The 123,646-nt window shown below is 43.4% G+C and overlaps 1 protein-coding gene across 2 annotated transcripts; it reads right to left on the bottom strand.

The window, feature by feature from the left end:
* Positions 1–65,330: 65,330 nt before the first annotated feature.
* On the bottom strand, positions 65,331–123,266 carry PRKCI (protein kinase C iota). Of its 2 annotated transcripts, XM_074298176.1 has the most exons (18): positions 122,599–123,266; positions 109,239–109,360; positions 93,671–93,760; positions 91,320–91,370; positions 87,979–88,064; positions 85,679–85,819; positions 83,867–83,921; positions 81,897–81,955; positions 79,967–80,143; positions 79,462–79,559; positions 78,197–78,283; positions 75,598–75,733; positions 73,588–73,675; positions 72,636–72,761; positions 71,109–71,188; positions 69,800–69,889; positions 68,628–68,743; positions 65,331–67,902 (listed from the first exon to the last, which is right to left on the bottom strand). In XM_074298176.1, the coding sequence occupies exons 1-18, from the start codon at positions 123,249–123,251 to the stop codon at positions 67,815–67,817; spliced, it is 2,343 nt and encodes a 780-aa protein (XP_074154277.1). In that variant the 5' UTR covers positions 123,252–123,266; the 3' UTR covers positions 65,331–67,814. The 2 variants fall into 2 exon arrangements, with proteins under 2 accessions (XP_074154277.1, XP_074154278.1); XM_074298177.1 differs by lacking the exons at positions 93,671–93,760; positions 109,239–109,360; positions 122,599–123,266 and adding an exon at positions 91,913–92,237.
* Between the last annotated feature and the right edge of the window lie 380 nt (positions 123,267–123,646).

Here is a 123,646-nt window from a genome sequence, read left to right as displayed (position 1 = left end):
TCATAAAGGAGGCATCAGTTGGGGGATGGCTGAATAAGTTATGGTATATGACTGTTATGGAATATTATTGTTTTATAAGAAATGTTCAGCAGGATAATTTCAGAGAGTCCTGGAGAGACTTACATGAACTTATGCTAAGTGAAATGAGCAGAACTAGGAGATCATTATACATGGCAACAAGAAGATTGTACAATGATCAATTCTGATGGACACAGCTCTCTTTAATAATAAGATGATTCAGGCCAGTTCCGATGATCTTGTGATGATGAGAGCCATCTACACCCAGAGAGAGGACTGTGGGAACTGAGTGTGGATCACAACATAGTGTTTTCACTCTTGTTTCTTGTTGTTTCCTTAAATTTTTCTTCTGTATTTTTTTCCTTTTTGATCTGCTTTTTCTGGTGCAGCATGATAATTGTGGAAATATGTATAGAAGAATAGTGCATGTTTAACATATATTGGATTATTTGCCATCAAGGGGAAGATATGGGGGGGAAGGGAGAGAAAAAATTTAGAATACAAGATTTTGTAAGAGTGAATGTTGAAAATTTTCCAAGTATGTATCTTGAAAATAAAAAGCTTTTGTAATATTTAGGCTAGCTTTCTGGAGGTCCTCCAGAAGGGCCTTGTTGGTCTCAGCAGGATAGACACCACAAGAATGGACAAGAATAGAGTCCAAAGCCTTTATTGTCTCCTTCACGGTCTGTGTCTGTCATGGTCTGACCCAGTTTCCTCCAGCAGTCTGACAGTCTGCCAGTCTCAATCAGTCTCAGTCTCAGTATGACTTTGTCCCCAGTTTAAATATCCCATTATAATTACATCATTACAGTATATTGAGTATAAGCCAATTTAGAGTGATTACATCATTATATCAAACTAAAGTGATTATGTCATTATATCATACTAGAGAACCATTAATTCCACTGATTTAGCACCTTGTTTCAAATATACTTCTTCAGAGTTCCAGCCCTCTACAAGCTTTAATTTTTAAAAGTAATCAATAAAAAATAAGAATCCAACATGACTGAACAGCAGCAATGACAATAGTACTGGTGCTATGTGGAAACTAGGTTTCATATGAGCCTATCTTCCCCAGAAACCAACATTGAATAGGAGAGATAATGCCCAGGTGATGCTGATAGAATATGTTTGTGTTTTTATTCTTGCTATATCTTCAAAGTAAATGTTTTTAAAAGCTAATTGGTATTAAATGGATCAGTGGGATGAAGGCTCCAACTAATAGCACCTAAAAGGAAACACAATCTGTGAAGGCTCAAGGCAATGGCATTGGAAAAGAAACCAGAACATACTCACTACAAATGCAAAATGCTTTGCAAACCTTAAAGCCTAAATATATGTTATTGCTGTGCCATTACAATATCCACTTTCCTTCTTCTACAAATTTGTTGTCCTATTCTCTCCTTTTCTACCAGAATTTAATTAATATAAAGAATGCCCAGTGAGAAAAGTGCAAATTGTAGTTTTAAAGAGATATCTATCATAAAAAAGGGAAATGGACCCACATGTGCAAAATTGTTTGTAGCAGCCCTTTTTGTATTGGCAAGGAACTGGAAACTCAGTGGATGCTTATCAGTTGGGAAATGGCTGAGTAAGTTATGGGATATGAATGTTATGGAATATTATCGTTCTGTTAAGAAGTGACCAGCAGGATGATTTCATGACTTGCATGAACTGATGCTGTGAAGTGAGTAGAACCAAGACAACACTGTATACAGCAACAACAAAATTATGCAATGATCAACTCTGATGGACGTGGTGATTCAATGAGATGATTCAGGCCAGCTTCAATAGATGGAGAGAGCCATCTGTAAACAGAAAGCGACTATGAGGACTGAATGTAGATTACAACATAGTATTTTCATCTTTCTTTGTGTTTTAAGCTTGCTTTTTTCCCCTCATTTTTTTATTTGATTTTTCTTGTTCAACATGATAAATGTAGAAATATATATAGAAAAATCGCACATGTTCAACATATATTGGATTACATTCTGAGTAGAGGAGAGGGAGGATGGAAGGGAGGGAGAAAATTTTGGAATACAAGGTTTTGTAAGGGTAAATGTTTAAAACTATCTTTGCCTATATTTTGAAAATAAAAACTATTTTTTCAATAAAACAAAATAAAATAAAAATAAAGAGATGCCTAAGATTAAACTTAAGTGATTTGTCCAGAGTCATGCAGCCAGTATGTCAGAATCACAACTTGAACTCACATTCTTCTGATTGTAAGTTAGCAATGGTTTAGTAATAAAGAACCAGCCAACCCCTGCTTTCCCCAAAATCCTAGCCAGCTTTCAAGGTCTGGTTCAAATGTCACCCTCTTCATGAAATCCTCTGTGTCTTCCTTTCTTGAGCTGAATGCTATGTCTCCATTGCTTATATCCTTCCCTCTTTCCAATGCTCTAAGAGAGCAAATCTCTCTCAGAGAGTTTTTGGAGGGTATGACATTCAACCTTTTTATCAATTGATAAAAGCATAAATAAAATATTTCCACATGAATATAACTATCTGGAGATATGCAAATATTTTGGATCAAGGAATCAAGATCCAAAAAGTAGAGTTAATTGAATCAAAGGAGTATGAGTCTTTAAGTTAAGAGAGATCTGGCTTGAATCCCAGCTTTCATAATGACTAGCTACATGATTCTGACTCTTTCCCTGCTTCACGTAAAACTAGAACCAAAGTGGGACCACTGATTATCAAATGCCTTTTAAAACAAAATAAAAATTTGGGACACAGGGACACCTGAAACACAATGATTGACACAATGGAAATAAAAGTAGTGCTAAAAGGAAGGCATTCAGGTCTGTACCATGGTTAGGCCACTTGGTCACTTTGACCACGAAGTCAAGTGAACCACCAAGCCAACTAAATCCTAATGACTATACCATTTTATGAAAAAAAAAATGTACCCAATATGCAAAGTGGCAAGAGGATTAAGATATTGTTCTTACTACCCCTATAATGTTCTAGAAAATGGAAGAGAAATGAAATTTTACTGAGTCAGGATGACATTTACTTTATCAGGTGCATTTACTCTAAGGAATTTGGTTTTGATTTAAAAACATCAACAAAAGTTTTTTTTTTTGTTTGTTTGTTTTTTTATGTCTTCACTTGACATTCATTCAAACTATATCTATTCTCAAAGCCAAACTTGTAGGAAAATTTCTCTATTCCCATCACCTCTGCTTTTTCACTAATCAACTCTTTGTCTTCTGGCTTTCCTTATTCTCCCTCTAGCGCTATTTCAATTTCTTCTGTAATATAGATATGCCAGAATGCTGTAATAAAAAAGAGGTCATAAACCAACTTGCGGATAAATGAGCTTTATGTATTATTATTAGAATTATAGGAAAACGCAAAGAAAGCCAAGCTCACTGGAGACATTTAACTTGTAGATTCACTTTCACTTTTCCAAGGAGCCTCTAAGATTTTATTAAAAGATTTGTCCAAGGCCAGATCTTTACTAAGTATCAGAGATGGGACTTTAACCTCTGTCTTGCTAATTTTTGCTACTACTACTATTACCTGGCTCTCAGCAATACATGCGCTAAACTTTTCTTCACCATTCCTCACTTTATTTAATAAACAGCTTCAGGAAGCAGGATCGGTTTTATGACAGGAGTTCCATCTTCCCTATAAATCATTTAAGGGATTGCCCTTACAAAACCAGACTTGCTCTTGCTTTCCACTGCAGGTTTCTTCTCTTTGAATAACTAATTTCTATTTTACAAAATAAAAAGAAAGAAGTTATCATTTTAAGTTTTTGTCTGGTGTGTATATCTTTCTATGTGTATATCTATGTGTGTGAGAGAGATGGCCCAGGGTTCCCAAAGCCTTTGGGTTCATATGGATCAGGTCCAATCCTGGGCACTGACTAAAAGGGTCATTTTCCTGCTTTGGCTCATTATGACCCCATGTGGAGCTCTTTCCACAAAAATCTCCAAAGAAGCTTAACCTATATCCAAATCTACCCAAATGTGGGTGAAAAAAGTTCCTGACTCCAATACAAGTGCTCAAACTGACGATAAAGAAGTCACAAAATACCAAAAGTGCTCAGACTCAGAAGACCCATACAATACTCATTTGCCATAAGTTCCTTCCTGGAGCAGCCCCTCCCCACACTGTCTGAATCCCTCACTGTACTTAGAGGGAGGGAGGATATACAGCACAGTACATGACAAAGGTCCGGGTGCTCTGCTTCCCCAATCCAAGTCCTTTCCAGACTCAGAGACAATGTGAATGATTTTCTTCTTTCTTCAGAAGCACAAGGTGCAGAAGATTTCTCTCTTTCTCTCTCTCTGTCTGTCTGTCTCTATCTCTCTCTGTGTGTCTCTCACTTTCTTTTAAAAGTTGGACAAGGGGCAACTTGTAAGATAATGCTATCATCTCCACCACTCCTGTCAACCAGTCATTTTGGGAGCAGCCCCAGGCTCTGATAGCTAATCAGGTCCCCAGGACCAATTGTTTCTTAACAAGGTGCTTAAGACACATGTCCACATGTCCATCCTCTATAGAGGGAGAGATATGTTCAAACTGATGAGAGAGGAGGGAAGAGGGAAATCCACCGGTCAACTTCTTCCCTTACATGTTTTCAATTTCATTGAAATTGAAGTGTTCCTTAGTCCCTCAGTTCCAAGAATTTTCAGGAACTATGTCCCTGTCCAGCTTTTCCCTTCCCTGTAACTTTCAACCTTGCTCCTTTTCCCCTTTTGTTCACTGCTCTCTTTAACCCTTTCTTCACTCTACAATTCCTTTTTTGACTTTTTTTTTTTGTTTGTTTGTTTTTTTGTTTTTTTTTTTCTTTTTCCTTCATGTACATTGCATTTCTGACCAGCCTTGCCTGCAATGTGTTTGCTCTCCTTGGCAAGATAACACTTTTTCTTAGTAGCAATTTCTTCAGACGTGGCTGCCAAGTGAATTAACTTCAAGTCAAGTCAGCAAACATTTATTAAGAACCTAATACTATGAGTTAGGCACTATGCCAAGCTTTGGGCACATAAAGAACGGCAAATAAGGTCCCTATTCTCACGGAGCTCACAGGAGAGGGAGGGGAACTATAGGGAGACAATACCAGGTTTTGACTTTCATTTTTAATGCCCCAAATGGGACAACAGGAATGTTTCACAGTCAAATAGTACTTTATGGTTTCCAAAGCACTTTCTGAATCTCACACTTATAACATGCATTTATATAACAGCTTAAGAATCTATATATAGTGCTTGGACTACCTGTCATCTAGGGAAGGGGGTGGGGGGAAGGAGGGGAAAAGTTGGAAAAGAAGTTTTTGCAAGGGTCATTGTTGAAAAATAACTCATGCATATGTTTTGTAAATAAAAAGCTATAATAAAAATAAAAATTTTTTAAAAAGATTTTATATGGAGGTTACGTCCTTTGAATCTTACAACAACCTTGAAAGGTAGGTACTAGAGGTATTATCCTTTTTTTTTTAATAGATGAGAAAATTTAGGCTAAGTTTGGGGTGAGTTTGGAACTCAAATGTTCCTCACTCTAAATCCTCTACATCAGGCTACCCCTCACATTACCAAGATTTGCATACTAAGGAAACAATGAACCAGTTCTCTCTGCCTGCTATCTCCAGGGATGACAGATATGATTGTGACGATGGAAAGTTAGTTTTAATCTCAATCTCTATGAAATGGAAAGTGAAAGAGGGAGGGAGGAAGGCAGGCAAGATGAGAGAGACAAGAGGTGGTGGGGAAGATTTAAAAAAAAAAAAAAAAGGGAGAAAGGTCAAGTTAGAGAACCAGCTTTACTGAGAATATTTCTGTTCACCTTCCAACCAGACCTAAAGTTAAAGTCTCCCCCAGGCTGGGGCTCTGCCCTCCATTCTATTGTGTGTTCTTAGAACATTCTCTTCAGAGAACAGCCAGATTTTGTTTTTGAATTAGTCTATTTCCTTTTCTTTGAGTGTGGATTCTTCCTTTTCCTTCTTCTTGTTTTTGGGTTTTTTTAAACATTGTGATCACCATTCCCTTCCTCTGCCCCTTTCCCCATATCCCTCCCTCCTCCCCTGAAATAGTCAGGAGGTTTCCTAAGAAAATTGGCTTGTTTTCTGCAGTCCACATACTTTCCTGTACAATGTCCCTATCAGGCACAAGATCTGGCCCTGTGATACCACCAGACTGTGAGCTGTCCAGCCTAAAGTCTACAGGGATATTGCCTTACTCACACTTTGTACTTTGCACTGGCAGAATTGGCCATTTTAACCAAACAACCCAGAGGGCTTTGCAGACAGTCTATCGGCCAGCAAGCAGGATCAATGTATCCCTAGCAGGGACAAGCCTTCTCCTAGTTTGCTAAAATCAAAAATTGAGGCCAAGAAAGTTCAGGTAATTCCTGCCAAACAACAATGGTGTCAGTGGTAGAACTGGAATTAGAAGCAAATGAACCTGACCTCAGTGTCAAGAGAGATTGTGTTTCAGAGTCCCTTTAGCAAACCAAAAAGTATTGAATGTGAGGTTCTCTGAGACCTCGTCTCAAATAAAGAAAGTGATCCAGTTATGGAAGACATAGCATTCTGTCATAGACATAAAAGAAATCACGTCTGATTTTTCTGGTGCAGCATGAAGTATATATGGAAGAATTCCAGATTTTTATCATCTATCGAATCAGTTGCTATCTAGGGGGGCAGGTAAGAGGAAGAGAGGGAAAAATTAGAATGCAAAGTTTTTTTAAGGGTGAATGTTGAAAATTATCCATGTATATATTTTGAAAATAAAAAGCTTTAATTAAAAAAAAAAAGAAAGAAATCACATTTTCTACTAACATCTTACTCCATTAGCTCACTGTAGTGGGAAATGACCCTATGCTCCTGAAGGCCCAGACAAACAATATACAATTCCAAAGGACAGGTCTGGGTGAATTAAGAAAGTTTTATGTAGAGAAAGAGAACCAGAAATTAATGGTTTCTTGCTGCAATCTTCAAAATCTAGTCAAAATGTTGAGATGAAGTTTATCTTAACTCCAAGACAACAGTGGAAAATATACAATTTGCTTATCACTTAAAGACTGCACCCATAGATTTCAAAACTTGAGTCTAAGAGTTACTAGAGTTTCTGGCAGGGTGAGACACAGAGTTGCTTGGTGCAAATGAAAATCAGGGTACATACAGCTAACAAAATATTGGAAAAAATCTCTGTTACCTCGTCCTCCTCATTACCTGACAATGAGTATGATCCAAGCCATCCATCTAGGTGTCAATTCTTTCTAAATATGTTTCTAGGCCCCCTCAAACTCCAAGAAACAACTTTCCTATTGGGGCACCTATATGAAACCTGAATTGATGTGTACTTTCTTTTATAAATAAGTAATATATTAAGCCCTCGTTAACCTTCAGGCTGTAGCAGGTTCATTTGAGTGGGAGCCAAGAGAAAACTGAAACTTCTTGTCTTCAGGAAAACAAAAAGGGTTTTATCCATTAATGGCACAGAACCTATCTATCATCCATTTAGGTTTCTTTCCAAACCATGGCACTCATCAGCTAATTGGAGTAAATAGTTCATTAACACATTTCTTTGATTGGCAGTCCAGGGAAATAGGGACTATCAGTGAAGTCAGTGTCTGGAGTTTTAGAAGACAAAATTTTTAAATCTAAAACAATTGGTCTCTATGAGAAATGAGTGTGTCTTTGTTACCCAAAGCAGAAGGCTTAAATTTCTCATAAAATTTCTTTACATAGGCAGGGTAGTCTTAACAGAAACCACCTGGGATCATTAAAGACTCATATAAATGTGAACAATCCTGAAATTACTACTCTGGAATTCTTTCCGACATTTTGTTGAATTCAGCTTGTCAAATAAAGCTTTATATAATATTCTTTTTATGCTGCCTAGTCACTCTCTGGGAAAAGTTTGTACCAGATGTTCTGTATATTTTTATTAATTTTAAAACAGATAAAATAAATATTCCATTACATTGTTTTCAGGAAAGAAAGTGAAGAATTATTGGGGGGGAGGAGGGAGAAGGAAATAGTTATGTGTAGAACAGGAAAGAATTGGCCAAACAGCTCAATCCTGGGAGTAGCACGAGGGAATGTGTCTGCTTGGGAAACCAGCTTTGTCTGCCAGTGACTAAAAGCCACCTTCCCTCTTAATAAGAATATAGCATTGTACACCATGATAGGGAGGGGACCCATGATTTCCCTGATTCTTATTTCACTGGTAAAAGGAACTTCCAGGTGGCAAGACTCCCTCTACTTACTCCAGTCTGTTTTTTCTTTGAAATTTGTAACCTTAGCACCAGCCCTGAATTCAGGAGGACCTGAGTTCAAATGTGATCTCAGACACTTAACACTTCCCAGCTGTGTGACCCAGGGCAAGTCACTTAACCCCAGCCTCAGGAAAAAAAAGAAATTTGTAACCTTAGGGTTGCTTAGAGCAGGGCTTCTTAAACTTTTTCTACTTAAAACCCCTTTTCATCAGAGAAATTTTTACATGACCCTGAGTATATAGGTATATAAACATGATATACAAATCAAGTATTTATTGACAAGAAGTTGTAATTTTGCAAAAAAAAAAAAAAAAAACACATTTATTTATGAGAACCCATATAGGGTTGTGACCCACACAGTTTGAGAAACTGGGGTAGAGCAGTGAGAGGCTGTGTGATTAAGTACTCCATAGTAAACTATTCTTTCAAATGACCACTTTAGGATCCTACAAACCATATAGCTCATATTATGAGGACTAAAAATATATTTATTTTGTAGTCTTAATTTTTCTTGATGGCTTTTCTTTTTATTTTATTTTTACATCACCTCCACTTCTGTATATATGTTTTCCTTCTTTTATGCCTCGAAAGCTATCTCTAATTTAAAAAAAAAACAAGACAAAAAGCAATCTAGTGAAACTAAGACGTCAACCAAAGCAGACCTAACATGCAATTCTTGTCTACAAGATGAAAAGGAGGTGCGTTGATTATCCATTTGTGTAAAGGGCTAGAACTGAGCAGATGCACTTAACGTAAGGTAACCTAGCACTTAAGGCTAATTATCAATTGGACAATTCTCTATTAACATGCTTAGAGGATGACCCTCACCAACTATTCTGTGCTGGCTTGATCTGTGGGTGTGGACAAAGAAGGGGAAGAGAGATCAGAGGGTGGAGTAGGACAAGCAGTATCATTCTTTGGTGGTGGAGAGAGAGGAAGGAGGTGTGGAGATTCCTATATCTAATCCCCTGACAGAGACCCCAAAAAACCAAGAATAAAGACTTTTGCTTATCCTGACTCCAGCTGATTCTAAGATATCCAGGATATTAACACAACACAAATGGACTTGAAATAATAATTTAGTATCCAATGCTCTACAGTGATGTATAGTGATTTACTTCCCCACTGTGATTTACCAACTAGCATTTATTAAACAATTACTATATCTGAGTCTGGGTAGCTACGTGTTATAGTGGATAGAATGCCAGACTTGGAGTCAGAAAGATCTGAGTTCAAATCCAGCTTCAGATACTTACTAATTGTGGGATTCTGGGCAAGTCACTTCACTCTCTTTGCCTTAGTTTCCTCATGTGTAAAATAAGCTGGAGAAGGAAATGACAAAAAGCTCCTGTGTTCTTGTCAAGAAAACCCCAAATGGAGTCAGGAAGAGTTAGATATGACTGAAAATGACTGAACAAACACACACAAGTCATTGTATTAGGTCTTGGAGATAGGCTGTGATAACAAAACAAAAAAACACTCCCAGTCCTCAAGGGCAGGGATAGGACAATACGACATAATCTGAGAAAAAAGGAGAAAGAACCATAACGTTTGTCCTCTAAGAAATAACATGGCATATAAACGTATACATAAATATATATTTGTTGCCTTCTTTGGGGAAGTGGGGAGAGGAGTGAGAGAGGAAAAAAGAATAAAATTAAAAGTATACAGCAAAGAACAAAAGAAAATCTGCAAAGAAGTAAAGATGGATGGCTCTGAACAGTACATGTAATATTTCTTGTATAAACTTTCTTGAAATGGAAATTTATTGTTTCTTATTTTGAATCCTCTCGTGTTCTGCTGTACACATGAAAATTTTAATTCCTTTTTCTATTTTTTTTAAATTTGGTGCCCATTTTTAAATAATTTTTTTTTAAAAAATGGGGAAAAAAATGACATGATCTGAGAGTCTTGAAAGAAGCTAGTAATTCTGTAAAATAGAAGTGAGTAGGGACTTTTTTTACAAGTATGCAGAAAATCTTGTGAATAGGCACCAAGGTGAGAGAGTTTGGAGCAAGTAGACCTGCTTCTCTAGCATATGGATTTTCTTGTCTTTAGCCACAAGGAAAGGACCCCATCTCTGCTCGATCTAGCATGGTTTCAAGGAATACCTATTTTTAGAATTTCCAAACCAACAGGAAATGAAGTTAGTCCCCCTTCCTTCTTATTGGTCACCTCAAGAAAAATAGGATTATAGATTTAGACCTATAAGGGATCGTGGAGGTCTTCAAGTTCAAGCTCCTCATTTTACAAATGAGGAAACTGAGACTTAGAAAAGTTAAGTCTTTCTCTGCTATTTGCTAGGGTCACTTAGCCAAGCAAGTTTTTAACTTGATTCAGTACCTACCTTTCCCAGAGTAGGAAAGATTAGTCCCCTCCCCTTTCTGATTATTTAAACTCCATCCCTTCTTGAAAGGAGAGACTCAAAATTCCCTTTTCCCTTAAATCCAAGGGAACTACACAGATCCAAAATGATCTCTCCTTTTATGAATTCCTATGCTATATAGAGGGCTTATTATATTGTATATGTATTATTTTCATGGCTATATGCTTTCTTTACCCAATTAAATTATAATCTCCTAGAAGGCAAAGATCAACAGGGAAGTTAAGTTTCAGAAGTTGGGAAGCAAGTAAGTCTGAAAGGCCTGGATTCAAATTCTACCTCAGACACTTATTGTGTGAGTCACTTAACCTCTGTTTATCTCAGTTTCCTCCTCTGTAAAGTGAGGATAATAATAACACCTGCCTTCCAGGGTTGTTGTGAGGAATACATGAGATAGCATTTGTAAAGTGATTAGTACAGTGTCTGGCACAAAGTAAGTGCTATGTAGCTATTAGCAAAAAAGAATCTCAAAGACCATTGAGTCCAGACCCCTAATTTTATATCTGAGGACCACGTATTTGCCGAAAATTACACAGGACGTAAGGATGAGAATCAGCATTTGAATCTGGGCCCTGAGTCCAGAGATAAAGCTCGTTCCATTCTACCATCCTGTTTATGCTTCTATCATTAGCCTATGGTGCTGGTTAATCCATCCTGGAATATTCTCTCTCTTCCTCTCTGCCTGCTGGCTTCCTTGGCTTCCCTTCAGTCCTAGCTAAGATTCTACGTATCAAAATAAAGAAATAGATGAAATGAAATTCTACTTATCACAAGAACTCTTTCTGGGCCCTCTTAATTCTAGGGACTTCCTTCCATTGGCTAGTTCCAGTTTATCCAGTATGTAACTTATTTGAACAGAATTGCTTGCATGATGTCTCCCTCATTATTAAGTTCTTTGAAGACAGGAAGGAATTGCCTTGTGGTTTTTGTTGTATCCTCAGCACTTGGTCCAGTACCTGGCATATAGTAGGTACTTAATAAATGTCCACAGACTGCATATAATAGATGTTCCATAAGTAATCCCAAAGATCCTGAAATTTGCCTTTATTTTAAAAATGGCACCAAAAATATAATTAAAGGAGCAGAAATTAGAAACTAGAAATTCTGTTTTTAGACATTTCTTCTGCTGTAGAAATTTTAGAGATATTGCCGTTTTTTTCTAATTGACTGTCTCAGAGATATTTTTATATTAACTTTTAGAAGGGAAGCAGCAGAATACAGTGAGGAAAATACCAGATTTGGATTTAGAGAGCTTGATTCTGAATTCTTGTTCTTTTATCTCCAGGATTTTGGACAAGACATTTCCCCTATAGAAGAGAAAGTTGAAATATTTCACTTCTAAACCTATAATTTATTTAGAGTGTCACATAGAGATGCACAATTGGGAATTGAAGAACTAAATTCATGCCTTAGATACTTACTAGTTCCTGAAGGACAGAACTGGATTTTCCAGTTGGAAAAGTTATAAAGTCATCCTGCACCTCAATTTTTCTTTCTATAAATGAAGGGAGTTGTACTCTTAGGCCTCTTCCAGCTGGGAAGCTGGATCCCAAGATCCTCTAAAGCTATGACTCTAATGTCTGAGAAGAAAAGGGAGATTGGGCTTCCCCATCCCCCAGTACTCGTCACTCTTTCCCAAGGCCAAGGGCAATTTCCGAGACTGGCAGGTAGAACGATGACATTCCATTTCTGAAACCCCACCCACTGCCATCTTGCCGACTGCGTACAGGATGCCCTTTGGAGCCAATTGAGGTGGCCACAGGCCAGTCTGGAGCAGGGCACTTCCGAAACCCCACCCTGGAATGTACTTCCTGTGCTGATTGATACTCAGAGGGACAGACTCTTATCACTGAATCCACATGGTTATCTGCTGAGAAGAAATACTGGGGGATGGGGGAAGGCGTGGTCCCCCTCAGAGGATAATGGATCCCAAAAAGACTCCCAAAAGAGTTGGCTAGAACTTTACACCCCACCTGATCCATCACTCTCATTTTCCAGACAAGAAAGCTTGAGACTCAGAGAGATTACATGATTTGTATAAGGTCAAGCAAGGTCATGGTAGAAAGGGGCTAGAACTAGAATCTTCTGATCCTCTCTCTTCTTGCTTTGCTACCTGGATCCACATAATCATTTCAAGGCTACAAAAACTGACCAGGCATCAGATTGGATTGAATAAAGCAGGACATCCCAGGAGCCTCCTGAAAAGATCCCATACTCTGCCTTAGTTACCACCATTCAGGGTAGCCAGAAGTTATCCAGGGTATAACTTCTGTGCTCTGAGGCTCCCACTTAGCAGTTTGCTTGATTCTCTGGTCAGCCAGCCTAAGAGTATCCCAAGGACCACAAATAAACCAAACCGTTGTCCCCAGCAACAAGAAGTCATTCCTTCTATTGTGGGCGTTGGGAGTCTGAAGGTGAAAGATGGATGAGCGATCCGGGTCTTCCAGTGTTTTAGGATTGGGGGACCTCTGCCTGAAACCTGGTTCTGATTTCTTAGCTTATTATGAAAGTGAAGTTTTTAATCTCGATCTAAGACAGGATTAAACTAACCTCAAATGCAAAGCAAGGCATTTTGTTTAGACACATAACATTCCATGATGCTGCCATAATCCCAACTTCAACAAAGCATCTAGGAAGCCATCTACAATCTCAGAAGTCAAAGAGAGTTTTCAGCCTGGATAAGCTGGTGCTGCTCCCTTCCCCCACTCCCAAAAGTATAAAAAGGGCAGGTTCCCCACCCCAGGTCACCAAGCAAATGCTTGGCTGCCCTTTGGAGTCATCCAACCATGCACTGTCAAATCTCTCAGCACATTGTTTTCAGTGACCACAATTCCTTTATGTGAATTCGATTAGAGCAGCTTAATTAAACACCAAATTGATTTTCTACTCTCTAGGGTCATTCTAGCACAAATAGACCCTTGAAGCTTCTTTATTGGGTTGGGAGAGTATTTCCTTCATATAGGGGTCTATCCAAAACTTAATCACAATCCCCTTGGGATACCTTTGACCTGAATCTTTGTGGCAATTATAAGCCAGAGACAGAAAAATGTTTGTACCAAAGGAGACATGTATCATCAGATGCATTGGATGCATTGGATGTTCTGCCCTAAGTCTCTCCCCACTTCATTCCATCCTCCACTCCAACTGACAAAGTGATTTTTCTAATGTGAGGATATGACAATACTACTGACTCTCCTAAATAAACCCCAAGGCTCTCTATTATCAAATATAAAATCCTATATTTGGCTTTTAAAACCCATCGTAACTTGACCCCTTCATACTTTTCTAGTCTTTTTAAAATCTTAATTCACTTCCACGTATCCTACTATCCAGTAACTGATTGTTCCTAATACTTCACATCCCATCTTTTCAACTTTATAATATATAATAGTATATTATATTATAATATAGATTTATATGTAATATATAATATTATAATAATGACAATCCCCCATGTCTGGAAAGTTCTCCCTCTTCCTCTCACTTCTGCTCTTTCCTGGGCTCAGTGTAGACCCAACTCAAATCTCAACGAATGCTAGAAACCTTTTTCAGCCACCAGCCTAGCCCTTTCTCAATCACACCCCCCCCCCCTCACCAAAGATCTCAAAGATCACCTCCCATTTACTTGGTAGACACAGTGAATCTGCATATTTATTTACATGATGTGTCTCCTCATTACAACATAAGTTCCTTGGGGACACAAACTGTGTTTTTCTTTGTACACTTAGCATAGTGTTTTGCATATAATAAATACCTGTATCCTCACTCAATTTTAGTAATCCACAGGGATGATCATCCTTGAGAACTGGCTAACTCCCCTCTCCATGGCTTTGCACTGGACAGGCTGCATTGCCTAGAACACAATCCCTTCTCGCCTCTACCTCCTATAACCCTTTGCTTCCTTCCAGCCTTAGTTCAAGTACCACCTTTTACATGAAATCTATCCCTATCTCCTTCCCAGCTACCCTATCTCCTCTTCAGCTAACAGTTTTCTTCCCCCCCAAAAAAAAATTCCCTTGGATTATTGACTATATATGTGTGTGTGTGTGTATACTTATTTACTATTATTATTATTATGCACTTATTTACATATGTACATGTTATTTGCCAAGTAGAATGCCAGCTCCTCAAGGCATTGTTCTATCCTGACCTTTGTGTGCCCCACACCTAGGACAGTTCTTGGCACAGACCAAGCACTTCCTAATTGCTTGTGCTTTATCAATTGATCCATAACTATTCTAGGATCTCAAATTCTGGAGTTCCTCTTTCTGATCTTTTCCTCTTCATTGCTATTCTTGGACTCCCTATGAACTCCTGTCCCACTCTCGATATTCTATCAATCGCCCTCAAGCTTGGCTTTCCCTCAATCCTTGTAACAATTACTTTAGATGTTCCTGTAGCTTCAATGAAAGGAATACTGGGCCTGGAATCAGGAAGAATTAAATTCAAAGCTGTAATTTACCGTTTATCAACTGTGTGACCCTAGATAAGTCACTCAACTTTTTCAAACTTAAATGGGTATACTAGCATCTACCTCATAGAGTTGTTATAAGGATCAAATGAGTTAGCACAGTGCCCAGCACATGGTAGTCTCTAATAAATGCTTGTTCCTTCCTCTCCTCCCTCAGTCTCTTTTCTACAAATAATCTTATGCTTCTGAGCCTTCCTGGAAAAATTCTCAGGATGGATGGATAAATGGATAAAAAAAATTAAGTATTTACTGAGTGCCAAACATAGTGCTAAATGATGAGCGTACAAATGCAATAGCAAAGAGAGTTTCTACCCTCAAGCTTATATTCTAATGGGAGATAATGCACATAGGAGAATGGCAAGGCAATTGAAAGTGAAAGACAAGTTCAGAGTGGAGAATGAGATGAAGAATGGTAACTGGGGTTTTCTTAAAATAGTGGCCTGAGAGGGGCAGTGACCAATTAGGACATCAGGATCTAGGAGTGAGGTGTAGTTTCTTTGGGGCAACAAATTCAGGTTATCTAGGCACAGCTGGGCCCTCATTGCTGCAAGAAAATTGTCATTTGTTTCTTCTCTTTTGGAGACTGGAAGGGCCATTTCGAGAATGGGCCCTAACAGGAGGCAGTCAGGGTTAAGTGATTTGCTTAGGGTCACACAGCTTAGGGTCTGAAGTTGGATTTTAATTCAGTCTACACCTTCTTGCTACTCCAACTGTCATTATTTTCTGATCGGCTAATAGAGAACTGTACTTTGAGGAAGTAGTTATTCAGCTGTTTTTCCCTTCCCCAAGCTTCCTTTCCCTTCCTAACTCCTTGTTTTCTCAGCAAAAGATCTCACCTCCTTATTTATTGAGAAAAATCAAAGATACGCACTGGTGCTCCCTAATCTACCCTACTCCATATCTCATATATTCATATATCTATACTCTCCTCCTTTCCTCCAACCTCTGAGAAAGAGCAGGTTTTCCTTGATTCTTCAACCTCTCACTTGTATCTTTGAGATTAGTCCTTCTCAATTGTTCTAGGATCCATTCCCTATGATTATTCCCTCCCTCTCATTCATCTTTAGTCTCTCCTTTTCTTTTTGCTGCCTATAAACATGCCTGAATCTCCCTTTAAAAAAAAAGCCCTTATCCTGAGTCTTCCATGCCCTCAAGTTGTCATCCTAGATTGTTTCTGCCTTTCACCATTAAAACTTCTAAAATTGCCTCTTCTCCTTGTCCCCACTTCCTGAAACCCCACTTTTTCTCAGACCTTTTCCATAGGCTCTACTGAAATCACTGACTCCACAATTACCTTTTTTGTCCCCTGAGGCAATTGGGGTCAAGTGACTTGCCCAGGGTCACACAGCTAGGGAGAGTTAAGTGTCTGAGACCAAATTCCAACTCAGGTCCTCCTGACTTCAGGGCTGGTGCTTTAGCCACTGCACCAACTAGTTGCTGCTACTTCCTTTCCTAAGGTCTCATCCATCTTGAGTTCTCTGAATTATCTCCTGCCTTAAAACCTGAGGGTCTCTCAAGGACAAATGCTGCAGGCTTTCTTCTCTGAGATCTCCCACATTGATTCAACCTTATTGATTCAACCACCACAATTTCTCTCCCACATCCTTCTGCCATCTTTACTCCCATTACCTTAGCCCCATTCATATTCTCATTATCTCTATCTAGCCTGGGCTATTATAATAACTTCCTAATTGTTCTCTAATTTCTAATCTCTCCCAACCTCAGGACATCACACAAATGCAGTTGCCAAAAATAACCTCCTCAAGTGGCACACTGCTCAAAAACTTTCAATGGCTTCCTCTTGCCTTTGCCCTTCCCAGTCTGGCTCCAAACTACCTGTAGAGGTTTGTCTCCATTCATCCTTCTAACTCTGACCCCCTACACAATGCCCTCTACGTGTTAGCCTTTTAGACTTTTCACTGTTCCTACCCTCATGCTTTTGTACAAGCCATCTCCCATTCCCTTATTTCCTCTTCTCAGAATTCTTACCTTTCTTCAAAGCTCTGCCCTGCAATCCAATTCACTTGCAAATCAAAATATTAGTTTCCTGATGTCATTGGTTCTCTTCAAGAATGAAGAGCAATGGGACAGTTAGATGGCTCAATGGATAGAGCACCAGCACTGAAATTAGGAAGACCTGAGTTCAAATTTGGTTTCAGGTACTTAATAATTCCTAGCTGTGTGACCCTGGGCAAATCACTTAATCCCAATTGACAAACACACACACACACACACACACACACACACACACACACACGAATGAAGGGCAAATAATAAGGGAATAATAGTAGTTGCACCACTGGGGACCCAACTGCCCAGTTCCAATTAGGCAATGCTACTTCTTCCTTCTTTCCTCCCCCATCAACTTCACAATCTGGGATGGAGGGAAGAGGAGTGGGAGGGGCAATGATACCACCAGCACCTCCCCCCCAGCAATCACCCACTCCTATGACTAGATTGCAAAAGGCTCTACTTTTTTTTAAATAACTTTTTATTGACAGTACATATGCTTGGGTAATTTTTTGCAACATTATCCCTTGCACTCACTTCTGTTCCAACTTTTCCCTTCCCTCCCTCCACCCCCTCCTCTAGATGGCAGGCAGTCTTATACATGTTAAATATGTTATGGTATATCCTAGATACAATATATGTGTGCAGAACCATACAGTTCTTTTGTTGCACAGGAAGAATTGGATTCAGAAGGCAAAAATAACCTGGGAAGAAAGACAAAAATGCAAACAGGTTACACTTATTTCCCAGTGTTCCTTCTCTGGGTGTAGCTGATTCTGTCCATCATTGATCAATTAGAACTGAATTAGATCTTCTTTTTGTCCAAGATTTCCACTTCCATCAGAATCCATCCTCATACAGTGTTGTTGTTGAAGTGTATAGTGATCTTCTGGTTCTGCTCATTTCACTCAGCATCAGTTGATGTAAGTCTCTCCAAGCCTCTCTGTATTCCTCCTGCTGGTCATTTCTTACAGAGCAATAATATTCCATAACCTTCATACACCATAATTTACCCAACCATTCTCCAATTGATGGGCATCCATTCATCTTCCAGTTTCTAGCCACTATGAAAAGAGCTGCTACAAACATTTTGGCACATACAGGTCCCTTTCCCCTCCTCAGTATTTCTTTGGGATATAAGCCCAGTAGTAGTATGGCTGGGTCAAAGGGTATGCACAGTTTGATAATTTTTTGGGCATAGTTCCAAATTGCTCTCCAGAATGGTTGGATTTTGAACAACTCCACCAGCAATGTATCAATGTCCCAGTTTTCCTGCATCCTCTCGAACATTCATCATTATCTTTTCCTGTCATCTTAGCCAATCTGACAGGTGTGTAGTGGTATCTCAGAGTTGTCTTAATTTGCATTTCTCTGATCAATAGTGATTTGGAACACTCTTTCATATGAGTGGAAATAGTTTTAATTTCATCATCTGAAAATTGTCTGTTCATATCCTTGATCATTTATCAATTGGAGAATGGCTTGATTTCTTATAAATTAGTCAATTCTCTATATATTTTGGAAATGAGGCCTTTATCTGTAAAAATGTTTTTCCAGTTTGTGCTTCCAAAAGGCCCTACTTAAAACCACAGAAGAAGGGCAGGATGTAGCTGATTTGAGAATAGAAATGTATCTGTGATTCAACAGTTTAACTCTTCAAGTCAAGAAAGTAGAAGATGCACTCCTTTTGATCTAGAAATCCTCAAAGACCTGTAAAAGGCTTGCCCTCTTTATTGGGCTACATCAGCTTATGTTAAGATGCTATTACAGAATTTGGCTTATGAAGTCTTAACCCCTAGGGACTGGAAATCTATAGCAAGGACATGCTTAGAACCTGGACAAAACTTGTTGTGGCCTTCTGAATATAGTGAGCTCTGTAAGATACAAGCCTAACAAAATAGTCATAAAGGAGTTAATCCTACTAACAGGTGTAGGTTCTTATGCAGACATTTCAATACAGATTAATTACCCCATAGCAGCATATGAGCAAATTGCTACCAAAGCTATCAAAGCACGTGCTTTTCTCCCTGGTAAAAATGACAAGGGAGAGACCTTTACACAAATGGCACAAGGGCCAAATGAATCCTTTGCTGATTTTGTGGGATATTTGCAGACAGCTGTCATACAAACTAATGGTGAAAATTCAGTAATAGAAATTATGATAAGGAAAACAAAATGCTAATGAGGTTTGCAGAAGAATTATACTAGGACTACTCAAGGATACTCCTTTACAGGAGATCATAAGATGCTATGCCACAGTGGGCACAAATACCTTTTATAGACAAGCTATGATGCAGACTTCCCAAGATCCCAACATGGGAAGACAGGGTCCCTTTTGGCAAGGGACTTCCAGAGAGATTCGTCAATGCTTTCAATGTGGTAAAGTAGGGCATCTGAAATGCCAATCTGTTGGCATAGAGACAGAGTGAGAAAACAGGGCAGGAGAACAAGATCCAATACCCCATGTCCAAAATGCAACAGAGACTTCCACTGGGCATCAGAATGCAGATTGATTCAGGTAAACAGGGCCCAGGGCCCAAGGCAAAAAATACTTGGGGCATGATGGCAGCTGATGCTACACCCAGAGAGTGCCTAGAAGTTCAGTACCCAGACATGACCAATCAGCCAGGAAGCCATCTGATGGGAGAAAGGGATTACACAACCAATCAGCCAGGAAGCAACCTGGTGGGAGAAAGGAATTACAATTGGGGAGAACAGAGTTGTATGCAGCTGGGACAACTGAGATGCCCCCTGGAGAGGTAAAATCTGTTCCTCTCCAGCTTTTGGATCCCTTGCCTCCAGGCACAGTAGGCTTGACCATTTCACCTCCTGAGAGTACTTACAAAACAGTGTCCATCCATACACTGATGTGGGGAACTGGGAAATGTATAGATAATATCCCAGTCACTAACACAGGGAGACAATGTGTGACTTATCAACCAGGGGAAGTAGTAGCATCAGATTTATTGATACAGACTTCTAATGGGCAATCTGGTGATAGTCGCCCAGGTTCTGACTCCAAGCAACAAAATCCAGGAATATACTGGACAGCAGCTGTGACAGCTGACCGACCTAAGCTCACCATCTATATAAATGGCATAGCATTAGAAGGACTGGTAGACACAGGTGCAGATCACACAGTCATTAGAGGTGCCAACTGGCCCAGTCACTGACCAAAGATTAAGGCAGACACTTACATGTCTGGCATAGGAGGATAAATAGCAGCTGAAGTTAGTGCTACCCCTTTGAGATGGATATTTGAAGGTGAAACAGGAGTTTTTACTCCTGCTACAGTTGAAAAAAATCCCCATCCCCACCAATCTGTGAAGAAGAGACATTTTACAACAATGAAGATTAAAAATGAGTACTTTGTTTTTTTAGGCAGGGCTGCTGTTGAAGGCCTGCCAACATTCTCACCTGTTCCTATCCAATGGAAAACTGATACACCAGTGTGTATAGAACAGTGGCTCTTAGGTAGAGATAAAAAAATATTGGGTGGTTCCATTGCTGACTGTGCCCACCACTGAAAGAGCCAGGCAGTTATGGCATTTGACTCATGGACATCAAAAATTGTTGGACTTCAAAACCCTCAGGAATTATTGGAATCCCTGAGACATGATAAGGTTGTTATAGGACTTGAAAAGCCTCCGGAATCATTGCATTCTCTGAGACATGATAAGATTGTTGTAGGATTTAAAAACCCTCAGGAATCACTGTATTCTCTGAAATATGATAAGATTGTTGTAGGATTTCAAAACCCTCAGGAATCACTGGATTCTTTGAGACATGATACGACTCTTGTTGGACTTGAAAACCCTCAGGAATTATTGGGTTTTCTGAGACATGATAAGACTGTTGTAGGATTTGAAAACTCTCAGGAATCATTGGATTTTCTGAGAAATGATAAGACTGTTGCAGGACTTCAAAAACTTCCAGGGATCATTGGATTCCCTGACACATGAAGCAATGGACGATAGATTGGTTTTGGACTGTCTCTTGGCTACTGAAGAAGGCGTATGTGTGACTTTTGTTTATATACCCTCCTTCTAGGACTTCTGGAAATCTTTTACAACACCATGTTGATTTGTATTGTTTGTTATAGCACTACTTACATGTACAATTCATGTTTATTACATCACATCTAGCCTGCACTGACTGTGGGGAGAGTCATCACTAATAGCCTGTGTGTTATTGCTATGTGCTTGTATAATACCTCCCTGCTAATGGGTTTGTGCATACCTGTCTCTAATAAGACCCTTCACCTGTGACCACCTGTGTTCTAAAACAAAGGAAAGCAGGAGATGTAAAGGGCTGAAACTCTGAGTAGGTGCACTTGGACAAAGGAGCACTTAAGGCTAATTACCAATTGGACAATACTCTACTAGAATATGCTTGGAAAATGGCCCTTGCTATTATTCTGTGCTGGCCCAATCATTTGGTGTATACAGAGAATTGTGGGAGGAGCTAGAGGATGGAGTAAGACAGGCCAGGAAATGAAGAGAAGAGACATGGTGCTGATCCTGTGTCCATTCCCTTCACTTCTACCCCTAAAGACCAAGGACTTTTGCTTACCCTGACTCCAACTGATTCTAAGGCATCCAGGGTGCTAACTCAGTCTTCCCAATGAGGAGCTAGCAATAAATCCTTCCTTTCTTCCCCTAATTAAGAGATGTTCATTGCTCAAGTCCACCTGCCAGGTTAAAGGTAATGTACCAGACTTCTTTGGATAACAAACCAGGTATCCTTGAAGGAAAGCTTGGTGGTATACCAGATTCCCTTAGGTCTATTTGCTTTTTCAAAGGTAACAGATTTTCTTGACACAGCACAGTAATTAACAAGAGATCTGGATTTCTAAATTTAACTCAATACAGGACAGCTGAATTTCTAAGTTCTGAGACAAAAAATCATGACTTAAGCAGTTACAGGTTGATCGACCAACTGTACATAGAATCAATTGAGAATGATACAGAATCAGAATCAACCTGATTATTTCAACATGCACATATAAACGCAGGAAAACTCATATCTCTGGTAGAACATTAATGTTAAAATAGTTGCATATATTAAAAAGATATATCAACATGGCTAATGCAAAAATGATTTGCCTGTGATTTCATATGTTTAATGGGTATTGCATTTCTTGCTTTTTCAATGGGTGGGAGAAGCGTGAACAAAAGCACAGAACTTGAAACTAAAAAAAAGAAAATTAATTTTAAAAATCCATATACATGTATTTATATATTATTTATAAGACTGTGTACTTGTATATTTAATACTGACATTTTACTAGGGATGCTATTTAGCTGCAAATGATAGATCATTGCAATCTTGGAAGAAATAAAGTTGAGTATCAATGGAGAAACCCCTTTTGCACATAGTAGGGGCTTGATAGAGGTTTGTTGGATTGAATTGAGTTTCCCATCCATCTTTAAAAACAGTTTTGGCAAGACATCATGATAGTTTTCAGGTCATGTTTACTTAACAGTTCATAATTTATACAGCCTGACTGACTTGCCTGTAGATTTTTCATTTTTACATCCTGCTAAATACCTTACAGGGGTGTTGTTCCTCTTAATTAGTTGATGTTTATAAGGCACTTCGCAGATGAAAGTGCTGTATAAATGCTAAGTGTTCACATTTGGGTATACTCAAACTGTCCTGGGTCTATTCATGGAATGATTTAAGATAATTTGATTACTGACCGCCAAACTCAAGGCAACGAAGAGTGGAGGGGACCAGAGGAAAGCAAACAGGAGCCCAGAACTCCCCTCCTCCAGCCCCCCATCCCTCTCACTCCACTGAGACGAGGGAAAGCATTCCCTGCAAACTCTGCTGTTTCGGTAACATGTAGTCTTCCCGATATGTAACAAGTATTGGGTGATGTTTTCCTTTGCTCAGTGAGTGGGTGAAAAGATTTAGCTACATTCTCAAGTGTCTGGATGAGGGGAGAGGAGGAGGATGGGTAAGAATCTCACTTAAAATTGCCAAATGTTAAATTAAGTATTGAGAGACTTTTTTTACAAATAAATGAATATCATGGCTACACATACTTATTCATCTAGTTAACAAACTTCTAAATGTGAAAAGGATTATGTTTAATTTAATAATTTAATAAATTGTAAATTTATATTTATTATATTTAATAGATAAACTCTTTTTAAAAGCATTCTTTACCTGCATTTCTCTCCCATTAGAGTGTAAGCTCTCTGAAGGCAAGACTGTCTTTTGCCTATTTTTGTATCTCCATCAGTTAGCACAGTGGCTGGTACATATGTAGTATGTGCCTAATAAATGTTTACTGATTGATTAAATAAAAGATGTTCTCTTTTTTTTTCTTTTTTTTAATTTTTTTTTTTGTTGTTGTTAATGAAACTCTGTCTTCACTTCCTTCTACCTCTTCCCTTTCCCTCACTGAGGAAGAAATACAAAACTCCTAAATACAAAATATGCTGAGTCAAGCAAAACAAATTCCCTCATTCGTCATGCCCCAAAAAATATGTCTCAATCTGCACACTGAGTCAATCACTTCTTTGTCAAGAGGTGGATAGCATGTTTCACCATGAATCCTCTGGAATCATGCTTGACTGCTGTGTTAATCAGAGTTCCAGAGTCTTTCAAAATTGTTTATCTTTATATTATCATTGTTGTTGAATAGATTGGTCCCTTGGTTCTGCTCGATTTATTCTGGATCAGTTTATACACAGCTTTCTAGGTTTCTCTGAGACTATTCTCTTTATCATGTCTTATAGTACATTTATATCTTGTTTGGTTTTTCTGAAAGTGATGGGCACTCCCAACCCTCTACCCAGTTGCTAATTATTTGCTATTACAAAAAAATAAAAATAAAAAATAAAAAAAATAAAAGCTCCTAGATAATATTTGAAAAGTGGTTAGCACAGTGCCTGGAACATAGTAGGCAATATACAAACATTTATTTGATTAAACATTAACATATTATTTGTAGTAAGTGTTATTTAAATTAACATTCTTTATTTATATTAAATGATTATTCCCTCCCCTTTTCCCTCTTTTCACCAGTTCACATAAAAGTAAGTACACTTCTGCTTCCTTGTTTGCATAGACTTTTACTTGCCTATCCAAATTATATAAGATAAATTTCTCTAACATTGCTTTCCTTTCCCCTCCTCTTAATTCCTTTCTGTCCCTTTCCATTCTCTTTTTAAAATAATCAGAATATAATAGAACCACTCTCAGTCCTTCTATCTAATTAAAAAGCCTCTATGGCTCCTAATGTTCAAAGGATCTTGAAAGAACATCTTCCCATATTTGAATGAAAACAATTTATCTTTGTTAAGTCCTTTATGACTATTCACTCATGTTAACCTTTTTGTTTCCATTACTCTTGTATTTGATCTTTAAAGTTTCTATACTGCTCTGCTTTTTCAATGCTGCTGTTGTTTTTAATCAGGAATACTTGCAGCCATATTGCATTAAAGATCCATTTTCCCCACTGTATAATTAAATTATATTCAGTTTTGCTGGGTACATTATTCTTGGCTGTAAGCCTATATTCTTGGCTTTTGGCAATATCACTTTCCAAGTTCTCTGTTCCTTTATAGTGGTGGCTGTTAAGCCATATGTGATTCTAACTGTGGGTTCTCAGAACTTGAATTCTTTCTTTCTGACTACTGAGGATATTTTTTCTTTAACCCTGAAGATCTGGATTTTGGCTAAAAGCCTTCTAAAGGTTTGATTTTGAGTATTTCTTTTAGGAAGTAATCTATGGCTTCTTTTTATTTCCACTCTTCCTTTTGATCTAGGCAGTTTTCTTTTATGATTTTTAAAAAAATATGTATAGGTCCCCCCCCTTTTTTTTTTTACCATCGCTTTCAGGCAGTCCATTGATTCTTTTTTTTTTCTTTAAAAATTTTTTTATTGATATCTACCTCAGCTTAATCCTTCTTTATATCCTTTCCTCCTCCCCTGAAAGCCATGCTTTATAACAAAGAATGGAGCATTAGAACTTGAAGGCAGTCCATTGATTCTTAAACTACTTCACTTTGATCTGTTTTCTAGGTCAGTTATCTTTGTTATTAGATACATTTCTTGTTATCTTGTTACATCATTACTTTCTATTTTATTCTACTTTTCAGAAATTTTGTTGCTTATGTAAGATTTTGTATCTCTTGAGCCAAGCTATTAATTCCCTTTCCAATTTTTTTTCATTTACACCATTTTTCCCCAAATTTTTTCTTTAAACCTCTCATTTCATTTATTAAAACATTTTTCACCCTTGAAAACAAACAAACAAACAAACAAAAAACCTCTTGCCTTTATTTCTTCCAGGAATTCTAGATAAACTTGTGCCCAAGTCACATTTTTCTTTGTGGTTTGTCTGTAAGTATTTTGGAGTCATTCTTTATTTCAGGATTTGTGTCTTGAGTGTCCATGTAATCATAATAGCTCTGTATAGTGGGATTCCTTTTTTATTTGCTTATTCTTCTTCCCTACTTCCTTACTCCAGATATTACATATAAAGCTGAGCTCTGAGAGTAAGTATTATCTTTTGCTTTCCTTTATCTCCAATACTTAGCAGAGATTTTACACATGGTTGACAAATCCATATAGTGAATAGACTTTATCAGCCTTAGAGTCAGTAAGCCTTGGATTCAAATCATGCCCACAATTTGCTAGCTAAATAACCACGAAAGAAGCCATTTAATCTGTATTCCAGGCAACTTTCCAAGACTGTAAGTTACAGATGAGATGCCCATCTGCATTGCTTCAGGGACTTCTCTGTCTGAATGAAATTACAGGTCAGGGCCAAATGTGTCCATCAGAATGTGTCTTAAACACATTTGTGCCCCACCTCCTGGTCACAACCCTTCATTTTCAGATCCAACGTGATACTTTAGTTCCTGACTCTAACTCAAGGTCAAGTTGAGTAGAGACTTGAATTAGATTATTTAAAAACTTTTTTAGAGGAAAAAAAAAACTTTCACCTAAAAGATGAGGAACAGGAAATTGTAAGGGACAACATGGTATTGGCCCTTCTATAGAAAAACAACTTTAATGGATATCACAAAATCTAACGTCCTGTTATCTTTGTCTTCCAACCTTCCAAGGCAAAACCCAAAATAAATTAACAAACAAACAGCCTCTGGTCAGTTATCTGTGGTCTCTGCCTTGTCCCTCCTTCAGTCTCACAGACTCATGGGAATGAGTCAAACCAGAAGTTCAGTGTCTTATAATAGACTTTCTTTGTCCCCCACCACACCCCCAGGCAGGAAGGAAATCATCTTTGCTGTAGCTAAATACTAGGCTGAAGGCAGGACTTTCTCCAGCTGGTTTTTGCTGTTTTCCCAGGCTTTCATTCAATCAAGATAACTATTTCCAGTGTTCCGGGCTCCATGGTGCATCAGCCTGGCTTGTACCTCATCCGGAAAGGACGCTGCTCAAAGGCTTCAGAGATCAATGTCACTAGGTCCCTCCCTCCAAGGCCAAACCCACAAGTGACAGATGTGGGACTAGCAGCTAGATGCTGTCTCTACCTTTGGGCTCTGTCCTTTCCTCATTAAAAGTCCAGCCCTGTGTCTAATACCGTCCCCCTTATTCGATGTCAGCCAAGCCTGGGAATCCCAAGAGACAAAATGGTCAGTGAAGCTATGCCAGGATATCAGAGCCCTGGCAGCAAGCTAGAGTGCCTCGTTAATATTTAATTGCCATAACTATGAGAAATAAATGTCATGGAGAAAGATGGAAACTTTGGGGTTTATTTGTTTCACAAATAGTTATTTACCTAATATTCTTTTTTTTTTTTCTTTGTTTTTAAAACTTTGAGTTTCAGATTTTCCCCCTTGCTCCTTCCCCACCTTAGCCCCTCTTGGGAAAGAACACTTACATCTTATTTCTTTACACTTACCTCCTATTTCTTTATCAGACACCAAAAAAATGAAATGTAAACATGTAGTCTACAAAAATATAACCATTCATCTCTAATTCGTACGTTGTAATTAGTCACAAATAATTTATAGTGGTAGCAATAATCATAATAAGTGACTGGTTCTTGATTTAATTGGGGTGGGAACACTCTACCCAGAAGGACCTAAACCCCTCTGTAGCTCCCAGTCTCAGTGAGCTGCCTAAGGCATTAAGAGGTTAAGTGATTTGCCTTGTGTCTCTTAGGTAGTGACATGATTCAACTTACATCTTCCTGACCCCACCACCGTGACAAGCTGCCTCTCTAATAATAGTAATAGTTGACATCATAATAGCTGACATTTGAGATTTGCAAAGTGTTTTCCACATAATCTTCATGACACTGTGATATAACTGTTAGAGATATGCTATTCCCATTTTACACATCTAGAAATTGAGACTCAGATAAGTTGCCTCAAACCCCAGGGTTATTAGCAAGTGTCAGGGGGCAGAATTTGAAACCAGAGCCCTCCTGATTCTGGATTAATCATAATAACCATAGCTAGCATGTAAGATTACTTTATGAACAGCTTTATCTAGAGAATTTCATTTGATCCTCATTATTATGTGATCTTATTAATTCCCTTTCTCTTATGAGGAAATGGAGGCATCAAGAACTTGCCTAAATCACTCAGTTAATAAGAGTCTGAGGCAGGGTCTGGATTCAAGTCTTTTTTGACGGTAAGTCTTGCCCTGTAATTAGTGAGCCAGCTGGTCCCTTCAGAACCCAGAACTCTCTCTGCCAGGCCACATGGTGTCTGAAATAACAACTCATGCTAATCCAGTGCTTTGCGATTGGCAAAGGTATCCTCAAAGAATTTTATAACAGAAAAGATGGTGGCCACATAGAGCGAGGGATAATTATAACAGCTGATATTTATACAGCTCTTTAAGGTTTATCTCACGTTATCTTCACAATAACCCTGGGGAGGGAGAAGGGAGGTGTTGTTACTATCTCCATTTCACAGATGAGGAAACTGAGGCAGGAGGACTTGTCCAGGGTCCCACGTTTGCTAAGTGGCAGAATTTGGACTCAGGTCTTCCTGACTCAGCTCTAGAATGGCAGGTGACCAGTGAGAGAGCTTTTCTAGCACCGGAGAAAGCCAGGAAGGTGTTGAGCCTGTTGAATGGATCCCTCATGGAGGACTTTGAGGAGGACACGAAACAAAGTCTTAGCAGGAGAGCAGCTTTTGGATGAGTCATGTCAATAGATAACACAATCATTCTCATTTCAATCAAAGAGTTCACCAATCCAAATGATAGACCTCTACTCTGGTGAGTAGAGGTGTCATCCCCTTTTACAGATAAGTAAACTGAGGCTTGTGGTCACTCAGCTAGCAGATGGCAAGGGCAAACTTCCCAACCAGACTAAAGTTCAGCTCTCTCACCGCTGTCTTCCTGGGAAGTTCCTTCCTACAGCCCCCTCCCTATTCCTCTTTGAAAAACTCTAAGCATTATTTTTTAGTTTAAGACTAAACAACCTTAGGCTGATTTTCAATGACCAGAATTGGTAACTACTGCACATGGGGCTCCCATCATTGCACATCTCCGTAAAGCTCCTACCAGCCAGACGTTGCTCATCTATAATTAGCAAGACTGTTACTGGGGAACTGGAGTCTTTCCTGTAGGTAGCTATGGGTACAGCCTCACATTACTGTCTAATCTACCTGGCATTTTCCCTCTCAAGTCAAATACCAGGTCCCAGGGACACAGACTGGTTGTGTGTGATATGGTTCAGCGAATAGAGGCAAGATAGACTTGAGTGCAAATCCAGCCTTAGAAAGGCAAATCACTTACTCCCTGCCTCAATTTCCTCATCTGTGAAATGGGAATAATAATAATAATACCTATTTCCCAGGGTTGTTGTGAGGATCAAATGAGGTAATATTTACAGAGCATTTAACACCCCCTTGAAGTGTTATGGAATGATAAATATAAAAAGAAAGCTGCTGTTTAGTAATAATAATTATATTAGCAAATTCCATATCTCATTACCATATGATCTCTTTCACCAAAAGAAAGTGGCTTCTGAAGGACTAAGGTACTAACAGGTACCTCATTTGCTACTTCCTCTCTATGTATCTGGTATTAACTTACCAGAATATGTTATTTTTCCCCAAAACTACTTGAATAGAATATAAGTTCTCTGAAGAAGTGAACTGTTTTTCACCTTTGTATCTGCAGCACTTAACACAGTTTCTGGCACAAAATAAGCACTTAATAAATGCTTGGTGGAGTTAGGCCCAGGAGAAAAGTTGGGAGATATGTCTCTCTCTCTATGCTTTGCAGACATGGAGGATTATGGATGTAGAATACAACATACACTAACAAATTCAGCTGAAGTGTTCAGAATTTGTGGGGGGGTTGCCTTTTTCTCTATTATTCTATACTATAAGAGATGACTGTCATACAGAAATGGGAAGGGATATACTGAGAGATGAAGGTAATATAAAAAAAGAAGATATCAATATAAATTGATGGATGAATAAATGAGTAGAGATAGATAGATACATACACACAGGGAGAGAGAGAGAGAGAGAGAGAGAGAGAGAGAGAGAGAGAGAGAGAACTAGATAGATAGATAGATAGATAGATAGATAGATAGATGGATAGATAGATAGATAGATAGATAGATAGATAGATAGATAGATAGATGAATAGAGAGGCCAACTAACAGTAGACAGATGAATGGATAGATAGATAGATAGATAGATAGATAGATAGATAGATAGACAGATGAATAGATAGATGAACAGAGAGACTAACTGACAGATGGATGGATAGATAGATAATAGGTAGACAGATGGATAGATAGATAGATAGATAGATAGATAGACAGATGGATAGATAGATGAACAGAGAGACTGACAGATACATGGATGGATAGATAATAGGTAGACAGATGGATGGATAGATAGATAGATAGATGGATTGATAGATGAACAGAGAGACTAACTGACAGATGGGTGGATAGATAGATAGATAGATAGATAGATAGATAGATAGATAGATAGACAGACAGACGGATAGATAGATGAACAGAGAGACTGACAGATACATAGATGGATAGATAGGTAATAGGTAGACAGATGGATAGATAGATAGACAGATGGATAGATAGATGAACAGAGAGACTAACTGACAGATACATGGATGGATAGATAGATAATAGGTAGACAGATAGATAGGTAGATGAACAGAGAGACCAACTGACAGACAGACAGACATATAGATAGAGGTAGATATAGAGAGAGATAGAGATAAAAAGAGAAAGAGAGATATAAACAGAAAGATGAATGAATAAGTCCTTGTTGAATTGTACTGAATTGAAATGCTGGGCCTCCTTACAATGCATAGTTTTTTTTCCTGCCTCTCAAGGTTGTTCAAGTGCTGTTAAAAATACCTACAAGAGCCCACCTATTAGCACAATCAGCCACCAAGCTTTGGAGTGTTTTCTCTGGCAGCCATCCAGCGGCCAATGAGTCACACCTTCCCATACGCAGAGCTTGGGGACTCTCAGCCCCAATGGAGCAGAGTGGGACCCCACCTCCAAGCATCACAGCAGTTATGGAGGGAGTTTAATAGGGTGAAATCAGATAGAGCAGCAAACTCAAGTCCTTTCTCTTGGCCTTTTTCCCTCCTACAAAAGAAGCTCCAGGACATAAAAAGGACCCCTTGGGGTCAGGAAGATAGGGAGCAAAGGCAGCGAGATTCGGGATTCCAGAGGACTGCTCCTGTGGCAGGTGGAGCTGGTTCCAACGTGGGCTTGGGATTCCCCTTCCTGTCTGCTGCCTCTGTGCCACCTGAAAGCCTGAGGAGACATTTCTGACCCAGCTGCACCACACTGCTGGCTTAGATTCTTTGTAAAAAAATAATAATAATAGCTTTTAATTTCAAAACATATGTAAAGATAGTTTTCAACATTCATCCTTGCAAAACCTTGTGTTCCAAATTTTTTCTCCCTCCCTTTTCCCCTCCCCTAGACAGGAAGTAATCCAATGTCAAACATGTGCAATACATATTTCCACAAATACCATGCTGCCCCAGAAAAATCTGATCAAAAAGGGAAAAAATGAGAAAGAAAACAAAAAGCAAGCAAACAATAACAAAAGGGCAAAAATACTCTGTTGTGATCTCATTCAGTCCCCATAATCCTCTCTTTGGATTCAGACGGCTCTGTCCATCACAAGTCCATTGGAATTGTCCTGAACTACCTCATTGTTGAAAAAGTGGCTAACTCTCTTGACCTTGGATAGAAAGCAGTGGAAAGAACTCTTTGGTTTGGAGTAAGAGTACCTAGGATCACATCCCCCTCTGATGTTTACTATTTGTGTGGCCTTGGGAAAATCATTTAATTTTCTTGGGCCTCAGTTTCCCAATTTGTAAAATTGGCCTGGGAAGTCTCTTTCAATCAAGGTATATGATTTTGTGATTAAAAAAGCCTTTTTAGTGATTTTCTATTATGTCTGATTCTTCATGACCCCAGTGGGGTCATATTGGAATGGCTGGCCATTTCCTTCTCCAGCTTATTTTAAAAATGGGGAAACTGAGGCAAAAAGAGTTAAGCGACTTGCTCGGGGTCATATAGGAAGTGTTTGAGGCTAGATTTGAAAGAAAAAGAATCTTCCTGTTTCTAAGTGGAGTGCTCTATCTAGCACTGCCTGCCAAGCAAAAAGTCTGTACTTAGATACACGTGGACAAAAGAGAAAACAGGGAAGAATGTCTAGCATCTGAGACTCAGTTTCCAGGACCTTGAGTGTCCTGGATTTAAAGCCACAGAAGCAGAGAGTCAGGAATCAGCAGTGGTTCCGTGGAGCAGCTGCCCACCCAGCATATAACCTGATTCTGCTGAATTCTCTGCTCTCCCTTCAGCTTCCTCTGGGCTAAAAGACTTGGTGTGCACACAACTGCTTAATGGGAAAGCAAGAAAACTGTATGAGACCAGTTCCGGACTCCCAAAAAGTCATCACCTGTTCCTCCTTCCACTAGAGGTAACAACAGAACCTTGGACAGAACCTGCACATCTTGCAGTGGAGTCCCACTGTTGTTGAAAACTATCTTTGCATGTATTTGGAAAAATAAAAAGCTGCTATTCTCATTTTTTAAAAAAGAAGGAAAATAAACATATCAGAATTTACACATCTGAATGAATGTCATCCCTTTCAAATGGGTCCTAAAGGGAGGCTGGTTCTAATAATGTTGCAGTTTCTCAAAAGCTTTTTGGAATTCATTTGAAATGTAGACCTTGTCCTGGCCTTCTGGATAGCCAAGCATGGCTGCTGGTGGTTTATTCCTATAGCCTGGGCTATTATACTTGTTCATCATTTACTTTAATAGATAAAGTCATAGGGGGACAGAACTGACTGTCACAATTGAAAGGGACTTGGGATGGAGTCGGGAGAGCCAGTTCTGGCTGGACTGGAGCTTTCCTTTTTTTTGAACACTAACTGTGCCTCTCACTTTAAACTAAGATTAAATTAGCATTTTTTTGTTCCATGCTTTACTGTTGATTCATAGTGAATTCATTATATACTCAAACCCCCAAATCTTTTCCAGACAAATTGTTAGATAGGTATGGATTCTTGTGCTGGTGAACCCAAGAAGAAGACTAGATTTATTTTTATTAAATTCCATCTTATTAAACTTGGTCCCAAATTTCACTAGTCCAGTGGATCTTTTGGAATCGAAGTCCTGCCTTCCAAGATTCTCGTTCTCTCTCCATCTACAAGTCGCCCTATGACTTTATCTATTAAAGTAAACGATGAACAAGTATAATAGCCTAGGCTATAGGAATAAACCATCAGCAGCCATGCTTGGCTATCCAGAAGGCCAGGACAAGGTCTATATTTCAAATGAATTTCAAAAAGCTTTTGAGAAACTGCAACATTATTAGAACCAGCCTCCCTTTAGGACCCATTTGAAAGGGATGACATTCATTCAGATGTGTAAATTCTGATATGTTTATTTTCCTTCTTTTTTAAAAAATGAGAATAGCAGCTTTTTATTTTTCCGAATACATGCAAAGATAGTTTTCAACATTCACCTTTGCAAAATGCTATGTTTATTTAAGAAACTGGTCACAGTGATTCAAATAGGTAGCCAGATTTCATCAATGTAATGAACTTTTGGTCTGGAAACTTTCTCTCCTGTGAAGATGAGCCTTATTTCAAAGAGTTGCCTGGGAGACCAACAGGTTAAGTGATTCATTAAAATACATATCAGAATCAGAATGTGTATGTACACAGATCTTCCAGCACCCAGAGCTAGCTCTTGTACTCCAAGTTAGCTCTTAGCGAGCAAGAAACCCAATCACATACAATCATGACTACAGGGAATCTGTGAAGGCACTAATGTGGACAATCCGTCCATTTTTTGTTTTATATCATATACAATCAATTTAGAGTTAGAAAGGATCTTCCCCAGAAATGCAAATTAAGACAACTCTGAGGTATCATTACACACCTGTCAGATTGGCTAAGATGACAGGAACAAATAACAATGAATGTTGGAGGGGCTGTGGGAAAACTGGGACACTGATGCATTGTTGGTGGAGTTGTGAAAGAATCCAACCATTCTGGAGAGCAATCTGGAATTATGCCCAAAAAGTTATCAAACTGTGCATACCCTTTGACCCAGCAGTGCTACTACTGGGCTTATAACCCAAGGAACTACTAAAGAAGGGAAAGGGTCCTGTATGTGCCAAAATGTTTGTGGCAGCCCTTTTCATAGTGGCTAGAAGCTGGAAGATGAATGGATGTCCATCAATTGGAGAATGGTTGGGTAAACTATGGTATATGAAGGTTATGGAATATTATTGTTCTATAAGAAAAGACCAGCAGGAGGAATACAGAGAGGCTTGGAGAGACTTACATCAACTGATGCTGAGTGAAACAAGCAGAACCAGAAGATCATTATACACTTCAACAATGATACTGTACGAGGATGTATGCTGATGGAAGTGGATTTCTTCAACATAGAGAAGAGCTAATCCAATTCCAATTGATTAATGATGGACAGAACCAGCTACATCCAGAAAAGGACTGGGAAATGAATGTAAACTGTTATTTTTACCTTCTGAATCCAATTCTTCCTGTGCAACAAAAAATTCGGTTCTACACACATATATTGTATCTAGAATATACTGTAATATATTTAACATGTATAAGACTGCTTGCCATCTGGGGGAGGGGGTTGGGGGAGGAAGGGAAAAAATCTGAATAGAAGTAAGTGCAAGGGATAATGTTGTAAAAAATTACCCATGCATATGTACTGTCAAAAATGTTATAATTATAAAATAAAATAAAAATTAAAAAAAAAAAAAAAAGAAAGGATCTTCCCCAAAACCATCCAGTTCAAATTCTTCATTTTCCAAAAGAAAGTTGGTGGCTTGCTCAAAGTGAATTAATCAATTAGACAAAATACACATTTGTTGATTGGTTGACCGTGGCCTTAGAGATATACTGAATACAATTACAAGGAATGACACAGTCCCTCCTTAGAACAAGTTTCTATCTAAATTGGAGTAGGGATTTGAATACAGGCCCTCTGATTTTGATGTTCTTTTTGCTGTTCCATGCTATCTCCTTTTACTGTACGTCTCTATTAAAGCTTGACTTGCTTATGTCCAGAGCTATCACTCGCCATTCTTCAGATATGGCCACAAAGAGTTGCTTGCTCTCCTGATGGAATGGGACCTAAGTGGAGCATGGGTGGGCCCTGGAGACTCATTAAGTTCCCAGAACTGTCAAAAAGGAACCAGAAGCACCTTCTCTCATTTCTCTACTACCTGTTCTGCGGGCTAATTAGTCACTGCCACTAACAAGCAATTTTGAGTCAGGGCCTGTCTACAATCTCTCTAAAGTGAAACAATTTTTCAAATTACAAAATAGATGAGGTAGCATCGCCACTTTCCCAGAGCCAGAAGTTTCAAATTTAAGTTTCAAACCCAACCAAGTTGGGTTTATTATATCACTTAGTTTGACTTGGTGATCGATGGGTGATTTCACTGATACAGAGAACTTCCAGGGAGGAATTTCTCTCTAGAGAGCAGTTGGACACTTTCTCTGCAACTTGAAGTCTTAGGGTTTCTTGGTCATAGGTCTTGTCCAGGGTCAGACAGCCAGATTCAGTGATAGCACCTTCTTACTTTGAGGTTAGATTTCCATTTCTATACTGAACTGCCACCCTAAGCAATTCTGGCTCTGTATGACCTTGTCAGGAAGTTCTGTGGGTATTGCCAATATTTATTAAGAAGGAGGACACAAGACAGGACCTCTTCTAGAAATCCCTGGCGGGGCAGCTAGTTGGTGCAGTGGATAGAGCAACAGCCTTGAAGTCAGGAGGACCTGGCCTCAGACACTTAACACTTCCTGGCTGTGTGACCCCTGGGCAAGTCCCTTAACCTCAGTTGCCTCAGCAAAAAAACAAAAAAGAAATCACTGGCAACATCCATCAAGCCACTGGAATGTCCATCATTTTAACTCCTTCTTTGGCAAAAATTTTCAATTTACCCTAAAATAAGATTTTTTAAAAGGGTTTAATTTTGTAAGAATTTATAAAAATTTGTTTTATATTAATTTTTCTTTTTTTAAGGTTTTTCTTTTCAAAACATATGCCTAGTTTTCAACATTCACCCTTGCAAAACCTTGTGTTCCACATGTTTTTCTCCCTTCTTTCCCTCCATTCTCTCCCCTAGCTGGCAAATAATCCAATATATGTTAAACATGTGCAGTTCTTCTATACATATTTCCATAAATATCATGCTACACAAGAAAAATCCAATCAAAAAGGAAAAAAATGAGAAAGAAAAGAAAATGCAAACAATAACAAAAGAGTGAGAATACTGTGATGTGATTCCCATTCAGTCCCCGCAGCCCTCTCTCTGGGTGCAGATGGCTCTCTCCATCACAAGACCACTGGAATTGGCCTGAATATGATCATATTTTCTAAAAAGTGTACAATCTATGAAGAGAAGTGTCACCTGGGTATACAGCTCTAGACTGTATGGCTAAAGACAGTGGTTTTAGAGTGGAAACAGAAGGAAGGAAGTCAGTACGTCCCATAATCTTGGATGCAGGAGAGCTAAAGCTGTTTGAGTTCGGAGTTCTGGACAAGAGAGCTAAAGGAAGGAAAGGAGTATTTGTGGAGTATCTGCTGGGTGCCAGCAGGGAAGGGGTGGACGAGATCTCCAGGAGGACTTGGACTTCTGGTGTGAGTCACTTTGAGGGCTGCTCATCCATCCTTGGTGTCTGCCTGATTCACCCAGCTCTCACCTGTGGTTCCAAGAAGCAGGAGCCTGTGCGGCAGCCACACCTTGGTAGACAGGCTGAACCAGGTGGAGGATAACTGGGGCTTCAAACCTGTTGGTGACTTGGAGGCTGTGAACCCCAAACATGCCAGGACTTCCTCTGGCAGAATGGGAGGAGGAGAACAATTTGTCCCAACAGCCAGGAAGGTGGCAAAAGCTAGAGTTTGTCCAATGTGGAAGATACCAAGGTCACCCGCTGCCTCTCAGACCTTGTCCAGTCATCCTGACTTCTGCCCTGCCACCGGACCTCAATAACTCAGGAAGAGACAGGCTAATGACTGGGCAATTCTGCCTGGCTTGAATCCAACTCCACCACCAGTCCAGACGTCATCCCGAGACATTATTGGTTCTCTTCAGAAATGCAGAATAAACAGCCAGGCACAAAACATAATAGTATGTGTTTTCAGTGTGAACATTTATATCTTGGAAAGCTTAATATACTATAAATCAGACTTGATCTATTGTTTTGTTGATTTCTAGACTTAAGAAAGTGATGGAGAAAATGTTAATGATGCAAAGTAAACTTAAAAGTATGTCTGCATGCATTTTTTCCCCTGGGAGAATCCAATTGTTAAATATTTAACAATATACCCTGAATCGGGGGCAATGGTGGCTAAGGAGGGAGTTTTAGTCTGAGGAGTGACAGAAAATTAGAAGCTGGCACCCCAGAGCACTGGAAGAACATGGTCTTTCCAATGATAGCATTGATTTGATCAGTTAACAGAACAAGAAATTATGGGAATTGGTGGAAATTGGGAGTGAAGAGGAAATGGGGAAAATTATGGGAATTGGTGGAAATTGGGAGTGAAGAGGAAATGGGGATACAAGACAGCAAGGTAAATAGGTATCCAGGGATTTCCTTGTGATTTTTAAGACTATAATAAAATATTTATAAAGTGATTTAAGAAGGCATGTTATAATGGAATATTGTTCTTCTATAAGAAATGATCAGCAGGATGGTTTCCGAAAGGCCTAGGGAGACTGACATGAACTGATGCTGAGTGAAGTGAGTAGATACAAGAGAACATTGTACAAGGCAACAACAAGATTAGGTGATGATCAACTCTGATGGGCGTGGCTCTTTTCAACCATGAGGTGATTCAGGCCAGTTCCAATAGACATGATGAAGAGAGTCATCTGCATCCAGAGACTCTGGGGACTGAATGTGGATCACAACAAAGTATTTTCACCTTTTTTGTTGTTGTTTACTTGCTTTTTGTTTTCTTTCTTTCTTTTTTTTCCTTTTCGATCTGATTTTTCTTGTGAAGCACAATAAATGTGGAAATATGTATAGAAGAGTTGTACATGTTTAATCTCTATTGGATTACTTGCTGTCTAGGGGAGGAGATTGGGGAAAAGGAGGGAGAAAAATTTGGAACACAAGGTTTTGCAGAGGTGAGTGGTGAAAATTATCTTTGCGTGTATTTTGAAAATAGAAAGGTATTATTTAAAGAAAATAAAAGAAAAATAAAGTGATTTAAGAATTACAAAGGCTTTCCCACATAATCTTATGAGATAGGTAATGTGAGTATTATTGTTCAGGGGCACCCCCAAAATATAATAGGGTTCTGGACCAGTGTCTCCTATGCCCCAAAAGAATTTGGGAGCTTAGCAAATTTCTTTTTTTTTATTCATTTATTTAAAGCTTAAATACAAAATAGAAAAAGAAAAAAACACTGTCATGTGCACAGCAGAACATAAGAGTATTCAAAATAGGAAATAATAAATTTCCATTTCTAAAAAGCCTATATAATAAATACCACATATTGTGTTCAGAGCTGTCCATCTTTTCTTTGCTTCTTTGTAGATTATTTGTTCTCTGCTGTGCATTTTTAGTTTTGACAGTTTCTAAGAGGCAAAGCTTTATTATAATTGCAACAGCAATTAAGGCAAGCTAAATCCTAAAACGGGAAGATAGCAAAGAGCAGGAGGGGAAACAGATAAATTTTTAGGGATTTGGGGAGTACAGAACAAAGGACAGAGCAGAGTAAGTGGCATATGGGGTTGGGGTTCACATGATTGGAGAGAAGTTGGGTAATGGGGGCTCACAGAAACCCACTTTCTTCTTTCATGAAACTTAAAAGTTCTCATTGTTTGAGTCCTGGTGTGAGATAGCAGCCCAGACTTTTGGATGACAGACCAGACATCCTGGAAGAATGGCTTGGTGGAATAAAGCTATCAGCCTAACTCCCTTTCTTTTATCCAATTCTCCAAGGCTGTTCCACATCACAACTGATAGCTACAATCCTAAAATATCTACATCATTGCCAAGGTCAGGTGACTTGGGGAATTTCTTTGTGTGGAGATCACTACTATTAGGGTTTCTGTGCCATCATTATTATTCCCATTTTTAAAAGAAAAACTTCAGAGAGATTAAATGAGAGCCCATCTCCAAGAGCTAGGACTTACAGCTGAGTCTCCAGGCTTCCAAATTTCCATCCTCTTCCCATTTTGTTCCTTCCATCAATGCAGTTCCCAATGTCATAGCCTTTGATTTGCTGACATTAAGTGATGATTAATACTGCTTTTTTTTTTCTTTTTAGAAGGAAAGAGAGAAATATTAGAAAAAGCGGATAGGAATTTAAGGAGCCCTGGTAGCTTTCTTCCAGTGATTTGCCATTATTACTGACTTTTTTTTCCCTCTATAGCTTGTATTATGTCTCCTACCATAGTGAGTGTAGCACATAAGCTAATGACTCTGGTCCCCTTGGGGTCAGTAACCTTTACTTCAACTCCCTGGGTTCTTGATCGCATTTCTTATTTGCTCATTCTGCTTCTCCTAGGCAGGAGTTCTTAACATGGAGTCTAGGAACTTGTAGCTTTTTTTTTTTTTTTAAATATGTGGATATATATTTTAATATAACTAGAGATAGAGGATAAAAGTTAAGGTTTCAAACATTAATCTTCCATTTTTTAAAGCCTTATTGGAGCCCTCCACCCTCCAGTCTAATCCTTTGTAATCCTATTTATTTTATGTGTGCATCATTCAGGATAGGGATTTCTAGGCTTGTCAGACAGTCCAAGGGATCCATGACACAACAAAGTTAAGAACCTGATCCGTCTCTGACCCAATTTCTCATTGTTCTCTCTATAGTCAACATTCTTGACCCAGGACTACATGTGTGGGCTTCAGTTTACCCTGCCATACTAGCTCAGCAAGAAGGGCTCAAACTTAATCCTTTGACATCTTCTACCGTGACATCTGGTGACTCTTTAGTCTTATTACATAGATAACCCTTCTGAAGTTCTAATGCATCCTAAGGCATGACCTCATCCCCTGCTACTCTTATTCATTTCCTCCCATAAACTTTTCACCGGAGGACCATCCACCATACTGAAGCCCTCCTTCTAGGTCTTTTGTCATTCATTGCACTGCTAACATTCAAGTACTCGAGATGTTTATTGGCGATCTAGTACACTTTCTACCTCATCAATCCAACTTTTCTTTGTTAGTCTTACATCTCTTTTCTACCCTAGTGGGACTGAGATTTAGATCCCTCATAAATTAAAGCTGAGTGTGTCTCCTCATCCAGGTTGAAGCCTTCCCAGTTAGGTCTTCCTGTTCATGGTTGGAACAGTGGATGTACAATAGGCCATAGTTGGTATCCAGGAATAAGGTGTCCAAGGAAAGAGAAAATGTCCCAATCAGAAATGAGGCTGGGGTTGGTACCAAAATTTCATCAGGGTCTAAAGGGAAAGCAAAGAAATGTGATGAGGGAGGAGACAATTTCTGGTGTTCAAGACCAGAATAACCTTGAGAGTCTGTTTCACAGTTTCCATATTTTACTCTATTTTCTGTGAACATCTTTATTTTTACATGTGTACGCCTAGCCATGTGAGTTCAGATGTACCTTCTAGCTTATTCCAATCAACCAATAAGCATTTGTTAGCCACTTGCTGTGTTTCTCTCATTCTGAAGACACACACAAATCCCAACAATCCCTGTTTTTAAGGAATTTAACTTTTAATAACAGTGACAACATACAAAATACATAGAGAATAGACCCAAGGTCACAAAAGAATAAGAAACAACGGCAGCTAGGGGATTTGAGTCTTCTTTTAGGACTTACTTTGTATTACTCCAAGAAAACAATGGAAGTTGAAGGCTTAGGAAATGAAAATGCAAACAGAGAGAAAGTAAAACACAGGAGAATAAATTTCAGCAAAAATTAATTGGAAGATATTTACCTCCTGCCAATTACATGAATAGTAGACATCAGAGTGTTGTCATTAATGGGCATCTACAATTTAGCATATTGATCATTGATTCACAGGTTTTCAGCTTGTCCTTAAACTTACAATGATTCTCAGAACCACCCACCAAAGTGGAAATGTATTTTTTTTTCAGCCACTGGGGTAAATAATATCAAGGGCAATACCAGGTCCTGTGACCTTTGAGACTGACACACCCAAAGGGAGAGGAAATAGCTCAGAAAGTATTCTCTAAGAGGAAACTCTTTCGTTGATCTCATGGTAGTTTCATCATGACCACATCCCAAAGGGTAATGGAGATCTCGTGTCTGGTTGTCATGAGTAGGAGATAGCATATTAACTATGATGACCTCAAAAACATCAAGCTCTAAAAAGGATTTTGGCCACTGGGTGTAGAGAGATTAGAGAACAAGAGACACAGTTATGAAGCTCTATGAATAATCACAGATTTTCAAAGATGGAGAAAAAAGCCTGTAGCTCATTGGTTAGAACCATCATCGAGGATTTCTAAGACAACATGGGTAAGAACTACATAGAATGAAAAGTCATAGATGAGGTTTTTCAACTGAAATTGTGAGGTTGGTGGGCCCCAGAAAAGAGATGTAATTTCAACAGCCCCTAAGGATGGTGGCCTGAGACCTGAGACTCCGAAGACATGTTTCAAATTTCAACACTGCCACTTACTACTTGTCTGATCTCAACTTGACATATCTTTTCTGAGTCTCAATTGCCTTAATTATTAACAAAAGGAATTGGACATAATGATCTTACTAGCTCTAGGTTCCCTAATTAATTTTAATTAATTATAAGGGTTACACAGTGTTTGAGATGGGACACCCTTCATAAATTTCTCCAATATTTTAGAATTTTCTCCTCTTTTAGGTCTTTATGTGCCTTTAAAAAATGGTTTTGCTTGCAGAGTAGAATTTTTTCCTGTATTTAGTCAAATGAAACTACTCTTCTCAATTTCTTAATCCTTTCTCATGGAATATCTTGGGTTCCAAGTGGGTAAGATCCAGATATAGTCATTCTATTACCATCACTGATGATAGTCGATTCATAGAAAATACTGGATTATGATTAGATTATAGAGAAATATTGACAAATGTGTTCCATTTTTTTGGTCCCTTTTTTGTCCTCTTTCTCCTTTCATGTATACATGTTTTCAAAGTGGTTTTAGCTTAGCTGGGTTTCATGGCAAGTCTTGTATTTTTCTCTTTTGATGCTGTGTGAAGTCATGTTGCTGGTATCCTGTCACTTTCTTCCTTATTCTTTTGCTAATGTTCTTGTGTGGCTGTCCTATCAGTTTCCTTCCTTCCTTCCTTCCTTCCTTCCTTCCTTCCTTCCTTCCTTCCTTCCTTCCTTCCTTCCTTCCTTCCTTCCTTTCTTTCTTTCTTTCTTTCTTTCTTTCTTTCTTTCTTTCTTTCTTTCTTTCTTTCTTTCTTTCTTTCTTTCTTTCTTTCTTTCTTCCTTCCTTCTTCCTTCCTTCCTTCCTTCCTTCCTTCCTTCCTTCCTTCCTTCCTTTCTTTCTTTCTTTCTTTCTTTCTTTCTTTTTCTTTCTTTCTTTCTTTCTTTCTTTCTTTCTTTCTTTCTTTCTTTTCTTCCTCCTTCCTTCCTTCCTTCCTTCCTTCCTTCCTTCCTTCCTTCCTTTCTTTCTTTCTTTCTTTCTTCCTCCCTTCCTTCCTTCTTTCCTTCCTTCCTTCCTTCCTTCCTTCCTTCCTTCCTTCCTTCCTTCCTTCCTTCCTTCCTTCCTTTCTTTCTTTCTTTCTTTCTTTCTTTCTTTCTTCCTTCCTTCCTTCCTTCCTTCCTTCCTTCCTTCCTTCCTTCCTTCCTTCCTTCCTTCCTTCCTTCCTTCCTTCCTTCCTTCCTTTCTTTCTTTCTTTCTTTCTTTCTTTCTTTCTTTCTTTCTTTCTTTCTTTCTTTCTTTCTTTCTTTCTTTCTTTCTTTCTTTCTTTCTTTCTTTCTTTCTTTCTCTCTCTCTCTCTCCTTCCTCCCTCCCTTCCTTCCTTCCTTCCTTCCTTCCTTCCTTCCTTCCTTCCTTCCTTCCTTCCTTCTTCCTTCCTTCCTTCCTTCCTTCCTTCCTTCCTTCCTTCCTTCCTTCCTTCCTTCCTTCCTTCCTTCCTTCCTTCCTTCCTTCCTTCCTTCCTTCCTTCCTTCCTTCCTTCCTTCTTTCTTTCTTTCTTTCTTTCTTTCTTTCTTTCTTTCTTTCTTTCTTTCTTTCTTTCTTTCTTTCTTTCTTTCTTTCTTCTTGATTTCTAGGTTACTTTGGGCTTCTTGTTAACATTAATCTCAAGATGAAAAATTCAGCTTTATTTTTGTTCTTTTCTCCCAATTTAGAGTCAATATTCTTATTTATACATGTTGACATAAGGATGCTGTAATTACCTTTATGGAATTCAATAAAGAAGAATCCATGATACAGTTAGACATCTAGCTTTGCAACCTTGAAGAACTGTTTTCACGGTTCACACCTCTGACAGATACTGGCTGCTCATGGTGACCTCTGAATAGACTACTCTCAGGGCAACTCTGTAAAACTTGAACTTCAAGAAGACACCTACCTGAATCGATAAACTACCAAAAATCCACCCATAGGTCTAGTGCTTGGCCAACTGGAACTCATTGTGTTTATATATATATATATATATATATTATATTATATATAAATATAATATAATATAATATAATATATATGTTAATAAATACTTGTGGATTGATTACTACAGTTTCTGTTGATCATTATTATCTTCTTCTCATCTCGTATTTTTTACTCTTCCTCTAAGTTTTTATCCTTTTTCTAGTCAGCCAATAAACTATTCAACTGCACCAAACCCTGTTTCTGAAATGACTCTCACCTTAAAACCTATCATTTCCTGTCTGCTAAAGCACAGTCAATTTCACTTTCTGTTTAAGTGATATTCCTTACTTCTAACCATGACTAATGGTTTCTGACAATTTTCTTTTAGAACAAGAATCCATGAGACATAGGTCCTTCTTTCCGAGTAGTCTTTCGTTTTCAGATTTTGAGATCCTAAAATGACCGTGGTTTTGCCGTCTGCCTAACTATAGTTACCAATTATCAAAATGTATATTGAAGAGCAGTAAGGAACTGAACCAGCTACACCCAGAGAAAGAACTCTGGAGATGATTATGAACCATTACAAAGAATTCCCAATCCCTCTATTTTTGTCTGCCTGCATTTTGGATTTCCTTCACAGGCTAATTGTACTTTATTTCAAAGTCCGATTCTTTTTGTACAGCAAAACAACTGTATGGACATGTATACATATATTGTATTTAACTTATACTTTAACATATTTAACATGTATTGGTCAACCTGCCATCTGGGGGAAGGGGTGGGGGGAAGGAGGGGAAAAGCTGGTTTTGCAATTGTCAATGCTGGAAAATTACCTATACATCAAATTTTTGTAAAAATTAATTAAATTAATTAATTAATTAAGAAAATTTTTAACCATATATTGACCTAGTATGGAGGACCTTACTAATAAAATTCTCTGCTTATCAATTAATTAGTCGTTCTCTACTTCTTTGCCCTTTCTACAGAGACATGAGCTGCAATTACCCAGAACTCTATCCACTTCTCTAGCTAGCTGTCTTCCCAAACAAGTGTCCCATGAAATATATTTCTTGTTTCCTTTGAGTGCATAAAGAGGAAAACATGGTGGTCATCGTTCTATTTATCTACAACTTCTTGTCTCCTGCTTTTATTTTGGTGAAAATGCCATTCCTGTTAATCTAAGCCCTGTGGGATTCTTAGCACCTCTCTTCTGTCTTTAATCACTCCACAGCTTTCACCATGGAAGCAGAAAGGGGACTGATGATACAGAGGGCATGGGCTCTTTTTACCTATGTCACTGATCCCCGTAGCTGGACAATCAATCTCCTATTGGCCAATCTCTGGGTTCTTCCCAGGCTCCTAGAATCTTTATTTGCTAGAATAGACTTGGGAAATCTCTGACCACCATGACAAGCACTATCCTTGATCTTTCAGAAGGAAATTATGTTTATTTCCAAATTAATCATGCGTTGTTCTTAATCTTTTACTCCTTGAACCATGTGGTTGTCTAAGGTTCAGTTCTTTGCGGCAAGTCACCCAAGTTTATTTGAGAGATGAAGAGATTGCTTTTGAAGGTTGAGTCTGCACATGTGAACTTGGAAAGTGGTGACAAAAGTCCTGCTCTCCAGGATAAAGAGTGGAGTCAGCAGGTTGTCTGAAAAAGATTTAGGGATTTGAGGAGGAGATGACAAATTCTCCACAATGGTGCCAAATGAAGCACTAATCTGCCCTACAGAGCTGTGCAGGCTGCATATACTGTTACCTAGATTTTATTGCATTTCATTTTTAGTAAGTATTTTCCAATTATTTTAATTGTGTGGGGTTGCGCTTGGAAAGCAATGAGAATGGACATTTCTACAGCACCCAGCTACTTGCCAGACAACATACAAAAAATGTTACACCTATCTCATTTGATCCTTAAGAGAACTTTTTGGGGTAAATACTGTCACTATCCCCACTTTACAGTTGAAACAAATAGGGTCATACTGCTAGTAGAGTTTCCTGACTCCAAATCCAGAGCTCTGTTCACTGTGCTACCTCGCTGCTAGGGAATGTCGTGGGCTGGATATAATCTTAATGTGTGGGGTACTGGTAACCAGGCAGCCAATCAGAGAGTGAATCAGCATTTATTAAATACGTATTATGTGTCTCTATATACTCTATCCTTGTCCAAACACCTCTGAAGCAACCCGTTCCCCTTTTGAGCATCACAAGTGAGAGAACATCCCCAAAAAAGGCAAAGAAGGGAGGTGAGCCCTGGAGACCACAGCACAACAGAACGGGTAATGTTGAGCGTGGGGAAGACTTTTGGGGAATGGAGTAGCTTTGTTCCAGCATCACAAGGGCTGGAGGGATTTGTCTTGATCCGCTTGGACTCTGAGAATAGGACAGCAATGGATGGAAGTTATAGAAAAGCAGATTTCAGCTCAGTGTAAGGAAACTCTTCCCATAATTTTGACCTGTTCCAACATGGAAAACTTACCAGAAGCCTTCATATGGAGGCAAGAGTGAAAGGATATGAATCCTAAAGTAGCATCATCTTTCCTTCCTTCACAGGGAAAAGAATAAGACTCTTTTTCTTTTAAGACTGCCTTTTGTTTTTAGCTATTTGTTCTTAAGTCTCTCTTCTCTCATGATTGATTAAAAAAATAAAAGATAGTGAAAGAAATCATCCACTAAACTATCACAGGAGCCCCTGCCTGATAGCATAGACCACCTTCTCCATGTATGGCTGCCATCTTTCTACCGAGAGGAGAGTACTTTCCTTTCAATACTGTCCTTCCAGGAAGGAAATTGGTCGTTCAAACTAACCAGAGTTTAACCAACTTGGAGTATTAGTTTATTTTCTTTTATTGCAGATGTGTATATAGTGTTTACCAAAGTTCCAAACCAAGGCCAAGTTTATCAATCTAATTAAGTGTGACACAGGTGATCCAAAGTCCAGTCAGGTAGGGTGAGGCAGTAGGTAAAAGGGACCCAGAAACAAGCAGTTAGAACCTAGGAACAAGAAACTTAGTTCCTACATGGGCCTCAGAGGCCCAGGAAAAGTTATGCAGGACCTGAAGTCCAAGAGAGGAATGTGGAATCCCAAGAGGTTAGAACCATAAAGGAGATTTTAGACTTTTGTGTGTGTGGTGACCTCTGACAGCCGTCTGATGAAACTTCTGGACTTCTTCTCAGAATAATGTTTTGCAATAAACAAAATGAGATTCATAAGATTGCCAGGAAAACCAATTTTAGTGAAACATATTTTCAAAATATCTTTAAAACAAGTTTCCGAAACCCAGGTTAAGAATAACATTTTCTTGCCCAATATTCCCATTTAAGAGATGTGAAACCTGTTTGGTTTTTTTTTTTTTTTTAATCTTTTTAGGACTTGAAAGCAGGGAGGGATACACGGTTTAAAATATTGGTGCTGTTATCTGCATGCTGAATTTATATTACAATTCAAGGCGGCAGATAGAATTTGCTGTGTCAAACCATCAATGGGAATTCATAAAGATTTTATTAGCAGAGTAAAATATTTGACATGAGGAATATCCTGATTAATTAAAGGTATAAAAATTCATAGGTGATAGGTGCTATGGAACTACTGCTAGGGGATTAAATATACAGAATCATGACTTGGTGCAAGGGCAGAAGCTTCAAATTCTGTTCATAGTCCAAAAGAAAGTGTTTCATCGGCCTCATTTTGGGAAGCTACCTCTGTCCACAGAGACCTTAAGCTGTGAATGGACTGAGACTCCAAGAGAACATCTTACTCCTGTATCTCTTGGTTGGCCATGGGTGCAGAGTGGGGTCATGGAAGCCCACCTTGTTCCTAAACATCTCAGTACTAACCCCATGGGATTGTCCATGCGTGTTCAACTATTTTGACCAAAAAGTCTAATAAATTTTAAATGTTTAACTGGGTTCAATGTTTAAATTTTAAATGTTTAAAAATAATAGCTGTGAGACTCGAATGATTAAAGTGACCTGGTAAGTAAGATGGTAAGGAGAAGAGCTGGAATCTAAAGTGTTCTGATTGCAAATTCACTGGTTTTTCCACAACCAAACAGGATCAGTAGTAGAGATTGACTCATTGCTGAACTACTGAACTAGGCTCTCCCTATTCACCTGCCTAAGGGAAGGATCAGTCCCAGAGCTTGGGGTGGAGCCAGACCTACAGGTGGGGGTTGTGTCCCCAGAAACTTAAAGACTGAGGAATGCAGGGGTGGGAGACAAGCAGGTCATGACATGTGTCTCCTATTCTAGTAAATCTGGATGGCTCCTGAGGCCTCCTAACCAAATGTAATGACCAGACCTGTGCTCCATGTGAGATAGTGCTTGTTTTCCTGCAATCAGAGGATTTCCTAAAAGAGTCAAAATTTTGTTTCAAGTCATGGTAGAAAGAAGCCATTTCACCCTATGGAACAACATTTTCACTTCCTCCTCTTTTTCATCCTTTCTTTTCTTCTTTCTTTTTCTTTCTTCTTTTTCCTTCCTTTCTTTTTTCACTTCTTTCTTTCCTTCCTTTTTTCACTCCTTTCTTCCCTCCCCCTTTCTTCCTCCTTCCCCTCCTTCCCTCCTTCCTTCCTTCCTTCCTTCCTTCCTTCCTTCCTTCCTTCCTTCCTTCCTTCCTTCCTTCCTTCCTTCCTTCCTTCCTTCCTTCCTTCCTTCCTTCCTTCCTTCCTCCCTCCCTCCCTCCCTCCCTCCCTCTTTCTTTCTTTCTTTCTTTCTTTCTTTCTTTCTTTCTTTTCTTTCTTTCTTTCTTTCTTTCTTTCTTTCTTTCTTTCTTTCTTTCTTTCTTTCTTTCTTTCTTTCTTTCTTTCTTTTTCTTTCTATAATGTGGTTGTGGTTGTTATTGTTTGCCCTTCATTTTCAGAGAAACTAATGACATCCCTGGATGATATGTCAACTGGTACGTGAATTGGACTCCAGTGAGACAGAGTTGCACCAAGTTGTCAATCTCATTCTTTTCCAGAGTCCTCCAAGTCCAGTGACAGGACGAGGTCATGATGACCGGGGATGGCCCAGGATGCAGTGGGTCATCTTGGCGTTTCATGACTAACCAGGCTCTGAGCATTCCATGGTGCCTGCTTCAGCCAACTTCACAGCTGCTGGGGAAAATTACCTTGTCCACACATTGGCCAGGTCTTCTCGTGATCAGGGCGGAACTCCTCTAAGTCACAGAAGATTGGGGCTTATCAGCTGCCCTCACTGCGGTCTACAAGGTGTGGCTGCTACTTCTGGGACCTACAGGTGACAGTCAGGTAGACACCAAAGGTGGATGAATGACCCTGAAAAGGGCCAAGAAATCTAATCAACTAGTCCTCCCAGATCTCCCTACATACCTCATCCTAACAATAATAATGTAGAATATAATATTGTTTGGACAGGGTTGGACTCCAGCTCCAATACCACGCTGGGCTTTTCCAGGGGATATGAGAGCCTAACCGTGTATAGTATTGTCTCTGTGGGCAAAAGTCTAATGCTGATGTGGTACAGTGGAGAAAACACGACAGGAAAGTCATGCTAGAGCAAAGAACCTCATTGAAGCATTTTTTTTTTAATGTGCTTAAGAGAGCAAAAGGAAGTTGAGAAGGAAACATAGCCAATCAGCAGTTTCAAAAGGAATAGATGGCATCACATACTTAAAAAAAAAAACCCAAACGGAAATGATATGTCTTCAGATACAATCCTCTATGTGCTCTGCTCTCTACATGAAAATGTTCTTTATTCCAGTGTTTAAAAATTCAGCATAAAAAATGAAACTTAAAGAAAAGGAAAAAGTATATGAAATCTGGAACAAGAGGACCCATAGTCAGTTCTAATTCTGCCGTCACTACCGACTTCCCATATCCTTTGACTTCCCTGGGCTGCAAAGTAGGATTATTGATAGATAACCTTTCCCAGCTCTGAATCTGCATTCCTGTAAATGAGTTTAAAGGGTATCTTTTCAGTTAAAGCTTGGATTGTGCCTATTTATTAAAGCCTCACTAGCTTAGGGAAGAACAATACTGACTCTCTTGCTTCCACATGGTCATTCTCAGTTCTTTGATAAGATTAAGATTGTCTCCCATCCCAACCCCCATCACATGTCGGGGCTGCCTCTCACTTTCTGTGCTGAATCTTCTTTTCTTTATCTTCTCTCTCCTTTGGTGAGATTGTCACTTTTCATAGATTCAGTTATGATTTTATGTATATGATTCCTGAATCTATAAATCTTTAGTCTCTCCTAATTCCAGTCTTTTACTTCTAGTTCCCCTGACTTCCTTCTAGTCAAAGCTAAAATCTTGCCTTTTCTGATCCTCCTTAATTCTAATACTTTTCCTCTTCAATTATTTCCAATTTATGCTATATATAGCATGTTTGTGCATAGGCATTTGCCTGTTTATTTCCCCCATTAGACTGTGTAGTTCTTTTTTTCCCTCAATACTATTTTATTTTTCCAAAAAGATAGTTTTCAATATTCATTTTTGTAAAATTTTGAGTTTCAATTTTTTCCTTTCTCCTTCCCAAGACAGCAAACTACCTGATATAGATTATCATTTTAAATATATTTCCATGTTAGTAGTGTTGTGAAAAAATCAAGACAAAAGAGAAATGCTTCAATCTCCATTCAGTCTCCATAATTCTCTCTCTGAATGGGGATGGCATTTTCCATCCAAAGTCTACTGGAATTATCTTGGCTCACCACATTGCTGAGAAGAGCTAAATCTACCATAGTTGGTCATCACATAATCTTGTTCCTATGTACTTCACTCACTTCACTCAGCATCAGTTCCTGTCAGTCTCTGCAGGCCTCTCTGAAATCCTCCTGCTGGTCGTTTCTTACAGAACAATAATATTCCAAAACATTCATATATCATAACTTTTTCAGCCATTCTCCAATTGATGGGCACTCACTCCGTTTCCAGTTTCTGGCCACTACAAAAAGAGCTACCACAAACATTTTTGTACATGTGGGTCCTCTTCCCTCTTTTATGATCTTTTACAAACTTAGTAGTAACATTACTGAATCAAAGGGTATGGACTTTTACAGTTCTTTGAGCATTGCTCTCCAGAGTGGCTGGATCAGCAGTTATCTTGAAAGCAGGAACCTTCTTGCCTTTCTCCAGCAGACTGCCCAGCACATATTATAGGCACTTAGCAATGCTTATTGACTGACTGCATCATCAGCTGCCTGATGGACATTTCCAACGGGGTATAGGCATTTCAAACTCAACATGGCCCAAATAGGATTTATTATTTTTCCTCTCCCTATCCTTATCTCACCACCCCACCCCCCAAAAAAAAACCCTTTCCTATTTCTGTCAAAGATCCCACCAGCTTTTGTGTCAAGGTTGCAAACTTGGGTGATTGGAAGACTGGTGGTAACATTAATAGAAATAAATTTTGAGGACCTCTAGGAGAAATCCAAATTCTGTCGTAACAATGTTGAGTTTGAGATGCCTATAAGAAATTCTAATAGAAATGTCTGGCAATATATATAAATATATATATGGTAATATAAGAATCAGGAGAAAGATTAAGATTGGCTATATCAATTTGACAAACATCTGCATGGAGATGATCACTGAACCTAAAGAAATAAACAAAATCATCAAAGGAGAGAGTGTAGTAGAGAAAGAAAAGAAGAGGACATAGAGCAGAGTTTGAGGGGAATCCTCCCCTTAATGTATGGTAGAAGATTTATCCTCCTTTGAAAAAGATTGAGTTTTTTTTCTTCTTGATCAGATTTTTCTAGCAAGATAACTGTATAAATATGTACACATATATTGAATATAACATATATATATGTATTTTGAACTTCCTACTTCTTTATTTTTAAAAATTTTTTATTTATTTTAAAAATTATTATAGCTTTTTTATCAACAGAACATAATTTTCATAAGTCTCATACATTTAATATATATTTTAACATATGTAACATGTATTTGATTATCAGCTATCTAGGGGAGGGGGTGGGAGGAAGGAGGGGAAATTTGGAACAGAAGGCTTTGCAAAGATCAGTGTTGAAAAATTACCCGTGCATATGTTTTGTAAATAAAAAAAAAATTAAAAGAATGAGCAACAACAACAAAAAAAGGAGATTGAGAATGAATGGTTAGAGATGAGAACCAAGAGAAAGGAGTATTACATGAATCACAATGAACAAGATAGCATTAAAACAGTCTCCAATTCCAGCTCGAAATGTTCACACTCACAAGGTTCTCGGTCTCCGAACCTGGTCTTATCTCACCTTCATCTCCAAGTGGGAAAGCTTTATTGACCTTACATCCTCCATATTGTTTACATGTGCTCTCTTCTCTCTACTTCCAATGCTTCTGCTCTAGGTCAGTCTCTTATCACCTCACTCCTGGACTATTACAATAGTATCTTCCTCAATTTTCCTGCCTCCAATCTCTCCCTCTCCAAGCCATTCATTGACATTCTTCAAACACAGACCTGATCATATCTTAGCTTTCTCCTCCCACTCTACCCCCCTCACCCAACACACATTCAAAAGCCCATGATAACTCTATGCTTAGTACCCAACTGCCTCCACAGTGTGGTTCTTGCACAATTTTCCAGTTTCCTTTCAGAGTGAGGAAATTCCCTCAACCAGTCCAAGTCAGCACTTCTTCTCTACAATTTAAGGCAGCTGTCTGGAGGTAGTGAGAAGTTAAGGAAATGCCAGTCTGGTTATTTCCTGAACGCAACTCTTAGCTTCAGGCCATCCCAAACCTGAAATGCACTCTCTTCATCTCTTCCTCCTCCTCCTGCTCCTCCTCTTCCTCCATCTCCTTCTCCTCCTTCTTCTCCTCCACAACATGATCAAGAATAACAAGAAGCATTTATTGTCCACCTATGTGTCAGGTTCTGAGTGCAGAATCACAAAGAAGGACAAAAAACCCAGTCCCTGCCCCCAAAGAGCTCACAGCTGACGTACATACAAGATGTAATTTCAGAGACAAGGTGTAAATTTGGAGATAATCTCTCCTAGGCCATCCAGCCAGTTTGTGCCAGAGGGGTGACTTGCACCCAGGTGTCCCGGCTCAGAGACCAGGTGTCCGGTCACCTTTGCAATGGGTGCATCCAATACCACAGCCTTCTCTTGCCTCATCTCCTAGCCATCCTGACCAGACCTTAATAGAAGGCACCCAGGAATATTGGGCTGGTCCAGAGTTTTGTCTCAGTGTCAAGGCCAATTAATTTCATTTCTCTTGCCCTCCCTAACCCACAAATGGACAGGGGGTGTGAAGAGAAAGAAAAGAGCATCAATGAAACATTTGAAAAACGCCCGGAAGAGACAGAAGGAAGTTCAGAAAAAGATACAAACAGGGAAGGGTGGGTACTACTGTGTTAAATTTAATGTGTATTTTAAAAAACAACAATAACAACAACAGATTGTGCGCGATCCAAGTTCATTGTTTCATATTCACTTTTTTTCCCAGTTTTTCTTTGCAATTAGAAATGTTTGTGTTTGCTGACATTTGTACCATTCATAGTATGTTTTTCTTTTAATTGAAGGGGGAAGGTAGCCTAAGAATATCGAAGGCTTCCTCTCAGTCTAAGTCTTAGGATGACCCGGTTTTTGTTGGTGTCTCCTCCTGCCCGCCATCCAGTCAGCTTATTTTTGGATTGGTGAGCTGATTTTTTCCTTCCTATAAAGATTTGCCCAGTCTGAACTACCCAGAATCCTACCTGCCTGATCTGGCTCACTGCCTTGCCCTGACCTTGCACAGAGGCAAATGGCCCTTCCCTTGATTCCAGACCTACTCAGAGCCCCTGGCCTTGGTCCCTCGCTGAAGGGATACCCTTTGAAGTCTCCAGAAACTCACATCCCAATCTCCCAGATCTGCTGCCATGCTGCCATTCTGCGCAGAGTGTAATGGGAAAGCACTTATTCAGCCCCCTACTATGTGCTCAGCACTAAAGAATGGAATATAAAATTGGAGCTGTCCTTACTCTCAAGGAGCTGACATTCTCTTTAGAGGAGACAATGCACAACGAAGGTCTCCTGTTTTTGTTTAGTTGATGGGACAGGGAAAGGTCAAGCAATACTTCAGGAAAGGAGCAAGACAGATGGCAGGTCCCTAAGGACCTTGGGAGTAATGGCAGGGCAGATGGCCATTCCCGAGCCCCTAGGGCACCCTTTGAAGCACAGCAGATACAAACAGATGTTAGGAGAGCAAAATCTGCTGTGTTATACTCGTGGAGATATGAACAATAAATACGAGATAGCGAGAGCAAGGAATTCCAACACCTGAGGCAAAATCAATGGAGCCCAGGGATAGAAAGGACTGTGGCAGGGACTCGGGAGGCGACCTGAGGTGACCCCACGCCTCCTCTGCTGGGGGCCCTGGTTTGGGCAAACCATCGTTTGTTCAGTTGGCTGAGTCACGCCAGCTGACTGTGTGTGCCAGCCCGGGTGGGAAGGGTAAGGGTGTGGTGGGGTAAGAGGGAGCAATCATAGGACTCTTGGGGAAGCAGGACCATCAGCTGGGCCATGGAGGAGCAGCTTATCAGGGGTGGATGGTGGAATCCCGCCCAGTCTTCCCCCCAAAATGGACGCCTTGGGGCAAAGCCCAGCTGTTCTATATTATTTAGAGCTGGGGGGTAACCTCCCTGCCACTTGGCAAATATCGCCATCCTTGGGTATGGGGTTTGGGGGACATGACCAATTCCTCTTCCTGTTTCATCTTCCCTTCATTTGGACCGAGTTCCCCAAATATTGACTGAGTGCCTCACCATCTGTAAATAATTACATTGAGTCCTTCGGGAAGTGGTCATGAATAATCCAATTCAACAAAGGCCTTTCAGTAGGCCATATACCACAGCCAGCCCTAGGGATGCCAGCATGAAAAAGGGAAGGGTAAATGCTCGATAGCATGGGCAGGAAAGGCACCTGGCTGTACCACCCTGCAGGATGGAAGGGCCAGCCAAGGAAATCTGAGGGAGGGAGACGGGGCTCCCACTGGGGGGGGAAGAGGGAGGAAAGGCTTGCCAGAGCTGCACCTGAGTGGGATCATTAAAGGAATGGGCAGAAATCAGAAGGACAGGCATTCCAGGAAAAGGGGATCAAATGCAAATGGCCGGGGTCAGGAGGTGAAATGCTAAGATCAGAGAACACTTTGTGTTGTCCATTTGCCTAGAACACAGAGTGAAGGAAGAGTAAGAATCTGTCCCGGAAAGGGCAGGTTGGAGCCAGATTGCTGAGATACCGAACTATCAGACTGTGCAAAGACATGATAACTGATTCGAAGTTACTTATTGTCTAACTAGGAGAGGGAAGTCTTGGGCAGGAATACCTCTGACAAAAGGAAGGGTGGTTCCCATCCATTAGAAAGGAACAAGTCTGCATGGGAGCTCAGAGTGGAGAGCTGGAGGCAGAGGTATCCACTGGGGAATTCCATCTTGGGCCACGGAAGGATTAAAGTCCTTCCTGTATGAGATATGGGCCCTTCACTCTGTTTTACACCCAACATCTTTATCTTGACTCAGCAGCTTTTCTGGAATCAGCCCCTGGGAACCTATCTAAACTGGTTTCCATTTCATGGTTTTGTGACCCAAAATCTGTGTCCAAGAGATGCTTCCCTGTTTGCCCTCAGTCTCTACCATCCAATTCAACTATTAAGTCCTTACTATGTGCAAGACCCATGCAGGGGGTCACAAGCTCACAAGCTTTCCCATCTCTGTTTCCCTCAGTTTCCTATTTCTGTCCTTCCCCTAAAGAGGGGCATGGAGGGCATGAAGCTTATATTTACGTTCCCAGAATTACAGAGTCTTGAGGGGCTCTGAAAGGCCGTCTTCTGAAGTGGTTTCTTTCCAATGTTCCAAACATGAGACTCGAAGAATTTGGGAACTGGAATTCCCAAGGGATTCCCTTCTGGACCTCTCTACCATTGGTCTCTCCTGATATCAAGCCTAAACCTACCTCGTATCAATTTTCACTCTTCACTTCTAGTTCTGTGTTGTGTGGTCAAGCAGAATAATTCCACTCCCTCTTAGGCCAGCTACCATGTTCCTTCAGCCCAAACCTGTTTTCTCTGTCCAGGCTAAATATCCCCAATTCCTTCAGCTGATGCTTATGGGACATGATCCTGAGAAGCAAAGAGAAAGGTACTCAGAGGAACTCCTTTCCTTGGAGTTAGGAGACCTAAATTGTCACCCCACTTTGCTTAGCCACTCTGGGTCTGTTTTCTCATTTGTGAAAATGGCTTTGATGGTCTCTCGGGTCAGTTTTGGATCTGTGATCCTATTACCTGTCCTTTATCCTACCATGTTCTCCAGACTATCAGCGTGTATCCTTCTCTAAAAGTGATCCCCAGATCCAAACACCATGCTCAATCAGAACACAATGGGGGGCAGCTGGGTGGTGTAATGGATAGAGCACCAGCCCTGAATTCAGGAGGACCGGAGTTCAAATCTGGCCTCAGACACTTAACACTTCCTAGCTGTGTGACCCTGGGCAAGTCACTTAACCCCAGCCTCAGGGGGGGGGGGGAAGAAAGAACACAATGGGATACAACTTCCCTCACTCCCAGAAGCAGTATTCTCTTAAGAGCCCACTACCCTTCTGCTGACACATGATACTATTAAATCATTTTGATGCTGCAGTTCTTTGGAAACCCTGGGCCCTTTTATTCCCCCCAGCTGCCTGCCCAGCCACACTTTTTCCATTTTGTTTTTTCTAGTTGTTTTTTGAATCCATGTGTAAAATTTTCTATCTGACCAATTATAATTTATTTTATGAGATTGAGCCCATTGCTTTAACTTGTTGAAATGTTTTGGGATCTAGGCTTTGTCATCTAAAATGTTATCTATTCTTCTCAGTTTGGTCACTTCTAACATTTGATAAACAGACTATTTATGCTTTTAGCCATACTGATTATAAAAACTGTTAAACAGCCCAGAGTCAAACACAAATGTCCAGGACATCCCACTGGAGACTTTCCTAGTCTGTGACTGTGAACAATCACTCTGTGGGTCCAGGCACTCAACCAGCTCCAAGTACTAACTTCACACCATCCCTTTCCCATCTTTTTCTTTTTTTAATTTTTTTTTTATTAAAGCCTTTTAGTTTCAAAACATATGCAGGGGTAATTTTTCAATATTGATCCTTTGCAAAAGCCTTCTGTTCCAAATTATCCCATCCTTCACCCCACTTCCTCCCCTAGGTGACAGGGAGTCCAATACATGTTAAATATGTTAAAACATATGTTAAATCCAACATATGTTTACATATTTATACAATGATCATGCTGCACAAGAAAAAAAGAGAAGTAAAATAAAATGCAAGCAAACAACAAGAAGAAGACTAAAAATGCTACGTTGTGTTCCACACTCTGTTCCCACGGTTCTCTCTCTGGGTGTGGAGGCTCTCTTATCAGTGCACAAGTGGAACTGGTTTGAATCATCTCATTGTTGATCCATCAGAATTGATCATTGTATAGTCTTCTTGTTGCTGTAAGTACCTTCTGCATCTTTTTTATACAACCTTCCTGAAAAATTTTGTCAAATGCATTTCCAAAATCTTATGAAACTGCCCTCCTTATTATATTCCTCTAATATATCCGTGAGAAATGAAAATTAGCTTAGTCTCCTATCCTTGACTCCTGTTGAGGTCATCTGCTCTAGCTCTCATTTCTAGATGTTCTTGAATATTTCCTGGAATTATCAGAATCAAAGCCACTTCATGGCTTCTAGTTTACAGGAGAAGAAAAGTTCTTCTTTTTTATGAGAACCAGGACCGCCTTTGCCTTTCTTTGGTAGTCCTTGGTTCTCTGTGAACTTCCAACAGCAGAGGCTCATCAAGTTCTTTCAGTCACTAGTTTGACACATCCTACAGACCTAAACTTAAAACAAGAGCAGCAAGGCGCCCTAGAACAAATTCTGTATTTACTTTGGGTGGGACAGCATGGTGAATAGAGCACCAGGCTCTGAGTTCAAATTCTAGCCTTAGACACTGACTACCTGTGTGACCCTGGGCAAGTCACTTAACCCTGTCTGCCTCAGTTTCCTCATCCGTAAAATGAGCTGGAGAAGGAAATGGCCAGCCACTTTGCCAAGAAAACCCCAAATAGAATCACCACAAGTCATGCACTACTGAAACAACTCAACAACATTTAATTTGGGTTATCCACTCCCTGTAGCCCATTTCTGGTCTGCCCTTTCAAGTCCATGTTTGTAAAGCACTTGGCACAGTAGCTGGCACATAGTAGATACTTTAGAAATGTTTGTTCTCCCCTCCCCTTTCCTTCATGATTATTTATTAGGCACCTGTGCTAAGAACCCGAGATACAAAAAGAGACAAAAAATAGTTTCTGCCCACAAGGAGCTCGGTCTAATGGGGGAGACACCAAATATGTACAAACAAGGTATGTGCAGGATAAAGAGAGGGAAGATCCTGGAATGAAGAGATATTGGGAAACACCTCTTGTAGAAGATGGGATGGAAGGCTGGTTCACCAAATTGGGGGAGGAACAGAAAACAAAAGCATGTTAAGAATTGTGAATCTCCATCTTCTTTTAATTAGCATCATCTTATCAGTCTTGCACAGTGGCCCTATCTTTTCCTTCATCCTTCTCTCTCCCCCAACAGAGTGAAAAACCTTTTTTCCCAACAATTCCCACAAAATTATCATCTCCATGCAAATGATTTTTAGATTAATCTAACAAATTAGCCCTAATCTTTCTTTGGTCTTGTATCTCAAATGTCTATTGGGCAACTTAGATATCCTAGAAATAACTTAGATGTCCTATAGGTAACTTAAATTCAGCATATTATAAACTAAACTTACTTTCTTCCCCTTCACCCTCCCCTCTTCCTAACTTCCTTACTACTCTTTGAGGGCATCACCATCCTCCCAGTCACCCAGGTTCACAACCTAAGTGTCATCCTCAGCTTCTCACTCATTCTCACCTTCTATAATAAATGAGTTGCCAAGTTCTGCTGGTTGTACCTTTATAAAATCTCTCATATATTCATTCCTCTTTCGCTGATACTGTTAACACTAATGGGGGTCTTCATCACCTTATACCTGATGGAAACAGACAATGATTGACCTGCTTAGCTGAAGGGTCTCCCTGCTCCAGACTATTCTCCACTCAATTATCAAATCAGCCTCTCTCCCCATTAGACTATGAGCTTCTTGAGAAGCTGCTTTTGCCTTTCTTTGTATACCCGACATTTAGCTGGTTTTACTCAAGGTTTTGCAAGGGTTAATGTTGAATAATTTTCCATGCACATGTTTTGAAAAATAAAAAGCTTTAGTAAGAGAGAAAGAAGAGAGACAGAGACAGAGAAAGAAAGAGAGAAAAAAAGACAGAGAGAGAGACAGAGAGGCAGAGAAAGAGAGAAAAAAAGACAGAGAGAGAGAGAGAGAGAGAGACAGAGAGAGAGAGAGACAGAGAAAGAGAGAGAGAGACAGAGAGAGATACAGAGAGACAGAGAGAGAGACAGAGAGAGAGAGAGAGACAGAGAGAGAGAGAGAGACAGAGAGAGAGAGACAGAGAGACAGAGAGACAGAGAGAGACAGAGAGAGATACAGAGAGACAGAGAGACAGAGAGAGAGACAGAGAGAGAGAGAGAGAGACAGAGAGAGAGAGAGAGACAGAGACAGAGAGAGAGAGAGAGAGAGAGAGAGAGAGAGAGAGAGAGAGAGAGAGAGAGAGAGAGAGAGAGAGAGAGAGAGAGAGAGAGAGAGAGAGATTTACATCACCAAAAAGATTCTCTTCAGGCTCCTTTGGAGCTAACTAGTATAGCAACTAAGGTGCTGGAGGCAGGAAGACCATTGTTCAAATCTTGCCCCGGGTACTTATTAGCTCTGTGCTCCTCAGTGAGTCACTGACTCTCATCTGAACAGTAAAGGACTGGACCATCCAGCTCAATATGCTAAGGATGGAAAATATGTGATTGTTTCGGTTACCTAATGGGAATGGGATCTCTTAGAGGGAAACTGGAATAAATCTCTAATTTTGAACAGGGAGAGTGGATCAAATGAGCCAACAATCTGACATATTTTGATGATATTAAACATGTGTCCATTAGTGGTAAAATGTTCCATCTCATTCCAAATACTATGAACCATAAATCACAGGCTTTTAAAAAATGGTTTCCAAATAGGAATAACATCGATTCTTCAGGGCTTTAAAAATCAGGATGGATTTTGTACCTCCTAGTTGCATCCTACTATAAAGTTACAATCTCCAGATTATCAAGTAAATCAACAACACAACAAATCGAAAATAGCTTTTTGATGAAAAACTTGTGAAAGGAAACGTGTGAGGCTGTTGGATGGGACTCAACGCCTACTGTACAAGCCCTTAATTGAGGTAGTCAAGTAAATGACTACCTGGAACTTGGGAATTTTGCAGTGAGAATAAATAGAATAATTATAAGTTCTAAAAGTACAAAGTGGGGGAAAGATTTTTTTTCCCAAAAATAAATTAAATGAATGAACAAGCAAATAAATAAAGGAGAGCTTTAGAGATTTCCATATGATTTCTTTCTCATTTTACTAAGAACCATGGAAAACAAATGGTGGACAATGAATAAAATAGGGCAAATTTGAGAACTGCTAGTAAAATCAGACAAAAAACAAGTTTTATGTAATGGAGATTTGTGGTTTTCTGTTCTTTTATATGGAAAAGTTCATGTTTATCAATATTTCCCAAGTTTGTAATAAAAGAAAAAAATTTTTAAAGAAAGAAACATAGTCGTTGGATACGGGATAAGGGGAAGGCACCAGAACTAGAAGTGAACTTGTGATTTCACTGATATAGAGTCCTTCCAGATAGGAAATTCCCTCCAACAATGCAGGTCAGCACCTTCTCTGCTACTCAAGTCTTAAAGAATCTCCTTGGACAGAGATGTTGAGCAATTTTCCTCCGGCATTATACGGCAGCTCTTAAGCTCCCCATTCGACCCACCAAGCGGTGTCTCCATAAGGAGTAATAATAATATTTACTCTTGAGAAACAGCCTAGTTAGATGATGCCTGATTAAAGTCCCAATTCTGCCACTTTCAAGCTGAGTGATTTGGGGATAACTCATTCCATCTCAAGTATAAAATGGGGGTATTTACAGTCTCTGCTTTCTATTCATAGGATTTAGAACTAGAAGGGACTTTGATTTTGTCAAAACAAACAAACAAAAAATCCAGACCTGGGCCCAGAGACACACAATCACCTGCCCACAGTCTGACACAGGTAATGAGTCCCAGAGCCAAGGGTTTAACCTCAGCCTCCAGTCTTCTGACTCCCAGTAAGAGAAAGGAAGAGGCAACTCAGAGTCCCAGGCTTCATTGACTCTTAGGATCAGAAATGTATCCCCTGGGAAATACAAGGCGAAGCTGAAGACAATCCAGAGACTTTTACTGCTGTATGGGAAGGAAGAGGATTCGAGAAAGGAATGGGCCCAACACTAGGAGATACCAACAAACTGGTTTTTAGAGATGAGGAAATAGCCCTGGAGAGATACACGGGAAGAAAAAGCCCAGAGTAACAGTATCAGATGGAGATTTCTAGTTAAAGTGGTTCAGGTGGATGGGGCTTGGATTGCAGATGTCATATTTTACCTATTGTGTAAGGCTGAGATTTCACGTGATTTGAAAAGGGGATCACTCCCCAAACTGCTTATAGGATCAAAGATTTAGAGGTGGAAGGGAACCTTAGAATCCAGCAAGTCCCTTTACAGATAAAGAAACTGAGGCACAGGACAATGGTTTACTCAGAATCATACTGCCAGTGTCTACATCTGGTTTACATCCCAATGCAAGGTCAGTGTCTATGGGTGTTCCAGGTTTGCCTTAGTGGCCCTCGTGGAGCTGAGCCTGGAGGACAGATGGCAAAGCTGGCCGATCCGGTCTCTTGCTGTCCTTGCCACGAACACTGACAAGATTGGAAGCTGAGTCAGGACCAGGCACCTGGAAGTTCATTTAGTCCAATTCCCTTCATTTACTGAGGAGGAAATAGAGCCTCAGAGACCTGAGGGTTTTACAGCGAAGATTCTGTATCCTTACTGAGTTTTCAAATCTAAAAGGGTTCATTTTTATTAAAACAAAACACTGGATTTTATATTCATTTTGACATTAACACCAAAATAAAGCGAGCATTTCCACAGATACTGTAAAACAGGAAAGGATTGTACAAATCACTATTATCTAAATCTTGTTTATATTTTTAACATAGCATCTAAATTTCAAAGCTGTCCTGCTTATTTGTGGTCTGTGGAGCAGAGAAACCTGACCCCAAGTGGAAAAAAAAGCCTTTGTAAAACACAACAAAAAAAATCTCCCATTGATCACGGCCCACAGGTGTGTACCTACCTACTTCTGCCCCTTGGGTCCATCCATCCCCTCTAGGTCCTGGAAGTAGCAATACCCTGAATCAATTGCACCAGTCAGTTCCTAAGAGCGTGGTTGCTCCGGGAGACTTCAGGTTTTGCCCATCCAACTCTGCATTAGTTCACATGGTTTCTCTCAAACCATTCCCTTCACCGATTTTTAAATGGTGCAATAATATCATACCACCTTCATGTGCTATAATCTGTTGGGTCCCTCCCTAACTGACTCAATACAGCTATGAGATGATGACGGAATCAGTGACACAGTTTGAGACAGGAATTGAACCCATAGTCCATTTACCTCCACCTCCAATCTCCTTCAGTCTACCATCTGGGAGAGCACAACTTCGCTTATTTGTAATGGGAATTAATGACAGAATGGGATTTCACATTTTAAGGCCAGCTTTAAAAAAGAAAAAAACTCTATTCCGAGGTTGCAAATGTTTCCTTTAGAAGGAACCATCATGTAACCCTGGTCAAGTCAGTCACCTGTGCTCTGAACCTTACTTTTCCTCATCTATAAAATGGAGATAAGGAAGCACTTGCCTCACATGCTATATGTAGACTTACAAACTTGATATAAATGTTAGCTATTATTAGCATTATGAATTGCTTCAACAGATCTGGAGATCCGTCCACCGGTACAAAACTCTCCTGTAGGTCACCTCTTGTCCTGTGCAGGTCCTCCAAAGGAGGATCCACACTACCTAATGTCCTGGAGGCTTTCTTTCTGGTACTACTTTGCCAAATCCTGCCAAATTCCCAATTTAGAATGTAAAAGATACCCTTTAAACTCTTGGATTCTGATTTTCAAATGTTAAAACATCACATTTGCAAATGTGCAAGATTTTACAGCAAAAAACCCAGCAAAACTTTTGTATATGGAGTTCAATCAGTAAGAAAGTAATTTTAGGCCCCTGAGTGGGTAAGCAAAAATCAACAAAATTGTGCCTTTATGGGGATCCATTTCTGACTCCTTTGTTTGGAATCGGGGACAGAGAGAATAGCCATTTACTCTAATAAATACTTATTATTCTTTACACATTTTATGTCCTTTCTCATGATGTAAAGTCTGGCTTAAAAATTGTTTTGTTTTTTTAAAATAGGGGTTAATTACACTTACATGAGTTTAGCTGTAGTCAAATTATACATAATGTAAGAGTCCCTGGGTAGCCCCAGAAAGCCCTGCTCGAATTACAGACAAGAGAGAATTTATAGCAAAGGAATTCACGTCTGGCAGACTTTTGTAGGCTACAAGGGGACCCAGAATTGTCCTTTCCCCAAACTGACAAAGGCATCTCGGCTTTCAAAGCCTGGGCCGGAACTTTTCTGTGGCCTTTGCCCAGCCGTGTTTGCATTGGTTCGGCCCAAGCTCTGAAGACAACTTCTGCTAACATCCTAAAGCCTCTTAACTGAAGGCATTTGTACTAGGAAACACTTCTGGCTCCATCCTATGACCACGAGATACTTTACACCAAGATTTATGCAGACTGAAAGTTGAAATTAGTCTTTAAAAAACCCCACCAGTCCTTTTGGTTTCCTCAGGTAAAAAAAGCATCATGAAAAATACTCAATTGGCCAAGTAGTTGCATAGAACCCGACCATTGTATCATGCGGTCAATAAATATCACTCTTGCTCCTTCTTTGTAAAGATATTCTGCCCAAGACCTAGTTGGAGGGAAGTTACTTGGCGGCTTTTCTCCCATATCCACCCAAGGTCCCACTCCCATTTCTTGGCACAGAGAACAGACGTATAACGTTGCACAGAATGTATATTTTAGAACGCTTGGCATCCGCTGCTGCATCTCGTCTGGGATACAGAACAGCTGTCTTAACTTTCTCGGGGCGTCTGCTCCTGACCCTGCTGTCCAGTCCAGATTGCAAGGGCGGGAGCTGGGATTTTATTGCGAGTTTTGCAGCACTTGGCGAGCAGCTTGTGCAGACAGACATTTAAATATAACTTGGTGAGAGAGAGGATGCTTGTACAGGTGTCTTCAGATTCCACAAAACTCAGCTGGACAACTTGGAACTATACTCAAAAAGTTATCAAACTGTGCATACCCTTTGACCCAGCAGTGTTACTACTGGGTTTGTATCCCAAAGAGATCTTAAAGGAGGGAAAGGGAGCTGTATGTGCAAAAATGTGTGTAACAGCCCTCTTTGTAGTGGCCACAAACTGGAAACTGAGTGGATGCCCATCAGCTGGAGAATGGCTGAATAAATTATGGTATATGAATGTTATGGAATATTATTGTTCTGTAAGAAATGACCAGCAGGAGGATTTCAGAAAGGCCTGGCTTACATGAACTGATGCTGAGTGAAACGAGCAGGACCAGGAGATCATTATATGCCTCAACAACAATACTATATGATGATCAATTCTGATAGATGTGGCCCTTTCCAACAATGAGATGAACCAAATCAGTTCCAATAGAGCAGTAATGAACTGAACCAGCTACACCCAGCGAGAGAACTCTGGGAGACGACTATGAACCACTACATAGAATTCCCAATCCCTCTATTTTTGTCCCCCTGCATTTTGGATTTCCTTCACAGGCTAATTGTATTTCAAAGTCCGATTCTTTTTGTACAGCAAAACAACTGTTTGGTCATGTATACACATATTGTATTTAACTTATACTTTAACATATTTAACATGATGGGTCAACCTGCATCTGTGGGAAGGGGTGGGAGAGGGAGGGGAAAAATTGGAACAAAAGGTTTTGCAATTGTTAATGCTGTAAAATTACCCATGCATATATCTGGTAAATAAAAACTAGTTTAAAAAAAAAAAAAAAAAAAAACTCAGCTGAAATCCCACAAGGAAGACAAAAACCTATGGGCTAATTAACCAAAAATTATTCCCCCTCTTAATAAATCTGAAACTCTCTGCTGACCTGTTCCAGAAAACCCTGGCACCCAGAGACTGGCAGCTGAAAACCTTGGAGGCAGAGCTCCCAGGTACCATTACCCACGCCAGAAAGTTCATGGCTCGACGTGTCTTTAATAGCGTTACCTGGCTTGACACCGTCTAGCCCTACCCTGAACTTTTGGCGAAGGCACGGGCACCCAAGCTCAGCTTCAAGCTGGAACATGTCTTCTGCAATGACTTGCAGTTCTTGGAACTCCAGGGAAACACCTTTCTCTCTAAACTCCTTTGTCAGAGCTTCCTTTGGATCACCATGGTGGTGGATGAAACCCCCTGCACTCGGGCCTGCCACTTTGGAATCCTTGGGGACACAGGGATGGTTTGAGTGCGAGGTGCTCTTTCTATACACTCTGCAAGGGCAGGTGTGTGCCGAGAGGGATCCCTCTGGGAGTGACAGGACTCCCAGAGTGGTAACTGGGGGAGATGGTCACTGTCACTGCATTTGCCCAGTCTTATCACCCCTTTGAGATTTTCAACCCTGAATCAAGTATTTATCAAACAAAATAAATGGCCTTTTCATATAGCCATAGAAAAAAAATGAATGTTAATATATTTTAACATATTTAACATGTATTGGACTACCTGCCATCTGGGGGGGGAGGGGGAAGGAGGAGAAAATTTGGAATAGAAGGTTTTGTAAAGGTAAATAAAAAGCTTTAATAAAATAAAATTAAAAAAAAAAAAGAAAAGAAAAGAAAAGAATGTTAAAAAGAGTTCAAATAATACTGGGAAATTTGCCTGGCTACAAACGGTTCAAATAAAATCTTTTTCTTATACACAAGGAAATACAACAAAATTCCACACTTGAAACTTTTTTCTTTCAGTTCCTTGATTGAAAACTGATTTTTTTCAATTCTCTTATTTATGCAAAACGATTTTAGTGGTGGTAAAATGATCTAGTCCCCCACCCCTGCTAAAACAACAACAACAAACCCACTGGTATGAGGACTACTATAAACAGTTTATTTAAAGTAAAAAAAAAAAAAAAAAAAAAAAAAAAAGTGCACAAATACAGATTACAATATATCTGAATATTTCACATGAAAGAAAACATGTAAATTGCATTTAGTACTGAACGAGCAGAGTACCTGGAGTCCAGTCTTCACACAAATAAAATGAGGTCACTCCACAAACATGTCATGCTTATGAAAAATAAATTTCCTAGAAACCCAAAATTCCAACTACTCTGACTGTCCGATACCTGATTTCCCTGCTGAATAATTTTGAGACAGCCTCTACACCGAAAGTTAAAAAAAAAAAACAAAAAAAAAAACTGGCATGGCACTTGAAAAAGGTTTGGAAAAAGGAAAATAAGTAAAAACATATCTGCAATGGCAATCTGTATAAAATTTACACATCTTATTTGTTTTTAAAAATTATATTAAAACCAAAGGCCACCCTGGAGGTTAAAGCCACATCATAGAAAAATGCATATCACCTGGAACATGACCGGTAGAAAACTGATCAGTTTTGTGCAGACATTTCAGAATGAAGACTCTAGTACTCATTTGCCTTTAAATAGTATTTAGCTGATGAGAACAGTAAATGCACTTCTGGCCCCAACTCTTGTGTATCGCACAGTGTTCCTGAAATCAGGTCACGGAATAAAGACAAAGACAACCCCACCACAGAGGAAGCATCACCACTTTGAGTTCAAGGTCATCAATACCATTGGATGACAGATTTCTCAATCAACGACCTGGGGCAAACCCTTTGGGTCTCCAAAACAAATTTTAGATTTATAATCACCTAATAAAAAAAAAAAAAAAAAAAAAAAACCCTCTTTCAATGATAAGTCGAAAAAAGAAAAAATTTTTAAAATTTTAAAAATTAAAAAAAAAAAAAAAAAAAAAAAAAAAAAAAACAGAAAACATGTCTAATAGCTTCTAAAGCAAGGAGGGGAAGAAAAATTTGTAAAATGTATAGGACCAATTCCTTAAGTCATTCTGAATTTAGTACTACGTCTGACTGCCTTCCCAGAATTAAATTTTTAATAAGGTTGGGAATGTAGAGGCAATTTCTATGCATAGGGTTATTCCAGCTTCCAAATTATTCTCTCAAAAAATAATGAAAGGATGATACTTAGGAATTTATTCAACCAATAAATTTCTCAAACATATTCATATTTATTCAAAAATAGCTTAAAGAGTCTGCCTTCTTACTCTATAGTATATCTGTTATCTACATAATAAGAGTTTATAAAATCCAGAGTGAACTGGAATAATGGCCAGTTTTCTCTCACATTAATTATAACCATTTTTTCTTGGATTTCATGGAAGATTCCATGGAGAAAATCAGTAAGTATTACCATGATAACATTCAAGAAAATTCTGAGTTGTCTCAGTTGGAAGCTATCGTCTCCTCTCTCTATCAGGTTGTAAAGGACTTGTTTTTAATGTACACCAATTCAACCGGCTAAATGTAATGCCTTTTCAGGTTGGGAAACAGGGGCATTTCTTCTCTTTGCTTTCCCAAATGCCTCAAAGAAACAAACAGCTGCTGAATCACAAAAAAGCAGCTGTGGAATGCTTCCCTGGGGGGGTGGGGGGACGTAAATATCATCTTTTAGTTTCTCCATCTTCAACCACCCTGCTCTGCTAAAGACACTTTTTACTTTCTACCTCCCGATGACCTCCTTTCCCATTGGTTGTACCCTGGCTCCTCTGCATCCTGGCGAGCTGCTGCCCAGGCGTATACAATTCTGGCCCAAATCTCAGTGGGGTACATTCTTCCCTTGGGACCCCCACAGGGTAAGACTGACTGACAGCTGACTGGAGTGTGCCTGGTGTTCTCCTGAGTGGAAAGGGTATCCTCCAGTTATAAGGAAGCAGCATCTTTCTTACCCTCACAGGTTTAGGGACTGTCATAAAGTTACAGGAATGACCGTTCGGGACAAGGCGGAAACATAAAACTGAACTCCTACAGATAAAGAAGGGGAAAATGTATTTGGAAGCCCTCTTCCTCCTCCCAAATGAAACGTCGCCAGCACCGCCGCCGGCTGATGACCGTGTAACTAGGAGAGGCTTGGACGATGCTGTTTCACAGTGTGCCTTAATGCAATGTACCAGGTCCTCTTTCAAAGCTGCAACAAGTGTTTCTTTCAAATAACAAAGGGGATGTGGCTTCCTCTTAGCAAGCCACGTGGGAGCCACTCCTCGGGCACCCCCAGATGCCAGCAGCTGCCTGGCGCGTTACAGCTCCATCCCTCCTGGTCCGGGTCTCTGGAATGTGCTTTTGGATTCTTTCTTGCAGTTGAACTTAAATGTGATCATTCGGTCATTACAATCAGGGATAAATGATACCGAGTGTGTCACAGTAGATGACAAATTTAAAATGCTCAGCTTATTCTATATGGTTGCATCCAAACTGGTAACTCGTTTATCCATGCATTATGGGACGACACAGGCAAAAGGAACGAGACCCATCAGACACACTCTTCTGCAGACATTAGGAGGGGATTGATATACTCGAAGCCCTCAAATTCAGACTGGTCAATCTTCTTCACGATGTCACTGTTGGTGGAGAAACCCGTTACGTATTTAGTAACACTAAGAAAAGTGGTATCCGTAGTCATAAACTAATTAAGACAGCAAACTGGTAAAAAAAAAAAATATATATATATATACACACACACATGAGAAATTTGGAATTTCTAAATTTCTAAATTTGGAAAAAGCTACTAAAATAAGGCTTTACCAAATTATAGGCATCAACTAAATAGGGCACCAGGCAAAACAGAAAGAAGAACAGAAATCATTTAGATCAGGGTTCTTAACTTGGGAGAGCTTGGAAGAAAAAAAGCACAGAATGAGCTGGTATGAGAAAAGCTGGTTGACCAATAGCAAAGTACAGACTCCTTCAGGGAGTCTGGGGCCAGAAAGGAGGGCTTGGGTCTGTCAGAGGCTCCGGGTGCTGAGAGGGCAACATCTGCTCCAACCGAGCTCCCCAGCCCCTGGAGAACTGACAGAACCAGGCCTCGGGGCAGCTTCTAAGGGACGGGATGCCAGGGCTGGACTGCTTAGGATCAAAGGGATTTTTCTTGGAATCAAAGGATAAAGGGCACCAAACAGCAAAGGGGCAGAGACTGTCTGGGCCAGGGGGACGGGGGTGAAGCCAGCTGGCCCAGAGGGAGGGGACCAGGAGTCTGTGACAGCTGCTGCGGATGCCCCCAGACAACTGCTTTATCCCCACGAGCTCCAGGCAAAGAAGCACCGGAAGGTTCGGCCCTGCTACTTACTCATCATCGGGAGTGAGCTGCACAGGCTCATTAGTGAACTGAGAGTCGAAGTTGTCCAGACCAAACTCCCCCGAGATGTTCGGCTTGAAGGGAGGCACCACCTGCTTCTGCTCCATCTAGAAAGACGCATTCAATGGAAGCCGGCATAAGAAGACGCAGCTCTGAGCCCCCACCTGTCTTCTCAGCCTCAATTTCAGACCCCCGGTCTGACCCTAAAACAGAAGGCTCCCTGACCGGGACGATGTGGCCCATCCAGAGCCCACACCAGGCCCCCCCACACGCACACAGAGCCGCTCTGAGCCCTGGCCTGCACGCTACTGCAGACACGTCTACACCCATAACTAGACATACAGACTGTGCTGCATGTGTGTACATCAATCACTATGTCTCTGTGGGTACACACACTCTCACACCCCCCCCCCATAGCGACACCCCACGCCCACATCCCCATCCCTAGGGCGATGCCTCTGCCAAAGCTGATGCTGACCCTCCCCCCCCCGGAGCTCAGAGGGTCTCTGCAAGTTGTTCTGGCCTAAAAACTCATGGCTAACTCAAAGAAAAACCTTCCCCAACTGAGTTAGCCTCCATCCCATACCCTGACTGCTCCCACGATCGGTCAACCAGAGTCTGCACTCCTCTGATCAGAACTTTAGGAAGCCGGGGTCACTTCTGTTCCCTCCAGTTCCAGGAGGTAGTTCTAGAAAGCATTCAAGTACTAGGGTGTGGGCATTTCCACAGGCCCAAGTCTGGGCCCTCTAATGCCAGGCAGACAATAAGTCTGTAAAGAAACCTAGCAGGCCCCTCCCCACCAGCAGTGTGGCCCAAGCTGGGTGACCCTGAGTTCTGCTCTCTAATTTGGCCAGCCTTGGAGCAGGATCTCCTGAACTGAGGGTACCAGCCCGGGCCACCCCACTCCTGCCTCTACAAGGGGCACCCTTCTTTCCTCCTCCCCGATTTTCGGGCTCCCCTTTGAGTTTGGTCTTGCCCCATGAGTCATAAACTCCTCGACAGTAGGGACTGTCTTACATGGCACCTGGCCCATGTGCTTATCAAATGCTCTGTCATCAACCCATCTATCTAAAGGGTCAGACTATCAGCGGCCACGTACTGGGATACAAAACCCAGAGGAAACAAAACCTGTTTAAACAACAACAAAAAGATTCTCTTCATACCATATCCCAGTCAACGTTTCGGAAGAACGGATGACCCTGAATGTCAGCAAAGCCCGTCTGCGGATGGCAGCCTAAACGTTCCTTTGGGTCCTGGAGGTAGGAAAACAGTCAGTGTATTAAATGTATGTCAAAGGGGGAATCACATGTTTATGCCTCTGGTATTAGGAACCTTTCACTGTTCTTCCTAGAGGCTGCTTATAACAAAATGTTCCTGTGGCCTCGGGTCGCCCCTCCAACCCCAATACATCACGCAAGTTAAGGAGGAACCATCAGCCCCGTTGCCTAAAGCCTCACAGGCTACCCCAAAAGGTACACCCAACCCAGTGGGGTTCTAAATGAGTCCTAAGCATGGCTTTGCAATTACAGACAACACCCAATCCTGCTGGGGGCTCATGTGTCACTTAAAGGAGCCACAAGAAAACACCGTTTTGCCCTCGTGGATGATCTCCGGGGCTCATGACGTCTTGGTCACTGTGAATGAGGACATGGACTCATTTTTCTTTCTGGTGAAAGGCGTTCTTAAATCTGCATATTAGCACCTCTCGCCTTCCCTTGTCACTGTGCTAACAATTAAGTCTCAAGTTGAGCTATCTCCTCTGGAAGGTGTGCATCCCACTTGGCTCTGGCGCCGTCGAGTGGTGTTACCTTGCGGGAGGGCTCCACGGCAGCCCCTTCTCCGGCCCGTCTCCTAGGAGATTGGCAATGGCCGGAGAAAGGGACCCCCAGCCCCCATCCCTGTTTTGTAATGGTCAGGGCAGCACTTTTTTCTCCTGCCTGGTCACTGAGTTCCCCTGCACTTACTATCCCAACCTCCCAATTTGGCTCTCGCCTCCCTGCCTGCCTTGCCCTCGCACTGAACACGGTTAGCCCTTTGGGCAAGTCTTGCTTTCTTAGGCAGGTGACCTGCTCCTGGCAGAAAGATTAATCTTTCTTCTCTATTTCTTCCAGTATCTCCCAGACAGCCAGCACAAAGCAGGCCCTGGGGAGCGACCTTCTGTGGAACTGATGCCCTATTTAGTGCTCCACAGTGACTTCAAACCAGGCCTAGAAAAGGAGGTGAGAGAAGGGAAGGGGCTGCTTTGTAGATGACATTTATGTATAAATCAACCTCATCTCACCTTACCCACTGGGGGGAATTAAGGCAATCAATGAAAAGAAAAGGGTTCATTAAGCATCTGACTTGAGAATGAACTGAAAACTAAGGAGGACTCCCGGGCAGCTCTGGGACTCAAACTCTAGACCCCCTGCTTGGGAACTCGCCCCCCAGAAGTGCAGCTGCACCTACGACGCCCACAAATGCGATTCTTACTTTATTAAGAAAACTCTTCAGGACACTGGCGGCTTTGACCGACAGGGAGCGGGGTATCCGAATCTGCTTCTCCAAAATAACTAGAAAGGAAAGAGATCACACGTCAATTTTAAAAAGCTGTTCAACTCTTTAAATCACCATTTCTCTACTGATCTCCAATCTTGCCTCTTTTCCCGGATGTTCAGGGAACTCAAACTCAATATGTCCAAAAATGAACTCCATCTCTTTCCCCACACCCTCCCTAGTACCATAGTGGTTCTCAAAGAGCGGTTTGGAAAATCCTGGGGCTCTCAAACTCTTTTGGAGTGTCTATAAATTCACAATTTTTATTTCTAATATGGTAGATATTTATAATAAATATAAACATAAACAAGAACTCGCTAGAAAGAGGCTCAGTAATTTTTAATAGCATGAAGTTGGTGAGGGCAGTACAGCGGTAGAGGCCAGCACTGCCCAGCTATCCTCTGGGCTCCCAACCTAGATGCCTCCCCTCCTCCTCTTTCCCCCCTACCACACCCAAGCCCTGCAGACTTCCCTGCAACCTTTTCCCACTCAAGTCTCTGCTCCATTCAGCTTTTCCCAAAAGCCAAGTTGGATCCCGTCATCCCCTTACCCAGTGGACCCCTGGGGGCCATGGCTTCCAAAACAGCCCCTCCTGCACAGCTGTCTCTGACCTGTGTTATTCTACCCCAATGAGACCCTCCGGGTCTCAGCTCTGGGTATCTTCTCGAGCTGCCCCTCAGGTCTGGACTAACACTCACCTTTGTCCCCAGCTTCCTTTACATCCTAGCAAAACTCTCACCTTCCAGGGGAATCTTTCCCAAGCCCTCTTAAGTCCAGTACTTTTGCTCTGTTAATTATCTTCTACCAATCCTACACAGAGCTTACTTTGTGTCTCTTTGTTTGCACACTCTCTGTCCCAGCAGACTGTGAGGTCCTTAAAAGCAAGCCCTTTTGTCTTTTTTCTTGTCCCCAGCTCTTAGCACAAGAGTCTAGCACACAGTAGGTGCTTAATAAATGTTCAACTACTCCAAATGCTTCATTTTGACCTTTTTGTGGGCTGCAGGCCTTGATCCTGTTCCACTGTAGAATCCGCCTCTCCCCTTGTACTCCCTTTTATATCTGGGTAAGCTATGCTCTTCCCTCTGTCTTTTTGGGGGTCCTTGGAAAAGGTCACTCTGGTTACTGAATTCTCTGTCCCACGGCACTGTCCCAGCTAGGCTGCAGATATTTGGGTACACAGAACCAAACGGCTCATTTCCATACTGAGGACGAGCAGGACAGAATGCTCCAGAGGTATGGGGGCACCTTCCAAACTGAGCTAGGCTAAAGTCCCCACGGCCCACTTTTCTGCCTGTCAGGGATGACAGTGTCAGAGAAAACTCCCTGCTTCTTATCTAGGATTCAGCAAAGACTACTTTGGAGAAAAGCAAATAAAACTCTCTTTTGGCCTTTCTGTGGATCCTCAGCATTTGCAACAGCCTCTGGCACCCAGTAAAGACTCCATGTTTGATGACTGTTAATCACCTTGAAAGAGATAATCCTCTGTGTTCTGATCAGGGTTATCAGAGCTCCCAACAATATCAAAGGGAGACCTTCCCGCCATCATCTCAAACATCAGCACACCGAGCGCCCACCAGTCCACACTGAAACCTTCAAAAAAAAGATTTGAATTAATGAAAAAAAAAAAAAAAAAATTAAGCACCAGTTCTTAAAGTCTTTATTATCTAGTACATGCAAGTATTATGTTACTATATACTCTTCTAAATACATTCCAACCTTCATCACAGAAAAATCACAGCATTTACAGGTCTTGTTAAATTAAATAAAATGATGCATTCCTGAAAGTCTGTTCAAGAGAGTAACTTGTAGAAATGAACCTTTAAATTTCCAGAAATTGAATTCCTAGCAATAAACTCAGATCCTAGGACAATGAAACTATATTTTAGGATAAAATAAACCTTTATAGAACAATTTTCCTGACTGGGGGAGCTTTCCCAAGCCTGAATTCTTTGACTGATGCTGCAATGTTCCTAAAGAGCCAACAATGGCCCTTCACCTCTATTCAATTTTCTCCTTGGCATCTAATGGGCAGTAAGGAATCAAGATGCCTCATAGACAAAGCTACAAGCTACCAAGAGATGGACAGTATGACCTTCCTTCCTAGGTATACCTGGTGAAACTTTCCACCAATGACTAGGGGCAGCCTAAATACAAATATACCTTCACTCTTCCAGTCACCCCCATCCAAGTCTTTAGCTAAAGGCAGATTAAAGAGCTCCCTCCCCCTTCTCATTTGTCATCTAGTTAGGGCCTAGGGAGGTTAACTCTTGCTTTTTTTTTTTGCTAATAAAGTCAATATGAAAACACTGGAAAACTCTAAGGTAAATGCCTAAAACAGCAGATAATCTCTTTTTATAAAAATGGAGTTAATGCAACCACAGCCTAGGCCAAAACAACAAAAAACTGTTTTATTTACCATAATCTTCTCCTCGTAAGATTTCGGGAGCAATATAATTTGGAGTACCACAGAAAGTACTGGTTGTGTCTCCTGGCCTTAATCCTTCCTTTTAAAAAAAGAGAGAAAAGAGGTATTGCAGAACTCTAAATTTTGCTCTCAAACCACAGGCCCCATATCTCAATCCACCATTGGTCAGACGAGGATTAATTTAAATCAATCCCTCCTGACTAGAATGGTTTGTTCTTCTGCACACACTCTATCAGGTACCAACCCCCCCCCCCTTGTTGCCCCCCACTTCCCCTATGCCTTTGTCTTCTTCATTTCTGCTGCCTCCTTCAAGGCTAAGCTCAAGCTCTTTCAATAAGCTCAGATTCTGTCATCCTCTTATAATCATCTTTGAGGAACGACAAACAATTCTCTCACGATATCATATGAAGTTTGTCATGAAGTCTTCATCACTCAACAGAAAGTCTACACAACGTGAGTACAAACTACCCAAAGAGGCACGACTATTTTGGGTCCAAAATTAGTAAATTAAAACCGCTCATGAAAAGTTTCCAATGTCAACTCAAAACCAGGTGAGATGAATTCATAAAAGAGGCCCTCCATCCACCAGCAAGGTTTCCACAATGCTAAACCAGCTAGTGGAAGCCTGCAGAAAGTAACAGGGAATATTTCTGGAAGAAAACTGTGAAAGTGCTTCACAAAGTGTTTCTGATTTCCAAAAAACCTGTTACAAGAAAAATAAATTCATTTAGCCAAAGGCATTAAGTTGTTTCTCTCTTATCACTGGCCTCAAATCTTCAAGGAAGGAGATTTTTGATTGGAGTAGGAGGGAACTTTTAATTTTCCTGAAGGCTTAAGCTGGCTGGCTGGGAGAGCCTCCCCAGCATGCTAGGGGGCACGGGCCTCAAATGCCATGTAGGTCAGGTTTTGGAATCTAAAGAGACTCCCTTTTTATAAGGAGTAAGCAAAAAATTTCTTCTTCATCCAAATCATCTGAAGACACTGAATTTCTCCAGAACACCATATAAATATAAATGAACAAAAATCCTCTTCTAAACATAAGTAGTTTTAAGTCTTTGCTCTTATAATTTCTCTTCTTAAAGAAATGACATGTAAAACTTCCTGAGAAATGTCATATTTAACATTTTAAAAATTCCAAACCTAAATCCCAAAAAAAGGACATTTCCCCACCTCCAGCCAACACAAAAAAAGGATTCCACATGAAATTATGAATCATTTCATGCTGTTAGTTTTTGAAAGATAATATTTATTACATACTTTTTAAAAAACAGTCTCGCTTGTCTGTGCTTCCTCCTATCCAATTCTAGGTACACACACACACACACACACACACACACACACACACACACCATAAAACAAACAAACAAAAAAAAACAAACACAAAGGGATCCAAAAGGCTGTGAGAGAACCACTGTAAGGAAAAAAAAATTTCTCTCCAAAGCCATGGGAAATACACTTAAAAGTACCTTTGCCTATGCAAAGAAATAGCCGTATGGGCCCACACAACAGTGCGGCTTCCTGTCAGTACTTTGCCCAGGAGCCTCTGGGGCTGACACTGAGCTCAGCCAACAAGATGATCCATGTGCTTCTCACCCCTTCGGACCGGGCAAAGATCACTGCACAGAGCCCAGGAACAAGGGGGACCAGACATCTCAGAGAAGAAACCCTCCAAGTGGATTCGTTACAAGCAGAGGCCTCGCCCTTTCCTCATCTGGAATCTGCATCCAAATGGAACCTTGGCAACCCCCCGTCACTGCTAGGAAACAGCAAGGCTGCCCATGATGCTCAGTGCCCTCTGCGAGCTCTTGCCCAGGGCTCCCAGAGGAGGTACCATTGAAAAAGAGAAGATAAAGAGCTGACTCGCCATGTTGTGGAACGCCAGGGAGAACGTGCCGGTGGAAAACAACCATTCCCCGGCCTTCTCGGCCTCTCCCCGAGCGGCCAGCAGCTTCAGGGAAGGGCTGGCAGCCTCCCTCCCCAGGAGAAGCCTCTCTCCCTCACCTTACACATGCCGTAATCAGTGAGCTTAATGTGTCCTTCAGAATCCAGCAACACATTGTCCAACTTCAGGTCTCGATAGATTATCCCTCGTTCATGAAGGTAATTTAGTGCTAGACTTATTTCTGCAGAATAAAATCTAGAATGAGATAAAAAGGTCACTGGTTTGCTTCAAAAGAAATGTACACTAAACCTGCAATTACCTGGTGCCTAATTGGTAGGGACAAATATATGTATTTGCTTTACAAATGTAAATAACACTCAAGTCACATTAAAAGTTTTTTTCTTTGGTTAGGAGTCAAAAATACCCAAGGCATGCTCAAACAGTATTCTGACACCAGACGCCAGACCCCACACATAAACCAGCTGGAAAACACGCATTATAAAATACTGCTCTTTCATTAAAGTCCTGTATTTCACAGAATCTTTTCATACCTCAAATAGGCTAATGAACGACTTAAAATTACCAACCCTTCCAACAACCACCTACCTCACACTGGACTCTCAGAACAAAAATGAAAAGAGCAGTTCTACCATTAGGTAATATATGATCACAAAAGCCCTCCTGAGACGCCTCAGCCTATCTTGTAGGTGCTGACCCCGGATCCTCCAAAACTGGAGGGGGGGAGAGGGGAGGGGGCAGATTCTTACACAAGGCCTGTCTCGTGTCTGAGGACCTGCCCACCTATGTTGAGAAAGGCAGCCAAGAGCAAGGTGACCAACAAGAAGGTGATTTTTGGATTTTAAAAATCCAACATGTTTTTAATAACCAACAGTCATGGTGGTCCGTATGTACTGCTTTATATATTATGAGACACTATCTGGGCTGTCAAAATTTTTATGTAGAAGGCACAAAAAAGAGCACAGGAAAAACATTATTTAGTTGCTATTTTAGCAGTGGCATAATTAGTTCATATGAAACATGCCCAGTGACTAGTGGTTATTATTGTGGGCAGGGGGATAAAAAGAGGGCCTTTAGGGAAAACATTCAGGTCTTGTGAGTAAAGCAAATCAGCAAATTCTCTAAACCTTCAAGATGAAATAAATGTCAACAAAATCATTAATTAATTAATTTCACTGTCTGTAGCAGTTTTGGAAAAGATTGTCCTAAATGACCCAGACTATCTGGAATCATTGTTATATGGATCCAAGACCATTCATTTAATTGTTCCTTGTTGAAATAACAGATTGATTCTTTTTTTTAAAAATTGATCCTATTTAGAGTTGATTAATTTTGTCCTGTAACTGTTTAAGTCCCAGTTCTTTGTTGTCCTATATATAATGAGTTAAGTTTAGAAATTCTAGGCCTCTTATTAATTACTGTTCTATTCTTGTGTCATTATCCTTGAAAGGAGGCAGGCGGACACCAGGGAATCGGGTCTAGTATCTTTATATCGCCAAACTATCCTTCAAGGATGTCTGCTTTGATATCCAAGGAAGTCTGGTCCACTCGCTCTAACCTGGCAGGTAGACTCGAACAGTGAACATGTCTTAATCAGGAAAGGCAGAGAGGGAGTTACAACTGGCCATCATTCCCAATTTACAACCAATTATACTGTCCCCACGGTTCGGCTCTGTAACCAGTAACAATGATTTAGCCATCTATAATGTTGGGCTTGTTTAACCAAACATCCCTTTTCCCCATCTATAGAAGTCTGCTCTTTGTTTAACACCTCCCTAAAAACCCCAACCAAGACAGCTATTCCCCAATTTGGGTCTTAAGCTTCATTGAGGACAGCTGAGATCCTAATTATTGGCAAATTTACATTTCACGAATATTGATCATTCTTGGAACGTTGTGCCTCAATTTACCTTCTTCTACTTCTTAACCTTGTGATTTCCAAACTTATTATACCCTACTGGTAGACCAGTAAGCATGGCTGCAAGGCATTCTCAGTTCAATAAATTACCACAATTGATAACGATACTACAAACATAGCACTAATTGGAGACTGATTCCATTTAAGTTTTACAGGAATGGTTGCTGATTTAAAACCAGGAGGAAAAACAACCCAGCCATTGATGGGAAGGAAGTGGTCTGTCCAAAATGAGACAAAGCAGAAGCAGGTCTGAAACTCCATTCTTGATCCCTGGTCTCAAAAAAAGGTCAACAGCCCCAAAATGATACAAAACCAAAATTATAGAACACAAAAGGGTCAAAGCAGTTTCCCACCTGTTCATTAACAGGGCTGAATTATGACCCCCAAATTTAAAGCCTGAGCCAAACCAAAATAAAGGCAGACTAGGCTGAGGAGAGATTTTTTAAATAAGAGAAATGTACTGTAATTACTTTCAAAAGCACACATAAAATGAACTTAATGGCATTACCAACAAGGGGCCCTCTCAGATGAATTGGAAGAAAAAAGTTGTATAAATAGCATATCGTTATATAAACAGACCCTGAAAATAAGGGCAAACATTCCCTTCAAAAATGTTATTATACTATTCATTTGTTTAGGAGCCCTTGGAAACTATAATGTACATTAAGATATATTTAATAAACATTAAAGCAAAGCTAAGAACAGCAAAGGAGTGGGAGGAACCTATGAAGGTTTCCCTCTTGTGGCAAAAATCCCACCCTGTGGAAGACCACAAAGCTTACCTAGCATGTTCTTCTGGGAGTTTCCTCTGTCGCTGCATATGAAACATGAGATCTCCTCCATTTACGTACTCTATCACAAAGAACAACCTAAAAAAGAAGCGCACCCCTCAAACTCCAACCTGGGACAAATCTTCACAGCCAAATGTAGATAGACAATACAATGAAAAGCAGCCAGAGCGCGTGCTTTTGCTTGGTCTGCCCGTGATGGCAAGGCAAGATTGGCAGCAGCTAATGGCAAGGAGGCGGTGGCCACAGGAACAGTACAAAGAGGGGGCCAGAGAGGACGGAGGTGGGGTCCACGACCAGGCCTCTGGAGGCCCCTCTCCATTTATGGATACTCTCTGGCTCTCCTTGCAATGAATCTTGTTCTGCTGGCCCCATTCTTCCCCTCCATTCATTGTGCCAGCAAGAGTTAGAACAATTTCTACTCAGAAGCAGCAGCAGCACAAGCATTGCAGGAAGCAGGGGGTCTCCCCTCAACCTCAGTCCCACAGACCATTAACGTAATGTGTGCATAGAGCTTCAGAAATCTGGAGGCCCCAGGGAAATGCATTTCATTCACAATGTCAACATTCCCCCAAACAGTTCTTTGGTTTTTGCTATTATTCTTCATTCAGTAATCAAGCTGGGAGCCTCGTGTGGGAGCCCCTAGATCTTGTATCTGCCTACGGGTGTGCAACATGTGCTGTTTCTCCCCCATAAGATGGAAAGGTGGGCAGGGGCTGCTCTTGCTTCCTGTTCCCTAGTGCTTAGCGCAGCTCTGTATGGCTGCTGACTGACAGAGTGGCCTGCCAGCCTGGGTGTGAGAGGGCCACCCTGAAGAAGTCCCTGTGAGAAAGCCCTGGATGAGCGAGGACACTTCTTAATGCCCCTGGGATCATCAGGAGGGCCTCGGAACCCTTTGTGTGAAGCACTTGGTATCCAGGCATTCTTATGGCCAGGGAGGCTCCTGCTAGGGTTACTGCACTGCCAGGGGAATCTCCCCTTGACGTCTGCTCCAGGGGTCCTCCAAGGGTCCTCCAAGGCCTCAGTCAGCGAGGGACTGGAGGTCAGGGCTCCTGAGCAGAATGACACAGCCTACCCAAGAGTCTCCATGCAGAGCATGATGAAGACCCAGACAGGGCCCTATGGCAGCTGCAGTGTGGACGGAACACCAAGGCAGCCATGGCGTCACGGCTCATGACCATGCTCACTTCCTCTTTCTTGGGATAAAGCCATCCCACACCACACATCGGCCCTGACCGCGACCCTTCTCTCCCTTTTACCTGCTTTCTGTCTGGAAGCAAGAGTGCAGGCCCACAAGGAAGGGGTGGTTGGAGGCCTGCTCAAAGACGTGCTTCTCCGTCTGCACCCAATCGATGTCCTGAGGAGACACAGGAGAGCAAACCCCAAGTGCTCAGATTTCTACTTTTACCAACATGCCCCCAAACCCCAAGTCTTCTCCATTCCTAAGCAACCAGCAAGGTCGATTACCAAGATATGGGCCATAAAATGGTCCTTTAAGCAAGTCCATCCAATTCACAATCTGCAAGATGGTCCCCTGACACATAAGATAAAATGACAGCCAATGCTGTCGCAGGCCATGGTCCTCACCGACACCCAGGCCAAAGGAGGGCAGAGAGGGGACAGAATGACTAAGGAAACTGTGTTTTCCCAACTTGCCCAGGGCACAGCATCATGCAAAGGGGCAGGCTATGAGCTCCTGGGCCAAGACCGATCAGAGAACACCATGTGGACAGGCCCAGCCCTGGAGCCCCAAGGGCCGCTCACCTCGTCATCGTTGACCAGCTCCTTCTTCACAACTTTCATGGCATAAATGCGCTCAGTTTTTTTAAGTCGTACCAACAGCACCTTGGCATAGCTCCCCCTCCCTATCACACGGAGCAAATCGAAATCCGGGAGACCCAGACTGGACGAAGCTTTGCCGCTGTCCCTAGTACTCATCGCCTGTCAAAGGAATTGTCGTTTTTAAAAAATGCAATGGCTGCAAACTGCCCTTAAAAACACCCAACTAAGACCCCCTGGCGATGAGACCCTCTAGCTCCACAACATCTCTCGAGGTCCAGAGACAGAGGACTAGCAAAAGAGAGAGCATGGAAGATACTCGCGGAGGAGTTCGGGAAGGAAGGACCAAAGGGATCACTGGAGGCCAGGCAGGCGAACTTAACGCACGCAGCAGAGCCTTAGGGACACAGAAAATTCCCAGCCACCTCTGCTGATGTCACGCTGCAGCTTTGCTTTCTAGTTCAACATTTCCCAATTACATTTTCATCTGATCAGCTCTCCCTGCAGTGCCCAGTGTCTGACACCTCTGGTGGAGACTCGAGACAGCCCAAACCAAGTCTCCTCAGTCAGGAAGAGGTGAGCTACAGGCGAGACACAGCAGGGGGCCTCTGGACCTGGGCTCCCGGGAGACACACAATTGGCCAGTTTTACAATCTTAAATTGGGCACTTGGGGCCTTCTGGAAGGCAGTGCCTTGACATGCTGGCAACAGAAACCAGAAGAGGTCAAGGAGGAAGTGGGCGCTAAGGAAATGAGACAGTATTTTGTGAGGAAATCATCTTAGGCTTCTTTTTAAAAAGCTTCCATGTCAGGAGACTGAAAAGTTCGATAAAGGAATGGATCCTAATGTATTCTTTTATCTCCCAGCAGTATTCACCCCAACACTACAGTTTCTACCACATAATAAACAAATGTTAAGTTTAAATACTGTTTAGAAAAGGCCAGAATTTTTCTAAATCTGAGACCCTTCTCCAAAAGAAAACAGGAATTTGGTTATTTTTTTCCCCCAGAGAGAAGAATCTAATATTATCCTAGCAAGGATCACTAGGCAACCATTTGATGCTGCAAGCTATTAGATGGGGGAGTCACCATGATTCTGAAGCCAGCTGCTAGAGAACTACTTACTAGGCAAAGCTATTCTGTGGTCTGTGTGTTTGTACATGTCCTTTCCTCTTTCTGCTGGGTCATGAGAAGAAAAGGAAGCAAAGAAATTGAAGGGGGAAATGGGTGTCTTTTCCTGGTAGCAAAAAATCTGGGAAAACCTCATATGATGAAGAGTGTTGGAATGAACTGTGGTATGTGAAAGATATAAACGTAATGGAATTATGATTGTGCCATGAGAAGTGATAAGAAGGGAGGGAGAGGGGAGGCTCCAGAGAAACCTGAGAAGACTTGATTTAAGTGATGTGAAGTGAAGGAAGGAGAACCAAATGCCACTGAAAAGCAGCCAATGTTTAATTGGCTTCAGGGGCCTCCCTAGCAGAGAGGAGGCAGGGGCAACCAGTTGCCAGAAGGATGGCTTGTTTTGTGTTAATATATTCTTCTTCATGATGGGGGTGGGGGGTTCTCCTAGAGGGCAGTGTCACTGAGAAATGCCAGAGCACAAATGTCTAAAACACCATCCTCCAGGAAGGAGATCATGAGCTAAAGACACGTTTTCTGTAAAGACCTCTAAACTCCAAGTTCCCTATAATTCTACAGCTGAAAGGGCCTCAGATATCATCACTCCAGACTCTTCCCTGAGAGAAGAAACAAAAGGCCAGTGGTGAAGGGATGGGCCCAGGTGGACAATATCTTGTGGGGAGCAGGCAGCATCCCCCCAGACATTTGGACATCCTGGCCCTTGACCTCCTTGATCCCCATTAAGTCAATTGGTTAACAAAACTGTCAGATCCAATAAGACAAATAACTTTTACCTCCTTTTCTTCACCAACATGGTCCAAACTTTCATGACTTGAAGGGTTATATGGAATCACTAGAAGAAAAAACACACCATAAAAATGGAGCAAGGAGGTAACAAGTCACTAAAACATGAAGTCCCCTTTCTCAAGATGTAAGGGAAGGAAATGCCATTTCCCACTACCACAACAATCTCCAATTTTCACCATTTCTATCTGCCTGTGACCCTGTGACTAAGGCTTGGTACCTCTCTACCTCAGCCGTGGGAATTCTTTGCCAAAAGTGGGGACACCAAGAGCTTCTTGCTTTGTCGTGATAATAATTTCACCCTTGAACGGGGTGGAGAAACCGGTAAGCGAACTCTTGCTTTGAGTCAAATTCTCACTAATAGAAGAAGTGTCAGCTGGGTGGGTGGAATTGATGGGCACCTGGTGAGAAGGAAATGAGGATCCCTTGTTCTCAATTCTTACGAGGGGATGCCAGCCCAAGCTGAAGGTCTCCCTCAAGACTGAAATTCTGAGGACACTGAGACAATTTCAGTGAGGGAGAAATGAGGGCTGCCGATTAAAAAGACAAAAGAGACTTAACCAATTTGGAGGTCGCTGGACTTGTCTGGGATGATTCTTAGAACCTCTAGAACAGGAAGCAACCAAGCAAGGAGCCTCCACAAAAGGAAACAGCTGCTACAGAGTCAGCAAGCCTTGTCAAAAACAGATCGGCCAGCCCAACTTCACTTCCCTTTTCTGACAGACATAGGGAGATGTTTCCCCTAGACCTTAAAGCACTGATGGGGGCCCCGGGCGTGGGGCCAGAGCCCAGGGCTCCCTGTTCTAGCTCGTCTCGGGGAGCATCTGGAGCCGCTGCACGGCTGACCATCTTTGTCAGTGACTGGGACAGACACAGACGGCACGCTCGCTAACTGTTCAGAAGATGCAAAGCTGTGAGTGACAATGAGCACACTGAGTGACAGAAATTTTTAAAAAGACCTTGACTAGTAGAACATGAAACTGAATAATGAAATTCGGCATAGATAAGTGGGGTTCACAGGAGTCACTTCCTAAGTGTGAGTTGACTAAACAGTTTACGGGGAAAAAGGCATAAGGCAAGTTTTGTTTTTCTTTATTCCCCCACGTGGGAGGAAAAAGAAGCAGAGAGAAAATAAATGTTTATGGACAGTGAAAAACTCGATTTAAAAATAAAATGAGATTTGAAATAAACTAAGCCTCCTAAAGGAACAGTTAGACAGTGCACCAGGCCTGGAGACAAGAAGACTCATCTCCCTGAATTCAAATCTGGTCTCAGGTGCTTCCTGGATGGGTGACCCCTGCCTCAGTTTCCTCATCTGGGTGAGGACATCACAAAGAACTAGACACACCTGAAAAATGCCCAACAAAGGCTCTAAAGCACCAGTGAGTGGGCTGTGGAAACGTAGATGGGCTGGGCTCGGATAGGAGGGTGTCTGGGCCTAAGGAAGAGTCCTGACCTTCTCTGCCGGTGTCCTGGACAGTGTCTGGGACATGTCTAAGTATGACTAATTACTAGGAAGAGAGACTTCTGGGGGGAGGGGGGGAAGAGCGTGAAGACCATCTTCAAGCCTGCCAAGGGCTTTTATGTGGATAATGATCAGATGTGTCCGGCTCGGCTCGAGGGCAGAATGGGGCGGAGGTGTGGAGGCCGAGGAGGGGGGGTGTCTACTTCTAGACATCCTGGAGGCTCACGCTAACTGCCCAGGGCCCTTTTCTAGAAAGCCTGGATGGCAGACCCAGGCCAATATCCTCTCCTGACTCTTCCCCAGGAGTGGCCCCAGGCAGGCCCCACACTCTCTGGTCAAGCTTCAGTTTCTTGACACTAACAAGGGCTGGTACTGGGGTCTCACCCTGAGGGAAATTTCCAAAGAAGAAACCAAACAGGTAACGGGGAAGCTTCACAGCCCCCGTGTCTCCCGCAGCCTTCTTACTCCCTGAAAGAGAGCTGCAATCAGTCCTACCTGTCTCCACGTGGTCTGAATGCACAGAGGTTTGGTCCATGGGCATCATTGGTTCCTGGATGAAGATTTCAACAGGATGAGAGCCTGCACTTCTGACACTCTGGCCAGAGTGTAATCAAAGCAGATGACTGCCCGTGAGGGGCTGGTCTCCAGAAGGCCTTAATGTCTGCAGCGTGACCCCTCCCCAGGATGAGGGGGGCATCATTCTTCATTTGAAAGCTTAGAAAGCAGACCCAAGAATTCCCAGCGCTCAGGCTTGTGACCCAATCGCTTCCTTGTGAAGGAGCTGCTCTACCCCAAGCCCTCCCTGGGAAAAGGCAACTCTAAACAGCCTTCCCACAACCAGCCCAAACTATTGGCTGGAGAAGACCCCAGTCTAACAAAAACTAGCAGGAAAGAGTAAATGAAAGTGAACCTTCCTCATTTAATGCTGGCACTAACTTTTGATAGCTGAGGAGGAGGAAGATCGAGCTAGCATCTGAAGAACTTTGCACAGGCTACTTCCCCTGATGCTCACAACCACTCTCTCGTTATTCCCATTTTGCAGCTGAGGATGCTGAGGCTGAGAGATTAGATGAGGCAAGCTTCCCATCCTGGTCTTCCTCATGCCAAGCCCAGCCCTCCCTCACTGTGCCCCCTTGCTGCCTTTCCTCCCTGAGGGGCCTTGGAGAAGCCACCCTGCTGAGTGCAGAAAGTATCCCGAGTCTGCACCCTAGCTCCTGCTACTGGGGTAATCTCACTTCTCTGGGCCTCAATTCCCCTACCTGCAAAATGTAGGGCCAATCTATGACTTAACTTAGCAACATAACCAAGTCCTCCCTTCCCATCTCTGCTCTCAGCACTTGCCCTCATTCAGACGCTTCCATTAAAAGAAAATGAAACGCCAAGGTTTGGGCAAATCCAGGGAGGCGTCACATTTTCGGGGCTGTTGTACCCAGCCCAAAAGTCCCTTTAAGGCTGTAGGACACAATAGGTCCCTTGGTACAGCTTCTTAGATGCTTATGTCACCCATTCAAAGTCCTGAGCCCCTTGGCCGGATAGCAGCCTCTTCCTCCAAAAAGCCAGAGCTCAGACCCTCGAGAGCAGAGTCCGGCCTCCTCTCTCCCTAGGCCAGGCTGGGAAGGCTCTCCTTCCCCCCCTCCACCCGCAGAGACCCTGGCCCTGGCCTCAGCTCCAGCAGCACTGCCTCCTGCAGCAGCTGCCCTGTGCCACAATGCCGCCTCCTCCTCAGTCTTAGATATGCCGTCACCCACTGGGACATCAGCACTTTGAGGACAGGTGTCCTTTTTGCTTTTCCTTTGCCCAGGATGGAGTAATTACTTAAGATACGCTGCTGCTAAAATGAAAAGCAGTGGAAGTCAAGTCATGTGGAGTGGAGAAAATCCTGCGGCGTCTCTTCCTGAGATCACAATACCTGATGGTGTAGGGGAAGAGGGCAGGGGCTGGCTGAGTGAGCCAAGGCCAGCGGCCCTGGCCATTCGCAGAGCTGCCAAGCTGCGTGCTGGAAGGACTTTCCACAGCAGGTTTCAGCACACGGCTGAGATTGCAGGTCTAGCCTCTCAAAACTTGTCAGAAAATTGCTATTTATAAAAACTTATCTGGAAATTCTAGATTTTATGAAAAATTACTCTCATAAACCAACACTAGTGTGGGCACTCAATCCTAGAATCAGGGGCGCCTTAACGTGTGTAGGAGTATGTATGTACACACAAATGTATAAGTATGCATTCTACCCATTCACCCATGCAAAGTCCCCCCAGCCCACTCCCCACTAGCCAGCCCAGCCTTGGTCCCAAGGAGCCGCTGTCTTACCGGGGGCAGAGAATGCCGTCCACATTCAATGGTAACGAGCTTGTGGCACTTCTTGTGAACGAGCAGCTTGCAGTTGATGCACTTGTAGCCCTGGCGCCCAAGGCCCCAGATTCGGTCGGTGCAGATTGCACAGTGGGCTCGCTAAGATAAAGGGGGAGAGATCAGCATTTAGACAAATGTGGATCGTCCTCCAGGTGGGCAATGCTGGCCCCATGGAATGAGTGCGACTCCCTTCCCAATCTCCTTTCGGATCTACATTTCCATTCTATGACTACAGAGCAATATTGCCCCATATCTTTTATTTTCCCAATACTACATAAAATCAGAGAGAAAATGAAATAGAGATGCAACCTTCAATAACAATGAAGTGGGCTGCCATCTTAATTGGAAGATAGACTTTGGTTCTGATAAAGATCTCATTTCCAAAATATATAGAGAATTGATCCTAATTTATAAGAAATCAAACCATTCTCCAATTGATAAATGGTCAAAGGATATGAACAGACAATTCTCAGAGGATGAAATTATAACTATTTCCACTCATATGAAAGAGTGTTCCAAATCACTACTGATCAGAGAAATGCAAATTAAGACCACTCTGAGATACCACTACACACCTGTCAGATTGGCTAAGATGACAGGAACAAATAATGATGAATGTTGGAGGGGCTGTGGGAAAACTGGGACACTGATGCATTGTTGGTGGAGTTGTGAAAGAATCCAGCCATTCTGGAGAGCAATCTGGAACTATGCCAAAAAGTTATCAAACTGTGCATACCCTTTGACCCAGCAGCGCTATTATTGGGATTATGTCCCAAAGAAATACTAAAGAGGGGAAAGGGACCTGTATGTGCCAAAATGTTTGTGGCAGCTCTTTTTGTTGTAGCTAGAAACTGGAAGATGAATGGATATCCATCAATTGGAGAATGGTTGGGTAAATTGTGGTATATGAAGGTTATGGAATATTATTGTTCTGTAAGAAATGACCAGCAGGAGGAATACAGAGAGGCCTGGAGAGACTTAAATCAACTGATGCTGAGTGAAATGAGCAGAACCAGAAGATCACTGTACACTTCAACAACAATACTGTATGAGGATGTATTCTGATGGAAGTGGAAATCTTCAACATAAAGAAGATCCAACTCACTTCCAGTTGATCAATGATGGACAGAAAAACTACACCCAGAGAAGGAACACTGGGAAGTGAATGTAAATTGTTAGCACTGCTGTCTATCTACCCAGGTTACTTATACCTTCGGAATCTAATAATTAATGTGCAACAAGAAAATGGTATTTACACACATATATTGTATCTGGGTTATATTGTAACACATGTAAAATGTATGGGATTTGCCTGTCATTGGGGGGAGGGAGTGGAGGGAGGGAGGGGAAAATCTGGAAAAATGAATACAAGGGATAATATTATAAAAAAAATTACTCATGCATATGCACTGTCAAAAAAAATGTATAATTATAAAATTAATTTAAAAAAAAAAAAAAAAAAAAAAAAAGGAAGATAAGACTTTGGACACTTCGGACTTTTTCATGGCTACGAGTAGGGACAGAAAGAGGAGCTAATTCAGAATATGAAAAGCCCTTGTTAAGAGACAATCATAAAAACGCTCCAAAGCTTCCACAGCCTCTTCTCCCCAAGACTGTTCGGCCCTGCCTTTTTAGCTGACAGCCTGGGGAATACCAGGGATATTGTCGATCCGCTGGGCACTAGCAAAGAGCAGCAGGCCATGAAGATCTTCTCTAAAAGGGGGGCTCAGTACCTTTTATGTGAGTTGCAGACCTGCGCCCCCCTCTCCCCGGCTTTAGCAATCTGGCAAAGCTTAAGGAGCCCTTCTCAGAATGTTCTTAAAGGTCTAAAACAAAATACACTGGACTACAAAAGAAACCAATAAAACTGAAAGAAAGATTTTTTTTTTTAAACTAAGGTTCACAGATGCCTGGAACTCTCTTCGCCAAAGTCTTAGGAGTCTGTGGACCCTGGTGAAGAACCCCTGCTTTCAGTTGTGAATGAAGAGCCCTTTCCCTAAATAGCCATGGCTCTAGCACTTGACCAGAAGCCCAGGAAAACGTGTGGAACCTTCCTGGAAGATCCACCCGCACACAAGTCAACTTCATTCAAGCCTTTTGAGGTCACAGGCAGTGACCGAAGAACCCGGCCAGCCTCTGCTTAGTTGACAAAAAAGCAAAACCTAATCTTTCTCTACAATCAAAGAGACTGTGTCAGGGCACAAGGGAAGGGAGACGGGCGGGGATCACACAACCACAAGCCAGCCAGGCTACATTACCCTGTTGAACCGCTTGGCTTGAAAAGTGTGGCCATTGGCACAGTAGAGCTTCCTCCAGCGGCGTGCACCTCGGCGATAGATGGACTCTGAGGAGGAAAAGAACAGAGAGGACTGAGAGGCCGCCAAGGCCCAAGTCAAAGGACAAAGCCCAAGGAAGGCAGCACAGGGACGGGGAGAACAAGGCCCAGGCTGAGGAGCAGCGGCCGATGGCGTCCAGAGGCCACCCCTGGAAGATGGCAGTACTCTCCAGACACACTCCCATGCAGAGTAAATCTGGAGGGACCTTGTCTGTTTCTGGCACACTGACTCCATATTCTGTCTCCTAGATGTTATCATTACTGTATAATCCCACCAAATTCCCCCACCCCACAGAACTCAAGCCAATCCTGTCCACGCATCTTCAGTGACAGGGGTCCCCGTCTCTAAGCCCCCCATGAATGTTTCAGCCTCAGGCCATGTCATCTCCCAGTCAAACAGGCTGAGGCGCGCCTGCTCCAAGGCTCTCCCTCACAGCCCCTGGCTCAGAATTCCCAGCTTACCTCAGGGCCCCTCCCAGGAAAAACCCTTCCTAACTCTCCTAGGCATGAGGGCTTCCTCTTGAAGGGCCTATCCCATCTGCCCACTTTGGTCTGGGTTACAGCAGCCCGGCCCAGCGGGAACTGCCTAAGGATGAGGGCTGTACCTCTCACCTCTTCGAAGCTCTGGTACCGAGTACCACGCCTCTCACCAACAAGTGTCTGAAAAAGCCTGTGTAAGGTTTTAGTTTTAGTTTCTCATTTGTTATTAGTAAAACCAGACAAGGACTTTCCATTAGTGGAGCTTTAACCTGAACATCCTGTTTTACTCTCGAACTTAAGGATAATTCTGGAACTGGTAATTTCATGTATCTCAAACTAGGACAGTCTGCGTCCTAAGTGGGAATCTGCAGTGCTAGGAAGGAGCCTTCACGACAGGACTAAAAGGTTCTCTGAGGGACCTCCCACTGTGGGAAGAAAGATTCAAAGGGAGAGTGAAAAGTGTGGTCAGTGTAGGAATCCATGTTCTGCAGAGTTCCTGCCTGTGTGTGTGTGTGTGTGTGTGTGTGTGTGTGTGTGTGTGTGTGTGTGTTCTGGATTCCAGAGATGGTCAACATGGAGACTCCTCAGAGTCATGTTCTTAAATGAGAAGATTTACAAAGGAAACCAATTATCTTGAAAGAAAAATGTAATTTCATTTTTCTCATTCCTGAAATCATCAGGTCAAATGGAGGCTCGGACAGAACCAAAACCATGGCAAGAGACAGATTACAAACTCTGCTTTGAAGAGCAGCCTTTAAGTGTTCTGGCCCCACAAGAGAGAAATGATGAGAGCGCTTCAACCTGCTGAAGGCCAGGCCTGGAAAACGCTCTGCAGGCCTGCTCTCCACCAGCCTTAAGTCAGAAGACAGACTGAGGGCTGAGAAAAGAAACGTGGCACTGTCCACATTTAGGTCCCGCTGGGCCTCCAACATCCTGCACACCCCACACCTCCCTCCAGAACCACCTACCAACAATCTCAAGTCTCCCCAGGCCTTGGAAGGGCTTCCCAGTGTATCAGTTTAGCCAGGACTGCCAGGGAAGTTTTTCCTAGTCCCCTTGCTCACTGGGGCTCCCTCTCTCCCTTCTCCACTGAGCTCACACATCTTCTCTGGTCCCAGCAGACGCCCCATCCTTCCCTTTGACCCACTGTCTCTGTCACCTGCCCCTTCCTCCTATCCCCCTTCCCACAGACTTGCAACTAGGCCTCTCTTCCTACCACCGCCCTCTCCAAAGAACCCCACAGCCCAAAGCAGCAAAAGCCTTTCTTGCTGACTCAGCCAAGAACCAGGCCTTCTTCCTCCAGCCCTTTGAATCTTGCCTGTCTGCCAATGTGTCTGCCTGTCTATCTTTCTGCCCATCTGTCTCTGTCTGCCTGTCTTTCACTCAAGGGCCCTCACCATTTTTGCATCAAGGGGCCCCTTTGGCAGTCTGTTAAAGTCTAGTGACCACATTTTCAGTGTCATCTTTTAAAAGCATAAAATAAAATAAAGAGGCTGCAAAGGCAGCCAGTTTCCAGGAAACCACTATCAAACTATTACAAAAACTGGCCCAAGGAGCCCAGCGTGGCCTGCTCCAGCTCACTGGCTCACAAAACAGCCGGTCTCTCCTCTGTGGTGTATCTCACTTCCCTCCCTCTATAATTACCAGGCTAGTCACAGACCCCCTCCCCTTGTCTAGCAGGACTGTACAATAGCCCCCAGACTCTCACCCCTCTGCTCAGCCACTTCTATCCATGGATTTAACACGTCCCTCCATCTGCTCTGTCTCTCTCTTGCCCTGCAATGTCAGCATCACCCCTGTGATCTCGGATGAACCACAACTTCACCCCCTTTTGTTCTTCTTCAGTCTGGCTATCCGAGCCCTCGGGGGAGCTGCACTGTGTGGGGGCTCGGATTTCCCTAAACTTCCCCTCCCAGCCCACAGCCCAGCAGCTCCACAAACAGCCGGTCGTATCGTGGGCATGTGGTGCATGGACCGATCTGCAGCCAAAGTCAGCAGATCTCAGTGTCCACTCCATCCCATCTACTCTGCCAGATTGTGCTGGTCAGTCCAGGTGCAGCCCTCCTGAGTCCTTAATTACTCCATGCAGATGTCATGATTCCTTAGACTTGCACCCGCTGCTCTCTTCTCCCCATTTCTCTGTCGTACTCTCTTCCCTTCTTCCCAGTCCAGCTTAATATAAATCAAGTTCCCATCTCTCAAGTTTACAGAAAGTCAAAGAAGTTAAAAACTCTCAAAAGTCTGATATCAAAGTCAGTGTCAAAGTCAAAAAGTCCGGCTCTCTCCTCCCTATTCTCTTCCCAGGCAGGGCCTCAGGGAAAAGCCCCTGACTCTAGCAGTATAGTCTGCGTATTTCACAAATTACATCAGAATAAATGTCCTTGGAAACATGCCCACAGGCTGCACTCCATCAGGTCAACAGCCACACAGGCCATGGGAAAAGCCCACAGCTCTAATGGGGGGGGGTCTCTGATTGTCCCCGACATGTGCTACAGGCCCATAGAGGAGACTCGTGCATGGTCCCTCGACCATAGGGACACAGGCACAGGGACCCTCATACTCGAGAAAGAAGTAGAAGGAGATACTGAAACTGATGGGGAGAAAGAGAGGCTGTTAAGTGGCGGAACAGGTGGAAACAGTCACAATCAGACTGGCCGCTGACCCACTGATTCAAACAAAGTAACTTCCTAACTGCCATAAGGGACTCTCTGGTGTGCTTTTACACGGGATGTCACAATGAAGAACATTTACACCAAAACAGGTTCTAAAATCACATCAACTTACTATCTTCTCCGGGACATGGCATTCCAGGTCTTTCCGGTACACATGGAAACACTGAAAGAAAACAAGAAAAAAAGCAAAAACAGAGATTAAGCCAGCACTAGAAAACACAAAATGTCCAATATACTCGTGACAAGCTAAGAACATCAGCGTCCACCAGGCTTCCAATCTGAGGCCTGTCAGCTGAAGCAAGCACCAGGATCTTGTCAACATGGTACGGCTCAGAAGAACTTCTCCATCACTCTTCAAGGAAAACCATGATATGGACAATAGCGCAGGAACATAAAACACAGCTAATTTACGCAATTATTTTAGGGAAATTGATCACTACGTCATCCTTGTCTTTTCTGGTTCACCTAGGCCTGTGATACAATCAATAGAGTGAGATGTTAATCTAATTCATATTCTCTCTCTCTCCTCTCTCTCTCTCTCTCTCTCTCCTCTCTCTCTCCTCTCTCTCCTCTCTCTCTGAAAGAATATGAAATTCCACAGTCTTGGTATTGGGAAAAGAATTGTGGGGGGTTGTATCACCATGATATCAAATTATATCTGATATAATCAAACAAAAAGAAAAGGAAGGCAGATGGGTTCCGCACTTTGGCAGGAAAGCAGGTTCCGCCATTTCCTCCCTCCACGCTTTTGCAGAGGCTGTTAGCTCCTCTTGGAATGAATGCGGTGCTCCGTCCCAGCTGCCTCTAGAACATTCAGAGCTATATCCAAGTGTTTCATTAACACGTGCTCAATTTCTGAAATGATCTGATGGCGATGCTTGTTTACAATCTAAGCAAAATGATAAATGACTGTGGCTCACTAGTCTCAATTCCTAGGTTCCCCTCTAAATAAGGAAGTGTTTACAGGTGGTCTTTTAAGGAGGGCCTGCCACAAATTTTCTGAGATGATTTAGAACAATCAAGCTGGATGAAAATCACTCAATAAGCATTTATTCCATTACCCATTAGGCATTATGCTGGGCAGCTGAGATGGAAAGACCAAAAATAAAGCAGTCACTGAGAAGCTTCCCCCCACGGAGACAATGTGTCCGTATAGATACAAGCCCAGTGGATGAACAGAGTGGAACTTGGCGGGGAACAGGAAAAGCCTCGCAGTGGAGGAAGTGCCTAAGTGAGCTCTGGAGGAGAACAGGGACCCTCAGAGAAAGCAGCATTACCGTCCTAGATACAAGACAGATGATATTCTGGATAAGGAAGAGCGTGGAGGTTGGTTTGGGTGGATCAAATGGGAATAATACATGATGAGCTAGAAAAGCGGGCTGGAGACGGGCTGTGATGGCCTTCACATGCCCAGAGGCTGTGTCTGACCCTGCAGCTGACAGGTGCCACATGGAGTGTCCCTGTCCCAGAGTCATCCCCATGAAAAAGGCTCAGCTGCGGGGAGGAGGGGCTGCACAGAGGAGACCTGACCCGTGGGGCTCAGAAGCCCTGACTGAGGCTGGTGGTTGTGAGAGTCGAGGAGACAGATGAGGGTGGACATGGAAACATGAGCTGGGGCTGACTGGTTGGGAGAGGAAGGAGGCAGCAGTGAGCACAGAGTCTGGAAAATGGAAGGCCAGTGGTGCCCCAGACAAAAAGAGGGATGTCTAGAAAGGGAGAGCACTTGAGAGAGAGAACTTGAGAGACGCTGACTTTTAAACACCTACAAGACAGCCTGTGCCATCTGTGCATCAGGAAGTCTGGAGTTCGGCAGAGACAGATGTGACGGCCATGGGCAGACTGAGAAGTTGAGAGGGCCCCAACAGCCACGGCATATACCTGATCAGTCTCGCCCACTCGCCCGGCCAATGATCCAGGGGACAGAGAAGGTGCAGCCAGACACGGCCGGAGCCCACAACTTGGCCAGGCCTCACAGCTGGGACAGGGTACCCAAAGGAGGACATGCAGCAGCTTCAAGGAGAGTGCAGAAGGAGAAATGGCAGATAAAGGATCAGAGGTATTTTTGGCAAGAACCATGAAAAAGGAAATATGTGGGTGTGGGAGCCCAGAGCCAGGGGAAGCAGTGGGGGCAGAGCTTTCTGGGAAAAGGGGGAGGGTCAAAGGAGCGCTCCGGCGTTTGGCCAGATGGAAATAAAGCTCACTAATGGTGGGGAGGCCACCACCAGGCCTAATTTCCGGGGAGAAGTGGGAACTAATGAACCACCCTTCGCTGTCCGAAGGGGCAGAAGGGATGGGATCGAGGGCAGCTGCCGGTGGAGCCTGGCCGCCAGTGCCGGGCGAGGCTTGGGGAAGGAGAGAAGGTGGGAGTGTGGGGAGCGAGGAAAAGCCTCTGCAGCAGCTCTTCAGTGACCACCAATAGGGAGATGAGGGGGAGCCCAGAAGCCGGCAGAGCCGACACTTTACCGTGAATTAGGAGCTCTGAATCTTTGTTGAGTTCATAGAGCCGAAAGGCTTCCTCCAACTCCAGCTGAGATGAAACTGTGCACGGGTCTCCTGGAGGGACAAGATGTAAAGCAAAGGTTAACAGGGGAAAATCTGCGATGGCACAGGTAATAAGCAACTTTCTTAATAGAGGAACTCTCAAAGGAAAATAGCTTTTCATCTCTGAAAATACATAAAACTATTGCTGGCATGTGGGTGACACTCTAGAGCTGCCTCATGTAAAGGATTCTCTTTGTCTGAAACAAGCCAGACAATTAAAAAAACCCACTGATTTCCATTTCTCAATGTCTCTCAGGATACACAAACATGAGATCATGTATAGGAATCTTAAAACCCCGTTGATTTCTATTTTTCCCCAATATGTCCTAAGATACACAAAATGAGATTATATACGGATCATAAAGCATGCTGAATTTCCTTGCATTTGTATTTGAGATTCCCATCTAACACGGCAAGAAAATACCAATTATAAAAAGACAAAAAGTGACTGCTGTCGCATGACTAATAGATATACCACAAGCAACTGCTCTGGTTTTTGCCTTATCTATTTTGCATTTACTGTGAGTAGGTGGCCTGATACTTCCATGTGCTCGCTGCTGAATGGTTTCTGATGTTCCCATGACCTATCGCTTTCGCCACAGGTGGCCCAGCTGGGTCTCAGTCTGTTTATCTGGAGAATGAGGCAGTCAGCCTGGATGGCTTCTGAGGCCTCTTCCAGGCCCTGTGACCCCCTACCAAGGTTTCTTAATCTGGGGTCCCTGGCCTCATATGTCAGTAGGCCTTGTAACCCCTAAGCAGGTAAGAACATGGATGCTCTGAGAAGCCCCAGGCCGGGACTTTGGCCAGCACAAGGGGGACTGAGGGGCCATCACAGCGGGGACAGGTCCGCACCCACTTTCTGTGATGAGAACTTGGGCTCCAACCACACTCGGGAGCCACGATCAGGGCGGCGCCCACCCCCATATCCAGACTAAGAAACAAGCAAGGGGAAGAGAAGGAAAAAGCATTATACTAAACTTCAAAAGATGATTGCAATGATAGGTCTGCCGTCTCTGAACTACTGACAGCACTGGCTGTCTCTGAATTTCTCCAGTCACCCCAGACCTTCCTCCTATCTCTGGAGGATTTCTTACTTTTACTTCTGGAATAAATATAAATTTGTTTTGCCCTAAGACCTTGTACTAGGGGTAGAGAGGTGGCCATGTTTAGAGAACAAGCCTTAGTCAGGAGATCCTGAGTTCTAATCCCACTTCAGAAGCTGGAGTCAAAAAGATTTCTCTTCCCGAGTCAAACTGGCCAGGGAGGGAAGGAAGAAAGGGAGGGAAGAAAGAAAGAGCCGCTCTACCCAAGTCTCCCTCAAATGCACGCCAGTCCTGTCCTCAGACACACAGTTCCTTCTCCAGCGTTTCCCCAGGTCTGCGAGGCACATCCCCAGTCATTTCTGCCTCCATCAACGTCAGTTCCAACTGCCCCAAGTGCAGGGTCTCCTCCCCAGAATGACCTGTGTCCCTTTTGTGGTCAGTCACTCTGTCCACACTTAGACTACGCATTTTGTCTCCTGCTCAGCAGAGCAAGCTCCCGGCTGCTAAGGTTCTTTCACTTTGGCATCAGGACCCCCAAAGCCTAGCAGGCAGCCCACAGGCACTAAGAGCCTGCTGTGTGCCAGTCACTGCTAGGCCTTCAGGACACAAAGACAGGCAGAAGCCAGTCCCGTCTGACAGAGGGGAGAGAACAGGCAAACAAGTCAGGCCAAGGAGGGCCGGAGTCTGCAGGAACCCAGTGGCCACATTAGGAGGAGAAGGGCCAAGGGCCAACCCTCGAGACTGACAGCAGACTGGATCCCAGGCTGGGAGTCAGGGGCACAGGGAAGCTGGGAGCCCGTGAAAACACTGCCATCCTCACCAGTAACAAGGAAGCCAGGAAGTGAGGCAAGGATGGTGCCCCCCGTGTTGGCCATGGCAGATGCCATGGCTCATGACGGTGAGGGCTGCAGAAGCGGAGATGAGGAGGGAATCCTGGGGAAGCTGAGAGGGAGCTCGGAGACCCCCCCCCCCATGATCGGGGGACACACCCTGGAGATAGACACATTAAGGAGAAAGCCATGAACAAGGCCATGCAGGGTGAGGACCAAGGGAAGGGGTCCCTCCCAGGAGATGCTCAGCACTCCCCGGCCCTGCAGCTGGTTCTGGTGGACTTCAGTGGCGCCACCCGGCCTCTAATTCGAGCCTCAGTCTCTCCTGTGTCTGCATTGTACACAGGCTTGCTTGCATGCTGTCTCCCCCACATCAGATGGGACAGGCTTGTATCCTCGTGTCTAGTGTCTGGCAGACAGTAGGTACCTAATAAGTGCTTGCTGAGGCAAGATGGTCCCAGCACCTAAAGTAGAAGACTCTAGTCCAGAGATCACCTTTGATCTCCTGCCAATTTACCAGCCAGTTAAAAATGCGACACATGACACCTGTCACTTCCATAACAAAATGTGGCTAGGGCAGGGTGCTGCCCCACCACTCTGCCCTGGCCAGTCCCCTGCTTTTGGTTAGCCACCATATTTTAATGGTGCTGACAAACTGGAGGCAAACTAAGAAGGGGGGGGGGGGGGAAGTGTCAGCTCAGGGTAAGCAGTATGGAGAAGAGATTTTAGGAGGAGGATGGCTGCTTCAAGGCCTAGCCTGGGCAAAGAAACAATCGGCAGCCTGTCCCAGGGAGGCCAATCTCCTGCAGGGAGAGCATCCCAAAGGGCAAGGCAAGCCTGGGAAGCTGTGGATGTCGCCTGCCTAGAGGTGACCACAGGAGGGCAATGTTGCAGAGGGGATGGGCCACCCTCTCATCTGACCCAAGGAACAGAGAGCCCTTTCTCTCGCAGAGAACTAAGAGCTCCAGCTTTCTTTCCTCCTTGGTTGCACATACATAACCAGATTCCATTTCTGTCCTAAAATATTCATACCATCTTAAGTTTAAAACTTCTTCCCACACAGTATACCAAAGTACAAGCTATAGTTAGAAACCGAAAAACATATTTAAGAGTGACAGAAAATCTAAAAGTTGGAGAAAGTGTTCAAATATTCTTCTGCTGAAGGAAAAAAAAATCAAAGTGAACAAATCAGAAAGGGACCTTGGTGACTGTCTAGTCTTAATGCTCTCATTTGAGAGATGCAGAGCCAGATACCAAAAAATTTAATTAAATACGCTTAACCTATAATTTACAAAAACAAAAAGGCCAGGAAAACACAATCTTCTGGTTCTGGGTGATCTGTGAGCCAAGGCTCCCAAATCAGCTCCTCTGTACTGGTGCATGGCCTGTCTATGCTCCCCCCATAAATCTTCCACAAAGAATAGTGCCCTAGGATGTCTGCCACTGAGCTCCCTAAAGATGCCCCTCTCTGGGATGTCTGCCACTAAGGAGGTGTTTGGGCCCGCGACTGGTCCCCATCCTCTTTTCCCTGGAGATCTTTGACAATGGGTCCTGAGAACAAGCCCTCATCGGCTTTGGGCCAGAGCCAACTTCTGGCTATCACACTCCTCTCAGCCGGTCTTTTCTATCACCTAAAACTTTGTTTCTTTAGAGAACATGGTGATTCAGAGTCATATCTGGAAAAATACAAAGGTACTAAAAATACTGAAAAAAAAAAAAACTTGCAGAGAGAAGCCTGAGATCTCACAAGCAATCCAGCCTAATCTCCTGTTTAATTTCCAGAGAAGTTAAGCACATGGATCAGTAGCAACTACATCCCCTTTTTATAAAATTTATTTTGGTTCTGAACATAACATTCATCAAATAAAAGGAATAATTCCACAGACTCGAGAGCAAAAGAACTGCATGTAAAACTCTTAATAAGTGCAGCTGGCTTTTTTTCAGATGTTCTCCTGAATGCTTTTTGTTTGTTTTTGTTAATAATTCAAACTTTTTTTTTTTTTTTTTTCCTTTAACAGTTTACTTTTAAAATCTTAGCCCTGGGAGCAGCTCAGGATTATCTTCATCTCTTCACCTATTTTGAAAATGGCTCCTTTGCCGGTTTCATAGCTGTGCTGCCTCTCGTATCCCTGATCTACTCCCGCTACATTTCTGGCTTCTTCAGTAGCATTTTCTTCTTCCTCCCAAAGCCCACTGGGCAGTGAGGGGCCGGCATCCCCAAGGGAGGGCTCCCACTCCTTAACAAGAAGCATGGACCAGAAGTGACGGCCCATTTCTGACAGGACACCCTCCAATCTCACCGGTAAACATTCTTGAATCACATGTTAATTGGTCCTGGTGCCACGTGTCTCAGACTTTTTTTTTTCTTTCCCCTTTCTCTCAATCAGTTCTTTTATAAGGAGATATTATTCATAGTTTCCCACCACCCTCCTCTGTAATGATATTTTTAAAATGTTAGACTTTGCCCTTGGCTGCCATATCTGTTCAATGAGCTGGCTCCTGGGGGCTTCTGGGCTCAACAGTGCTTGGCAAAGGTTATACTTTGGAGAAAGTGACTCCAGTCTACATTAAGATCTTTTCCTGCATTAATATTTTTTGTTCTTTTAGCATCATAGCTTCTTTTGCCTAGGTCAGGTCGAACCCACTGCAGCTGACTGCTGTTTTCTCTTCCAAAAGATGCTAATTTTGACCTTTGCACTAACAAGTCTATGATCCAACTGCACACAAAGAGGAGATTCGGAAATTACTCCCATTGAGAGCCCAACTGGGAAACACTGTCTCATTTCTGCAGTGTTCGGGGTTCGTTGTCTCTAGCATCTTCCTTTCTTCTGGGAAAAAGTATTTGGGAAAAATAAATATGGAGTCTCCTGAATAATCTCTGAGCTGCTGGCCTCTTGCATTCCTTAACCTTGGACCAGGTTTCCCAACACGTTTCAAACTATCCCCTCGGACACTCACCTTTGTCTGGAATTTCCTGTGTGCGCCCTGCTTTTGCCCTCTGGGCTACAAAAGCCTCCCTTCCCCCCCACCCCCGAGGCTTTGTGCGGCCCAGGTCAGGACCATCCAGTCACCATGTGGGCTCTTGGGGTGGCCGACCTGGACTACCATCCCTCCCACCCCTTCTCTCCTTCTAACCTTCCTAACTCTTGCCTCAAGCTCAGTAAGAGCCATCCTGGATTCTTCACTCACCCCACTACCTGGTCGGCTGCCAACCTTGGCGGTTGTGAGCCATAACATTTCTCCCATCGGTCCCCATCTCTGCACTTGGAGACCCGGCCCGATGCGAGCCGTTTCTACCTCGCCGGGTCTGCTGCAGGAGTGCCTTCTTTTGTTTCCACTCTCTCTCAGTTCCAAACCAGCCATAATAACCTTGGAGGTCTCTTCCTGCTCAAAAAGCACCAGCCTTTCTTTTGTGTAAATATAAGCCAGCCTTCAGCTCGGCACTGAATGTCCTGCTAATAAACAGGGCCCCAGGTCACCCGTCCTGAATGGTCCCTTTCACATCCCCACATGGGCCCAGCATCTCCGTCCCGGCTGCCTTCCACCCCCAGCCCCACAGCTTTCCCAGCTCAAACGCCACACTCAGGAGGCATTTCTTCGTTGTTAGCAGTTTCTGGAGCCACCACATGGCTTTACCCGCCTGTTTCCGGGCGGCTCCATGGAACAGGACAGGCTTTCCGAAGATAGTGCCCGTGACCCGTTCATCCCCGTGTTCCCAACACACAGCCTGAGACCTTGGGCGCTGCAGGCTTCTGAACGTTTAATTGGATTCACTGAATAGCAAAGTTGGCTTGGTTTAGCGATCTCTGTACAATTTTTATGAAATATTAATGAGAAAAAAGCTGAAAGTTAGGCTTAAATGTGCCAGACACATGCTGCAATGTTCTGATATCCTAAGTCCCTGCAAGATTTCAGTGGAATTTAAAACAAGAGCAACAAAAGAAGCTAGTGTTTATGTAGCACTGTAAAAAATTGTTCAAACCTTAACCTCATTCGATCCTCAGGTGGATGCTGTTATCAACCCCATTTTACAGATGAGGAAACTGAGGCAGGGAAGAAAAGTGACTTGCCCTTTGTCATCTAGCTACTAAGCTTTAAACATGAACTGAAGCCCTTTCTTTCTGACTCCAAACCCAACAATCTCCCATCACTCCATCTCTCAAGATCAAAAGTACCCAGAGAAATCTAAGGAGATTGCATCGCCTCCACAGAAAGGCAACCTGCACTTCAAATCTCCAGTGAAAGCGGGACTGGAGTGCGATCAGGACCAACACCATATCTGTATCCTTGACCAAGTCATAATTCACAGGCCAACCTTAAGTAAACCCCTCCGCGTCACGCCCCTCAGTTTCCCTCCCTGAAAAGTGGACCCCAGAGTGTTTTCTTGTTACCTAAAGAGCAGCACTGCGCCAGGACTGTGCACTAGGCTCCTTCCAGATGAGGAGCTTCGGGCCTCGGGCTCCAGGCACCTGCCCCCCAGGCCCAAGGGGAAGGACTGAACGGCCTCTTCTCCCCTCCACAGGAGGCACACGCTCACTCTGGAGAGAACCAGAACCAGTAGGGCCAGGCCGGAGAGCGGGTGGGGCCTGGCCACAGCACAAGGCTCTCAAATCCCTAAAAGGTGAGATGACCTGGGGGGGATGGGTATGCATTGTCATTCTCCTGTTTTCCCTGAGGGGAAGCTGAGACCAAAGTGAGGGCTCTGCTCAGGGGTTGAGGGTGGAGGTGTTTTTGGGTGTGTGTGCATGTGCATGTGCATGTATGTGTGTGCACCTGTCTGAGCATGTGTGCATGTGTACTGCACACCTATGTGTGCATACGCTGCGTGTGGGCACCTGCGTGTGTGTCTGTGTCCGTCCCTTTGGTAGAGAGAGCAGAAGACAAAAGGAAGTGGCGGGCACCGCGTCCACACTAGCGCACCTACCCACACAGAGCCTCTCCCAGAAAGCGGAGGAACACAAAGCAGCCCTTTCTCTGCCAGACACCGGCCGCCCCCGCAGCCCGCGCCCGCCTCAGCCGCCATCTGCTCGCTTCCGCGCAGCCGCCCCAGGCTCGGCTCGACTCCCGTGGGCCCGCTCGGCCGATGTCTGAGGAGCCGGGGAAGGAGCTGCGTGACGCTGCTCTACACCTGGGCCGCCTCAGACGGAAGCGCTCACACGCAAGTACCCGCCCCATCTCTGGTCACCCTGCGGCCGGCCGCGCAGACGGGCACGTCCAGCTCAGATTTCTCAGTAGGTTTTGGTAAGGGAAGTGCTAATGTCAAGCTCCGCTTATGGGAGAATCTCTTAATGGTACAATTACCCAATACTCAAATTTCATTTGAACAAAAGAGGGAAGACCAAGTGAAGGCCTCTTCCCTGCCCACCCCTTTCCCAACTCTCCAAACTGGGGCGGGCTGGACCAGGAGAGAGTAGTGACATTTACCTGAGTGGTGACGCCCCTTACACTCCCAGAGAGCACTTGACACATGATCATTAGATTGGGGGAAGGAAGCCGAGGGAGGGATGAAGCGCCCCTCCAGGGGCCATCCAGCCACCACCAAAGGAGCGTGTGCTGTCCATCAGAAAGGACGTACGCAACCCACCTGCTCACTCCACAGCGGGGACCAGCCGGGCCACCCGGCCCCGACTCCCTGAAACAAAGCGGCGACGACCAGGGCCCAGCGCCCAGAAGATTGCCCACTTCTGCCAAGAGGAAGCCAGGGTCCGTAAAGGACTAAAAACGCAGATTTACGGAGTGCTGCCTCAGCACAACCTAAGCTTTCCCAGCTAATTCCTGTTCCTTTGGGGAGACGGGGGGAGGAATCAAAAGGCAATAGAGAGAGCCACTCAATTACCAAGCTTTCCTTTCCATGAAGGCCCTGGGGATTCACTGGAGACCCAAGCACATCTTGGACAGCAACTGCCTCCGTGGGAGGAGGGGTGGGGGCAAGGTCACCATTCAAACTGCTAATCTCAGCCAGACTGGGGAGAGGGGGCCACTGTGAGGGGGGAGGGGGGTGTCCAAGGAGGAGGATGCAGATAAGAAAGGAATGCAGGGGGAGATAAAGGGGCCCCGAAGCCTGGCTGACCCTTCTGCTTCCTCCAGGAACCGAGCTGGCCTGCCCCATCCTTAGACGGAGCCTCGCTACGAACAACTGTCAGACACTCACATGGAGCTCTGGCTCTGCAGACACACACCAACAGCATCTGGCGGATACAGGGGCTTGTGCCACGGGAGCCATCCTGGCCCCAACCTGGAGCTATGTGACAGCCTTGTGGGTAGCAGAGGAACTCTAGAAATAAGGGGGCCATTAAGGCCAGCTGTCCCCTGCAAATCCCAGGGGCTGCTACACAAGCCCTGTCTGGAGGCGCCCCGGGGCAGATCGCCATGTTGGCTGCGACCCTTTGCAATGGCCACCCTCGGGCCTGCCCTCCACCTCTCAGCACCTTCTGGCACAGGCCTTTCTCGGCTGCCCACAGAGCTTTCCATCTGCTGCCAAGACACCGCACGGGCCTTCTTAGTTCCATGCTCGTCTCCCCCTTTGCATGGCAGGGCTTCTCTCTGTACCCCTAGAACTAACTGGCTCCCAACAAGTGTGGCGGACTGACCTGCGGCTCCTCTGAGGGCTTCTCCCCCAGATTGTCTCCTCCCTACTACGTCTCCAGGTCTTGCTACCCAAGCCTCAGGCCCCCTCAAACAGCTCCACATCAGAAACTGATAAGATTTTATCTGTGGAAATGACAGGGGCCTAAAGACCCTGAGACTTCCCTGCCTGGCAGCAGCCGGAGCCAAGCCTATCTATCACGGTCCCGTGCTTAGCACACAGCAGGGGCTCCATAAATGCTTCTGGCCCTGCTCACTCATGTGGCCTGAGGAAAGCTGACAGTGCCCAGCTCTCCGCAGGGGAAGAGGCCCCAGAGCCCCAAGGTTATAAGGGAGCACCTGGGGGAGGGGAGGCGGTAAGTGAAGGAGCATGCACCCCTCCCCTGCCCCAGCCCGAGAAAAGGCACAAGAAAGGCAGAAGGACACTGGGAGAGAGACGCCATCACGAGCAGCTTTAGCACTTCGGGCCCATTTCTCCGTGATGAGAGACTGTCCTTGATGCCGGGCTGTCCCTGCCATGCTCCCTGAGGGCCTGCACCAGCCTGCTAAGGAGATGGACTCTTGCCTCCACCAGAACAACGCCATCCTGACGTCTCTTCACTGGCCAATTAGGGAAAAATGGGAAAGGAGAGATGGCTCTTACAGACGCTACAAACCGCATGTGAGCCAAACCAAAGATGTCTGGGGAAAGCTTCTGCCTGACAGGGCTGTCACACCCACAGGGAACGACTGTGGGCGCACTTCTAACCGTGGCTTCCTTACCCGCTGGGACTTTGTTCTTCCCCACAACATATAGGATGTAAAGCAAAAACCTGCATAGGGCTTAAAGCCCACCGAGCCCATCCGTGGCAGCAGGGCGAGCAACAAGGAACAAGCATTTATGGGGCTCCTTGGCGCTGCTCTCCATGGCCGGCTCACGTTCTACAGGGACAGGGTAGAGAAGGAAGCAAGCCACAGAAAAGCTGATGTAAGGGGGGCCTCTCTCAGGAAGGCGTCCACTCCTCACTGGGGCCTGAGTTAAAGGAACAGGCTGGGAGTTGGGGCAGGAAAGGACTCCTGGGGGATGGAGAGTTTGGCAGGAACAGAGGTCGGCCCCCAAGTCTGCTGGACACCCTGGCCACGTGCGAGGGACATGAACGGCCGAAGCCCCAGCCCAAGCCTCCAGAGAGGAGCAGGCACCCTCTCTTAGAAGCAGCGGGGAGCCACTGAACCTTTGGAGTGGGGGAGAGGCTGGCCAGGAGCAGGTGAACCTCAGACACTGACCAACTGGATGCCTCAGTCTCCTCATCTGGAAAATGAGAAATAATAATAGCACGGACCTCTCACCGTACTGTGAGGATCAAATGAGATCATATTCATATTTTATGTGTTTGTCTTATAACTATCATGTATATATATGTGTTATATATTTTGTATGTTATACACAATATATATTACACATATATATGTACAACACACACATGCTTGTGCACACACAAATATAAACCATATATATATATAGATAGATAGATAGATAGATAGATAGATATAAAACTCTTATCTATCACTTCCACTTCCTCTCTGAGCAGACCTTTCACTGGCATGGTTAATGAGCAGCTCAAAAACCAGTCTGGGACTTCCTTCTTTTAATCACTCTCTGGGAACCAAACACAAAATGGACAATGAGCTCTCCAAAGAGCTGGACACCAACTGGAAGGAGAAATCCAAAACTACTCTTTAAACCAGCAGCCCAGCCCAAAGCCACAGGAGCTGGCTGGAAGATATTCTTAGATGTTCCTCAGTTACACAGCAGGAGATCTGTAGAGAATATATTTTAAAATCTCTCTCATGTACTGTTTATCTCTGAAACCTAGGGTTTATAGTTTCCCGATTAGCCATCTATTTTTGAAGTTTATTCACTAGGTTAGGCCGCATCAGGAGAATTCATCTCCGACACAGCCAAGCAGACTGGATTTCAAACCAGAAGGCCAAGTTCTGCATCCAGTTCTGTTCCTTCTGGATGACTGTGGGCCAGTCCCTTCATGCTTCCAGATCTCACGATTTATTTCTTCCATAAATAAGGGGTAGAACTACGGTTCATCCTCAAGCTTCCCTCCCAATTCTGTGACATCATGGTGCTTATATAACTACAAGTCAGGATTAGGGGTGCATGGCCTAAGAGACTTTTTTGAGGGGGGAACAAGAACTAGTCTTTTACAAGCATGCTTACTTAAGGGGGAAAATCAGCTATTTTTGTTCTAAATTGTTTGCTTAGATTAAGAAAACCAGTTTTTCCACATGCATATCAAAACAAATCTGTGGAACATGTTTCAAATAAAAAAAAAAGGGCAGATGTTTTTAAATATGTTTTAAGAGATTAAGTACAGCTAAGCTCTTTGTTTATTCTAACATGAAATCTTACAATTAGATGGTTAGTTTTTTCTTAATAATAGCTTTTCGGATCTGCCTGGGAAATCGAATATAGCTCTCTCTTCTACTCTAATTAGGAGTTGGGCCTCCACTCCATCTTGGGAAAAACTGTTAAATAACTTCATAAAAGACCATAAAGACAGAGAAAAAAACCAAAGATGGCCCCAGTCCCAGTGATGATGAAGTGTTTCCTGGAGGCCTAAGCTCTGCCTGGCACTTTCAAGTTTAGAACAGGAAGAAAACCACACTGATGCCATAAGCCAAGCGGGGGAAGGCTGGATGAAGGGGAAACCTAAAATATCATTCTACAGCAAAATTAGCTATTTTCTAGACAATGTAAGAGCTACCAGCTCAATCATATTCAAAAAACCTATAATCTTGTGGAGTAACAATTCTACTTGTATCGGGCAGGGGCATGGTGACAATGAATTACAGTGTGAAAGGTCAACACATCCCCCCCCCTTTAGTGGTTATTTTATTCAATCGGCAAAAAGTTTGGGTTATTTTAAATTATCGTTGTAACAATATCAAAGAAAGAAGCCAACACAAACAGACTCCGTAATCCTTCAGTCTAAAATAGTTTAATGAATACTACAAAAGTCTGCATTTGTTTCCCAGGCCCAGTTATACTCAGAGACCATTCCCTGCCTAGACACTACCCCTCACACACATGTTTAAGATGCATTTTTAGGAAAACCAGAAATTGGTCATTTGTCCTCCGATAATCCCACAAGGGCCATCTGTGACCCTGGTAAAATTTTTCCCTAAAAAAATGCATCCTGGAGACCCTAGGGGCTGGGTTTAAAAAACAACCAAGCTAGGAGAGGAGGATGCAGGGGCTGGATCTCCAGGACAGCTGGAGCCCTGGCCAGGCAGACCTGTGTGCACCCTAATGAGGCTCTGCAAGGCGGGAAGAAGGCCTATCAACTTCAGTAAGGAAGCTTCCTGCCAGGACGACGTCCAGTGCAGGCTACGAACAATAGAGCGGAGGCTGATGGGAAGTCGGCGCCCCCGAGTTTGGCATTTCTCCTGGACAGGCCAGCTGGGCACCAGCTTCCTGCAGCAGCCAGAAGAGGAGCTGCCAGGTGGCCACGTGCTTGGATCTGGCTCCATCTCTCTATGGCTTAGAGCTCGGTGGTAATAATAATAAAGGCTGCCTGTGTGGGAAAGGGCCTTCTCACCACCCAAGAATTACAAAAATGACCTCATCCTATGGAGATAAAGATAACGGGATTCTTTAAGATGGAATTTTATTTTGGAATTATCAAAATTAAGATTGTTAGATGAGAGACTCGGCCAGTGCAGAAAATTTGTTTGCATGAAGAACCCATGTTAACTGCTGCAAAGTGAACAAGGTAACTCATTAACTCCGGGCCCCTCAGCTTTTTGGTTCCTGCCTCCCCTGCAGGCCCCGTCCCTAACCCCTCTGGAAGGAATCTCATCCATTCCTGCAGTGGCCTCCTCCATGAACTTTCTTACGACACTTAAGCCTCCCTCTCTGTTGGTCAATCTCTCCTTCCTCCCTCGCAGTCTATATACCTCTATATGCCTCTCCCCCACTCCCTCTCTGCATTCTCCCTGGGACTCCTATGTGGGTCCCCGATTGTTCTTTTGGACTAATCTACATCTTCCATCACTGACCCTTGACCTTAAACTCTGAGGGCAGGGAAAGTATTCTTATTATCTCTCTATCTGTTTCAGGCATATAACTGGTATACAAATGTTTGCTGAATGAATAGTCTTGAAAATGAGATTATACTCTATTCACATGTGTATTTTCTTAGGCCTACTTTCCACTTTGAGTGGAATGACAGAGGAGTTTCTAAAGTCCTGCCAGAGTGGTTTCTTCCACGCTCCCTAGGACAGGAGACTGAATTTTGGGAGTAGATCCTCCATCACTACAGCTCTGCAGACCCCAAGCCTTCTGTCTAAGTTACTACATGGTCTCTGACATTTGCTAAGGCCATTCAAGCCTCACCCTGTGACCAGTCAGGAGAGGAACATCCCAAACTTCAGCAGCACTGGCCTGGGCTTCAACGCGACCACACCCAAAGCTTTTCCAGCTCGGTCAGTCCTGACAGTAAGTCTGGAGAAGCTGAAGGTCACTTCCTCACCACAACAAGCTCCCTGCCAGAAGAGGACTTAACTTGCCTCCCAAAATCAAACCTGTTAATTTCACTCCCATTTGGGGGAGCAAGGAAATACAAAACACTGTGTTTACTATGTAAGTCAAACTTTTTGAAAAGGGAAATATTGACAGAGGAAGAATTAAAGGCATCAAATTTCTGTTATATGTGTGCATGCATAAGTCACAAACAATACCAAAGCATCCTTTTTATCCATTGTACTGGTAAATGGTCAAAGGATCTAACAGACAATTTTCAGATGACAAAATTAACACCATCTATAGTTATAAAAAAAAAAAAATGCTCTAAATCACTATTGAGCACAGAAATGCAAATTAAGACAACTCTGAGATACCACTACACCTGTCAGATTGGCTAAGATGACAGGAACAAATAATGATGAATGTTGGAGGGGATGTGGGGAAACTGGGACACTGATACATTGCTGGTGGAACTATGAACAGATCCAACTATTCTGGAGAGCAAAATGGAACCATGCCCAAAAAGTTATCAAACTGTGCATACCCTTTGATCCAGCAGTGTTTCTACTGGGCCTGTATCCCAAAAATATTATAAAAAAGGGAAAAGGAGCCACATGTGCAAAAATGTTTGTGGCAGCCCTTTTTGTAGGGACAAGGTGGTAGAAACTGGATGGATGCCCATCAGATCGAGAATGGTTGAATAATTTATAGTCTATGAATATTATGGAATATTATTGTTCTCTAAGAAACAATCAGCAAGGTGATTTCAGAGAGGACTGGCGAGACTTACAGGAACTGATGCTGAGTGAAGTGAGGAGAACAGAGTAACATTATACACAACAACAGCAACAACTAAGATGGTCTTAGCTCTTCTCGGCAATGAAGTGATTCAAGACAATTCCAACAGACTTGGGGTAGAAAAAACCATACTCATCCAGAAAGAGAACTATGGAAACTGAATTGAATCAAAGCATAGTGTTTTCATCTTTTTTTGTTTGTTTGCTTTTACTTTCTCATGGTTTTTCCCCTTTTGGTCTGATTTTTTTTTCACAACATGACAAATACAGAAATGTGTTAAAAATACTATATATGTACAGCCTATATTAAATTGCTTGCTGTCTTGGAGAGAACAGAGGTAAGGAGAAAAAAATTTGAAACTAAAAAGGTTACAAAAATGAATGTTAAATATTTAACATGTATTGGACTACTTGCCATCTAGAGAAGGAGGTGGGGGAAAGGAGAGGAAATTTTGGAACAGAAGATTTTGCAAGGGTCAATGTTGAAAAATTACCCATGCATATGTTTTAAAAATAAAAAGTTTTAATTAAAAAAATAATAAAATAAAAGCACTTGTATGTGCAAAAAAAAAAAATATATATATACACACACACACACATATATACATATACAAATGCATATAAAGATTTCAACATTTATATATATTTTTATATATGAATGTTGAAATCTTTACACGTATTTGGAAAAAATACTACTGAGAAAAGCAAAAAGGATTATTTACAAGTGACATGCCCACCGTCTCACTTGACGGCTCCTTTGCTGGCTCCTTCCCCAGGTCTCTCCCATGGGGCTTGGTCTTGGGCCCTCTTCTTTGCCTCTCTTCTAGTCACTTGGTGATCATCTTATTGGCTCCCATGGCTTTAATGACCACAATGATGCTGATGACCCCAGATCCACTGTCCTGCCACAACCTCTCTGCTGACCTATTGTCACACCTCCAGCCGTCTTTCAGACATTTTATAAACCAGATGTCCAGCAGGTATCTTAAATTCAACACAGCCAAAACTGAGCTTGTTATCTTTCCTCTTAAAGCCTCCCTGCCTCCCACCTTCCCTATTACTACAGATGGTTCTCAAACTAGAGCTCATCCTGGACCCGACATCCAAGCTGCTGCCAGGCAGCACACAATGGCACACATGTCCACTGTGCCCCCTTCTCGGGTAGGCCCCCATCACCTCACACCTGGGCCACTGCAGCGGCTGCCGGGGCTCTGAGGACACAGGACACTCTCCCTTCAACTGCCCTCCACTCAGTCTTCCGTGATTTTCCCAAAGTGTCCATCTGACATGTCAGTTCTCCTTCGCCTCTGAAATCAATGGCAGCCCAAGCCTTTCCTAACACCACCCTGCCATCTTACCCCTCACTCTTCAATGTGTTTTCTCCGATCGGCTGACATCCAGGTTGATCCATAAAGCTGTAGCTAAATGCCCTCTCTCCTCTGCTCTGGCCCTTGACCTCCTTGGCTTCCTTTCCGGTCCCGGCTAAAAGCTCACTTCTACAAGGAAGCTTTCCCAGTCCCTTTTAATTCCGGCGCCTTCCCACTGTTATATCCTATTTGGCCTGGACAGAGCTTATGTGTTGTCTTCCCCAAGGGACGAGAGGCTCCTTGAGAACGGGGATTGGCTTTTGCTTTTTTTTGTATCCCCAGCACTTGGCACAGTGTCCGGCACACAGCCGGTGCTTACTAAATGTTTGCTGATGATTACTGTTTCACTCACCTTCCTCATCTATCCATTTCATTGTGAAGAGCTGTTCGTTATCAAAGGAACACATGTCGCGAACCTCACTGCAAAGTCCTTCAAAGGAAATAGATGGTTCGAAGTGTGTTATCATGATGTCCCTGAGGGAAAAAAGACACATGTTTTAAATTTAACAATTAAAAAATCAAATGAACACTGAAGTGCTGGTCAGTCAACGAATAACCAGTTAAGAGACAATTTATATTACTAACAAGCCCATGATACATTAAGCACTCTAAGTTACAATAATAGTGATCATTGTTAATTTAGATTTAGGTCCTTAGACTTGAAAGGCTGCTCTTGTCCAACCTTCTGCCCAATTCAGGAATTTTTGAGGCAATACGTTGTACAGCTTAATAGATCTCAGCCTCAGTTTTTTTGTCTGTAAAATTGGAAAAATAATAATCCCTTCCTGCTAGAAGATCAAGTCCTATCATAAGTGCAAAGAACTTTGTAAGCTTTAAAGAGTTATGTGTTAATGTTCACCATCAAGAGTTAATGTTCACCATCAGACACAGCATTCCACTTCGTGCTTGAATGTCTAATGACAGGAAGCTCAGTATTTCAAAAAGCAGGCAGTCCCAATGCAGGACAACTTCTCATTGCCAGAAAATCCTTCCTGGGTCCAAAGCAAAATCCTTCTTCCCATAACTTCTTCCCGATTACTAGCTCTTTACAACCTGTTCATTACCATACCCATTCAAACACACAAAGGCAGTTAGCAATGTCCTATGTGGCTTGGCGTCCTCCTTCCTAGGCTAAACCATCCAGGGCCTTCTATGAGGGAGGCTGTCTGGGTAATTTAGAGAGCAACAGACCTGAAGGCAGAACATGTGGATTCCCATATCACTTAAGCTCGCTTAGTGCTTAGTTTCTCAGTTTCCCAGAAACCTGAACTATTCTTCCTGGTGACAAGGGTCCCAGATCCCTTCCTATCCCAGATGTCCTCTTTTAGTCACACTCCAGTTTCTCAGTGTAGCTCGTCAAATGACATTTCCCTAAGCTGATCACAATATTCCAAATGCAGACAACTACAGAAGTTTATCCTAGTTCCATTCATGTATCCCGCAAATTTTCCAATCTGTTCTTTCTGCTACTACCTATGTAATCATGGGCAAACTGTTTGAAGGCTCAGTCTCCTCATCTGACAAAAAGTGAGATGACGCTCAGGTCCCTTCGGCGACTTCACCCACTTTGCATGACCCACACGGGCACCGAGAAAGGAGAGGAGCAGCACCCTGCGATAAGCCGAAGCCCTGGAAGGCAGCCGTGGGGTCTCTAAAGCTGCCCCTGGACCACAGAGGAAGAAGGAGAGAAAGGCAAGTCTGGGAAAGAAAGAAGGGGGTGATGGCCACACACACTCCTGGCACCTCCCGACCAAGGGGCCAGACTGGGTCAGAAAGGGCCTTCCGACAAAGGCTGCCGGACACACAAAGTTGTGGGCCGCCTGGCCAAGCCACTCTGGAAAACACGAAGAAGGATGTGAGAAAATCCAATCTCATGGAGGGGCATATGTCCCCAATGAGGTCAAGGACAGGAAGTTCCTAGGTACACTGAAAGAGTTCTAGAAGCACTTCTTGTGGTAATAAGCAACAGCAAAAAGGAGGAAATGCAGCCAGGGCCTGCTGCCTGTAATGGACAAACGACAATAGAATACAATCATTTCCTGGGAGGAAAATATATGAAAAAGTGTAAGAGAGAGATAGGAAGGAGGGAAGGGAAGGAAAGGAAGGGGAAGGAAGAAGGAAGAAAGAAGAAAGGAAGGAAAGAAGGGAGGAAGAAGGGAGGCAGACTAATCTATGCAAAAGAGCTTTAAACTAGAAGGGAGTGAAGTGCTTCCTAAGCAGCAGCTGAGCCAGACCAGAACATATGACAGGGGAGGCCAGGCTGTGCCCCTCTTCTCAGAACAGCTTCCCCTCTTCCTGCTCCATCATTTTCTCCATCCTTTCGTTTTCTGAGCACCGCTGAGTAACGAGGTTTTTATTCTCAGCCTATTAACTTTCTTCACAACATCTCCCAACCTTCAGCAGAGCTGCATCATTGTGCCCTCCCCGCCAGTCCAAAACAAAAGCCTCTTTATCACCCCCACTTCTGGCCTCTTCCCGTCTTGCTTCTGAGGAGAGGGTCCTGGCAGCCCTGGTTCGCCCCAGCTCCAGGCTCTTTCCTTCATGTTCAATTTCTTCATTCCCTAGAGTTCCTTTGCCACTGCCTACAAACACGCCTAAGTCTCTCCCCTCAGAACACATAACCCCCCATAGCTTCAGTGTACCCCATCATGGCTCCTGGCTCTGGCCTAAGAGCTCTCCTCCCCCTCCCTCTTCCTTGCCAACATCTTTTGGCTAGTGGTCACCATCTGGCACAGTAACGAGCCCCTGGGAAGGAGGGAGGTCATTCTGGCAGAGCTGCAACACAGGGAAAAGTGGAGGCCATGATTTTTTACAAGGATTTCAGGGTCTCCTTTGAGATTCACTCCAAATTCATCAGCAGATCCATAGCCCAAAGCAGCTGAGTACCAGTCCCAAGGGCATTCGCTCCCTCAGCTTTCACAAGGCAGTCAAGATGCTAAGCCCTGGGGATACAATGAGAAAGGAAAACAATTCCTGTCCTAAAGCTGTGTCCTTCAGCTCTGAGAAGACCACAGGCAAACATAGCCTTGTACAAACAAGCCATGCACTATATCTAGTTACTATATCTATATCTCTATCTGTAACTATATCTATAATTATATGTATTTACAGTTTATCAACTGGAGCTATCTTGAAGGGAAAGCCCTGGTGTTAAAAGTTAGGGGAAAGGGGGCAGCTAGGTGGAGCAGTGGATAGAGCACCAGCCCTAAATTCAGGAGGACCTGAATTCAAATCTGGTCTCAAGACACTTAACACTTCCTAGCTGTGTGACCCTGGGCAAGTCACTTAACCCCAGCCTCAGAGGGAAAAAAAAAAAAAAAAAAAGTTAGGGGAAAGACATCTTACAGAAGGTTAGCATCTCAGCCAGGACCTGAAAGAAGTGGGAAGGCAGGGGGCAGAGAGGAGGGAGAGCATGCTACTATGGGGGGGGGGGGTGGCCAGAGGAAATGACCAATTCTTGTTCAAAGAATGTTTTAGTCTTCATATCTGCCTTCTAGACTTCAATGTATAACACTGACAGCCTCTCAAATGGCCTCAATGTCCCCTCCCAGCTGACTCAGCCAAGAGCCTCACCTTTCCCTCTCTACATGTGCACCTTTTTTAACGAGACCTCTCATTTTCTCTTCTTTTTAAAAAATTTATATTTTTCCCAGTTATAGTTCAAACAATTTTTTAATTGTTTAAATTAAACTTAAAAACTTGTGAGTTCCAGATTCTCTCCCTTATCCCCAGCCCCGACTGAGAACATTCCCTCTTCTTTTCAAGGGGATGCAGTCCCTTCCCACTGCTCCTGTCTGCTGTCCAGAGGCTGCCTGCCTTCCCCCCTCCCCTGCTCTTTCCAAAATCTCCAATGGGCCCAGGCAGAAGCTTGGTGACCTCCTGGCTCATTTGCCTCCCATGGGCTTCCAGCCATAGGCTCCTGCTTTCCCCCTCCCTCCCAGACCATCCCTTCCCCTTCTCATCACTCAATCACAGCACCTCTGGGTACACTCCAGGGCTTCTACTGGCTTTCACATCTCTCCTGGTGCCCTTGGTGGATCCCTCAAGACTATTGTCATAGGGGGGGGGGAGGGACGGCCCTCACCAACACTGCCCCTACTAAGGTCAGTCAATGGCAGGCTCTATGCTAAGGCCCAGGCAAATGAGCCAGCACCAGGGCCTGCCCTCCACACCTTGCATTTTCACCCCCTTTTCACCTCTCTCCCTTAGGCACCACGTTCTGTGGGAAATTTTTCCTGATTCTCTCTCCAAGGCAGAATAGTAGGTGCACATCATTTGTTGAATGAGTTTAAACAGCAAATCATAAGAAACGCTGTTACAAAATCATGTCACCATCCTAAGTACGCGCCTGGCTGTAAGGGTACATGATTTAGACATAAAGGGAAATATCACAAATAAATTAGGGGAGCAAGGAATATTTACCTATCAGATCTACAGATAAGGAAATTAAAGGAAACTTGAGGAACAATGTTTACAATAAGTCTCTCAATAAAGGCCTCATTTCCCAAATTAAGCAGCAATTTATGAAGCAAAAGCCATTCCCTAACTGATGATCAAAGGCTATGAACAAGATAGCTTTCAGAAGAAGAAGTCAAAGCTATCAATAGTCACATGAAAAAAAATGCTATAAATCACCTTAATTCTATCAGATTGAATAACATCACACAAGGAAAAATGATAAGTGCTGAAGAGAACAGAGAAAAATGAGGACACTAATGCATTACTGTTGGAGCTGTGAACATTCTTGAGAACAATTTGCAAGTATATATGCAATACCACTCCTAGGTCTGTATCCCAAAGAGATCAAAGAAAAGAGGAAATGACCCTTATGACAAAAATATTAACAATAACTTTTTTTGTTGTTGTTGTAGCAAAGAAATGGAAACCAAGTTAAAAAAAAAAAAAAAAAACACAAGTCGTTGTAAACACATGATAGAATATTGCTGTGGTATAAAAAATGATGAGAGTTTCAAAAAAAAAAAAAAAAAAAAAAACAACTGAGATTTATATAAATTATGCAAAGTGACGCAGCAGAATATCGTACACAGTAAAAGCAATGTTCTAAGGATGGTGAACTGTGAAAGACTTAGCTACTCTGAACAAAGAAAATGATTCAAGTCACTTCCAAAGGACCTACGATGAAAAAAGCTACCTACTTTGAAAGACAGAACTGATAAAGCTGAGGCCAGATTAAAGAAAAATTTTTTCAGTTTGTTTCTTGCTTTTTATTGTTTTTTTCTTGCAACATGAATAATATAAAATGTTTTTTATAAGTTCACATATATAACATATATTACTTGCCTTCTTTTTTATTTTTAATTTATGAAATAAAATAAGCACTTCAACAATATAGCATAATGAAAAAATGACTAAACAAGAAGCTGCAAATCTATTGTGTACAACTTGCTATTCTTTATAAATATATAATAGTTATCATGTAAATTCCTTTTCTTTTTCTTCCCTCCTTTCCCCCTACTCTAGAGGTCCCTATCACTAGACACAAATGTGTATTTTTTGCAAAATCATTCTACACATACTTTTATTTGTGAGTTCTTTCCCTGGATGCTGATAGCTTCTTCCTTCTCATGTTCTTTGTAATTAACACAGGTATTAATCATAGTCAAAATGACTTACTCAAAGTCATTCTTAAAACAATATTGTTGTTACTGTGTACAAATTCTCTTGTTCTGCTTATTTTGCTCTTCATTATTTCATGCCAGTCTATCCATGTTTTTCTAAGCTTACTGGGCTTATCAGTTCTTATAGCATAGGCACAGAATCAAGATCATATATAACCAGTTCAGCCATTCCCCAATTGATGGGCATCTCTTCACTTTCCAGTTCTTTGCCACCACATTTATATGCTACTATAAATATTTTGGAACATATCAGCTCTTTTTCCCTAGCTTTCCCTTTCAATCATTTTAGCCAATATGATTGGTGTAAAATACCTCAAGATTATTTTAATTTGTATTTTTCTAATCAATAATCAGATTTTGAGCATTTTTTCATGACTATAAATTGGCTTGACTTCTTTATCCAAAAACTGCCTGCTCATTCCCTTTGACCATTTATCACTGGAGGAATGACTAATATTCTTGTAGATCTTTACAAAGTTCTTTATATAGTTCAGATATAAGCCCTTTATCTGGGAAGCTCTATAAAATTCTCCCCCCCTCAATTTTCTGTTTTTCTTCTGATTATGCCTATATTTATTTGAACAAAGATTTTTAATTTAATGAAATATTCTCTATTTCTTCTTTATTCATAAATTGTTCACCTATCCATAAATTTTTCTTGTCATCTCCCTATATTTAGGTCATGTATCCATTCGATCATTTTGACCTGCTTGCTTTCTCAAAAGGTGGCAGAGAGGCAGGAAGGTGAAAGAATTTGGAACTCAAATTAAAAAAAAAAATTTATATAAACAAATTGAAAGATAGATTAGAGAATATTAGCACTTAGTGACTCGTGATTGTTTTAATTTTATCTCTATCATTCCATGGCCTCGTCCGCTCTACCAGACACACATATTGAACAAAGAGAGGATGTGTCCCCCTTCCGGGAAATACTGCAAGGAAAAAACTCTTTTAAAAATCAAATATTACTGAACTCCTCAAACTCAAAGTAATCCACCTTTTTAAAAGGTCCTAAAGCTCCTCACTTTTCTTTCCACTTATGGAAAAAACTATTGCCAATCACCTTTCACATACAAAGAAATTGATTCTGTAAAAGGAAAGAGAAAAAAAAAAGAAACTCTTGTCCTCAAATGCAGCATTTTAAGGGGCATAAGACAGTTTGCCTATTTAAACAAAAAAGCAATGGGCTTAAAATTAGCTGGAGCCACAGCCCAACAGAGAACATATGGCAAAGAAAAAAATCTTTTATTTGTTAAAGTTTTTCATTTACAAGAAAACAGAAAGCACTACTGAGCACGAATCAACCGTTTCCTTTTTTTTTTTTTTCACAGCATAAAGGAGGGAGCTATTAAAATTATTCTTAGGTAATGCTACGTGTAAATATAAATGCTTTGGTTCACACTGAAACATCCAAAATCATCTAAGCGGTGGAATGCATTTGCTGGGAAAGAGGAGGTTAGGAAGGCCCCTGACACCATCTGCACAGGGTTAGGAGGACAACGTCACACATTAAGTGTATGTGTGTCTCTCCCCCACAGGAGCTCCCTAAGTCTTGGAAACGAAATCATGTCAGGTGATTTTAGATCAACATTTCCCTGAGTAATTGGAAAGCCTGTGTTTACACACACTTCACCATCACTAGATCCCAGTTAGAGTACTAAGGGTTTAATGAGTACCAGAAGGCAGTCTAGGTTCCCTTTCTTTAGAGCTCAGACCCCTTTTCAGGGAGACCAGGGTCTCTTTCAAAACTTGGGATCAACGGTGGAAAGCAATAACAATGAAGTCCAGTTATTGGAATGTTTTAAAAAAAAAGTCAGGAGCCCCGATTTCTACTTCCAGCACCCCTTTCAGCAGCAGCAGCAGGCTTCTGCCTACTACTGGCCTTCCACATTTGTGCTCATTCCTAAGGCTCCCTAAAATGACGCATCTCAATAACATCTTAAACACTAGGAATGTAAGATTGTCCCATCCAGCCTTTATCCAACATGCTTAAGTTCTACATTCTTGACCTTAAAGTACTCCTCCTCCTTCTGCTCCTTCTCTGAAAAAAGAACTCCATGAAAATGATCTAACTTCTCTCCTAAATGAGGAATATTCCCTGAAGCCAGTCTGTCTCCCTGAAGTCAGAAACACAGAAAATGGAAGCTCCTCTCTCGCCATCATTGGCTCGCCATTCCTTCCAAGAAGCGCTTCCATAAGGCAATTTCTGTATCCCCCAGAGAAGGTCCAGAAGGCTCCAGTTTCTTGGGAGACTCAACAGTCTCCTCCCAGATCTAACAATGCCCTGTGTACACCACAGGCTGGAAGAGAGGAGAGAAAGAAACTGGCATTCTTTGTCCCCTACCAAGTCCATTCCAATCCACACAAGCCGACCTCCTGCCTTCCCTCCCCCAATCCAAACAGCCAACTGATCTATCAATCAACAATCAAACCGCAAAGTCCCTCAAAAAGATGCAGGAGCAAGGGGCAAAGGAGAGGATAGGGTGAGAGCTATTTCCCATTCCTGGTATCAAAGCAATTGTTACAATTATCCCTTCCACATTGCAACTTGCCCCATCGTCCCATCGCCCTCCACACATGCTGTATGTCAGCATAAGAAATTATTAATAGGAAATTTGGGGAAATTTTATGCAGGTGACAGACAACAAAAAATAAGTTTAGAAATTTGGAAATGCATAAGACATATGTAGAGCATTGTATAATATCCAGGAAAAAAAAAAAGAGAAGGAAATCCGCAAAACTAGAAGACATCTTCCCTGGTGAAAGGGGGGTTTGGGGGAGAGATAAAAAATTCCCCGTGGTTTTTCCAGGTCATGGGGTGCCAGGTCCCCACCCCAAGGTAAGGAGGAGATCCGTGAATCATCAATCCTGGACAGGCCAGCTGAGCTCTGGGGCTAGCAAAGGAAAAGAGTTTTTGGCACACGCTGGCAATGATGGCAGGGAAGGCCTGGAATTAAAGGGGGGATTGAACCGCCCTGGGAGGATAGGAGAAGTAGAACTGGGCCTTGCCAAGGGCCAGCAGGGGCTTAGTTTTCTCATCTGTGAAATGAGCGGCCTTCCCTCAGTTACTTCTCCAGGCAGGGCGATGGCAGGCCAGCCCCCGAGGGTCACCTTCCATCTGGCCTGAGCTCCCTGGGAGCCCTTACTGGTTCTGGGCCTGTCAGATGAGAAGGCAGAACCCCTGAAGGGCACAGAGCCACTAAGTGCTGGATCCATGTTCACTGATCGATCGGCTCTGCTGTGCAGGAGCTCTGTCAGCAGAGGCAGGAAGCCAGGTCTCCCACTCCCCCAGAGCTTGGAGGGGCTCCTGGTCAGGCAGGGAGGGGCCACGGCCTGCAGAGTCAGAAGCCTACTCTCCAGAAGAGTCAGGCAGGCCTCAAGGGCTCCCCACTCATTCAGGGGTGCCCACATCCAGGATGCACCACGGGGGGGGGGGGTGGCAAGAAGCAGAGATCCCACTGGACAAAACCCCCAACTCTGACTTGGGGGTCCTGAGACCCCCACGGTTAAAAAAAATCAAGATGGGAGAGACAAGCTGGGCCAGTGGGGAGAAGAGAAGTCAGTATGGGGTCATTTAATGACGAAGCTTATTATTTTTTCTCTGCCCCTGACGTTGTTTGTTTTTCCCATCTACTCCTTGGCTGTCACTGTGCCTGCCTAGAGAGGAATCTTTCTCCCTTCTTGTAATTACAGGCTTGGAAAAATCCAATTCAATAAACATCTTATTAAGCATTTCCCTTTTGTCGCTGAGTTAGTTTCTGGAAGAGATACAAAGTTTAGATGAGAACCATGGGGGCTGAGCCCTCACAGAGGGTCTGCTGCGGCTGAGACACACAAGGGAGAATGACAGCGCATGTTGGTGAAACAGACTGAAAACACAGATAGGTTCTGGTGAGGGCTGCCCTGGGAGCCTGGCGAGAACCACTGGGGCCACTGCCCTGGGAGCCTGGCAAGGGGAGCCTGGCGAGGGCCACTGGGACCACTGCCCCGGGAGCCTGGTGAGGGGAGCCTGGCAAAGACTGCTTGGGCTGCTTCCCTGGGAGCCTAGCAAGGGGAACCTGGCGAGAACCGCTGGGGCTGCTTCCCCGGGAGCCTGGTGAGGGCCGCTGGGGCAGCTTCCCCGGGAGCCTGGTGAGGGGAGCCTGGCGAGAACTGCTGGGGCTGCTTCCCTGGGAGCCTGGCGAGAACTGCTGGGGCCACTGCCCTGGGAGCCTGGTGAGGGGAGCCTGGCGAGGACCACTGGGGCCGCTTCCCCAGGTGTTTTGATCGGAGCTGCAGCGGGCAGCTGATTAGAAGCCTTGCTCTGTGCCAGGCGCTGCGCTGAGCCCGGTCTCTGTAACAGCACCAACTCTGCAAACACATGAGGGCCCCAGGCACCGCAGCGGGTCTTGGAGACACAGAGCCAAGCCAGCCCCAGCCTCGAGGAGCTGACACCATTCCCAAGGGGAAGGCGATGAGACACCAACACGTGGAACTTGTAGGGAGGCCCATCCACCAGTGGCATCTTCTCTCCCGAGTCCATTGCGTGGGTCACCATAGCTTTCCAGCCCTAAGATCATGCCCTCCAAAATATGTAAAACGTAATATAGTATAATTTTGAGAGATGGGAGGCAAGTCACAGCTAATCAGAATGGACTGCCAAGGACAGAGAGAGTTCAGCCAAGAGAGTCAAGGATACCAGAAGGTGGTTAACCTAAATACAAGCGGCTGAGATGCCCTCCTGACGTGGAACAGGCCTCAAGGAGCGTAAGGAGGGAAGAAACAAAGGCTGGACATCAGCGGCTTGAAGTCCAAAGAAACTACCCGCACAAAGACGGGAAGTGAGGCCCCGAAGAGGGTCCAAACAAGCCCGTGACAGCCCAGACACATGCCTCTTGCCCACTAATGTCATCTCTAGAGCAATCAGAAAGCAAATGTACCAGCAGACTCGAGTCCTGCCAAGACTTGTAAACTATGAGAAAAATTCTACTTATTTCCTCGCAAGGTCAACTTCAAATACAAACAGTTACTCAACAGTTTCCTAATTTTATCATGCTGGTACATACGGCCAAATCTTCACAATGATCATGGCTCAGTAGAGTTCTGAGAAGTGTCACTCAGAAACCATTTCTGCACACCCCCTGCCTCTTTTACAAGGTAGACGATTTTGTTCCTTATTTAAGCGATGAGCCCTGCCCCACTAAACCAGAGCTCCCCAAGAAAATGCTTCTGTGATGTTAAATCTCTCTTTAGCCAACAGAACTTTTATTCCATTTCTGTGAAATAACAAAATAACGATCCAAGGAAATCCAAGGAAAAGCTCCCAGTGGGGTGGGGGAGAAGCCAATCTCCTACCTAAACACTAGAACAACTAATCAAATTAAGTGTGCGGTTTAAGTTTCTTTATCTAGAGACAGCCCATTTTCACAAAGATCAAATTTAAAGGAACTTGAGGATTCTTCTCATTCTGGGGAAAAGAAGTTACAAAATGATCCTAGCTGTTACCAAAAAATGCTGCTGGAGAGAGGAAGGAGGCTGGCCCATTGATCTCGGGCTCAGAATGAAGAGCAGGAGGAAGGGGCTGGTCATTCTCTTCTGGGAAAGAGGATTTTTTAAAATACGAAAATCAGGCCAAAGGTGCCCTAGTTAGCCAACCTGTTTATTCACCAGCTCCTTCAGTGACTCACTGTAATCCGTAGTCCAACCACCAGCGCCGCTGAGAATATTGCTAATAAAAATGGAGTCCTCCTTAGGTTTGATTTCAGGGCAGGAAGGGGAGAAAAGATCAAGGGAGGCAGTTTTCCTGGGTGGCTCTCTCTCTCAGAGCTGGAGCAGGCTAGGATTCCTGGCTGACCAATTTTTAAATGGGGAAGAAAGCGTTGGTTTCTCATAAAAAACTGAAGTCACAACTAATAATTACTCCCTATCAGAAACTGCACTGTGGGATTCCCTGAGCAAATGAGACCGTCCCCTCCAGGAACTGGATGGCCAGAGAAATATGGGCTCCCAATGCCAATCACACCCCCATCTCCTGGGTTGCTACCTCGGTTTCTTTAAAAAATGGAAAAAAGCCTCCAAGGAAAAAACACGGGGATTGGGGAGCTCCAGCTATTAAATAAAAACTTTAAAATCAGTGCTTCAATCTAGATGAAGGTACACACAGCTGGGGGGCCGCAGCTGAGGTAAACCTCAAAACCCCCTGAACCACCTCAGGAAGAACAGCCCATTAGGACCCCCCCTCCCCACACTGAACCCCTGCTGCACTTCACCTTCTCCGCACACACGTGACTAGTGGGCCCTAAATTACCCCAACTCTAGGCGAGAAATCACAAAGCCAGCGACCCTAACCCGGCCGGGCTCAAGCTGAAGCCAGGGAGAGGTGGCAGGCCGGGCCCTCACCAAACCACTGATCCATGCAGGAATGCGGGCAGGGCACGCTTAAGCCACTTACTTCTGCCCGGACAAGCAGCCAGCTCGGGCTCACAGGTGTGCGTGTGGGGAACCCCGGGCTTCCCGGGGCGCCCAAGCTGGTCTCGCGGCCACGGAGGGCATGGCCTCACAAAGCTGCCACCGAGGAAAACTGTTCCGGAAGCCTCCAGGACGGGGAGAGGAAAAGTCCCCGGAACGAAACACCCTTAACCCAGAACTTGGCCGAGTTCCTTCTCCTGGGCCGGCCTGGGGCAGCGCGACCACGGGAGGAAGCCTGGCCCGGCCAGGAGGCAGGGGAGCTTTGTTCTCACCGGGAGGGTTCTCGTCCCACATTACCGGGAGCCCCTTCCACATGGGGGGTCCCGGAGCTCCCGCGGTCCGGCAGCCCCAGAGGGATGACTTATGCCCGCAGACCTCGGGCAGAGGGCACTTGCGTAACTTGGTTTCCCATTGTTCCTCGGGACCTGGCCCCGCAGCCGGCGCCCTCCTCCAAACTCCTGCCACAGGCCAAGCACAGCCAAGCCTGTTCTTGCCCATGCAAAGCCATATTCTGCAGTCCCGGGACTGAGGGGAGCCCGGAGCCGGCCCAGGGGGCTGATGGTCCCAGCAGTGCTCGGGGAGCCCCGGAGACGGCCCGGGAAGCTTCTCTTTGTCTGCTGGGACTTAGGGACCCACCCTTCAAGGATTCACGGGGCCCACATGGAGGCCCGAGGGGGGCGATGACAAGGAGAAAGCAAAGGCTTAAAAACAGCGTCCCTGAGGGCCTCGCGCCAGCACTGGGGCGTCTGCAGGAAACTGAGGCCGGCTGTCACATGACCTGGGGACGGGGGTCACACAATCCCTGGATACACCTGCTGGCCTCACACCCAGACCCCTTCTCGGGACCACGACTGCCAAAAGTCAGCAAGTTCCTCGAAGAAACAAAGGACGGGACCAGGAGATGGGCAGCGGGGCCTTGGGACTGACTACACTAGTCCAGCAGCTACTGCGCCCTCGGACAGAGCTACGGAGAGAGTGACAAAAGTGATCTCCCGCCTTCCTGAGACCCAGAGCCCCCCCTTAACTCTAGCGCCTTCTGACTCCCATCAGTCCTGCCTGCAGTTGTGGGAGCTCTGCCGGGGTCCCCTCAGACCGTAAGCTCCTGGAGGGCAGGGCCGGTCTCTTCTGTAACAAAGAAGATGTTTACTAAATGTTTAGTAATCCCTAGATTCCAGAAGTGTTCATCCGCCCTGTCCAGACAAAAGTTCCAAGCTCTGAGGGCTCCGGGAGGAAACCAGCCCTGCCTTCCAGCAGCTTCCACTCATCCCGACCTTCCTAGTGCACAGTCAGACCTCATTCATCCTGAGCGGACCTGTCAGGAGGGGGACACAGGGCAAAGGCAGCGCCCGCCCTCGGGGGCTTCCCCTCCCCGGGGGGGGGGGCGCTCCGGGCACAGCCAGACCCGTCCCGAGCCGTAATCCCCACGCCAGGCTCCGGGGGCACGGCGGCACTAGCAGCGCCTGCCCTCCGGGGGCTTCCCCTCCCCGGGGGGCGCTCCCGGCACAGCCAGACCCGTCCCGTGCTACCAACCCCACGCCAGGCTCCAAAGAGTCAAGGACACCGCGGCCGCTGCCCACCGAGCGCTTCCGCTCCCCGGATGCCCGCGCGGGCCCCGCGTTCACTCACCCTTTGTAGTAGGCTTTCACCCGGACCTGGTGCGCGTGGTCCCCGCTGCCGCCGCCGCCCCCGCCGCCTCCGCCCCCGCCGCCGCCGCCCGGGCCCGGGTGGGACATGCTGCTGCTGTCCCGCTGCGTGGGCATCTCCCCGCCGCCCCGCGTCGGAGCGGCCGCGCCGCGGGGACCCTGGCTGAGCAACGCCGCCGCCGCCGCCGCCGCTGCCCCGCCGCTGCCGCAGCCGTGGTTCCGGGCGCTCCCGCCGCCGCCGCCGCCGCCGGCCTCCTTCGCCTCCGCCTCCTCCGCCGTGGCCCCGGCGCTTCGGCGCCTCCCTCCGGCCCGCCTACCGCGCTCCCTCCAAACGTCCACATTCCCAGGCGGGGCGGGGCGGGGCGGGGCCGCCCGAGCCACCATTCCGGCCCCCGCCGAGAAGGGCCTCCTCTGGGCTGGACCACTACCACACGGAGGGGGGATCCACGAGAGAGCCAGACCTCCCCGCCATTCGGGAGAGGCAACCTCGCGGCAGTCCCAGACTGGAGAGACAGTACATCCTTGCATCCACATCCTGTCACACATCCTCCCCCCGAAACCGCGAGAAAGCGGTGGCGGCAGAGCCCAGAGGTAACAAGTTACCTCGTCCGGCTCCGATGGTTCCGTCCAGCTCATCCCGGGAGGAGGTGGGGGTGGGGGCCAAAAGCCGCAGCAATCTGAAGGAATCAAAGCGCCCGCCAGGGTTGGAGTTTCCGAACGGGATTCTGGGACTTGGAGTTCTCTTGTCGAGGGATTCTGGGAATTAGGGTTTTCCGGGGGTTCCACGTGCAGGCTGCGGGAAGTTGCTTTCTTCTCCCTGTCTTCGTGGGGAATGAAGGACTTGGGGCGTCGGGGCTTAATTGACCCAGCTCCAGACCTCGTCCCTCCCCCTTGCCCAAGGCAGACTCAGCCCCACGCAGGCTCGGCCCCACGCAGCCCCTCCCTCGGCCCCAGACTAGAGAAGCTGCTGCATACCAGCGCTCTGGGCTGCGGTTCATTCCTTCGTGGAGGGAGGGGAGCGCCCTGAGTCA

This window comes from Sminthopsis crassicaudata, chromosome 3, assembly GCF_048593235.1.
Source record: "Sminthopsis crassicaudata isolate SCR6 chromosome 3, ASM4859323v1, whole genome shotgun sequence".
NCBI classification, from domain to species: Eukaryota; Metazoa; Chordata; class Mammalia; order Dasyuromorphia; family Dasyuridae; genus Sminthopsis; species Sminthopsis crassicaudata.
Note: the sequence above shows the minus strand (reverse complement) of the source record. Positions and strands in the feature narration are given on the sequence as shown.

What these genes read in the sequence shown, in the direction of transcription:
- PRKCI (XM_074298176.1), bottom strand. Translation starts at nt 123,251, where the DNA reads ATGAGCTGGACGGAACCATCGGAGCCGGACGAGGTAACTTGTTACCTC. An exon ending in GCCATGTCCCGGAGAAGATA is followed by an intron (nt 88,065 to 91,319) that starts GTAAGTTGATGT and finishes TTTCCTCCTCAG; the next exon opens with AGTCCATCTATCGCCGAGGT. An exon ending in TGAAGAGTTTTCTTAATAAA is followed by an intron (nt 69,890 to 71,108) that starts GTAAGAATCGCA and finishes TCCTACCTCCAG; the next exon opens with GACCCAAAGGAACGTTTAGG.